Source organism: Periophthalmus magnuspinnatus, chromosome 6 (genome assembly GCF_009829125.3).
Source record: "Periophthalmus magnuspinnatus isolate fPerMag1 chromosome 6, fPerMag1.2.pri, whole genome shotgun sequence".
Lineage (NCBI taxonomy): Eukaryota > Metazoa > Chordata > Actinopteri > Gobiiformes > Gobiidae > Periophthalmus > Periophthalmus magnuspinnatus.
The window spans coordinates 14,729,266-14,873,444 of record NC_047131.1 but is presented as its reverse complement, the minus strand read 5'-3'; the positions used below and the strand labels follow the sequence as shown (position 1 = coordinate 14,873,444).

At 39.6% G+C, this 144,179-nt stretch overlaps 2 protein-coding genes across 2 annotated transcripts in view; both read right to left on the bottom strand.

The window, feature by feature from the left end:
* Window positions 1-25,605: 25,605 nt before the first annotated feature.
* LOC117372564 (hepatocyte growth factor) lies at window positions 25,606-98,384 on the bottom strand. The gene is made up of 18 exons (XM_033968384.2): window positions 98,274-98,384; window positions 84,756-84,918; window positions 79,292-79,404; window positions 76,155-76,269; window positions 69,011-69,159; window positions 57,811-57,931; window positions 52,343-52,461; window positions 48,396-48,561; window positions 47,058-47,191; window positions 44,917-45,010; window positions 41,009-41,139; window positions 37,835-37,864; window positions 35,830-35,935; window positions 35,118-35,192; window positions 34,887-35,036; window positions 33,461-33,567; window positions 31,284-31,426; window positions 25,606-28,863 (listed from the first exon to the last, which is right to left on the bottom strand). The coding sequence occupies exons 1-18, from the start codon at window positions 98,341-98,343 to the stop codon at window positions 28,684-28,686; spliced, it is 2,166 nt and encodes a 721-aa protein (XP_033824275.1). The 5' UTR covers window positions 98,344-98,384; the 3' UTR covers window positions 25,606-28,683.
* A 37,178-nt stretch (window positions 98,385-135,562) lies between these two features.
* LOC117371814 (voltage-dependent calcium channel subunit alpha-2/delta-1) overlaps window positions 135,563-144,179 on the bottom strand; it is a 169,562-nt gene continuing 160,945 nt past the window's right edge. Inside the window, exons 38-41 of the mRNA XM_055222580.1 lie at window positions 142,037-142,149; window positions 138,611-138,693; window positions 136,734-136,810; window positions 135,563-135,632 (exon numbers count right to left, since the gene is read on the bottom strand). Coding sequence (XP_055078555.1) covers window positions 135,563-135,632; window positions 136,734-136,810; window positions 138,611-138,693; window positions 142,037-142,149 — 343 coding nt within the window. The remainder of the gene's footprint in view (window positions 135,633-136,733; window positions 136,811-138,610; window positions 138,694-142,036; window positions 142,150-144,179) is intronic.

Sequence of the window (144,179 nt, the reverse complement as noted above, 5' to 3'; positions counted from 1 at the left end):
TGATAGGAGCCGTGATTACTCTTTCCTTGGTGGTATTCAGAATTTCAATTCAATTTACTTTTGTTAAGCCCAAAATCATAACAGCAGATGCCTTGTAGTGCTTAACAAAATTGTCAAATTAACCAACAGTAAGTTAGAAAATCAAACAGTGAAACAGTCATTGATCAATAACAGACAAGAAGATTAAAAAACATTCAAAATATGTTACTTTCCTGCCAAAGGATGTACTTAATTACAGTACGGAATGTCAAAAGTATGGAAAATCAGATACTAACTGATCCTAAAACTAGTATTGAAATTGATTTACTATATTATTTTCTATTAAAAATGACAATATTGTCTAAAAAGACAATATTGCATCAAAATTGGTGTCAAGTCTATTTTAGTATCATGACAACACTAGATTACAGTAGATTTCATACAGAAAAATAAATAAAATGCTACTTTCGTGGAGAATGTACATGTAATTTTCAGTGGTAAGTAAATTTATAGCGAATAGTGAAACAAACATAAAGCTGTTTATAATATAATGCAACTCAACGAGAAAGTCATATGTAATAAAATTATTTCAAACTCAATTTCAATACTAAGGAATACACTCAATACGCAGTACTGATTCAGATACCACGATGATAATAAAAAACACTCTTTTTAGACAATAGAATGTGATTTTCAACATTAAATCATAGTATTTTCTGTGATATTAACACGTGGCCTTATATCTGTGTAATCCCTCAGCGGTCCAGGAAGGTTCCACAGTGGTCCATGGGTGTATACTAGTCTATGAGTCTTATACTTGTTCTGATACAGCTCAAGTTCATTCTAAAGCTATTCAGGAAAGGTTCATTTCTGTCCTGTGAATGGGACTTTTTTGTATCGACACTTACTCAAATAGAGTATCTAGTTTCGATATAGTTTTAAGATTAATTTGTATCTGATTGTTGATACTTTTGACAACCTTAACTTTAGCTGAATGAAACTAAATATGTAAAAGTAAACATATTAATACATTTTCTAAGTATTCTTCCCAACACTGTTCACAGTATATTAAGGTAAGGTATGTGCACAGAGATTCATATATGTGACAAACCAGGCAGGACAGGAGAAAAGGGCATCAGAGACAGAAGTGTTCATGACGTCAAGGAGGACTTGGCCACAAACCCATCCTTATCTGCCGCCCATATCCCAGGGTTACCATATGCCCAACACCGGCGGGATTCTGGGCCCTGAAACGCACGGTGATGCATTTGCAACACGCATTCACCGCAGGAAATCTGGCATCTCCGACTGGAACCAAAACACACGAACGCAACGCGGTTAATAGTCTTTTGAATGCGCTGCGATAAAGAGTGTGTGCGCTTGGCTCCAGCTCAGGGGAGGTGTTACACAAAGCTCCCAGGGTTAGGAGCAACACAGAAGGCTAATATCTAAAGAATCTCCGACCGCGCTAGCTAACACACCTCTTTCCCCCGCGGGATGGAGTTGAAGAGGAGAGATGGAAGGAGAACTAAAAAGGAAAAGATGGGTGAGAATATATAATAGAGAAGAAAGAAAAAAAACAAAGGCATTATGCACATGGAGAAGGTGCAGAATCTTGAGAGAGAAAGAAAGGCTAGCCGCACATGCAGTTGCTAACAAGAAAAACACAGAGTTGATTTTGCTAGCATAGTGTTGTTAACAATGGTTGTTACACTGATATGTCCTTGTAAGAATGTGAAAACATGTTGAACTTTTTCTTCACAAACTTGTCTTAACAGCTATATTTTTACAAACACAATGAAACAGAAATTCTTAACCTGGTTATCAGATTTATTTGTTTTTCTCAGTAGGATTCTACTGGTGAGTGGTTATGCTATATACTATATATTCTAGGAAGGACACTGGCATAGAATTAGGCTACAAACTCTCCCTTGTTTACCAACTATATCTGCAGAGTGAACTTGGACTTTTTGAACATGGCTCAAACTCGGAATTCAATGTTTCAATTTCACATGAACTGTTCATTCCATCACAGTTACTTACTTGAGCATTTTACTGGACTAATTCTACTTAAGCAGAGCCTAGCCTTTAGGGGGCCCTAAGCTGAATTTGCCCTCGGGGGCCCTCACCATTTCATCACAACCACTGATAAAAAGACTGCAAATTCTAGAGCAGGGGTGTCAAACTAATATTCACAGTGGGCCACATCAACAAAATGGTTGCTCTCAAAGGGCCAGATGTAACTTTAAGAGAGTATAAATGTGACTAAATGTAAACAAATGTTATGTAAAATAAATGCAACTAATTTTTAATCTTGTTAATTAACTGTTTCTATATTTATTACTTATTCAAGTTACAAATATTGCATATGGATTTGCATAGATATGAAGAAATGTCTGTGTAACTGTGTATCTCCTGACAAACTGATATTTTAAGACAGTCATACCTTTTAATTTACTTTGCCGCAGGCCACATAAAATGGTGTGGTGGGCCACATTTGGCCCACAGGCCTTGAGTTTGACACATGTGTTCTAGTGGCTCACAACAGCAATAACCACAAATATAACAGTAGAAAAACATGAAAGGAAGGGGGGTCTGCCATTTTTTTCTTGGTTTCTGGTACATTTTAATGTGTTGTAGTTGACTAAAGTGAGCTTACATTTATCAGTTCTTTATGTCATAAAATGCAGAATTGGACAGACTAGCCAAATTATGTACTTAAGCAAGGGTACACTTACTTCAAAATCATGTCACTCAAGAATTACATAGTAGAGATCCAAGTTAAGAGTTGCATTAGAGAAACAGCCTGAACATAACATCAGATTTATAATAATCAGGTAATTTGGACTGAACATTAAATAAGAGGATCACATTATTTTTATGTTTATTGTCAGGCTTTGGATGCGAGATTTTGCCTAAATGCACATATTTATGAGTAGGGAGGCACAGATACCGTGCCAGTACTCGTACTCGTCAATGGGCTGCCAATACCACTGTAGCTGTTGTGCCTCTTGTTTGACTCACAGCTCATCTCTCCACAGAGCTGACATAAAGCTGCACATTCACTGTTCTGCACATTAAGCACAGCTGTAATCATATGTGACTGTCACATGAAATATACAAATATTTAGGACTATAAAGGTTTTTATAGTTCACAGAGGATATCAGCCCAGTGCTCGTGTTTACAATAGTAGCATGCTAATGTTGCTAAGTAGCGCTGGTGATTATTTGCTTGTACATGCGCTGTAACGTAATATAATTGACAAACACATTTAGGGACTGAACAGAGCGGGTTCAGAGCTTTAAAAAGAGGTATAACGTGTCCACATTGGTCACAGTGTGGCCCTGGTAAAATAACACAACAGTCACTGTTATGCTAACAGTGGCGCGTTAGCAGTTAGCGCGTTAGCAGTTAGCGCGGAGCGCACTTTGCAAAGAGGAAGTGGGGAATATTAAAGCCAGATGCTTATCTAAATAAATTACCACAAAAGGACGAGTCACAACCACAAACAGCTAGTGTAAAAAACGGACTCACCTGCTGTCCTCTGTCTCTCTGAGGTGTGTCCTCTCTGTCCTCTGTCTCTCTGAGGTGTGTCCTCTCTGTCCTCTGCTGCTCTGAGGTGTGTCCTCTCTGTCCTCTGTCGCTCTGAGGTGTGTCCTCTCTGTCCTCTGCTGCTCTGAGGTGTGTCCTCTCTGTCCTCTGTCTCTCTGAGGTGTGTCCTGTCTGCAGAATTATACACGTCCAGCTTCACTGTTTTATTTGCAGATCCACTGATGTAAAGTGGGGACATATTTCAGGTCTTCTCTGAAAAGTCCCTCTTTCCCCAAAACAATCTTCCTCTGGGCTCTTCATGCATTGTTACATTGTCCCGTACTTTAGACAAACTTAACTAATGTTTAGTCTTTCAGTCTGTAAAACACTCACTCAAATGTCCTCTGTCTCAGTGCACCCACCGCTCATCTGGAGGGGAGGGTCCTTCACACCGGTGTAAACACGTAGCTGTCCACACCACTGCCCGACTCAAAAAATGTAGGCAGCACATATTTAGTTAATGTAAATAAATCACATCTAATTGTTCAAGAGGGATATTTAGACTAGTATAAACACCTGAGTGTCATTTAATTTTCAGAAAAAAAAACTTTTCAATCATTATTTTCACGTCATAAATATATGGGCTCTTGGGGGCCCTCTGGTGGCCTCGGGGCCCTAAGGAGCTGCTTAGTCTGCTTATAGGCTGGGCCGGTACTGTATATTACTTTGGCAAATCTACTCATCTCTGCTGGAACATTCTGAGGTCCAACAACCAACTATTATCCATGGGTTTCAGTCATACATTTCCTGGGATCCAGATTACACACTTTTCCAATACTTTACGAAGATGTGACTCAGGTCACTGGTTATATCCCTCCTGTGTTCAGATAGGTGTGAATGACAGTTGGATTAGCCAGTCAGGGACACACATGGTCTGCCTGTAACAAAACAAATATGCTTATGGGGAAAACATCATAGATTTTTCAAGTCAATGAGTCATTGTGCGAAGCTCTGAACTCTGTTAATCTGAGCTGAGAGAAATGCCATTTTGTTTGTAAATGGTAGTTGAGTTAGAGAGATAGAGTTCTTTCGTTTCACATACTTCACTGACATAAACAAATCTGACCGCACGATCATGTTTGGTTCTGGCTCGAGACCCAACGAAGGGAGTGGTGACCAGATACAAAAAATACAGAGACATATCATTCTGGTCTTGTTGGACAAAGTTGCATGACACTACCATGCAAAAGATAGAACTGTGATGTTTCCAAATGATTATAGTTATACTTATTTTACATAACTTGAAACTAATGTATAACCAAAATATACAATATGTTTACAGTATGATTGATCTCCCCCTACTATCACTGCATATTCCGGTGTCCTTGGGCAAAACACTTCTACCTTTTCTATACAATTATTACTACTGCTTATCCAACACGCTTCTTTCCCCCACGACATCAAGCATAAAGACTTGAGATAGCAACGAAACTGGACAGATAGCATATAGGCGATATATAAAAGTGAACAGACAGAATGCGGTGGAAGTAGCATATGGTGGTTGTGTGGTGTCCTATGAGAGAACCAGCCTGTTTGTAGAGTGATAGCTATCGGGTCGGCAGGCTGTCTCCGGAGATATTACTGCTCGCTGGTGTACTTCGCCAGATAAAACCTCCCTGCGACGCTGATAGAAAGTCTCCCACAGATAATGGCAAGGTGAAAGGCAAAGCGGGAGCAAGTCTGTCAGACAGGCTGTCCGACAAAAGATTGGAAGAATAGTTGATCACCCGCGGTTCAAGAGTCAAGCTGCTGTACGCGAGGAGGGGAGATACTTGGAAAATGAAGGGTAGGGAACGGCAAAATCACAGTGTCGGGGGTTATGGAAGCAACAACTGTCAGGTATAAAGATAAAGTATAGGACGATGTCAACATTTCTGATGGTACAAGACTATAATTTTTTGAGAATAAATGTACAAAAGTTGGACTTTAGTATTTTTATTTGAGATTGAATCCACAAACTTAGTGTAAGACCAACTAAAAACTAGTTTTAGATTTTTTTTTTCTTTTCATGTGGATAGCCCTACTAAGTGGCTCAAGTGGTTTGAGAGCTCCGCCATCAACCATCAGTGTTGTCACTTTACCCACCTTGCCCAGGTATGACTGAAGTGAGGGTTGAATTATCAGGTTTAATTATGAGATTGGTCTGATTTATCTGTGTAAAAGCCCTAATTCTTTTGACCAATATCCTTGTTGACGACCTGAATAAAGGTCCCTGACACAGTTGAAACCAGAAATTTACATACACTATACAAAAGACATATATGGGTTTTTTTTCTCACTGTCTGACATGAAATCAGACAAAAGTTTTCCTGTTTTAGTTCAATTAGGATTACCAAAATCTTTTATATTTGATAAATGCTAGAATAATGAGATAAAGATTTTTTAGACAATTTTTCATTACTTTATTCAAAGTTAAAAGTTCACATACATTTTATTAGTATTTGGTATCATTGCCTTTAAACTGTAGGACTTGGGTCAAATGTTTTGGATATTCTTCCACAAGCTTCTGACAATAGTTGGCAGGAATTTTGGCCAATTCCTCCCAACAGAACTGGTGTAAGTGAGTCTCTGGCTGAGGTCTTGAGATGTTGCTTCCATGTAATATTTTTTCCTCATGAAGCCATCTATTTTATGAAGTGCCTCCCACAGCAACAACCCCACAGTCCCTCCCACAGCAACAACCCCACAACATGATGCTGCCACCCCTGTATTTCACAGTTGAGATGGTGCTCTGAGGTTTGCAAGCTTCCCCCTTTTTCCTCTAAATGTAACAATGCTCACTATGGCCAAACAGTAAAATTTTTGTTTTGTCAGACCACAGGAGATGTCTCCAAAAATGTGTCCCTGTGTGCATTTGGAAACTGTAATCTGTTTGTTTGTTGTTGTTTTTTTTTTTGTTTCTTTTTTAGTAATGGCTTCTTCCTGGAGTATTCTTTCAGCCAATGTCAGTACAGTACTCGTTTCACTGTGGGTAATGACATACTCTTGGCAGCTTCAGGCAGCACCTTCACAAAGTGAAGCTTTTCTTCTTGGGTTGATACTCACATTTCGGACCAAAGCAAATTAATCTCTGGGACACAGAACCAGTCTCCTTCCTCAGTGGACATTCCCATGGTGTTTATATTTGCATATAATTGTTTGAACAGATGAATGTAGCAAATTCAGGCATCTGGAAATTGCACCAAAGGAAGAAACAGATATGTCCACAATCCTCTTCCTGATGCCTTGGCTGATTTCTTTTGACTTTCCCATGATGTTACACAAAGAAGCAGTGTGTTTCAGGTGTGCCTTCAAATACATTCAAAGGTGTGTCTCTAATTAACTCAAATATTATCAATAAGCCAATCAGAAGCTTCCAAAGACATGGCATCATCATCATCTGGGTTTTCCCAAATTGTTTAAATGTATCTTACTGTATCTAAACTTTTTATTGAAGAAAGTAATGAAAAATTGTCTAACCCTAATTGACAAACAAAAACAAATAGTGAGAAAAAAGTATGTGTGTCTTCTTAAATAGTGTATGTAAACTTCTGGTTTCAACTGTAGATAGATTTGATTTATTCCTCTAGGGAAGCAGAGTTGGCAACACCAGTGAGAGTTTTGTGCACAAAATAAAACAAAAACAATTTGGCATCACAATAAAGTTTGTTTTTGTTTTTTGTAGTGGAACAGTCAAGTGTAAAATATGCATAATTTCTTAGGGCAGACACTTTCCCATTTTAAAGCAATTTTAAAGAAATCTTGGCCATGATAATTTCTCCCTAGTTTGTTGTTAAAAAAAAGTTCAAACCATAGACTGTATACATAAACGGAGATAGCTAACCTGCATTCCAAATAGGAAGTGAGCATGGGCGCGCTTCTAGCTCCATTGACTCTGGCTCCAATTAACTTTCTATTGAAAAACTGTCACCCCTCTCTCCATAACTGCTGCTATCAGGCTTGTCATATAGTTGTTAAAATATTCGTATTGATCTGCGCTACATGGTTCTGGCTGGCTTTACTTTCACAATTTCACACATGACAAAAGAAAAAAAACAACATTCCATTAAAGGACATATATTATGCATTATGTGTGGGCTGTTGTTATTGGCCTTTAAACATGCTCGAACTTAAAACAATGGCTATTCAGACTTTAGATGCCTTGTTCCCACAGATGTGCTCCCCACTGGAAACTGCATTTGTGACGCCATCTATTGCAGAAGAAAGTACTATTGAAAAAACAAACAACAACTAGGATTAGCAACATTTTCTGACAAGCATGCAATTGTAATGAACATGATTTGATGGCAGAAATGTGCTAAGAAAGAGTCTAGCAATGACTATAGATTATGGACTTAAAAATAGTGCAGGAGACCTCCCAATTTTAACCTGTGATGTAACAATGCTTTTGAGGGCTCAGAGGGAGAGGACTTGCTAAACAGGATTCATTGAACAAAAGCAAAATACAACTCATGGTTTGTTTTAAGATGCTGAGTATTAGTGTATATGCAAATACATATATAGACGTCTTTTACCGCAGGAGAGAAGAGGCAGTGACTGAAGGGCAGTACAAACTAGGCAGGCCACCCCAGTAGAAGTGAGGAGTAGTTAAATGCGAAGGACATGATTTATTACAAAAACTATAATTTATGTCTATAATGTCTCATGATTGAACAAGTGGTGCTTAAGATCCCCAAAAATCCTTCAGTAAAACATCTGCTATTAACATTTAATTGCAGTGAGAACTAAACTGTAGAGTTCGTTCATTAGAGCTGGCCCGCTGGTATGTAGCGCATGGAGCACTAGTACTACAAATCCCTGAATGCTTTGCTAGTGGGCTGGCGCACAATCGAGACAGGCAAGCGCCCCTCCTTTTCTGTTCACACTCATTAGCAACCAAGCTACTAGTCATCTTAGCCAAATTAATTCCACCCTCCACAAAAATGGCTAAAAGAAAAATGGAAAACAGGAGCTTTCAAGACTTTGTGTATATCGCAGAAGTATTTTGCTGCCTGGCTATCAAAAAGGTGGTTGTGAACATTTTTTTTTTTTTTCTGCACACACTCATGGATCATTACGTTATAACTTGGACATTTTAAATCACAATATTAATTGAAAACTTAATAAAATGAAATAAAAGATACAAAATAGAATAATCTGTGGTAAGAAGAGTTTGTTTTAAATATTTTGTATTTTTTATTTTTTTATGTTTTGTCAGGACATCTTCTTGTTGCTGTATTCTCCAACAAAAGTGTTTCAATGGAAGCCTTGCTGTCTCATGCAAAACCTGTCTCCTCTTCATCAGATGAAGGTCATCTGGTGCTGGGGGACCATTTGCTCTGATTAAACATATTCCCCACAGATTTACTCACCTGAGTTGCTCCTTCACACCAGATCAAGAACATCCGGTGCAGAGGAACATGTTTCAGGAAGTTATTACTGTGGAGAGGTGTTCAGCTGAGCCCACCCACAGCTGTGGTCAGGAGGAAAAGCCCCTGTCCTGAGTGGACTGGACGTCAGTCTACTGGTCCATACAGTGTCTGTGTGGAACTAGGCCCTCAACAGAACCTGCAAAAAACACGGCACAGTGAGCAAAGTAAGGAGCTGAGACTGCTTCTCTTCTGTGGCATCTCCAGATGGCTGCAGATGGTGTCTCTGATGGTCCCTATGTATTCATCTTTTTTGAGGAAGGCACTGAAATAAACCCATGTCTTTGTGGACCCTGAGCACAGGTTTCTGTACACGGCCTCAGCCACTTCCCTGATGTTCTCAGTATCAGGCTTCACCCTCACGTTCCATTCAGACATCTGTGACATCAGCTGCTGAAACTGTTTGGCAAATGTTGGTTGTAATGCAGAAGGGTTTCTGGTCTGGAGGACACACTCACTCACACTGAGAATGTCCACGGGTGATCCACGGGTGACAGGAGCGGTGGGCTCCTCTGTTTGGGGGGTCTGACTGTTTTGTTTTTTTTTTATTCCTGATGCTCCTGCTGATTGAGCCAATCCTTCAGGCTCTTCATGAAGTCTGACACTTTGCTTCGGACCTTCTTAGCAAATCTCCAAACTCTGAACGAGCTGTTTGGGCTCATGTGGTTCACAATGACCTGAGAGAGACTCTGGCTCACGTCCTTGTGCTGGCCATTGGAGATGTCCTGGGACAGTCTCTCATAGAAACTGCCCTCTTCCTGGATGTCTACAGACAGCTGGACCAACTTCTCTAGAGGAACAGAGGCGTCGGAGGAGCCATTGTGTCCACATCAGCCCTGACTTTGCGCTCTCTGCGATTCGGATCAGGGATTTTCTAAAGCAGGTCTTGGCATAACACAGGGTTAGGAAAAACTGGATCCTGTGTAGAACTCCATATAAGCAGGATTTTGCTGCCAGAGTTGCTGCCATGAAAGGAGCCCATCTCATCACAGATGATGGAGAGAATGGATTTTGTGGCCTCTTCACTGTTAACACTCTCACTGTCCAACAACTCCTCCTTACTGCTGTGGCAAACAGATCAAATTACTTTCAGTGCACCCTGATTCAGGATCTCCTTCACCTGTTCAGCTGGAGATGTGATGATAGAGGTGGGAGAGGCCTGTCTTGAGTCCTGGTCTGAGATAGTGGATGTTGAGTCCTTCCCCTGGTTCTCCTCTGGTTGCGCACTGGCATGGGTAACAGCAGAACTCTGTGCAGAATGCTGTCTAAAGGTCTCTGCTCCATCTCAAATGGCTCTTTAGGCTGATGTTGGTAACAAGGTGCACAGCCCTGAGCCAGTTTCTACCTGATTACCTGAGAGTTGGTCCTTGGGGCACTTACCTGTTCCTGTGCAACCATCTTAACCTTTTCTTGCTATTTATTTGCGGACATGTCCTCATTGGAGATCTGCCTGCACTCATCCTGTTTCTCCTTTATGGGCCTGAGGGTCTCACATGCAAGATCGGGAAAGGGTCTTATCCTCGCGGGTGCAGTGCCAGGCCTCACATTAAGCTGCAGAGGAGATAGAGTAGAATTTGGCGCCCCTGAGGCACAGCGCTGATCCTGTTGGCTTTCAGAGTTCTGTTTGGCTGGTGCTGAGTTGTCATCCTGTTTCTCCTCTGTTGGCATGAGAGTCCCACATGGGAGTTGAGGGAAGAATTTGGAGATAGGGTAGAATTTGGGGCCCATGGGGCTGTTGATTTTCAGATGGGCTTTGTTTTGCTTTATATATATATTATATATATATATATATATATATATATATATATATATATATATATATATATATATATTGCATGATGGTCTGAGTAAGAAGTTTAATTACAGAGCATTTTCCATCATGCCTCCTACCAAAGATCATGAGCTATTTCCCCTAGAAATTTGCCCCCTAATGGCCAAAACTCAGCACTTACCATTCAATTTAAAATTCAGTGTGTTTCTCTTTTACATTTCCCTACATAGTTCTGTGCTATACCCTTTAAGTTTACCTATTCCTGACCTCCACTCGCAACTTCTTATGGGGAATTTTCAATAGTGCCCAGGGTAACATATTGGAGACGACATGGGCCGATACAACTGCAGACAGACCTCTACTATGTATTTATGTAAGGAGCAGGCCAGAGCATGTGGTTAAGGGTACCAAATCATCTGTATGTCAGCATGTGGTGCCAAGTTCAATATTTTTTCTATAGTGCTCCAAGTCAAGGTGAGATGCAGGAGCGAAGAAATAAATAACATTTGTACAGTGGCTGAAAGAGCTGCACATTCAAATGCTATGGGGGTACAATTTTAAATAGCCAAAAGCAAGATGTAAAAAAACAGAACTTGTCCATTTTAATTTGCAGTGGATTCACAGTGTTTACCTCACTTCTCGTGCATTCTGAACATCCTCAATTGTCACCATGATGACTTTATGCATGCTAACAGTGCTACTTCCTGAATATTGGACAATATAACGCTTTCTAATTAGATGCAGACAGCAAGCAGTGGACTTAATTTGACCCTAAGAGCTGCTTATACAATATGTCTGCACTGGTACAAGACAAAGTTAGATCAAATACATAGAGAAACAAATTAGGTACAGGGCTTTTAAAGGCGTTGGTCTTGATATTACCATTTTCCATCCATCCATTTTCTTCCGCTTATTCGGGGCCGGGTCGTGGGGGCAGCAGTCTAAGCAGGGACTTCCAGACTTCCCTTACCCTAGACATGTCCTCAAGCTCCTCCGGTGGGACCCCAAGTGCTCAGGCCAGCCGAGAGACATAGTACCTCCAGCATGTTCTGGGTCTTCCCTGTGGCCTCCTCCCAGTGGGACATGCCTGAAACACCTCCCTAGGGAGGCGTCCAGGAGGTATCCTGACCAGATGCGTGAGCCACCTCAGCTGGTTCCTCTCGACATGGAGGAGCAGTGGCTCTACTCCAAGTGTGACCAAGCTCCTCACCCAGCCACCTTGCGGAGGAAACCCATTTGGGCCACTTGTATCCTCCATCTTGTCCTTTCGGTCATTACCCAAAGCTCATGACCATAGGTGAGGGCAGGAACGTAGATTGACCAGTAAATCGAGAACTTTTCCTTTCGGCTCAGCTCCTTCTTTACCACAACAGACCGATAGAGAGACCACATCACTGCAGACACTGCACCGATCCACCTATAAATCTCATGCATCCTTCCCTCACTCGTGAATCGAGATAGACCCCGAGATAATTGAACTCCTCCATTTGAGGCTAGGACTCAAGCAAGCCATCTTTTTCTGATCGAAAACCATGGCGTCAGGGTTGGAGGAGCTAATTCTCATCCCAGCCTCTTCACACTCGGCTGCAAACCTTCCCAGTGCCTGCTGCAGGTCCTGGCTCAAAGAAGCCATCAGGACAATATCATCTGCAGCAACAATGAGATCCTGTGGTTCCCGAACCGGACCCTCTCTGGTCCCTGGCTGTGCCTAGAAATTCTGTCCGTAAATATGATGAACAGAATCGGTGACAAAGGGCAGCCCTGGCAGAGTGCAACATGCACCGGGAACAGGTCTGACTTATTTCCAGCAATGTGAACACAGCTCTAGAGCCCCACACTCCATACTCCAGGAGCATCCCCAAATGGGTACCACAAGGGACATGTTGAAATGCCTTCTACAGATCCACAAAACACATGTGGACTGGTTTAACAAACTCCAATGAACCCTCGAAGACCCGATGGAGAGTATGGAGCTGGTCCAGCATTCCGAGACCGGGATGAAAACTGCACTGCTCCTCTTGAATCCGGGTTTCGAGTACTGGACAGATTCTCCTCTCCAGAACCCTGGAATAGACCTCACCGGGAAGGCTGAGGATTGTGATTCCCCTGTAATTGGAACACACCCTCTGGTCCCCCTTCTTATACAGAGGAACCACCACCCTGGTTTGCCAGTCCAGCGGTACTGTCCCCGACTGCCACAAGATGTTGCAGAGAAATGTAAACCGAGACAGTCCCACACCATTCAGAGACTTAAGATCCCTTTATAGATCTCATCCACCCCCTGGAGCCCTGCCACCGAGGAGTTTGCCAACCACCTCAGTGACTTCAGCCAGGGTGATTGACTAGTCCACCTCTCTGCTTCCTCCTCAGAAGACATAACGACGGGATTGAGGAGATGCTCAAAATATGCCCCTCTCTTCACCCAAGTGTCCAACACAAGTAGCTGGAGGTCAGATGACATGACAAAAACGTTGATCATAGAGCTCTGACCTACAGTGTCCTGGTGCCACGTGCACTGATGGACACCCTCGAATGTGGTGTTCATTATGGACAAACTGTGGCTAGCACAGAAGTCCACTAAAATAACATCACTGGAGTTCAGATCAGGGAGGCCGGTTACTGGTCTGATACCTCTCCCAGGGACTCCAAGAAGGCCAGGTACTCTGCACTGCCCGTAAGCTGACACAACAATGAGAGACCTGTCCCTGACCTGAAGGTGCAGGAATGCAACCCTCTTGTCAACCAGCGTGAACTCCAACATGAGGCGGCTGGGCTGTGGGGAAATAAACAAGCTCACACCAGCTTCCCGCAGGCAACGCCAGAGAAATAGAGAGTCCAGCCCCTCTCAAGGAGTTAGGTTCCAGAGCCAAAGCTGTGCGTGGAAGTGAGGCCAAATAATCTAGCCGGTAACACTCAACCTCTCACACAAGCTCAGGCTCCTTCCCCAACAGCGAGCTGACATTCTATGTCTCCATGTCTGGAGATCCAGTCATCGAGGTCCCCCTCTTTGACTGCCGCACAGATCTCTTGCACCAGCTCCTCACTCATCCTCCCGCAGGTGGTGTGTCCACAGGACGATGGCCTCACGTTGCTCCTTCGGGCTCTGTAGGGAAAGGCCCGCTCACCCCAGGCCTGGCTACAGGGTGGGGCCCCGGTAACACTGGTCCGAGTGGCATAACTGGCCTTGCTGTCAAACTCATCATGAGGGGCTTCTGAACTGCTCATGGTCTGACCCGTGCCCCAGGACCTGTGTGCCATGGGTGACCCTATCAAGGGCATGAAGCCCCCGACAACACAGCTCCTAGGATCATTTGGGTCCTCAAACCCCTCCACCACGTTAAGGTGGTGGTTCTGTTTTCATGTTTTATTAACATGAAAAACAGAATTAGCTATTGGTTATATTAGTCATTTTTAGCAGTTGGAATAGGTTTAAAGTTACTCCTCACTCTCCTCATGCATTCCTAGCATCCAAAAAAAAAATCACAATGAAATTATAAGCACATTTCACAGCTGTCACTGACCCAGTGCAGAGGCTGTGTGCGACTGCTAACGTGCACTTCCTGAATGTTACCACACTAAAATACTGTCTAATTAGATGCAGGCATCACTTAATTTTTATCGTCTTAAAAATATAAAAAAACCAGAAATAGTTAATTTAAAATAGTTTGCAGCGGTTTGAAACTATACCTCAGAACATTCTTTATGAAGATACATTATATATACATTTTATGTCATACTGTGTTTATAGCCAAAGAAACAACATTTCCATGGAAACAAGCAAAAGAAGGTCAAATAAAAATCAGGTCTGTGGAGATGCAAATCTACTTACTGTGAGGATGGACAATATTTTACTCTATTTCTTTCTTTTTTCTTTTTTTTGGCAAATAATTTACATACTGTGGCTTTAAATGAAAAAGTGTGTCCAAACTTTTTACTGGTTGTGCACATTTGCAGTGTAACAATTATTTCATAGCTGTTGACGAGCACAACTAAGCCTCCAAACATGCACAAAAATCCTTAATAGTACTGAAAATAGTTACATGTGCATCTATAAATAAAGACATGTATGTGGAAACAAATGAATGAAGATAACAATTCTTAACGTCTCAATATGGCGCTGGGAGAATTGCTTTGTCAAAACAGATGCTAAACCAGTGTGCAGTTAACAGCGCAGAGGAGAGAGGCAGTGTGTGCAGCTGAGCCACTGTCAGAGAATGTGATTTCGCTTTACTTATTTTTGTTTTGGGTTTGTGTGGATCTGCGCAGAACAAAAGATGAAAGAGTGCCTCACCTTGATCCTCAAGACGTGAGAATAGGATTGTTTGTGTCAAGTTATGGCCTGAAATACTGATGTAGTCTGAGTGTATTTCAAAAAACAAACACCCTTCAGCTGGGTTCAGAATATGAACTAGTAGAAGTTGTTGTAGTAGTAGTCTTAAGCCCTATTCACACATAGTTCCCAGTAAATTGCCAGGTACAAACTGCTAGAACACAGCAATCACCCCATTCACATAAGCACTAGTCCCAGAACATCACCGGTGTTCAGGGAAATTCTCATCCCTCTTGAATCCAGTTAGAAGAGGAAGCCACCATGTCTACTTCATGACAAATTACATAAACACAATTTTTACATATGTTTGTGATAATGCTAGTTACTTTTTACAACACAGAAAAGGTTCATAAAGGTTTTGCTACCTCCAATTCACTGTGTTCTCATGATAATGCAATTTTTGGTTTAAAACTTCTTCTCAGTGCTCAGATTGCAAACTGTTCAGTGACCTTTATTTATCAAATTTATGTAAAAGCATTATTTGACAAGAAAAGACCATAAGAAACTTCTTCTGCCTTTTTGTAGTGGAGGGTATCAGGGGGATCGGAATTTCCTGGAACACCAGCTCTGCTTTGTTTACACTTAACCTGCATCTGGCCCTGCGCTTTCTTTCACATTTCAACACGCTGCTGCACCATTTAAACTGAATGAGAATCAAATATAATCACACTTTTGTAAATAGGAACCATGCTTGTAACCAGGAAACCAAGCTGGTAGCCAAGGAAACTGAGCTATGGTCCTGGCAGTTTTCTGGCTTTATTCACACATAAAACGTCCCTGCACATTCCTGGCATTTTGATGAGATTAAAAATGCAGGGAAATCAGTTCTGGCTTCGTTCACACATGACCTTGTTCTGCGAAAATGCATTCAGTTAGAATCCAATCGGACCACAGAGCGTGAAAACCCTCCATCCTAACTTGGGACGGTAATTGGGGAGCTAATTTGTAGCACGTGTCTCTCAAACAGTGGTGGAACAAGTAGTAAAATACTGAATTATTTATCATTTTTAGGTATCTGTCCTTTTTTTAAGTAGATTCTTTTTACTTTTACTTCACTACATTTGAGTGCAGGTATCTATACTTTCTACTCCATTATTTTTGAACTGGATTGAAAAGTAAAAAGTACTTTTCATATGATTTGAGGGCTTATTTTTACCATGTTTGTGATAAAATCCTGACTTAAGTTTTCGAGTTCAAGCTTTGGCTTTGAGCAAACAAAAATAAATACACATAATCCATAAAAAAAATGTATTTGTATTGCTATTGTTGGCCAAAATATGTATGATTTTTTTTTTTTATCAGTGTCACTAAACTTAACACTTTAACAAATGAACAACATCTGCTTGATACTTGCTGGTGCTTAAATACTTTTACTGAAGTAGATTTTTTATGTGATACTTTTACTTGTGTAACTTTTTACCTATGTATTTGTACCTCTACTTAAGTAACAAAATTGAGTACTTCATCCACCTCTGCTCTCAAATGTGGACGACATCTCCACTCCAAACTTCTTGCATAATTCAGAACTAAATATATCACTTCTTTTACCTGAGACTTTGGTGTTTTGATTGTTGATTTTGCAGAATCCTAGAGTTTCTCGGTCCTCTGTGTTGTTTGTCCCTGTTTTAGCATAAGCCATGTTTGTTTTGACCCAAATGGAGCATATGCCCCTCCGATTGGGCGATATATTTTGTATCCTCCTTTTGTATATTTATGAATCATTATTTTATAACACATGAATAGATACTGTAGTGTTTAACCAGCCCAGAATAAAGCTTGAAGTGCCCTGACAGTAGTGATGACTATTAGATCAGGGTTGGTATTTTAAATTAGACTTGATTATCTCTAATGGGGTTCTTGTGGTATTTAAAAGCTTTTCCAAGAATTCCTGTCTGTTGTTTCACTCTCTCTCCCTCTGTCGCCCTACCACACCTCGCTCTCCCCCTTTCTGGCCCCTCCCTCTCCTGTTCTCCCTCTCTCTTCCCATTTTTCTCTCCTCTCTCTCGTTCTCCCTACCTCTCTTTCTCATGTTTTATTCTTTCACTCTCTCTCTCTCTGTTCTCTTTCTCTCCCTTGCTCACAGAATGCCCCCTCTCTCTCCCTCTTTCTCTTTCTCCTGTTGCCCCTCACTCTCCCCTTCTCTCTTTCCTCTTTCTATCTTTCTGTTCTCCCTCTCTCCTCTCTTTCTCTCACATGCTAACTATCCTACTCCCTCTCTTTCCTTCTGTCCATCTCTCTTCTTTTTCTCTGTTGCTCACTCTCCTGCTCTCTCTTTCTCCGTTTATTGTGCTCACCCATTTTCTCTATTCTTCCTCACCTTTGCTCACTCTCTCCTGTTCTCCCTCCCTTTCTTCTCTTTCTTTTGTTTGTTCACTGTCCTATTCTCCTTGTCTCTCTTCTCTATCTTTCCATTGCTCACTGCCCTGCTCTCTCTCTCCTGTTCTCCCTCTCCTTCTCTGCCTTGCCCACTCTCCTACGCTCTCTTCCTCTCCCATTATCCCTCCCTCCCCCTCTGTCACTCTTTCCTCTTTCTATCTCTCCTATTCGCCTCCTCTCTCTTCTTTTTCTCTCCTTTCCTTACTCTCTTCCATGTTCTCTCTCCTTGTCTCTTCTCATTCTTTTCTTTGCTCACTCTCCTGCTCTCTCCTGCTCTGTCTCTCCTGCCGCTTACTTTTCTCTCTCTTCTTTTTCCTCCATTGCTCACTGTCCTGCTCTCTCTCCTGTTCTCCCTCACTCTCTCACTATCTCGTTTTCCTCTTTATATCTCTCCTGTTTTCCCTCTCTCACTTCTCTTTATCTCCCTTGTTCACTGCTCTGGTCTCTCTTCTCTCCATTGCTCACTGTCCTGCTCTCTTTCTCTCTGTCTTTCCTCTTTCTGTCTCTCCTGTTTTTCCTCTCTCTTCTCTTTATCTCTCCCTCCCCCTCTTTCTTTCTTCTTTTCCTCCCTTGCTCTTTCTCTCTCTCTATTGCTCACTCTCCTCCCGCCCCCGTCCCAAACCCCACCCCCCGCTGTGATGTCATACAGTGTTGTGGATAGAGTAGCCACAGGTCCTGTTTCTGTCTTCAGATGAGATCGACAGTCGACTACGTGAAAGTGTCTTGTGAAGTGACATTTATCTACACACTCCACATTTGGCCACTTATCGTGAATTCAGTTACATTTACTCAAGTACAAGTACGGGGTCTTCTTCACGAGTGAGAGAAGGATGGAGCGAGAGACTGATGTGGTCTCTGTATTGGGACTGTTCTGGTAAAAAAGGAGCTGAGTCGAAAGTCAAAGCTCTCGATTTACCGATCAATCTACGTTCCTACCCTCACTTATGGTCATGAGCTTTAGGTAATGACTGAAAGGACAAACTCACGGATACAAGCGGTCGAAATGAGGGTGAGGAGCTCGGCCACATGGGAGGAGCTCAGAGTAGAGCCACTGCTCCTCCACGTAGAGGGGAGTCAGCTGAGGTAGCTCGGGCATCGGTTCTGGATGTCTCCTGAACGCCTCCCTAGAGAGGTCCCACATGAGGAGCTAGAGGAAGTGTCTGGGGTGAGAGAAGTCTGAGAGTCCCTGCTGCCCCGGGGCCCCAGATAAACAGAAAATTCTCAGAGTAGTTTTCAGGCACTATACTTTTACTCCTGCTTAACAGTGCTCTTACTTGAGTAATAGTCGTCACACCGTGACTAAGTACAAGTGACAAAAGTTTTATGTTGACAATATGAAACTATTTGGACATTTGAGGCGTTCTTTCAGACATGATTAAGTTTGTCTCATTTTTGTGTCTATCCATTGAAAATACCAGATTGTGTCCTTACAGTTTTGTTACATTTCACTGTTACTTGAGTATTGAGTACTTATTGTTGTCTGCATTTCAGATAAACTAGGCTGGACGTTTATTCATCCAAAACATACCTGGAGTTGTGTTTTTACTTCATATTGTTTTAAGTTGAATCTTACAACACTCACAAATGGAAACAAACTGTAAATGTACTGTATAGAATTCTACTGACGATAGCAAATGTTCTGAAGGTGACATCCCATAATACCTCCAATACTATGCTAAGAAAAAAGCACTTTTTTTTGTTCCAGGAAGATGTTTTATCAAATAAAAGGTCAGATTTTTGGAAGCTATTTTCAAGGTGAGTTATATTACTTTATATCAAACCATATTTTAAGTTACAGAACACTTTAAATAAACGGTGTTCAGCCCCACTCACACACATTCACCATCACCATCTGTGAGGTCATCCACCTCTGCTCCAAATTTCAACTTCCTCAGTCGAACGGATCATGAGATAATTGCAAATAACCTGTCCTCATCTGGCCACATTTACTATTATATAACAGATCATAATACAATCCTAATAAGTCTAACATAAATCATTACATTTAAATTGCTTTTTGTATTTTTATCCAATACAACTGCAATATAACTTGTATTTGAGTGTGGACCCTGCATAGTAAAGGTAGACATCTAGATAGTCTCACCTGGCACCTCTCTGGAGCAGCGGCTCTAATCCAAGCTTCTTGGGGGTGACTGAGCAACTTCCTATGTCTCTAAATCTGAAAATCTGAAAAACAATATCTGTGTCACATGTCCCATAGAAAATATGTAGAAAATATGGCCTAAGTCCTGTTTAAAATAGCACAACTCACAAAGCCATGTTCAGAAAATCAGCTCTGTCATTGTCCCAAGTTATTTTTCAGTCATTTTGTGGCTTTGTGTTAAACAGTTGCTCGACATAAGTGTTAGCATATCATTTCTCATCTATGAGTATCTTTTTGTTTGAACATTATCACATGTATGGTTTTCTGGTGGTATAGTGTTTGTGTTTCCTGAAGAATGTGAAAAAAAAAAAAGACATGGCCATGACTTCAGGAGAGCGTCTATAACATGGCTCACAACCAAGGAAACAAAGTGGAAATTTTCTGACCTTATTCACACATAAGCCTTCCCTGCATATTACCAGTAATTTACCTGAGAAATTGCTTGCTGAAGCAGTCAGTCCCTTCTTGTCATAAAGCCTGGTGGATCAAAAGTGGCACGAGAAGGCCCCTGGACGGAAAACTGTCCAGCGGAGCTACAACTGTTAAGGCGAGGTGCACCGTGCAGGAGGTCAATTGCACAATCCTAAGGTCTGTGAGGAGGAAGAGACCACGCCCCACTCTTACTAAAAACATCCTCCAGGTCATAATATACACTAGGCACAAAGGAGAGGTCAGCCCTGTCCTGGAGAAGTTTGTGATGAGAGCTGGCTTCCCCTGCTGGTGACAGAGCATATTGAAAGCAATTGGCGTGACAAAAAGAACTCCATTCAGAAACCTTTCCACTGGCCCAGTCGATGATGGGATTGTGTTTTACTAGCCAGGGATGGCCTAGAATAAGTGGAGTTGTTTGGGAAGAGACGACAAAAAACTGCTTATTTTCATGATGATTGCCAGACAAAACTATGAAAACTTGTTCAGTAACATGTGACAGTCATGTGTGTCAGAGCAGTGACCTTGGCGACTGGTCTCCCAATCAGAGCTGGGGGTTGTCAGTGACTTTTTTAGTGGTTCCAAAACTCCTAAACCTACTGATGAGCACGACCCTTTAGGGCGAACTGGACAGGTAGCTAGAAGATGACCTTTCTTCCCACAGTACAGGCACTCACCCACCTGGCCGCCGCATGGCCCCGTCGATCACGCTCCTCCAGGGTAAGATGTGCTCGCCCCAAGTGCATAGGCTCCTCTGTAGGGGGTGGTGTAGAAGGCGACAAAAAGGGATGCGGAAGGAGGTTGGGTTGCAGTGGAGAAGATGAGTTGCGTACAGCTTTGGAAGAAAAAAGGTGTCTTTTTCTTTGCCAATTTTGCAGAGGGTTGTCAATACGATTAGCTCAAATCAATCAGAGATTTAAGGTCAACAGGGTCATCACAAGAGATTAGTTTGTCCTTTAATTTATCACTTAGCTCTTTGAGAGAAAAAAACAACATATAGTCTGCAAGAGATCTTACACCCTGAGAGAGACTTAACAGGTGGAGGTGGAGAATTGATAGTCTGGATGACCAAAAACATTTAGTTTAAGTTCCCCCACAAACTCAATATAAGTCACTTGGTCAATAGAGAAGTTACAAAACTACGACACAGAGAAACACTAAAAAGAAAAACATTGGAAGTGGCTTGACTGACCTGAGTATGGATCGGGGTCTGCACATCTAGACTCCAGGGTGTGAGTAGAAGAGGTTGATCCAGGAGCAAAGGCTGTTGCAGCAGAGGCCGGAGACTGGAGAGTGAGCAAAGCAGAAACCTAGTTGGTTAACTGAGTAACATGTTGGGTCAGAGCTTTGGTTGCATTCCAAAAAAGCCCCGATACTTTGTTCACGTTGACCGATCATGATTCCTTGGTGCGAAAATGCTCGGTGTAAGATCTGGTCAGGTCCATGGCGGCCAGAAAAATGCAAGAGCTGGGTGTGAGAGCTGGGTCGGAGGCTGAGGTGGGTCGAAAAAACAGGATCACGGAGGATACACTGACGATCTGGCTGTGTGTGTAGAAATGAGCAGGGTCTTTGTACTCCAGAGGTTTTAGCCTGATTGCTGATTGGCTACAGGTGAGTAGTGGGTGGTGCCAGACTCTTCGCCCAGCTCCAGGCACAGACACAGAATGGAGGGGGGAGACAGTACAGAAATACAGGGAAAAAAATGGAATCCTGACAGTTCTACATTGTGTTCGAATGCAGAAGAGTCTTGAATTGGACCAAAAAACATGACAAACCTCGATCCTAACTTGGGCCGCTCCAACTACACGTCGCTAATTTGTATCATGTGTATCATATTCCCTAAATTTAACCCTTAACCCTAATTTGCTCCTTCCTACAGCTTGCCAGGAGAGCATCGTCATTTATTTATCCATGAAGGAATGGCCGGTGTATGGGTGGGTATTTATTACATTGCAGGGACTTAACTCTCTACACTCCCATCATTTGGACCAGCCTCTTTTACGAGGACAAAACACAGGTTGCCATGATGTAAAGTTCAGATATTGTTTAGAATAGGTTCAGGTTTTGGCTAAAAGAACTCTATAGTCTGTACTTTTGCAGTTTTAAGTTAAAAAGCTACAATCATAGTTGAACCTGTTGTGCCAGTGCCTTAACCTGCAGATAGGATGACATCCGGGATGGCAGGAAACGTTCTCCAGCTTAACCAGGACAACCCCTAGGTTTTATTCATCGGTCCTGAGGCCCAGAGAGAGAAACTTTTACCCAAACTACAAGCACAGTTTGTTACATTAGAGTCTATTTATAGTTTATTTTTAAGTTTATTTTTAAATGATTTAAGCTATTATCTATTATCTTGTTTTATTGCATGTTATTTTCCTGCTGTTCTTGAACTGTGCAGTGCAATACTGTAATTTCCCCACTGTGGGACTAATAAAGGCAGATCTTATCTCATCTTTTAACTCAGCACAGCAAGTGCTTTTCTTTTACTGTTTTTAAATGTCTTAATATTCTTGGGCCTTTTTATCTTTCAGAAGTGTTTTTACCCTACAAACCCTCTGAGACCCTGCACTCCTCCGGGAGCAGGCTCATAGTCATTCCCAAAGTCAGGACATGCTCCCGGCGAGGCGTCTTTCCACTACTACGGGCCTCATCTATGGAACAGCCAGAGGACCTCAGGGCCACAGAGAATGTTCATGTTTTTCAGAGAAGGCTCAAGACCCACGTTTTAGCTTAACTTTTGATTCATATTTAATGTTTTATTTGTTTATTATCACACATATTTAGCATATTAATTATTTTATTTTATATTATCTTCTTGATGCTATTTATAATGTAGTTTTAAGCTTATAACATATTGTTTTATGACTTCTAAGATCTCCAGTGTTTCCTGTGAGTCCTCTGTCCTGTCCCGTGGGCTCCTGGTGGAGGGCTGGTGTTTGGGCCTCATCTCTTCCATGGGCCCTGTATTTTAGTGTGTGAGTGTGAGTGCGTGTGTGTGTGTGAGTGCATGTGCGTGTGTGGGGGTGTGTGTGAGTGTGTGTGAGTGTGTATACATGTGGGTAAAACTGTACTTGTGATGGTGTCTGTGTGTGTGGGTTGTTCGGTTATGTCAGATTGGACAGTTGTGGAGGGTGGTTGGGTGGAAAGAAACATGGAATTGTTTTGTGGGAGTGTTTGTCCACCACTGATCCAAAGGTCGGTGGTACGATTCCAGCTCCCACAGATGAATGCTGTCGTTGTGTCCTTGGGCAAGACACTTAATCCACCTCACCTCCAGTGTCTGTGCACACTGGTGTATGAGTGTGTGTGTGAATGGGTGAGTGGTTCCTTGATGTAAAGAGCTTTGAGTGACTTGAAGATGGAAAAACATTACATAAAAATCTGACCATGTGACAAATGATTTTTTGTATGGAAGTATAAATAAAGTTTGATTCATAGAGCGCACATGCAAGTTTGTCTCTTTCTCAGTAAATGGACAGGCCAAAAAAACAAAAAAAACAAACTGAAAAGCTATCTTTGATTTGGACATGTTTATCTTGTATCTGGGGACACAGATAGGTCTTGTCACTGTTATATAAAATCTAAACATTTACATACAGTTTCCTTAAAGTTATGTAAGTAGTGACTACAGTTAAAGCTAAGATCAGTTTCAAGGAAATGAACGTAAGTCAATGTAATGTCCCCAAGAAGCACAGAAATCCAACGTGTGTGGAGGTGTGTGTGTGTGTGTGTGTGGAGTGAGTGTGTGGAGTGAGTGTGTGGAGTGAGATGGGGGAGATTTCACACATGTATGACAATGCTGCTGTGGCGCCATCTTGTGGAAGGGAACTACAGTTTATGTTGCAACAAAAGAAACAGCTTTAATCAGTTGCTTTAATAATAAATTGTAATAATGAATAAATGGTCACGTGTTAGTATCAGAGTTTTTACTACATTTATTCAACTGTAATGGTGAAGTATTTTATATATTTATGTATTTCATAAGCGTGACCTATACGTGACCTCAGATATGAAATGTTAAAGTAGTTTCACTGATGATAATTGCAATGTTGACTATGTGTGAGAGCAAAGTGTGTGAAAGAAAATAAAATAAATTACTACTACTACTACTACTATTACTACTACTACCCTCGGGAATTATGTAACTGTGCATAGTCCTGTTAAAAAAATAAACTGAAAGAAAAAAAATCACAACGATAAAACACGTTCTTCTACATTGTTATATTTTGTAGTACCTGTTGTAGATATTTATTACAGTTTTACATCAGTTAAGTGGCAGTTTGTAGGGAAAAAAAAAAGTTGGGGAGAAAAGTAGAAAGTACAAAATACAGGAAGTCCCAGAGAATTTTGAAAGAATCCTTCTATCAATGTCATCAACACTGAAGATTCTATACAAAATCCAGTGACGATTTAGGGGCAAATAAGGCTTTTTCTGACAGTTTAAACAAAATAAAGCTGTTGTCATTTATTTGCATTGGTCTAGTCATAACTATGCACTTTAGACACATTCTGGGCATTGTTAATGTTATGGGTTGCTAGGTAACAGTTATGGAAATACTTCTTCACACGTCTTATCTGCTGTCTGTGTCCGAGCAAAAAGTAAAATGATAAACTCCGTCGTATTTACAAACCAGGAAAAAATAGGCAAGATTTTGAGTCGACTGTTGATATATGTTTAACGAGTACTCTCATCTGTCATGTGCACTCTAGCATTATTTGTAACGAAATTGACTTTGGATGACAAACAGCCTGCCTATCTCAAGTGTTTTGTTTGTGAAAATGCTCTATGCTCACAATGATCTCTCAACTTTTGATTTGAGAGAATAATCACGAGTGTCATATTTTTGTAGTGCTTTTCAAGAGCATTTTGCACACAATACATTACTACGACAGCGATTGCTACTTTTACTTGTACAACTATTAAAAGGGCCATGTCCGAGTGTGGACTGTGAATTTGAGCAAAATGTGTCTTGCTCCAGCACAGAAATATTATATAAGCAGCTGTTTAAGTCAAAATATGTCTAATTATAAAGAGTTTTACTGTCCAAGAATCAGGAAGTGCACGGTTAGCATTACAATAACACATTTTGAACATAATATTGATACAGCAGAATGATGCTCTTTAGGGGTTAGTTTTGTATTTATAATGAGTCATAGAAGCTGTTTATTCAAACTTATGCAGCTTAGATCTCTTTCTAGAACAGAAAAATAACAAAAAGTTCCCTCTAGTGCAAAAAAAAAAAAAAAAAAAAAAAAAAAAAAGACCCCCAAAAATTGTTGTTCCATCAAACATATACTGAACCATAAATCCATAAAGTAATTATTATAACAGGCCTAATTAGCATGCTAGTTATTGTCAGCATTATCATGACAGCAAAACAAAGTTGTGAATAGTGCTTATAAAGTCATCACTGTGAATAATTATAATGTTCAGAATACATAAGGTAAATGAGGAATAACTTTGGGCCAAACCATTTAGAATTATCTACTTCTGGTTTCCACGTTTTTAACACAGTAAAAATCACATGCAGTGTCTTTACAAACGACAACAGAAATACAAAACAAAGAATCTAAACTTTATTATAACACTGAACAAATACATTAGAGGTGTATTATGGGTAATATACTCCTATAGGGCATATACAGTCATATACATACAACAGCAATGTACAGGGTTCATCAAACATAGCAGCTTAAGCCTCTTCAGTGCTTCCACTTGACTCAAAAAGGATCGTTCAGTCAACAACAGATTGTATTTTATTAACAATATTGTGACAGCTAATGTGATGCTAATATACAAACACATATATGAAACATTATATAAAGCATATTATTGTTATGGAGAAAACAGACAGACTGGTTGTGAATAAGTTATAGCTTGAGAATAAATTGCATGTTTCTGTATTAATAATGAATAGTTTTGTGAGCCCATATTTTGACTGGGAACTTCAAGATTTATTAGTAGCTATTTTATTATTTACTTTAAAGGTACAGTGTGTAACTTTCTGGAAGCCGCATGTCACCTGCCATGAGTCCATGGACATAGAAAGGTAAAAGCATACTTTGGAACATTCTCCATGGAGATAGATGAGTCTTATGCCATACTGCGGAAGATTAAAGCCAAAGGAACATTTCCATGAAAACAAGCAGGAAGAGGCCTTTTTCCAGGCCAAATAAGAGTCAGGTTTGTGGAGATGCAAGCTGCTCACAGCAAGGACTAATGTTTTTAGTGCAATAAAGAAAATGAAAAAATAAACTAATTGTTTTGCCTTAACAAACGCACATTAAATATTTACTTTATATAAAATTATGCTGTAGTTATTGTAGTTATCTCATATGAAAATAACTAACTAGTGCTTGCTTATTTGTTTCTCAAGATATAACTTAAATATTATAGCTTTTTTGATTCATGAAGATCCAAATTTCTTGAGTTTTAAATTTTCATTCTCAAAAAGCTCCATAATGAAACTTTTCTGGTGAAGGATTTCTACCTCTTTGTATCCATAGCAATGCTATGGCTTTGCCTGTAATGTTATACAGTATGGCATTTAACATATCTGTCTCCACAGACAAGCACATGATACTACCAGACTAAGTACAGGTCAGATCTGTGGAGAGGTGATACCACCTGCAGTCAGAATGCATGTTCTTCAATGTATTTTTTAACCGATTGAAGACGCCTGTTTTTGAATAAATGTAAGACAGATAAGTTTAAAGCCATACTGCGAAACATGCCAGGTAAAGCAATAATATCATGGAGAAAGAAGTGGGTGGAGTAGCCAAAAACTGCTGATTGTGTTGTGATATCGCTCTGAAGGGGGAGTGACCAAAGGGAGGGAAGACTTAGAGCGTCAAAAACAAAAGTGAACTTATAAAACATGTTAATATGTTGTTTTCACCGACTAACGTTTTCAAAACAATAAAAGGTAACATGTGATCTAAATATGTTATAGGTTAGCGGTTAATATCCCCATAGGAATAAAATACCCGCTCTTTAAAAAGTTACCCAGATAAATGAGTAAATGTAACTACTGCCCACCTCTGCATGGAGACAACCTGCATCAGAAAAGTTTCACAATGCACCTTTAATCTCTGTAGACACCATATTTTCACCTTCGATTGGTTGTTGGATAAGACATAAAATTTGACCATAATGAAATTGTGAAATGCTTACATGACAAAACTGTACAAAAGTTACACTTCAAACATTCTGCTCATAGATCTATAAGACCCAAATGTATACGCGAGTGTCAGAAACGCACTCATTAAAATACTATGTACATAAGGAGCACTTCACGCGAGCTCGGCCCAGTGTCCTTAGCGGCGCCCCCCGGTGGATGCTCTCAGTCTGTTCATGCATGGGTCCATGTCTTTGGTCTATCGGTGATTCAAGTAATGCCAGGAAGCAAACTGTGTCCAACTATAATGAAGACTGGAGATTTTCTGCTAAAAAAAGTGGGTGATAGATGGAAGTGACTTTTGGACATGGTGTACAGTGCCTTCTGTTAATATTGAGACCATTGACAAATTTGGGGAAAAGATAAAAAAAAGGAATTATTGGTTAAAAAGAAATAGCTTTTACATGCATGACTGTTAACTGGGTCTACACACTGGTTAGACCGGCTGTGAGGGAGGCCAAACTGGTCTGTTCTTCTACAGCACAATAATAGAGCTCAACAGTGACTGCCCACCACTTGGTTTTCAGGAAGTAAAAACAAAAAAAAAACAAAAAAAGTGAAAAGTTTGAAAGACTGCTCAGGGCTAATCAGCTATGTCGAAACTAATGATCACAAGACCTAAAATAGTATATAAAATCTGTTCTCTGAAACTTTATAAACCTTTATACTTTTATGAAATTATTCAAACATTTCACGCATCGGTGTTTTTTGAGGTACAGATGCAGGAACAGATGCACTTAAATTTCAAACACTGCACTCTAATGTTGCAGATAATTTGATAACGCTTTGGCCTGGTTTGTCAGATCTTTTGTTTTTTTTTCATTTTTTTACGATTGTGTTATGGATATTAGTCACCACATATTTGGTTAGACTCTGATGGACTCTTACCATTACAATGTTCTAAGTGGAAAATTAATGAGAATTTGACTTTTAACATTGAGCTCTATAAATGTCTACGCCGATTAGCTATTTGCATCCAAGAACAGATTAAGTTTGACCCTTGGCCTGGTAATACTCAACACAATTGGCCAACCAAGGACAGCGGTTTGGGCCAGTCCTGGTTATGGTCTCTACTACAACTCAAAGCTGCCTACGTCCCACAGATTTGACCATGGACAAGATATCAATAGATGGCACTGTATTTAACTCCAAGCATTCAAAGGCATCATTATCTGCAGAAACTCAGCTGCAGATATAAATATATGCAAAGTCATGTTTTTATATTTATAGTCTTAACAATTTTGAACTTCATTTGTGAGCATGTGAATAGATGCGTTTAAGCAAAACTCTTTTGTCTTGAATTTCCATTGACAATACATTCATAATTCTCTCTTCTCTTTGCATGTTTACCACGGCAGGTTCTGGAGCACCACCAGAGCAGCAGAGTCTTTACAGTAGTCCAGTTCTGTTCTTTGGGTCCTCACCAGACTGCACCAGGTCTGGGTTGGGAGCGGGCCTACACCAGGTATGGGTTGGGGTAGAGCTTGAAGACCTTGTAGATCCACTGTGTGTAGAAGGGTACGTTGATGAAGACAGCGGGTTGGTTGGTGCGTGCACAGCCTCGTCCGTGCACGCTCACGCCCACGATCACCCGGATGTCCCCGTCCCGACACACCAGGGGCCCGCCATAGTCCCGCTGTAACACAAGAAAGGTTTCAATCAAATATCAGTATTTCTAGATTATATTGAACCTTCAGATATCGATTGTTTAGATTCCAGAGCAACCGATGGCTGATAAGCTCCACAGATATATGGCAACAATTTTCATTATGCTCACCAAATAATGTAATTAAAATTATTCATTAGGCAGAAGGTTGGTCAAAATTATGCAAAAAACTAATTTTTGAATCTTTCTACTATATTATAACATTGTTCCTTCATCAAAAACATGTCTGAATAAGTTTTAGGTCATTCGTGCATGTTTGAGTAATCATGCGATCTCTCCTGGGTCAGTATGTATACGGTTAAGTGCTGTATTGATTTAATAATTAGAATGAGCCTGGTGAAGGTGCATGGAGTTTAAAAAAGAGGAAGAGATGGGTGGCTTTTTGAGCTCTCCTGAGGGATACAAACCAAATATTCTAGAAAATGTATTTGATTTTTTTTCATTTTTAACCAGCTGAGCCCCTTTGATATTTGGAAACTCATTTTAAAGGAAGTCAGATATGTGAATGTACAAATGACTGAATAAAAGGGACTCATGGACTGGCTATTGCTAACAGTCTTGGCACATATTCCTCATCCACACACATGAGGCGCTTCTCACTGCTTATTCTTTAAAGAAGTTGATGTTGCGCTTCAGAAGCCGAACAGGACCTTATCTACAAGACCCTGCTAGAATTTATTTACTGCGTATGGTTAAGGGTATCTGAAGTAGACACAGGTAGAACATGCACACAGAAAGACCCTACTTTGCAGTGACATCATAATGGGCGGTTCTGCATGTATGTCTATGGCAGAATGTTTTGCAGTTACCATGGTGACACAAAATGGATTTAAACAACACACTTTCAGGAGTTCATTGCCCCATTTAGATGTTTTATTTTCAGCAAAAAGGGTGAGTATAACTAATTGAAACAGTTGGCTAATGCTAGTAGTTTGTGACTGTAATTTTATGTGTGTGAGACTTGTTTAACAGCACAAATCAGCTCAATTGCTGTAGTCAGTCAGTTCAAGTTTAGATTCAAGTCTAACAGAGACTCACACAGAGCTGTGGCCGTACTTAGTTATCACACCCCCAGGGAATGTTGATGACATCAGCTGCAAAGTATCAATAGCTATGTTCATTTTGTCAAAGCTCCAGTCAGTCTTTGCTGACTCCTCTTGGCTGTCCGCTCTCCTTTAAATCGATTATATTCACCAAAAAGACCATCAAAACAGTCCTCTCTCCCCTCTCTCCCCTCTCTCCCCCCCTCCACCCCGTGTCTGTATGCCCAGCCTGCTGTATTAAGCCTATGGATTTATAGCACATTTGTTGGAGATTTAGATCAAACCCATTTCACAAAGATTTGGGTTGCGAGTCAGGCCGAGGCGCTAATGTCTCTAAATTCACACAGGAGATCTTTGTAAATCCGACGGGCTTAAGCTCTGCTCTTGTTTAAACGAGATGGAGAATTCTTAATAGACTTTTTGTGCTGTTAACCACCAGTAGTTTTTTGCTGCATTCATTCAAGTTTAAGAAATTCCCTATTTTGTCAGGTTGTCACTTTAAAACAGTTGCACTCTAGGAATGTCAAAAATATCAATAGATACTAATGGAGACTAATAGGTTGTGTTTCTAACATGGACTGTTTATATAAATGGACATAGCTAGCCCGCTAACTGCCACATTCCAAACAGAAAGTCAGTATTAGCCGCTATAATTGCTAGCCTTGATCAGCTTCTTTTAGACACAACCCAATGCTATGGGTGACACTACATGTCCTCAGTCCATTTCTTTATACAGTCTATGGCTTCTGCCTGTTCCTGGTTTGGTCGTGGTCAGAAACCATTTTAGTCATGAAGTAGGAGTGGTTTAGTCCTAGTCCTCCTGATTTTCCAAGTGCAAATCCAAATTGAGTAGCTGGCAAAAATGATCTTTTGGTAAGAGTCAAGAATCATGTGTTGAAAAATGACATCATCGGGGAGTAGAGTTCACTGCATAGGACCAATACACCTAAACATCTTATATTCATTAAAAATAACTGTCTTTCCAGTGGCTTAGTGGCTTAAACCTTTGTCCATATGTCGTTACTACCACCTTGGTATTGAAGGTTAGCCTCTCGGACATGACTGTTTACCAAATGTCTCTCCCCTCTCTCCCCCATTTCACGCCACATCTGTCCTTTCCAATAAAGCCTTAGTAAAATACCAAATACCAAATCAATTTCTGGTCCTAACACCACCTCTAGAACAAGGTTCATTCTAATCATTACAAAGGTGAAACTGGCAAAAAATCTGTTAGCATCCAGTTGAAAATAGTAACGCTGCTAATTTATCTTTTGAAAATGCTTCACTTCCCACTGTTGCCAGCAGAGGGCATCAGAAACATGAGTCATTAAAAAGCTGTGTTTTTACCTCACAGACTCCTTCGTTCTTCCTCCCTCCTGCACAGATCTTGTTGTTGTTGATCCGTAGGTTTCCCTTGTGCAGATTCTCACACCTTTCGTTGCTCACGATGGGGAGGTTAACTGCCTTCAACACCTCATCATGGCCCGTGCCTGCAAGAGGAGACGAGTGAGCTTTTCTGTTGCTGCTGCAAATCAAGGGTTTGAATTGTCATAACATTAAATTTAAAGTGGACCTATTATGCAAAATGTACTTTTTAGAGTTTTTAACCATGTTATAGTAAGTTGTTCTCCTTCTCATTTACCTCCCATCTCAAAGTTATATTTAGAATGATTCATACATGTTTGAGTAATCTTTAAACTCCTGTATTCAAGGCGCACCGATCAACCCTGTTTGCACCCCCACTGGTACATGCTCCAATTCTGTTTACTTAATCTGTGATACTCACAGGATTCGGCAGCGTCTCATAGTCATTTTAGGTACAAATGAAAAAAAAAATCAGCTGCAAAACGCTACTGTGATGTGCAGCTATCCATAGGTGCTGACAGCTTTTAACGTTACTTTTAGTGTTTTGGTACATAATGCCTCTGTTTTAGTTGTGCAGGCCGGCAACTTAAGTATTTAAAATGTTAGCTAACAATCACCTAAACTTGAACCAGTTTAATACAGCTACTGTCTGCATATCTTGTTTGTGACTAGCCGCTAGCGCTAGCAGTTGCCATTCATTAATTCATTGAAGGACTATACATTTACATACACTTGCTTTATTTGAGTAGTCTAATGTATTAATACTCTGCATTTATGAATGTGTTATGGTACCACTGTGATGTACACCTAAAATGTATTTGCAATATTGCAATAATGTTAATGACATGCAGAATACTGGAACTGGAATGTCTTGTACAGGCCAGGTTTCTTCTGTCTGCTTGGACTGGATCTTACTGGACAGCAAGGTCTGAACTGCCAATGTCCAACAGACGACTACTACATGAATGATACTGCTAGTGTGGTGGGAGGCTCTGCAGCCAACATCTACTCCAACACGACTGGACTCATATACACACACAAATTTTGTTTCCCTCGTATCATTTCTTCCCCTGATAAAATGGACTCCAGCGTGGTGTGGATTAAAACAGCAGAGAGTACTGAAATGTGGAACTCTTTAAACAGAGCTTGTCCAGCAAACTGGACAGTGCACTCTGTAAACTACCTTTTTTGCATAATATTGTCACAATACACAGTACATGGATACCACATCCTGCTGCTGTTATTGGTGTTGAATACTGTTTTCTCTGAGCCGAATCAGATCTTCTGAGCCAAAAATCATTGTCATGTGTGTTACACTCATCATGAGCTTACTCAGAGTTGTATTTTGGTTGATTCATGCATGTTTGAGTAATCCCATATTGTACTGCATTTGAGATTTCAGTGCATAAAAAACAATCCTGTTTTCACCTACCCCTATCTCCGCCCACATCACTGTACTTGTAACCCATGATATTGATCTAAAACAGCTTCATGATAGAAACAGGTTCATTGATTTCTTGTTCAAAAATGCAGAAGTGAGATTTAGTTGACATATGTTTTTATTGCAGATACAATGTTATGGTAAACCTCCGAGTCTGATTGTTTAGCAAGTGAGTACAGAGCAGTGGATGGAGACAGGGGGTTGGTGAAAATAGAACTTTTCTATGCACTCAAGCCTTAATTACAGGAAAATACAGGGTTACTCAAACATGCATGAATTGATCAGAATATAAATGTGAGTACGTCAATAAGAAGGGAACAATGTTACAATATGGCTAAAAGCACATCAATTAGATTTTACATAATATGCCCCATTTAAGCAAGGCTTTAGGCTACATATTTGCAGTGCAAATATATCTAGCAGAACTTGTAGCGTTTGTTCAAAATGTCAAAGTCACTGCTACATTAGCCATATCCTTTGCTACTGTACTAGTGTTTTTGCCATGCTTCTGAATTAGGACATTTCTCTGATGGTTCCCTCCTAGTCTGGCTAACTGTATCTTTTATATGATACCAGACTGAATTTCTCCCACTGATGTTTCCTTATGGCCTGTATGAACAGCTATCCACCAATCTGCCTTGTGACCTCTGCCCCCTGCTCTTCCCACAGCCTGGAGCATGAGCAGAGCCAGCAGAATAGACCCAGAGCCTAAGCCTACCTTTGGTCTCTCCCCAGCCGTACATCCTACACAGGGTGCCCTCGGGGATGGAGCAGCCAGCCACAGGCAGCTGGATGGTGTGGACCGTGTCTGCGGGGCGGGCCGGCCTGGGTACACACAACAGTCATGCATCAGAATACTTCATAAATGTATACAAAAATGTACTACAGTCAGCCATAACATTATAATTATTATCCCATTATAATTTCACCAAATGTACTAAATACATATACTCACGTTACTGTAATTGAGTAGGTCTTTTGGGTAATTGTACTTTAGTGAGTATATTTATAAACCAGTACTTTTCATTGAAAATGGTTACTGGTTAAAAGAACTAAATCACTTTTAAACATTCTGACTGATCCAAGTTTTGTATAAAAGTCTGCTCTAAATCCATCTATTTTCTTCTGCTTATGCGGGGCCGGGTCATGGGGGTTAGTCTAAGCGAGGACTCCTAGACTTCCCTCACCCCAGACACTTCCTAAAGCTCCTCTGGTGGGACATTGTCCCTCCAGTGTGTCCTGAGTCTTCCCTGGGCCCTCCTCCCCGTGATCTAAAATGCTTCTAAAATTGTATTATTCAGTAGTACTTTGGCCATGTAACTGTACTTACACTAGAGTATAAAGTTTCAGTTCTTTTTCCACTGCCAGTAATGTACCTTAATAGGGGATCAAGTACCTTAAAACCCCACACACTTGCAGCATAGAAAAGAACTGACCCAACCACAGAGTCGAACAGTGTTGTATACACCAAGAAGACTAAATCTGGTACAGTTTTCATTTCATTCAGTATCAAGCCCAGAGATCTCCCAGCAGACTCAAACAGGAGCTTAGTTCCCTCTATAAAATTCATGAACTTTTGGAAGATCAACCCTCGGTGCTGGCTAAAGGAAACAGGCCATACACAAGGTTATAAGTACTTATTGGTTCTTTTGTTTTTCTTAACTGCATAATCAGTGTTTTATCTTTGTTTAGGGCCAGTCTCCAGTATACACCATGAATTTACAATTTTTAATATTTTTAGTAAATTGGCTTCAGTCTCTGCCAACAGAATTATATCAGCATAAATACATTACAGCATTAATAGAGGAATCCAACTATGAGTACTCGCAAATAGACATGCCTCAATTTCCTCTCACTTGTATAAAAATAGTAAAATATACATTCATATATTGGTGTCCACATATATTATAAGGCTTAGTTGGTTGAGTGCATTGCCTAATGACACAACAACTACATGTACTGATGGAAATTGTCTGAATTATTTGAGTTACTGTTGCTACAAATTGCATTAGTTGCTACAAATTGGATTAATTGCATTAAACAATATTTCAATCCATGTTGTCCCTGGTTTGAGAAATATGTTTTTCTAAGTAAAAAATAATTCATTGAGTTAAAAATTAAACTTTTTTGTTTTGAGCACTCACTTGGATAGTCGTATAAGAGCCAGGCTGGATCCCTCCGGCCCACAGATCACATGAGCGATGCTGATTTCCTGTCCTCTCGACCAATCGGGAGCTCCCTCTTCGACACTGGAAATTCCCAACCACACCCTGTACTCGCTCAGGTCTGGAACACTGTGTACACGTAAAACAATGTTATTTACCATTATAAGTCATGATCATTCATTTAAATATACCAGTGATTCTGCTTCTTACCATGAGGAGAAGCACTGCTGATCGGTCAAGACCCACTCCTCTCGGATCAGGGAGCCTCCACACCAGTGCATGGACCTGGACACAGCACAAACAAACGATTGACCTATTACTATACAAAGGATTAGAGAACAGAGATATACTGTTTGCTGTTTGATATAAGGGAAAAAGCCAAAAAAAAAAAAGTTAAAAGGCAAAATTAAGACTTTCAACTGGAAACTGAGACCTCATTTAGACTCTTCCAATCCAATCCAATCCAACTTTATTTCTAATGCACTTTAAAAACAACAGAGTTGACCAGAGTGCAGTACACAAGAGACATTTTAAAAACACAGATAAATGACAAACATACAAATAAATAACTACAGACTGTACACTATTGAGGTAAATACTATTACTAAGCCATCATAAGTTAAAGTAAGTTAAGTGTATCAATTTGTATTATAACAGATAAACTTTTGCAAATCAATTCTTTAAGTATTTTAAGTGTATTTGAGTCACAGGGCATCTAGGGTAATGCACTGCTATTGAATGATTTTATGCCATACAGATGAAACTAGCTAACTATGTAGGCGGAGTTTGTTAGTGATCAATTTTACAAACTAATGTCCAACAGAAACATAAGTCACCCATGAGGAAAATATAAGACAGTAGGATCCAAATCAATGCATTTGTACAGGCTGCAGATCTGTACATAAACATAGCAGATTTTTACCCTTTCTGTATGCTGACCATCCAGCTGCCCTCTGTGATGTTGATCTGACTGCCTCCCACAATCCTGGGCCTCTTGTGGATGAAGCAGCCCACGGACGACAGCTCCCCTGCACAACAACATGGTGTCACTGCCAGCACCATTCACTTGGTGTAAATACAATCTGTGTTTTATGGCACCACAGACAAAATGATCTGTAACATGTATGATGTGTTGGATAAATATATGTATATAAGTTCATGTTTGACATAGCATTTTTCAACAAGCAAGGTCACTTTACTTCATTTTGGACAAACTGACAGATTTCATTATGGAGGTTTTAAAATACACTGTCTGGCCAAAAAAAACATTGCCATCAAAAGAAAAAGGTCAAACACCACTTTGATTACGACCCGCATTACCTGTGGCATTGTTTCAATTTCACTTCTACAATGTCACAAGATTTATTTCCATCCAGTGGTGCATTGATTTTTCACCCAGATCTTGCACTGATGATGTTAGAGTCTGACCGCTGCACAAAGTCTTCTCCAGCACATCCCAAAGATTCTCAATGGGGTTAAGGTCTGGACTCTGGTGGACAATCCATGTGTCCTGAACCACTCTGTCACAATTTGAGCCCGATGAATCCTGGCATTGTCATCTTGAAATATCCCCGTGCCGTCAGGGAAGAAAAATTGATGGAATAACCTGGTCATTCAGTACATTCAGGTGTCAGCTGACCTCATTCTTTGAGCACAGAGTGTTGCTGAACCTAGACCTGAACAACTGCAGCAACCACAACCTATTTGCTTAGTTAAATCCAGCAACCTGATTGTCTCCATGGAAATAGATGAGTTCAATGCCATACTGTGGAATATTCCAGTCAGCACCTTGGAGATGAGCAGGTGGCGGACTCCCACCAGAAAAGTTACCTTGTGACCATTAACCTCGTTTGTGGGCCTTGGTATGGATTTTCCAAGAAGTAGGTCTAGATTTAGGACTAAACCAGGATTAAACCTAAACTACACGAGAAAATAAACAAGGTCTTATGAGATTTTAACCCAAATGCCAAAAGATTACTACTGCAGAACACCCATACCATATTTTGGCTAGAAAGGACTAGTCTAAATTAGGACTAAGCCAGGACTAAACCAAGACCAAACCAATACTATGCAAAACTAAGCCACATCTTCAGAAATTTTGAACCAGTTCCACAGCAGAAAAATATCATGGCAAAGTCAGAAACCCACCATTTCTAATCTGATTTTACAGGGACAGAGACGATATTTGGCACTCTGTAATTATGAGGCTTCTATTAATAGTTTTGACGGACATCCAAGTGCGCAGATGCTCCAGGAGTGGGCCCCAGCTCGGGTTAGCATCTGGCTCCACCGCTTGTTAACTGTCATGTCAACTTATGTGATTTTCATATCTCCATCTAGCTGCCATATGAGCTAAAAGGAATAACGTATTGCCCTCACCGGTGCAGTATAGACCATGATTTACCGCAATTATAATGGTACAGGGGATAAAAGCTAACGAGATGTGATGAGAGTCATTAATTAGGGCAATTATGTAGATGTTGGACGGACACGTGGGTGCTGTTGAAATGGTGGAATGGTGTTTTTATTTCCCCGTTTGAGTTATTATAATGTGCAATGAGTTATGCCTCTGTATGGAATCTATACCTGTCTAGAGAAATCAACAAACAAGAATGGCATGGGGAAGTCTATTTACTGCAGTAGGTCAGTGCAAGCCAAACAGAGTCAGGTCTGTGGAAATGTAAGCACTCTCAGTGGGCCTGAAGGAGGGTCTCCATGCAAAATGTTGTTGGTTTGACTATTATCTTCTAGCTCCATGGAGAATGTTCCAGTTTTAACTTTATATTTCCATGGAATCATGCAGGTGAGTATAAAGTTACATAGAGTACTTTAAGTTATTCATTGTTTAGCACTGAACTTTGTATCACGGTGGCTATAAACAGTCACAAAGTTGTTGTTAAAACAGATCAATACAAAGTGACACTTACCCAGTGGAAGGGTGTTCTGTGGAATCTCACCTGAGGAGAGACAATGAAAAACAGAGCTAGTTCATTTTAAATTGTTTGCAGTGATCCAAAGTTTTTCCTCAGTTACCTTAAGCATTGTAATAAGCACTTTTCACAAATTTCAGAGCTGTGATGGTAAAACTAACAACTAGCATGCTAAATCACACACTTTCTGAGAACTGGACAATAAAATATCTAATAAGTAGATGCAGACAGTTCACAGATTACTTATTTTGACCTCAAACACTGCTTATACAATATATATGTACACATTGGCAAGACACATTTTTGCTCCGATACATGGAGAAAAATCAGGACCTTCAACTAATCAGTATCTGGGTACTTTATAGATATTTGCAGCTCAGTGACAGAGAGTACATCCAGGCTTTAGATCTGGAGAAGGCCCACCAATGCTCTTGACAGCTCACCCGGGTGGCATGTGATGGATGGGTCAAACGCAGTCAGTAGATTTCCCTACAGGAACTACTCTGCTCTATAGAGCTAATGAAAAACAGACATAGCTCTTCTTATGGGTCTACACAGGTACAGTATACACACTGTTCTGTCCCATATGGACCTGGTTATTACAATATTTTCACTTCGGACTTTCTCGTGGGAAGCTCATCTCTTCTGACATGCTATGACCGGACACATCTTGACACTAACAGAAAGACTCAGCCCGGACTATACCACAATTATGTAATGGAGATTGAAGCAGGACTAAACCAGAGCTAAACCAGGATGAAGGAAGGCTAAAGCAAGACTGAGCCAGAACTAAACCATGACTAAACCAAACCAGCATTTTGTCTTAAAAGGCACTACACCAAATTTTCACTGTTTGAAAAAATGTGGTAAAACGGAACTGCAATGGTCCAAAGTTGCTCCTCACTTTAACACATTCTCTTAGCATCCAAATCTTGCACTGCAATGGGTTTATAAGCACTTTTCACAACCAGAGTAATTCGATGCAGACAGCTCAGAGCAGCTCTGACAAGAACTGGAGCAATACAAATGTTACTTTATTGCATGGGAAAAATGGTACAACAATGTAAAAATTCTCTGATAGTAGACTATTGCACATTGTTTTAAACTTCTACCATAGCATATTCATGGGTTTGATGTTACTATTATTTGCAAAATTTTGAAGACCTATCCCTGATCAAAAGATATAATATTTTAATTCTCATCATTCTGAAACCCCTGGATAGCATATAATACAGTGCTGTTGTCAACAAAATAAATTCTTTGTCTACATGTCCTGCCGATGGTGGCCTGCCGATCAAATAGTCGAATAAAAAGGGGGCGTGGCAAAAGCTCTCAAAACTATTACACATCTCTATGCATCTGACCCAAACTGCGCTCATAAGACTATAGATGCATGGGAATTCAGGCAAAAATCACTATTTATGCAGATTCTATATACAGTGAGGTAAATAAGTATTTGAACACCCTGTGATTTTGCAAGTTCTCCCACTTAGAAATCATGGAGGGGTCTGAAATTTTCATCTTAGGTGCATGTCCACTGTGAGAGACATAATCTAAAAAAATAAATAAATCTGGAAATTGTATGATTTTTAAAATAATTTATTTGTATGTTACTGCTGCAAATACGTTTTTGAACACCTGAGAAAATCAATGTTAATATTTGGTACAGTAGCCTTTGTTTGCAATTACAGAGGTCAAACGTTTCCTGTAGTTTTTCACCAGGTTTGCACACACTGCAGGAGGAATTTTGGTCCACTCCTCCACACAGATCTTTTCTAGATCAGTCAGGTTTCTGGGCTGTTGCTGAGAAACATGGAGTTTGAGCTCCCTCCAAAGATTTTCTATTAGGTTTAGGTCTGGAGACTGGCTAGGCCACTCCAGAACCTTGATATGCTTCTTACGGAGCCACTCATTGGTTATCCTGGCTGTGTGCTTTGGGTCATTGCCATGTTGGAAGACCCAGGCACGACCCATCTTCAATGCTCTAACTGAGGGAAGGAGGTTGTTCCACAAAATGTCACAATACATGGCCCCGGTCATCCTCTCCTTAATACAGTGCAGTCGTCCTGTCCCATGTGCAGAAAAACACCCCCAAAGCATGATGTTTCCACCCCCATACTTCACAGTAGGGATGTTGTTCTTTAGATGGTACTCATCATTCTTCTTCCTCCAAACACGGCGAGTGGACCAACCATTAAGACCAAAAAGTTCTATTTTGGTCTCATCTGACCACATGACTTTGTCCCATGACTCCTCTGGATCATCCAAATGGTCACTGGCAAACTTAAGACGGGCCTGAACATGTGCTGGTTTAAGCAGGGGAACCTTCCGTGCCATGCATGATTTTAAACCATGACGTCTTAGTGTATTACTAACAGTAACCTTTGAAACGGTGGTCCCAGCTCTTTTCAGGTCATTGACCAGCTCCTGGTCAATGACCGAGGGAGATTGACAGTCATGTTTAGCTTCTTCCATTTTCTAATAATTGCTCCAACAGTGAATCTTTTTTCACCAAGCTACTTGGCAATTGCCCAGTAGCCCTTTCCAGCCTTGTGGAGGTCTACAATTTTGTCTCTTTTGACAGTTCTTTGGTCATGGCCATGTTAGTAGTTGGAGTCTTATTGATAGTATGGGGTGGACAGGTGTCTTTATGCAGCTAACGACCTCAAACAGGTGCTTCTAATTTAGGATAATAAGTGGAGTGGAGGTGGACTTTTTAAAGATGGACTAACAGGTCTTTGAGGGTCAGAATTCTAGCTGATAGACAGGTGTTCAAATACTTATTTGCAGCAGTAACAAACAAATAAATTATTTTAAAAATCAGACAATGTGATTTCGAGATTTTTTTTTAGATTATGTCTCTCACAGTGGACATGCACCTAAGATGAAAATTTCAGACCCCTCCATGATTTCTAAGTGGGAGAACCTGCAAAATCACAGGGTGTTCAAATACTTATTTGCCTCACTGTATATATATATACACCAAACTAACCCACTCACTCACTTAACCTCTCCTTTCTGTGGTTGTCTCATAAATACTTATAATCTAAATACAATGATTAGTCAACTAATACAAATTTTGGCTAACTAAGACACCATCTACCAATTAGTTCCTAATATAATGGCTAGTATTTTAGTCTTTACTTTATATGCGGTAAAGGTAGTACTCACATTGCTTTATACTGCAATAGTCCCATGGTATGGCTGAGTTGTTTGTATAACACCAAGGCCCATGTTTGTCCTTATCCGGGTTTCGGCACATGTTGCCCTCCAAACCTGGCATCTGCATCCCCCTCTCACCACTAGGGGAAAAAAAAAAAAACATTTTAAATTTATTTTAGTTTTTTTTTTTTTTTTATTTCAAGTCATATAATTTGTTGTAATGTTCACTTAAATTATGTCTTATCGCTCTCTGCTGGCAACAGTGAGGAGTGAACCATGTTGAAAAGGTAAAATGCAGCATAAGTAATTGGAGAGTGATTATGCAAAGTTGCAAACTATTCAGAATACATCTGGTAAAGGTGTATGGACCAATCCCTGATGCATATAACAAATGCAGGACCTGACAACTGTAGGGATGTAGTCGACTAAAGAAATTCTTGGACGGCTGAAAACATGTCCTGCCAATCAATTAGTCAACTGAAAAGGGTCTCAAAACTATTACGCATCTCTATGTATCTGACCCAAACAGCACTCAGAAGACTACACCTGCAGGGGAAGTTCATGCAAAAACATCTTCAGCTAATTTACTCACTCACTTCACCTCTCATATAAATCCTAATAATTTAAATAAAAAGATTAGTCAACGAATACAAATTCTGGTTGACTGACACCATTAATTGACTCGAGGTCTACAGCTCTAGACAACTGTATCCACTGGTCAGACATGGGATTGAACCGCAGATTTTTAGGCTGATGAATGCTTTAACCATTAAACTGCTTCTGGTAATAGAAAGAGAGATGAGATTACGTGAAGATATGAATGAAAGTAAATATACAGTATATAAAAGACAACATTATTTAAAGCCACACTATGTGCTATGTATTACAGTGTCGGTCTGCTTATCTCCATGATGTTATCACTTTGTCTGGGATGTTCCACAGTATGAGATCAAACTTATCTATCTTGCATCTATTGAATTACAGGTTTACCAGTTTATTTACGATGATTAACACTTGCAATAGTTGATTTAGTTACAATGATTAAACAATATTTAACATTCGCAATAGTTGATTTAGTCTAACAGGTCCCTTTGGTTTTGCAAAGCCTTAAGCTGTATTTAGAACAAGCACATTTGGGCCTCTAATTCTCATGTGATAAAGAGAAGGGGGCAGATTTATTATGGAGCATTAGTGAGAGCTGAACTAATTCCCTCTGATACTATCTGGACTGTGCGATTGTGCAGCTGTGCCGGCCCCTCCCTCCAGTCAGAAAGAGGAGGCACCCACCCAAACTGCAGATCTGTGGAGCATATACAGACAAGCTAAATATATGATTGTAATAATATAATTTGATAATGGTTTATCATAGTTCAATTCATAAACTAAATGGTATCACATTAAAGGCTTGTACCTGATTTTAATGTATTCTTGTCAAGATGAATGCTCTTTGCATTGTTACAGCCCGAGGACTTGAGCTGTTTTCTTCGTGCTATTAGTGCTTTAAGTTTTGTTGTGTGGCTGAATCCTCTCTGCTCTCTCCATGTATTCAAAGCTGTTTGACCCCTTGTTGCAGATTGGAGAACTGTTTTCCTTGCCTGCCCCTATTTAGCTGCTGCTTAGTGGCCCCTCATTGGCGCATTGAGCTCCCACTTAGCCAATCCTACACCTGTGCCACACCTGTGCCACACCTGTGCCACACCTGTGCCACACCTGTGCCACACCTGTGCCACACCTGTGCCACACCTGTGCCACACCTGTGCCACACTTGTGCCACACCTGTGCCACACCTGTGCCACACCTGTGCCACACCTGTGCCACACCTGTGCCACACCTGTGCCACACCTGTGCCACACCTGTAGCCACCTCCCCTATTCAACGAGATTCTCCACAACCTCACAAGCCTGCGGGCCTTTGGAGTTAGTATGCCATTTAGTCTGTGGCTTTTGTTTGTCAGTCACTTTTGTTTCAGACTTTGTGTGTTTTGAGGTTGGGTTCAAGTCAATGTAAAAGAACATTCACTCTGAGAGCAGTGCTTTGGGACAGTGTGAACCCCACTCTGGACAGCAGTAAACGGCTGCTCTGAAAGCACTTGAAACAGGAGGTCTCAGAGTGGCTCCACCCGCACTCTGGAGCAGGGCAAGTGCACTGTAAATGCAGCTGACCTCAACCTGACCTACACAGTCCGTTGTGACAGTAAAAATGCTTGGAATGGGGCAAAAAAGTGCTCAGATACCATATTTTTCTATGATCGGGTGCTGCAGATCTGCTTGATATCAGTCTCCAGCCTCTGTCTGTGGAGGTAAGACTGAGTCTGTCTGTGTGTCGTTTCAAAAGCTTTTTCTTCTCCGCCACCATGTCGTCGCAGTGTACTTAGTCACTAACAAGGACTGAACCAGGACAACATAAGTTGGCCTATCACATTGGGATTAGACCAGGACTAAACAAGGATAGAACCAGGAACAAAACTAATCAACAACAAAGCAAAGACTAAGCTACGACTGAACCAGGACTGAACCAGGACTGAACCAGGACTGAACCAGGACTGAACCAGGACAACATAAGATAACACTGAGACTAAACCAGGACCAAAACTAATAAACAACAAAGCAAAGACTAAAGCAGGCCTAAACCAGGACTAGACTAGTCCATCTCTTTCCCACGCTAGCCAAACCAAAACACTTCAGTTTATGTACTTTTAATATTCACTTTAGCCTCTCTCTAACCCTGAGTGAGTGGCTAGCCTAAAGCAGTGCGCTGATTAGCTTTGAAGTGTAGACCCCGAGGCAAGCTGGGGTCAAAGGTCAGGGGTCAAGTGTATGCCCTAGACTCCCAAACTCCACTTATACATGTCACAGAGTCATTCCTGTGCCGTGAGGTTAACCTCAGGGAAAATCTTCCCGTAAAGATCCTACAGAGATTGGATGGAAAGTGTCCTAATAACTATAACAGTGTTTGTAGATTTTATTGCTTAGAAGAATTTGAAAGAAAGGTGTAAGATGATCTGGGATATATGTAGTAACACGTACTTGCACTAAGGATTAGGTACATGGTTAATAGTAATGGGTTTCATGTCATTACAAGATGTTACACAGTGCAATACAGTTTGGTTGTATGTTATTAGCAGGGGTATAAAGTTATTGAGTATTTGTATAAAGTTACAAATACTCACAATGCTATGATTAAGTAGGATTTTTTATTTGAACTTTTTAGGGAACCTTTTTTTTTTATTTGAACTTCCTCTCATTTTTCTCCTTCCCTTTGGGACTGAACTTATTGAACTCAGTAGGATAAATTCATAATGCCTCAAGCAAGTACCATCACACTGAAAAAGGCTTCTGGATGGGAGCCAAAATGTCTCACTCGCAAAAGTCCAGATACCCATCGATGAAACTTTTTCTACATTTTGTTTTTACTTAAATACAAATTTGGCAGCAGTATTTGTACTCATAATTGAGCATATTGGTCATGTAACTGTACTTTAAATTGAGTACAAATTGTATTCTTTCCAGTATTGATTCTTACAGGATGTTACACAGTACGTTACTTTACGTTGCGTTTCGTAATAATTTGATGTTTTGGTTCTCAAGACGATTGTCCAATCAGAAAGCTGAATGAGCCAATTCATATACTGAGACTGAGAAAAACTTATATGTGTCCTCTATATAAAGGATTACACAGTGACAGCTCAGGTCCTGTTGTGGTTGTAGTACCTTTTTCAAAATAGTTAGAGTACAAGCTACACACTTGCATTCGACCAAACCAAGTAATTAGAAAAACATAAATACCTGTTATATGCTTTAAACTAACTATAAGCAGTAAAGTTTGAATACCATTTTGTAATAATACCACAGTTATCATAGCCTTCCCTCCTCCACCACAGAGGACTCAGAAGGGGGGATGTGTACGTTGAGTCTGACCTGTTGGCGTGCTCCCTCCAGGGGGCGCAGGGCAGGCTGGAGCGCGTCCTGGACAGGTCTCCTTGGTAATTCTCACCGAACCCTTCGTAGCAGTCTGCACGCAACAACAATGTATAATCAACAAAACCTGCTTGCCAATTGGAAAAACAAACATAGTGAAAAGGGCTATTGTCCCCCTAAATCAACTAGCAACCACAGGACACAAGACTTCAATATTGTACCATATGTATGCTACTTTGAAGTGCAAAATATGGAGAGAAATACGAGCCACTCATTTATGTTTAGGAATACTCTTTCAATAATTCTGTATAAAGGGTTGTGTTATAAATATGCATCTGTCATCGGTCGCCGTGGGAACATTTCAAAGCTCCAGTCTAAACCACAACACAGAATGGGAGAATCTTTTATAATCCCGTTGTGAGCCACATCTAGTACAAATGCCCCCCTGGGATATTAGTCTGTGTACTCAGCCATACATGCACATTTTTGACTCACAAATTGCCTGGGCTTTCTTCGTCCTCTAATGTATCCCACCCAGATCTGAGCCCAGATTGGATACATGTGAAAAGGCATTTAAATGGATATGCTCTGATCACTCCTTCCCACTCTGCAAACTAAAATTGTATTCAACTAAAAAATAGTTACTTCTGTATTGGGCATGCAAAATGAATCAACATTTACCCTATTAGCTAGCATGCACCTGTGTGTGTAAATCCAAAGGACAAGATAGGAGAGGTTAACTTGGCTCATGCTAGATTGATACGTGTAGCACTCTGAATTGAGTTCTACACATTTATCAGTCTGGAGCAGCTCTTGCTGAAAGAGAAGAGGAAAAGGCGAAATGTCATGGCGATTATTTGAATCTGATTGGTCGAAGTGTCACAACAGCGGAACAAGCGAAATATCACACTTTTGTTACATCCAGTTGAGAGAAAATCAAAGACATTTTCCCTGTGCCCAATGCACAAAGTGTTTACATCTGCAGGTCTTTCACAAACAAAATCGTCCATATTTTTGCTAAAACTGGCAACAGTACATCTCTTGGTGTTGCCATGTTTCTGTTCATTTGGATGCTTCGTCTTGCTCATTGGTCCAGCCGCTGTTGGGCAAATTTGAACCTTACAACAGGAGTATCTCAAGATGGATTTCTTCACAAATATTGTGTGAATCCATCTTGCTCTGCAAGGTTAAGGTGTCTTGCTGAATGACACAATGGAAGTGTGTTGCCAGTTATGTAACTGATCAAACACACACTGGGTTGTTTATAAGCTACCTCTCAATATTTTTTTTCAACAATTTCAACTATTATTGAATAAATGCTGAGTAATAGTAACAAATAATGATGTCTGTGTAATTCTTCAGTCATCCAGGTCTGATCCATAACAAAAGATGAAATTTACATCTGTCAAATGGACAAATCGTTGTAGGAGTGAAGACGTTTTGCTGCTCATCCAAGCAGCTTCTTCAGTTCTGGTCAGATTGCTGTTGGACACTGCCTTATATCTGTCTGAAGGAAGGAGCTAACTATACTGAAACTGTAACCAGCTATTGTCTCCAGTTTCAGCCTTAATGACCCTATTCAACCTGTAATGTAATTCAACCCGCCTATTGTTCTCTTTGTTCCTGTTTGTTTTGGGTCTGAGGATAGAGTTGTACATCGGTGAGAGATTATGTTTCAGGCCCCCATTCCTGTTTTTGGAAGAATTGTCTTTCCTAACAAGAACAGAGAAAAGAAATGGTTTGAGAGAGGATTTAAAGAAGCTAAGATTTGGACCTCACTATCTTCAAAGGAGTGGTTAATGGCTTTGAGATTGAGATGTACGGCAGACTGTGGTCCAGAGGTGCTCTCGCAGCAGTGTGTTACATTCTCTTATGGAGTGGCTGTTTACTTTCTCCAATGTAATGCTCACTGCACTCAGTGTACACTCAGTGTAGTGAAGAGCCAGCTATCTGAGCAGAACTGAAGAAGCGGCTTGGATGAGCAGTAAACTGTCTTCACTCCAACGATTTGTCCAGTTGACAGATTTAAATTTCGCCTTTTGCAACAGATAATGACACACCATTTTATGTTTTCTAGTAGTGTTGATTGTGAATGTAAAGGCCACATTTGGACTAAACCCTGAATAAGAAGGTGACAGTACCATTGAGGGGCTTGTTATGGGCTCCACACTGGGGGATGTGAGTGCACAGCATCATGCGCACCCTTGGGTCTGTGGTGAAGCACCAGGGAGACTCTCGACCGTCCGGGTTCCTGCAGTAGTTCTCCCTCAAGTCTCTGAAAGATACAGGCAGGAGAGAGATAAAGACTCAGAGGGTTGAAAATGAAACTGAAATTAATTACACATTTATGTTGTTTTTAGAAAATATGGCATTTTCAAAACAACAAAAGGTAACATGGTGATCTATATCTTATGTGTTAACAAATATTAATACCCCATAGAAGTGTAATACCTCCTCTTTAACATCTTTTTAGAGAAAAACCTATAGCATACCCTCAACTGGAAAAATTACATAGTGCACCTTTAAGGGGAACTATGGAAGTTTTGGGATGAAGGATTCTGAATATTATTTTTCCATGGAGATGTTACCTTGCCTGGAATGTTCCACATAATTGCAAAGTGCTTTGTACACAAGTTATATGGTTTTTGGCCTTGCAAAGAGAAAGTAATGTGTGTTTCTATATATATTGATTATATCTTCATTTGCTCTACATAACTCGTTTTTCCTCCTGAGTGTCACTTGTGCCCTTTGATTCTCAGCCGTAGTACATAGTATGAGTAATGGCAAGATATAAAATTTGGATGTAATGATTTATGGTTTTGAACATTTTTCTCAGCACAGGGACAAACAGAAGTACTGCCAGAAGAATAGAGCGGGATGGCAAATTGGACTTTAAATAATAAATACATTTCACTCAGCCATGAACACTTAACCTTAGTTTGGTCATAAAACATTATTTATGTCAAGAGCACATCAAGAGGTGAAGTATCTCGCATGCATTTTCAGCTATCTCTTACCACATCGTATTTGACCGACCAACAGTTTCTTTAATTTAGCCAATGTTGTAAAAGTAAAAAAAAAAAAAAAGGAAGATATAAAATTTTATGCAATCAGGCACAAAGGACTTTAAAATGTGAGAGATCAATAAAAATTTGAAATCCAATCTAATAATCCCATATATTTCAAAACATGTTTGTTAAGGTCTAAACTATGGGGTTTCATCATACACAGTATAAAGAAGTGGACAAAGGGAGTGTGATGTCACCCATAGTGTCTGGCTCCAGAAAAATGAAGCTCGTCGAAGTTATCAGTTTATAGCGGTGAATTTGGAGCCGAGTTCCATATTTGGAATTCTGACTGTGCGTGTCATAGCAACCAACGAGCCAATCTGGAGCAAAGCTGTTGAAGGTAATGCCCCATTACCTAATTTGTTAATTTCACCATTCACATTTGTATTATAGGACCTGTATGGCACTCACTTGCAGGGGTAGGCATCAGGGATGAAGGAGTGGTTGTGTGGGTACTGTCTGTCCCAGCGCTGACAGGTCAGGCCTGTGGGAGTCGTGTCCACCGTCCCTCTGTAGCCCTCTCCTCGGCCCTTGGTACACTCTGTGGTCTCCTCCACTGTGTGCTTAGGAGGAGTGTCTGTCAAAACACACGGCGCATGGTAAATATTGTGTTTTTATATATATATATATATATATATATATATATATATGGGTTCAACTTTCAGCTCATTGCATGTTCCCTGTAGGATTTCCCCCATTAACTCAAAACATGTGCAATAGGTAAAATCCTCCAGCTATCCTCTGACAGGTAGCCCCGAGAGCTTTGAGGGATGGGTCAAATGCAGAGGACAAATTTCCCTAAAGGGACAATAAAGTGTACCTTAACCTGACCTTTACCTAACAGCCACTCTTGTCATACTACAAATATCTATTCTTGTCAAAACAAATCAGGATGAGTAAGTTTAATATGAAATAATTATGATACAAAATTAGAAACGAGATATTGTGTGTTTATAGTAAAGTAAAGGAAATGCATTGCTAGCTACAGAAGGATTACATAAGCAGATAATGTGGTGTGGGAGTAAAAGGAAGATAACAAGGTGCTAATGACTTTTATCTTATGTAAGCTGCTCTATTATAAGTGCAGTTTCAATTAAAAAAAAAAATGTTTCCCTTATGTAGGAATTATTTATGATAAAAAGCAATATAATCATACATGGACATCTTAATAATGGGGAGGTTGTAGTTTAAAAAAAAAAAGATTTAAGTAAAATTTAAGTGGAACTAAACACACTCTACTTTTTTGCAACTAAACTGTATTTGCATATTTTACTGCGAACTAGGTGCATTTGTAACTTTGTGTTAAAATGTTTTTGTGTTTGCTGCCTTCAGTGGCCGCTGCAATTTCAAGTACTAAGTGACACCACACATGACAGCTTTGGTTACAGCCAAGTGCTTCTGATTAGAAACACCTGGCTGCAGGGGTGGAGTTTGGAACGTGGATATCTGATAGACTAATCACACCGTCCTTTATACCCAGTTTAACAGCTATATTTTTAATGTGGTTGTGGGAAGACTTTAGGTGTATACTAATACTATCTCTGTTCTTATCTTAGCATATCTAAAAAAAAAAAAGAAAGATTATTATTTTAATATATTCACCCTCTAGTTGTAATGCAAATACTTGAAAAGTGTACCAAATGGGGTCTGATGTAAACAGGGAGGGGTGGGCAGGAAATCCTGTTATATACATCCTTCAGCAGTTCATTATAGACGCTCAGGGAGAAAGAGGGCAACAGCCCCACAGAGGGTACTGCACTGTGCTATCTGTCCATACCACGCCAAACACGTACCAACGCAAAGACCTGACATTCTACAGTGTAGCCGCTCCACAACACAGCACTTCAGAATCTACTAGCAGTGGTCATTTTGATAAGACATTTTCATTAAAGAGGAGGTATTATGCAAAGTCAACTTTTTTGAGCTTTCTACCATGTTCTCTCAATAAAAACATGCCGGAAGTGGTTTGATATGTCATCCATGACAAAGGCTCAATTTTTTAAGTATCATAATTTCCTGCGTAATTTCTGCATAAAAACAGCTAACCCTGTAGTTTAAACCTGTTCTGAAATGTGATTCTTGAATTAGTCTTTTTTCCTTCTTCTGGACACATTTAAAATGTGAACTTTGACCAGTATTCTATCACTATAACATACATTTTGAATCTAAATGCAATCACATTGCTTGTCAGCTGGATCAGGTGGATCAATACCAAATATCAAATTAAATTTAAGATGAATCTAAAGCTGCCATATTCACTTTAAGTCATTGGTATTGGAGCAATATTGCAATACTTGCCATAGTATAACTTGGCATTGGAATGAAATACCACCCATCACTATTAGATATTTTTACCAAGTCGTTCAACTCTAGTATCTACACTGCCTTGTTTTGATTAGGGCTAACTGCCTCGTAAACTGGCTCCTATCAGAAGCACTCCGTTCCATGCAGGCTATAACGGGTGTAGGGAACAATGCAGAGTGGTGCCAAATGGAGAGGTGCCATGTGCGGAGATGGTGCCAGCTCTCCAGATGAACCCACAGCCAACAGTATGCACCCCGATGCCCCATACTGCCCTCCGGAGGTAGCTTTACACAGCACAGAGGCACTTAGCAAGCAGCTGAGAGCACAACAGAGCAGGATCTGAACTTAAGTGTCTGCGTGAGGTTGTGAAGTTAAATTACCCTTGTAGACATGAGCATTGTACTAGAGCCTGAAACAAAACAAACATCCAAAATGAGTAATATTTTGAAAATATGACCTTGTTTGAATTAATTCCAAAATGCCCATATCAACACCAGGATTACATAAAGGTTCACTATGTAACTTTTCTATGGGAAGGTCCACCACCTGCTTGTCTCCATGGAGAAGTCATTTCTTTTCCTAGAATGTTTCATAGTATGGCATTGCTATATGCCATAACTTCTATATCTTGCATTAGAGGTGCATTTATTCCTCAAACTACATTAATGAACACAAATTCTTTCTGTGACTGGAGTCCCCTCTCCATAGATTTGACCTGTGACTTGACCCTGTGCTATCACCTATAATAATATATTATACAATAACATCTCCATGGACAACCTGAAAAGTTACGTAATGCATTTATAATAATATTTAAGAATCAGAGATCAATAGCAAAAGACAAAGTTTAAATCTGTCAACTGGACAAATCGTTGTAAGAGTGAAGATGTTTCGCTGCTCATCCAAGTTGCTTCTTCAGTTCTGGTCAGATTGCTGGTGGACACTGCCTTATATCTGTCTGAAGGGAGGGGCTAACTACACTGGAACTATAAACATCTGTTGTCTCCAGTTTCACCTGAACTACCCTATTCGACCTTTAATGACCCTACTATTGTTCTCATAGTTCTGGGTCTGAGGATGGAGTTATAGATGGGGGAGAGATGATGTCTAAGGCCCCCCATTCCTGTTCTTTCCTAAAGAGCTCCAAAAAAGCTTCTTTAACTCCCCTCTCAAACCATTTCTTTTCTCATCTCAAAGCGGGATAGTAGCGTACTGGGGTGGCGGACTGGGGTCCAGAGGAACTCTCACGCCATCCTCTTATGGAGCGGCTGTTTAGTTTCTCAAGTGTACCTGTCACTGCACTCTTCACTACACTGAATAGAGTAGACCACATTACTTTGTTTATGGCTCGGGGTTTTGTCCTTAGGTTGAACAAGTTTTTGTCTTAAAGTGTTTGTGGGTTGACCCAGACAATCAGAGATCAAGTCAATACAAATTACATGAGTAAAAACAAATTCATAATCACTTTATTTGTCCTCTGCATTTTGACCTGTTCTTCAGACCCGGGGAAACATCTCCAGATCTTGAGCTAGGCTTGGTGAGGACTACCATAGCTGGAGCATTGTACCTATGGTGGATGTTTTGGTCCAGAAGAAACCCCCCCCAGGTCAACCTGGGGATAAAACTCAGAAACTTCTTGTTGCGTGAGTCCTACCCAGGCAAGAGGAAACATATCAGATTGTTTTGTAAAATGTGAATTATTATTGGGGGGTCCCTGTGAGATCTTCAGATTAATAAGTGGGCCACGGCACTGCAGACTTTGGGAATAGAGCCTCTACTGTAAAAAACAGTCTCTGTGAACACGACTAAGGTGGGTGGGGCAGGGGGAGGCTGCATGTTACAGCCCCAAACGACAATAAACTGGAGGAAGTGGAACATAAACACAGCAACTTTTAGACAGAAGCTGCCAGAGCCCGCCTGCTCCTGTGTATGTTATGAGCTGAACGACCAATCACAGAGGGAGGAGGAGAGCTGTAACGCTCATGTACCAGTCACACTTCATGCTACTGCTAATGCTAACACTAACACTAAGCCCACAGACAAACAAACAGTACCACAGGCTCTGATGTGACAATACTCCCAGGGCGTCTGGGGGTCTGTGGTGAAGCACCAGGGTCGCTGCCGCCCGTCCGGGTTCCTGCAGTAGTTATCATCCAGGCCTCGATCTGGGTACCTACAACACACAAGCACAGAATACACATGATGATAATAGAAGTTAAAGTTAAAAAGTACAAAAGTAAAAGTACTGTACTTAACAAACGTAAAAAGTATCCTCTGTAAAATATACTTAAGTAAAATTTGTATGTATCTACTTTAACTAACTACATTTGAGAGCAGGTATCCTATCTTTCTACTCCTATTTACTATTTTAAAATTTAGAAATTTATCTGTATTGCTACTGTTGTTAGAGCTGTTTAATCCTTACAAATAATTGTTTTGATAAAGGTTTAAAAATCTTATTTCAAGTCGAAGCACATTTAATGCAGGTCACGTGTATCAGTAAAAAAAACTTTTTTAAATTATCCAAAAAGAGTCAGTGATCACAGAGAAACGCCCTGCTTAAGTCTTCAAACCGAGAGTGACACAAAATACTTTAACTTTGATTAAATATGTGTGCAGAGGATTAGCGATTGATCAGCGGCAAAACACGGAAATTACAGTGCATCTCAATCATGTTGACTTTGACAAGTACAGAGACATTCATCCTTAGTAAGTATAGAGCTGGCTTGAACCAGAAAAACACCACAAGTGAACCAGGACTAAACACGGACTAAATAGGAAGACTGACCATTACCAGACCAAAAACAGGACTGAAGCAAGTAAACCATCACTCTGCCAGCGGGTCGGGCCGAAACTTTTAAGCAGCTGCTTAGGGCCGCGACACCACCAGAGGGCACCCAAGAGCCCACACATTTATATTGAAAAGATATGTTTATTGGAAACAGGGTTTGTGTATTTACAGCAGCCTAGATGATATCCCCCTCAAATGATTACATTTGGGGTTTTTTTTGTTTTTTGTTTTTTTTTATCTATAGTAGCAAAATGTCTGCTGCTGCCTACATTTGTTTTTGAGCCAGGCATAGGTGTGGGCACTACTACACTATGTGTTCACTACACAGGTGCAACGACCCCTTCCCAGGAGGTGCACTGAGGCCGCTGAGGTACCTTTGAATGGCAAAAAATTTGATTGAAAGTTAGTGATCTTAAGTTTATCTAAAGTATTGGGCAAGAACACAAGAAGATGATTGTTTTGGGAAAGACGCTGAGTGGACTGCAAACAACCTATTACTTGTTGTTACTCTAATGGACATGACATGGCAGGATAAAACAGTGAAGCAGGACGTTTATATAATATATAAAAGATATATATCTGAGTGACATGAACAGCATGTTGAGTCAACTTATTACACTGCTTTTTACCGTTTGCTTTTTCTTTTGCCCAAAGGCAAAGCTCTTGATTTACCGGTCAATCTACGTTCCTACCCTCACCTATGGTCATGAGCTCTGGGTAATGACCGAAAGGACAAGGTCACAGATACAAGCGGCTGAAATGAGTTTCCTCCGCAGGGTGGCCGGGCACACCCTTAGGGATAGGGTGAGGAGCTCGGTCACACGGGAGGAGCTCAGAGTAGAGCCGCTGCTCCTACACGTCGAGAGGAACCAGTTGAGGTGGCTCGGGCATCTGCTCAGGATGCCTCCTGGACGCCTCCCTAGGGAGGTGTTCTGGGCATGTCCCACCGGGAGGAGGCCCCGGGGAAGACTCAGGACACGCTGGAGGGACTATGTCTCTCGGCTGGCCTGGGAACGCCTTGGGGTCCCACCGGAGGAGCTGGAGGACGTGTCCGGGGTGAGGGAAGTCTGGGAGTCCCTGCTTAGACTGCTGCCCCCGCGACCCGGCCCCGGATAAGCGGAAGAAAATGGATGGATGGATTTTTCTTTTGCGCGTTTATGACAATTGCACACATAATTAGTGAGCAAATTTACATTGCGTTAGTTAATTACTGACTGTAGTGAGCACAGTAATTTTTTAAGGCTACATTTAATTAAGTAACTCTTTTTAAAATGCAATTGTAATATTGTTCTGACATCATACTTTAGTTACTTGAGTACAATATCTGGCTTTTGCCCTGCCTGTTTTATAATGTAAATGTAAACCCACTGTAGCCACCAGAAACCAGGAAAAAATGTTTAGAATTTCAAAATCTTCTTGTCTTAGAGACTTTTAATGAGAAAAATAGTTTCAGCTTCAAAAGGATAAATAAATTTGAATGTAGACATCTTTTCATATTATGGTGAATTCATTTTTAAATAACCTGGTCACAGACATATTGAAAAAAAAAAACATATCTATGTCAAAACAGCACAACACTAGATGGATACTAGCGTATATTTTAGGCCTAATAGGCCAGCTCTAGTATTTTGTGATGTATGCTGTACAATGTCCAATCAGAGTATTTTGTATTCTGAATACTTTCACATCAAGTTACATTGAGATCATAGGGGTAAAACACAACATAGAATTAAAACCAGCAGTTTGTTTCACTGTTTGTTATGCATTTCCTGTCACTGATTAGAGAAGGAAAAATCACACATGCACTCACCACAAGAGAGCTGTTTTCTATTTTTCTCACCATTTGAGCAGTTTGAAGTCTAACGCCTTATTTACTTGAACTCTGTCACATCTGCAGTCCACGTTTGCCGTAACAATAAGAATGTGTTAAAAGTAAACAAGATGGTTTACACCACTGCGTCACGTCTCCGATCTGTCTGTGGTTCTGTGGCAAAAATGCGCAAGGAGTCTATATTTGACGGGTGCCGCTGAGGTATTAATGGTTTTCAATGGCAATTTATTGTATCAAGACCAAACCTTTAATTTCCTAATTTCTGGTAGACCAAAAACAGAGACGGACATAAACACTGGCCAACTTAGCAGACCAAAATGTTCTATTTGTAGGTGGATTTCAGTTTTGCTTGCATCTTTGGTACATATATTCATGTTTACAAAAGCCCGTGTGCACCACGTCTAGCAGCGTATACGGCTGGTAGAGGTGGTGCAGAGGAGTGGATGATGATAGAAAGAGAGGTTGAGGAAAGGATGAGAGCTCACACCTGGCTGAGGTGTGTCTCTGTATTTTAGTCTTTTACAGCACAGGTCGGCTCTATGCAAAGTGTGAACACATGTTTGACTGTGGTGCTATCAATTAAACATTTAGTTAAACATGCCATTTTATACAAGTGCCAAATGCATTTAATTATTCTTTTACAATAATCAAACACATCCCTGACGCGCTTCTGACGTGATGGAGTTGGTCTAAATGAGGCATACATTGTGTGTACTGCTATATATTCCTTTGATTTCTGGAAAGTAACTGTATTCTGAATGCCACTAAATGAAACAGTACCGGAATACAGTTACTCAAAATGTTTATTTTTATTACGTATTTTCTGCACATGTATTCAGTTACTTAGTTTCAATTACAAACTGCCTTTTTTTCCTTTTCTTTTTTTCTGAAAATGAAGCCCATGCTATTCTGCTATGACTGCCAGCCATGTTTCTGACTGGCAGCTGTATACCACTACAGTATGGATAGTACTTGAAATGTACCACCACCATCTGTGCTCTGAACTCTGGAGAGCATATGGATAATAAGGCAGAGTAGTACAGGTGTTGTGTTGTACGTGTGCCCCTGTCTGTGGTCCCTGCTGGTATCGGTTCACCGCATGGGGCCTCGAGCACGTCAGGCCCCAGAGCCCCTCATTACATTACATTACATTAGTACGATGAGCAGTCTGGGGCCACATCTACACAAACACAGGGATGATTAAGCATGTGTTAACGAGTCCCCTCTAATCCAGACCACCTGCACATACAGTCACCATGCATGCTAACTGTGAACACGGCTACATGGCTATGTACATTAAAGGGGTCTAGGATTGTCAAAAGTATCAAAAATCAGATACTAATCGGTACTAAAACTAGTAGACAAGGCAAGGCAAGTTTATTTGTAGAGCACAATTCGTACACAAAGTAATTCAAAGTGCTTTACAGAAAATGTTCAATATTGTTCTAAAAAAAAGAGCTTTTAAAAAAATAATTTGGGTATCAAAATCCGTATTGAGTAACGAGTCTAGTCTTCAGTATCAGAATCGAGTTTTTAGTATCGTGACAACACTAGTCAGCAGTGAATATCCTTCTATCTTATAAACAAGTATTGGTTACATCCCTGTGTTCCCCCTAAACAACAGACCCTCCAGCTAGGTACTCCTGACCCAATTCTGGAGAAGCATAACCACATTAAAGGATGAACAAACATAATGGTAGGGTACAAGTTAACCTTAAGTATTTTTAAGCTTTTGACTGACGCATTTTTTTAGTTTTATTGCTCAAGGATTTCTGAGCAGAGTCAAAGTTTATCCCACAACATGATATTAGTGCTTTCCTGAATTCCTCGAGCAAAAGGGAAACAAACTGTCTCCTAATCTGCTAATCTCCAGACTAAGCGCCCTGTAATTATACCTCATTAAGGCATAAACGTGTTATTACGGCTGCTGTGTTTGACCCTGTGAACCAGGACATTAAACTGTATTGACAGGTATTCAGGTATTTTATTAATTGGTTTGGTGGGATAGTATCTGTGGTAAATATTTATCATAGTTGTACTTCAGTTAAAGCAGACCTATCATGCAAAAGCAACTTTTCAGAGCTTTTAACCATGTTATACTTGGTTCCCCTTCTCATTAAGCCTCTTGAGGGTGTATTGAGGGTGTATTTGAAGTGATTTGTTCATGTTCATGAACATCTTTAATCGCTTATTTTCAAGATGCCATATTGCAGACCGCCACCGGCACACGCTCACTTTTCTGTACTTACTTTGTTATTCAATTTTACTTTCTTAATATATGATACGCATAGGATTAAGCAGTTTAGTGTAATCAATTTGGTAACATTTTTTTTTAAATCCACTACTGGTAGTGTAATGTGCAGCTATCCATAGGAGGGGCCAACAACTTCATGGCTCTTTGTTGTCAGCTCCCACTGGGCACCGCAACTAACGGGGAAGTCAGTGGACTTGTTTCTTTTATCAGGTTGTTTTAGATAAATATTGTGATTTCAAATGTGCAGATTATAAAATAATGATCCACGGATGTCATAGATTATAACTATACAGCAGACACCATAGGTCTTCCTTAAATGGCAGTTTGCAGAAAAAAGTTGAGAAGAAAAGTACAAAGAAGCGATGAGTTCTAACACTTCTACCTATGTAACCCCTGAAATTCCATCTAAAATTCAGGGACAAATGCACAAGTTTAGAATACGGTTGCAGAATGTCAGATCTGCTGTCCGTGTCCAACCAGGAAGTAAAATTATAAACCTCAACAAAATGAGTAAAAAAAATAATTAAATAGGCAACATATTTAGTAAAATTCCAAATATGATTATGTTAGCTATGTTTTAGTGAAATGAGTAGCGGTAGTCCAACCTGTCTGCCCTCCCTCACCCATACATCAGATCCTGGGTTACCTTTTGGGGTGGTACAGGTGCTTGTGGGGCTCCTCCAGGTCCCAGCGCTGGCACTCCTTCCCAGACTCTGTGTGGTCCATAGGTCCCCTGTAGTCCTCCCCATTGCATGTCATACATTCCACTACACAAAGAAGCACAATTTAAACTGTTAATACATGCACACGCAGAACAAAGGTAGACTGGTGGGTTTAAGGGACCAATATTGATTCAACCTACATTGTGTTTTTGTAACACTATTTTGCTGCTGCACAGAAAGAATCTTTTGGAACATATGTAGGCCGACACATTTTGGTTTGATTACATGAATGATGAACAGGATGTGACAGGGTTATCAATAGGTTTGTGCTTTGTGGGGGTGTTGCTTTGTGCCATAAATCTGTTTAAAATTTAAACAACACAGTGCACAGCAAACATTTTTATTAACTCATGAACTCAAAATCCTTATAACAAATACAATAAAATGCTTCAAACTCACTGAAATATTTGTGAACAAGGAATGCTTTGTGGCCCTCAAGGCAGTGATGAAAATAGTGAAAACTATATAAGAGGTGCTCTTTGGTAAAGAGAAAGTCAATGTAAAAAAAAATACAGAAAACCAAGGCATTCTCTTATAAGTTCAAAATGTCTTTTATGGCATGCCTAGGACCTGAGCCTCAACACGTTTGAGCCTACTGGCCATCAACAGGGAATATGTTTTTTTATTTACCCTTTAGTACATATGTTTTCTTCTACAGTGGGAGGGTAGATGACTTTTGCTGCATCCACTAACTTACAGGTCCATACAATTGGAAATATAGGCATTTCAATCCTCCACAATCATCTGGCAGGTATGACAAAGACAACTGAGGTCTTGATCTCCATTAATTCCATAGGCTATAAACCATATAATCCTTTTTATTTGAGAAAAGAAGAGGTGGTAGGGGAATGTTTTTGAACACATGGTAATGTTGGCACCGTATTCATTTAAAAGCCAAACTATGTAACCTTTTAGTCAAACCAACTTGGAAAAATGTGTGCTTACTGTGAGCAGGCTTGCATCTCCACAAACCTGACTCTTACCTGAGTGCCTCCTCCTGCTTGGAAATGCTGTTCCATTGGCTCTAATTTTACACATTATGGCATAAAACTAATCTATTTCCATAGTGAATGTTCCGTAGTACTAGTAGGTCTTAACTTCCATTTCCACGGATTGATGAGGAGGGCAAACCTCCTCCAAACACTTACATACTTTTTGGAGGTGGTATTAGCCCAATTCTTCCAACCATAGATATTTTTAGCGACATCCATCTTTCAAATTAGTTATTTAGGTCTAAATGTATGCTTTGTTAAAATGTTTCCAACTCAAAAACATACCTGGAAATGTGTTTAGTTTTTTTTTTGTCTTTTTTTTGCACAAGACTCCTGTTTATTTAAGTAGGAACAAATTAGCTCACCCACTTCGAAACAATCCACTACTATTTTTTATACCATATTTATTAGCTACTTCACTCCACTGCGTGCGTACAAACCATTCACTGAACTCACTAACATAATAATCTAATTGATTTAGCTAAATAATACTCCTTTTACAGTTAGCATTAGCATCACAAATAGGCTAACTGTGCAAAGACAAGCACGAAAACAATTACAAAACCTCTGGTCTGCTGTAATGAGTCTGTCTGGCACATTTTCATAGTTAGCGAACACAATGTTATTAAAAAAAAAAAAAACAACCTTGTAAATACTTAGCTGTAGGTCAGATAACATAGCACCGACACTTAATGTATGGAATGACAGATATAACGTGTCACGCTAACGAAGCCCTAGCATCTCTCTTGGTTCAAAGTCGGCACGATTAGCTGCGAGGTGGGTAGTGTGCGTTAGCCAGCGTAAACAAGGCCAGAGCCAGAGATTAGAAGCAGATGTTTATGAGTTTGTTGCTGTCATGACAGAGCAGTGTACGTGGTTGCTGCATGCTTTTCATTAGAGCCAAATAATATTGTACAAATCCTGTTCCAGTAATTTTTATCTTTCCATGTAAATAAAAGTCGTTATTGTGTTGCAATCTGCATCATATGGTGACATTTCATGTACTGGTTCATAATTTATTCTTTTTTGTCATTTAAGAGAAACTGAGTCCTGGAAACACAACACAGACAATATCCATTATTTCAGACGGTATGTAACTTTTAGCCAAAAAATAGAGTCATTTTATTAATTTTGGAAGTGTTTTATGTGGAAAAAACTTGCGTCCTTGCTGTGACCTGGCTTGCATCTCCACAAACCTGACTTTTATTTGGGTGGGGGTGGGGGTGGACTGTATGTTTGGTAAATTGTTGTCTCTGGAGCTGGCGGCTTCTGCTGGCAACAGTTGACAGTGAACCATTTAAGCACAACAGTTACTCTTGGCTGCCCTATAACAGTTGGCTGCCCTATAACCGGACGTTTGGTAGTTTTGAATACCACTATTTCTTACTGCTGTTGTGTCCTTGAGCAAAGTGACTGTGTGAACATTTTGTTGTCTGTTCAAAATGGTCCTTCACATACTTTTCACTGTTGAGATAAAGTATGATTTAAAATGCTGTGAAAATATATACATAATATCAAGTGACTTCCTGTAACGTCGGTTTTGTTACTTAAATAAAAGAAAAAAGAAAAAAAACTCAAGTAAAAGTAAAAGTATCACATGAAAAAATATATTTCAGTAAACGTATTAAAGTACCTGTTTACAAATGTGCTTAAAGAGTAAAAAGTAAAAGGATTTTGTGCAAATTCTAATAAAGCTTCAAATGTAGTGATTTTGATAAAGATTTGTGCTGAATTTTGACCAGAAGAAGCAACTGAATCATTTTTTCTGACTGTTTTTATTTGTGTGTTTTTGTTTGCTCAAATTATGAACATTTTAAAATAATCCCTCAGGTTCTTCAGCAGGTCTCAAACTATAATATAAACTACTTTTACTTTTCAGTCCAGTTAAAACTGTAGTGGAGTAGAAAGTATAGATACCTGCTCTCAAATGTAGAAAAAAGTATCCACTGTAAAATGTACTTAAGAAAAGTACAGATACCTAAAATATTTACTTAAGTGAAGTACTTTATTTCTTTTACTTTGTTACAATCCACCAGCATGTACCTGAGGAGTGAATATTGTAACAGTGTGTTAAGCCTCTATGAATGCTTATATAAACTGGACATAAACATAACCATAGCCACTCACTGTACATAATAGTGCTGTGACCTTGTATTTTTCCTCTTCTTGCAGTTGTGCTCCTGCGGTTCTTGAACAGTACATTGAAATACTGGAATTTCTTCACTGTGGGACAAATACTTTTTCTCACAAAACGATTGGCCCCATAAAAATGAGTGTTGAAATAATATAAAAATAAAAAATAGTCTAATTTACCAAACTAGATTACTTAAAGGTCCTGCCCCCAATTAGTTTCCCATATATCTGAACAAAATGGGTCTTGTCCCAATACAGATACATTGCTTAAGTACCTCTAGTCTATGTCAAAATCTAATTATAAAGTGTTTTCTTCTCACAGAATCAGGAAGTGTACGTTAGCATGTTAATTATTGTTATCTTTACCGTGGGATAAGTGCTTTTAACCTCATTGAAGTGAATAAGTAAGATGCTCAGAATGCTTAAGGTAAGTGAGGAGCTTTGAACCACTGCAAACCGTTAAAAATACTTGTTTTGTTTTACATTTTTACAGTAAAAATAAGCTACATGCCTTTAAATTAAATAACATGTACTTTTACATGTACACTCCTCTTCTGATCTTATTTATTATAATCGCAATCACTACCAACCTGTGTAGCAAGAACTTCAGTGAATATTCACCAAAGAATTTCATGTGGAAACGTACAGATACTACTGTCATGTGTTTTACGTACGTTTTTTTGTATTACTATGAATTATACAAGATTTGAATGTTGATTTCAATTCATTTCTTCAGACTGAGCTTACCTTATACCTTAGCACCATTTTAATATTCACATAACTTTTTTTTCCACTGGATGAGTCACTGCAGTAAAGCTTTGAGATGCAATGAACTAAAAACAGACGCTAACTCCTCATAAAACAAGACTGCACCATTAGCTTCGTTTAGCGACTTAGTGACTTTGCTAATGTTTTCTATAGCTGGGCATGTCTCCAGTCATTTTTGTCTCTGTCTATTGTCTGACATGGGATTGAAGTAATAGATATGTTTTCCATCAGTTTAAGGGCAAAGGTTAGGATTTCCTAGTACTGCTAAAGGAGAGCTACAAACTAACTATGATTATTTCAGAGTTTAAATATCCATCTTTATAAAGGATATATCTCTCAGCATAATTTTGACAATAATAGCCATGCTGCTAATTTATTTTCTCAAAATGTTTCACTCCCCACTGTTTTCAGCAGAGGGCGCCAGGCAGGTAATGCAAGTGTTGAAAGTGGCAGTGACAGAGAAAACGACAAACAAATAAGAATCATGTCAAAAGTATGTACAAATGTGACAATAAAGTAGACCATATCATATTCGTTCTAAAGTCCAAAGCTGTGTTCATTATTATCTGAAATGTATAACGTAACAGAATTACATTTTGTCTGGTTAAATGCACTCTACAAAAACATGAAAAACGGATAACAGCTAATTTTACACATCATGCTAATTATTGACCACAGTGAGTTTATAAGCACTTTTCAGAGACCAGTAACAAGTTTTTCCATCATGGTAATGGTCACTACATCCTGATTATCGGACAATAAACACAGCACACTTACAGCAAAGGACTTATTATATTATTAGGAATAGTCAAAATATCGGTTTTGGTTAAATTGTTTTCCCCGTATATCACCTTTCACATATTGGAAAACTGCTTCAACAGCTACATCAAAGTGCTCAACATCTGCAACTCATTACAGTAAAACAGCAAACAATTTTTCATACAAAATACTGGTATCACTCTCATCCAACTACATTCCAACATGGCCGTCTTTAGCTTTAGAGCCCTTAAAACTCAAAAGTGATGAAATGGGAGCAGACTGGGTAAGTTGAAGCCCACACCTGGAAAGCACTATAGCTGGCCCCGGGATACAGAGCAAACCGGGGCACTTATGAAAACGCAAAATTAGCTCGTGAAAAGAGCCAGCGCTATTTCCAAATTCACCACAAATAGACTATCAAGAGGCAATTGGCAAGTTGGAGAGCAGCATGGGCAGTGATAAAGAGGATGTCAGCTTGGATTTAACCTGTTGTGTGCGTGGCTGTCAGCTACGCCTGGTAAGAGGTGGCAGAGTGGTTAGCAATAGGCCTCAACGATTTGGGAAATATATCTAATTGCGTTTTTCTGACATGCATTGTGATTGCCAATTTCTGTTTTAATAATAGAATTATGTTCAATGTTAATGTATTAAATATGTCCAGAATTAACAACACGATTGAAATATGAACTGACAAACTAATGCAAGAATCGCATTTCAGAACATGTTTGTACAAGTCTAAACTACAGGGTTAGCAGTAGCAGTTAGCAGTCCTGCAAAAGAAGAGGAACACATGATAAATATTGATCCCCTGAAATTATTGTTCCATCTAAGAAGGTTCAAGAAGGTTCCACGTTTGATAAGACAACTAAACCAATCCTTCATATTTAAAAACTTCAGAGCAAGATCCTGTCTTATACATAATAGGTAAGAATACCCACTGCAAGTAACAGACAGAAACATATTTGGATTAAAGTTGTATTATGGAACTGTTCAGATGGAAGATCCAGACAAAGCATTAAAATCTCTATGGAGACAAGCAGAAAAGTAACACAGGGCACCTTTACAGTTAAACATAACTTTATTTCCATAGACTGTATAAAGAAGTGGACAGAGAGAGTGTGACGTCACCCGTAGCGTTTGGCTCCAGTCAATTAAACTCTAATGCTAGCAGGAGTGGCCTCAGGGGAAAGAAGATGCCTGATTTGTCTGTTACTAATGTTCATATCTTGATTCATGGACAAAATGACGAGGTCCACTGCAGCAATCACAGAGAGAGGGGTGACAATTTTTCAGTGTAAAGTGATTTGGAGCTAGAGTCGATGGAGCCGGAAGCGCGCCCATGATCACTTCCTATTTGGAATGCAGCAACTAGTGGGTTGTTACATAGGTTTTGACAATCACTGATGCTAATGATGTCTACATACCTTAACCAAACTGATTCTGAGCTGTCCTTTCACCACATTTCAGAACACTAAGCTACTATCTTCTTGCTGTTAATAGCTATGCTGCTAATAAGCTGTATTAACATATTCCATTTCCTTTTGTTATCATCAGAGGGTGACACTCACCTAACCCAATGACAAGCATTGTGATTAGATTTGTGATTTGCTTTAATAATGGGAATTAGTTCAAATTCACATTTTAAACTGACAATTGACAAAAAGACTGAATATGAACTGACAAACACACAAGAATCACATTTCAGAACATGTTTATACAGATCTAAACTACTAGGTTAGCAGTTTTTATAAGACAGGCTATTTTGTTGTTTGTGTTGGAAATTGTGGTTAATCTTGGAGCCCTACTTTCTATACTTCACTATTTTCGGTTATACAATCATTTTTTTTCAAGATCTACTGCCGGTCTTTTTAGTTCCTGCAGTAGATTTTGTTCACTCTTTGGCCAAAAGAGTGAGACGCCGAAGACGAGGAAAGCGGGCAGGGGCCTTGGTGCGCCTCCGGAGACGCGGCGCTCGCACGCCCCTACCTGGAATTTTCCTGTCTAACGTTCGCTCACTCAGCAACAAGACGGACGAACTGGCGCTGCTGATGAGGAGAAACAAAGACTTCTCTTCCTCTTGCGTCTTATGCTTCACGGAGACATGGCTCAATGAGCGTATCCCGGACTGTGCGCTTCAACTGGAGGGATTCCAACTCCTCCGCGCGGACAGACAACGGGGACTCTCCGGGGGAAAGACGAAAGGTGGAGGTGTCTGTTTCTTCATCAACAACGCCTGGTGTACGGATGTGACTGTGATCTCCCAACACTGCTCTCCCGCCGTGGAATATCTTTTCATTAACTGTAGGCCTTTCTATTCTCCACGTGAGTTCACTTCATTCATTCTGGCCGCTGTTTACATCCCTCCGTGCGCGGACACGCACGAGGCCCAGCGCGTGCTCGCGGAGCAGATTCTGGATGTGGAGCGAACCTTACCGGACTCTTTACTGATCATCCTGGGGGATTTTAATAAGGGAAATCTGAGCCAGGAACTACCCAAATATAAACAGTTTATTAATTGCCCGACGAGAGAGCAGACGACGCTGGATCACTGTTACACAACGGTCAGTGGAGCCTACAGAGCCGTGCCCCGCGCTGCTCTAGGATACTCTGATCACGTCATGGTTCACCTCATCCCTGCTTACAAACAACGGCTGAAACTCTCCAAACCTGCTGTGAGGACTTCTAAGAAGTGGACCAGTGAGGCTGTGGAGGAGCTTCGCACATGTTTGGACACTACAGACTGGGATGTGTTTAAGGCTGCCACAGACAGTTTGGATGAGTACACAGATACTGTGACGTCATACATTCAGTTCTGTGAGGACAGCATCATTCCATCATGCACTAGGGTGACTTTTAACAACGACAAACCCTGGTTCACACCCAGACTTAGACATTTGAGGAGGGAAAAGGAGATGGCTTTCAGGGCAGGAGATCGTGAAGGCTACAGGCGTTGCAAGTATGCGTTTAGCAAAGAGGTGGAAAAGGCTAAAGCGAAGTACAATACACGTCTGGAGCAGCAATTCTCCACCAACGACTCTGCTTCTGTCTGGAGAGGGCTTAGGCAAATCACCAACTACAGGCCCAAAGCCCCTCCCGCCGTGGACAACAAACAACTAGCAGAAAAGTTAAACGGCTTTTATGCGAGGTTTGAAGTTTCACACCCCTCCCCCTCCTCCCCCACCATCATGGACATTACCTCCAAACCCACCTCGGACCCCCCCTCCTCCCCCACTGCCCTCACAGTTGTGGAGCAGGACGTGACTAAGCTTTTCAGGAAGCAGAATCCCCGTAAGGCCGCGGGCCCAGACGGTGTCTCTCCTTCCACCCTTAGACACTGTGCTGAGGAACTGGCTCCTGTCTTCACGGACATTTTTAACACCTCCCTGGAGTCATGTCATGTCCCAGCCTGCTTCAAGCTGTCCACCATTGTCCCCGTCCCCAAGAAGCCCAGGATCACTGGACTTAATGACTACAGACCTGTGGCGCTGACGTCTGTAGTCATGAAGTCATTTGAGCGCCTGGTCCTGCACCACCTCAAGTCCTTCACCTCCCCCCTCCTGGACCCTCTGCAGTTTGCCTACAGAGCCAATCGGTCTGTGGACGACGCCATTAACCTGGCCCTTCACTTCATCCTCCAGCATCTGGACTCCCCGGGAACCTACGCCAGGATCCTGTTTGTGGACTTCAGCTCTGCATTCAACACCATCCTCCCTGCTCTGCTCCAGGACAAGCTCGCTCAGCTCAACGTGCCTGACTCCACCTGCAGGTGGATCACTGACTTCCTGACAGACAGGAGACAGCGCGTGCGGCTGGGGAAGAATGTCTCGGACACTCGGACTATCAGCACAGGATCTCCACAGGGCTGTGTACTTTCTCCCCTGCTCTTCTCCCTGTACACCAACTGCTGCACCTCCAGCCACGACTCCGTCAAACTGGTTAAGTTTGCGGATGACACCACCCTCATCGGACTCATCTCGGACAGCGATGAGTCTGCCTACAGGAGGGAGGTGGACCGGCTGGTGTCCTGGTGCAGCAGCAACAACCTGGAGCTCAACGCCCAGAAGACGGTGGAGATGATCGTGGACTTCAGGAAAGTCACAGCCCCCCTGCCTCCCCTCACCCTGACGGACTCCCCCATCACCACTGTGGACTCTTTCCGCTTCCTGGGCACCTGCATCACCCAGGATCTCAAGTGGGAGCCGACCATCAGCTCCCTCATCAAGAAAGCCCAGCAGAGGATGTTCCACCTGCGGCAGCTGAGGAAACGCAAGCTGCCAGTCCAGATGATGGTGCAGTTTTACACGGCCATCATTGAGTCCATCCTCACCTCCTCCATCACTGTGTGGTTCGCTGGGGCCACTGCCAGGGACAGACAGAGACTGCAGCGCATTGTGCGCTCTGCTGAGAAGGTGATTGGCTGCAGCCTTCCATCTATACAGGACCTGTACGTCTCCAGGACTCGGGGGCGAGCAGGCCGTATAGCAGCTGACACCTCTCACCCTGGACATGGACTATTTGAGCCACTTCCCTCTGGCAGGAGGCTACGGTCCATTGGGACCAGAACCTCTCGCCATAAGAACAGTTTCTTCCCCTCTGCTGTTTGTCTCATGAACACTCTATAATATCGGCACTAAACTGGACACTTTATAACACCGGTCACTTTAACAAGCCACTTTGCACTGTTGTTCTGATGCTGCTATTGTACATATTTTTTCCCTTTAAGTATTTCATTTGATTTTTTTAAGCATATCTTTTTAACTTTGTGCATGCTCTTATTTGTATTTGTATTTATTCAGTGTGTTTATGTTGCACTTTTTCACCGTATCAAGTTCCTAGTTTGTGAACTGTGTTCACAGACTATGGCAATAAAAGTCTTCTGATTCTGATTCTGATTCTGATTCTGATTTTAGAAAGCCTGAATTATCCTTAACTTCGGTAGAGAATTTTAATTCACAAACTTCAAGCCCTTGTTCCTGATGCGTACCCCGCAGCTATGGGTGTGTTTTGTGACTTTGTAAACAGCAATCTGTATTTTAATGGGGCCAACAGCTTAGTGACAAGATACTCCATCACCCCAGGTAAAACAGAAGCCATTAGAACTGGTTTAGTGCTATCGATCATATCACTCCAGCTGGATTAACAAAGGCATTTAGCCAAGTGAACTATTGTTTTTACAGGGACTATATTATTCCTAATCTTACAACTATGTTATCATGACTATGTGACTTCATTATGATAAAAAAGCAAACATTAGGCCACACCCACTCCAGATAGCACTGACCAATCAAAACTAACTCCTAACCCATTAAGTAATAACTACACCTTAATCATTCTAAGTAGGGCTAGTTATTATAGTTATTATAAAGAGGTACTGACATGTATTATTGTGGTCTTTACATATTTTGGCCAATAATGATATATTAGTCACTGCTAAGTTGATAAAAAAAATACAATTGTATTGGTAACTAAGAGTGCAGAGAATGAATCTGGTGATGTTTATGGCCATTTACTTCCAGGTTTGTTCCTGAGGTGAGTAAAGTAGCCAAAAGTTCAAATGACTATTACTCAAGCAGAAGTAAGGTAGTCATCCAATAAATTAAAAAGTAAAAAAAATTAAAAAGAGTAAAAAGTAAAGGTATTTGGTTAATGATCCTAGTATTTTTATTTTGCTATTGTGTTTGTAAATCAAGATATGAACATTAATAAGAGACAAATCAGCTGTCTTATTTCCCCGAGGTCGCTTCCGCTATCATTAGCAACAGGTTTGATTGACAGCGCTGCTAAGTGCCGGCCCTCTGCCAAACCAGCGGTGCAGGCGGGAAGGGGCGTTACCTTCAGCAGCTTCGCTCCAGATTGACTCTTTGGTTGCTATGATACTTACAGTCAGAATTCCAAATATGGAACTCAGCTCCAAATTCGCTGCTATAACCGCTCGCCTTGATGAGCTGCATTTGACTGGAGCCAAAAGGGTGAGAGTGACATCACACTCCCTTAGTCTACTTCTTTATACAGTCTATGGTTATTACCAACCTCTGCCTAACAACTGCCAACATTCTGCGGCTTATAATGAAAAAAACCCAGTTAACAGGATAACTCAAATGTGGTGACTGAAGCAAAACACAACTCCAGGTATATTTTTGATGAGTGAGCATGGTTACAAGCTCTCTTAATTCTTCATAGATACTTTAAATCTTGTTGTAAACTGGAAAAATGTACTAATGATGTTGTAGCTAATGCTAAAAAAATGCATTCTGAGTGTCCTAATTTACAAGTGCTTATCTAATTTTTCACATGCCGGCTATCACAGTAATGGTAACAATGATTAGCATGCTAACAGCGCACCAGCAAAAGTGTTTGCAAATCACAGCTATTTCTCTAATATTTTAAGCCCCTTTCAGAGTATAAGACACAAAAAAGAACAAAACAACATCCAAACGTCTCCATGGCTGTGTACATGGTTTGCCTGACTCACCCTGAGAGCACTGAGGGATGCCACACTCCTGGTGTCTCATGTGGGGCCGAGGGTCAGTGGTGAAGCACCAGGGGCCCACCGTTGAGTTGTCTGGGTTCCTGCAGTAGTTCTCCCGCAGGTCCTTCTTCCGAAATCTCCTCGACATGAACCTGACAAAAGCAACGGAAAGACACACCCATCAATAAATATCTGTATTTATGAAGTTATAGTGATGAAAAAGCACTCAAAGATGTACAAGTAAACGTACAACCTGGAGACAGAACAGACTGTTTTCTGTTTGAGAGAACTCCTAGCCTGAATATGCAAGGTTTGTTGAGTTAAACATGTATGAATAAAATAAAACTAAACTTTAGGTTTATTTTTGATGAGAAAACAACATTATAACAATAGTGTAATATGGGCCCTTTAAATGAGGCTAAAACCTGAATGCACTGAAGATGATTAGCTGCGTAGTAAGCCCCTTTGAAAAATGCAAATTTAACAGTTCAGTCAAGGTGTGTTGACTTTAAAAACATGCAGAAGCTCTGGACTGGTTTCATTAAAAATATATTGAACATAGTCAGAAATATGAAGAGAAAAATCTGTACAAAAAGTACATTTTCAAACCAACATTCAAGGACATGCTGCCTCACTTCAATTCAAGACAGACACAGAACAGAAGATAGCTCACATGCTTTGGTGCAGCGAAAATGAACTGACATTGACGGCCAAATGTTTATTAAAAAAAAAGGTTCAAACGAAATAGCTCTGAGCCAAAACTAAGATATCTTGGACCACTCCTTCAGATACTGCAGGAATTTTACATTTCTGATTAAGTAAAGCTCCACCTGAACCATGACACGCAAGGAGTCATAACTTCACTTTTAGAAAACAACATACATCATTTTCATAACCTGGTATTTGCTTATCGTTTTTAAAAGGTGCACTATGTAACTTTTCCAGGGGAGGGTCTGGTACCTTCATATCTCTATGGCAATATCATGCCTTGGTCTGGAATATTTCACAGTACGTAGCACGTATCTATCTTGCAGTTATTCAATTACAGGTGTTTTTCTTGCTTAGTAACTACATTGGATTCTTACAGTGAGCAGGGTTGCCTCTTCACAGATCTGACCTGTAACATGGCCTGGACATAGATACATATACATGATAGCAAACTCTTAGTTATTGCATTGTATCAATTGTAGTGTATTTTTGTGTGTAGTGTAATTTCTCTCATAGATACAGTTATAAATTACTAATAGCAATAGAAAATAAACAAATTAATGACAAACAAATTACCTTGTTTGTCATTCATTTATTTTTAAATTCCTAATACATTTGAGCAACTTCAGAAGCTGCAGATGCCCTGTGGCAGACTGCTGTAAGCCTGTCTCCAGATCTGTGCATATGGCAACGACTATCACACTCAAACTATCCTCAATCAGTAACAGATGATCATGGGTGCGATTCCGGCTCCATCAACTCCTGGCTCCAATTGTCACCCCTCTCTCTGTAACTGCTGCAGTGAACCTAGTCATTTTGGTCTTCAAAGGTTCATATCAACCCACTCTACATGATCCTGGTATTTTTATTTTGCCATTATGTCCATGAATGAAGATATGAACATTAATAACAGACAAATCAGGTGCCTTCTTTCCCCGAGGTCGCTCCTGCTAGCATTAGCAGGATTAATTGACAGCGTTGCTAAGCATCCTCTTCTTGCTAAACCATACGTATGGGTATGAAGGGGAGTTACCTTCTACAGCCTCACTCCGGATTGGCTCTATGGTTGCTATGATACTCGCAGTCAGAATTCCAAATATGGATCTTGGCTCCAAATTCACCCCTTCATTTCTTCATTTGGCTGGAGCTAAACACTATGGGTGACGTCACTCAGTTAGTCCACGTAGAATCTATGGCCATCATACATCACAGCATTTTTATTTAGGCTAATGTCAAACCAATAATGATTTTAAAATGCTAAACTAAACTTGGCGTTCATTCAAAAGTAGTCTGACATTAGAATTTAGAATGTAGGGCGGTAGTCGACAAAGGAAATTCTTGGGCTAAAAAGGGGGCAGGGAAAAACTATTGCGTATCTCTTTGTATCTGACTAAAACTGCACTCACAAGACTCACTCACTAACTTCTCATTTCTGCAGTTGTCCCATACAATACGAATTTTGGTTGACTAAGACACTCGATCGATTAATCAGGTGAGAGTGAATAGGGCTAGAAGGAAATACATCATCATTTTCAAAACGATCTATCCTCAACGAACAACTGCCACAACGACTTGCCCCCACATACTCCACCACTACATATGTCAAGACAACCGTTCTCCTTCAGCCTTTTGAAATATTCTTTTACCCCGGCCTGTGACTCTTCCCTGGGGTATTTAGCCTGCGGTTCACTACCAAACACTGGCTGGGTAAATAAACAGAGCGTTGACCTTTTCTGTTGTCTGTGGGCTGGAGAGTGTGCCAGCTTTCCCATGACTCCAGGAACCAAAGTCATAACAAAACACATGCTTTCAATTAGTAAAGACTGATAAACAGGTTCAGAGGAGAAGCAGATCACTACATACTTCTATTCTCCTGCTCTGAATAATCGTGTGTTGAAGATAACAAACATGAAGTCATCCGCATTTGATTTTAAAACCAACATTGATTGTTAAAGTGTTCGCCTTATCAACTCAATGATTGCCGTGTCTTGAGTAATAGCAGTCTTACTAAAGGAAACAAGGATATCGTATGTGCATGGTGGGAATCAAACTTGCAATCCTCTGGTTCATTGTTTTAGGGTAAAAGAGGCTCAACTGGTAGGGCAGTTACCTTTATTACAAGAGGGTTGGTGATTCGAAAGCCACTCTAGAGAGTTCATTCTGCCATGATGAACTTGGGCAAGACACTTCACATTAGAGTAGTCAGTAGTAGTGTCACGGTACTAAAATTTCAAATACTTGGATACTAAGGAATACCAGTTTCGATACCACAATGATAATTAAAAAAAACAAAACAATAAAATGTGACTTTAAATATTAAATTATTATGCCTTCTTTTATACTCCCATGTGGCCTTATATCTGCCCAATCCCTCAGTGTCCAGGTAGGTTCCGTAATGGTCCATGGGTGTATACTAGTCTATGTGTTCTTATTCTTGTTCTAATACAGCTCAAGGTCATTCTAACGCTCTTCAGAAAAGGTTCATTTCTGTCCTGTAAATGTGACTTTTTCAGTGCCGATACCTGCTCAAAGAAGTATCTAGTTTTGATACTAGATTTTCGATACTTTTGACCTCACATTAGTGTCTTGATTCAGTTCTACTGCCCTGCCTAAAGCTGCCCTGTGATTGGATGGGTCAACCAGTGGCTCAAGCTGCAGTACAAGATGGATTCTCGTTACTTGGATGAACTGCTAAACTAAATCCCATGCATTTTAGAACATGTTTGTAGAGGTCTAACAGCATGATTTCCAAAGACAGCATATGTATCTTATATCTTCAGCGCTACTTAAGTCTGTATTGTGCATGGATCTATTAACGTAACTGGACAGGGTATTGCTATCTTAGACCTGTCTTGAGCTGGATTAGTGGCCACTCATTTGTACTGCAGCACATGGTTGGTGGGCAGGGCAGCCACCAGATGTACCACTAAAGGCTAAACTAGAGACATGCAGCATTGAGATCGCCCTATTAACTTAAATGGGCAGCCGTCTCTACCATTAGTTAAAGATCCTGCACCATGTATTTGAGAAAAAATTGTCTTAAAATGTATCTGAATCTAATTAGAAAGCATTTTTTGTATGCTAATCAGGAAGTGCTCATTAGCATGCAATTTGTTGTTAGCTTTACCATCATGGCAAATTTTGCTCCACTCTGCTCTGTTGTGAAAAACCCTCATAAACTCATAGTGGTGAGTAATTAGGATGCTCAGAATGCATCAGGTCAGGAATATTATTAACTGTGGACCACGGCAGAACGTTTAAAATGAGCTAGTTCTGTTTTTCACATTTTTTATGCTATTCCTCTCCAATCTGTCTTTACAGATCACTCACAACAGCCCAAACACTCTATAACCAAAGCCTTTACTATGACCCTTTACATACATTTATCATCAAATCTATAACTTGCCTTCCCCCAACACCAAAATGATCCAAATTGCATCGAATATGATATAGTGTGTGAATGAAATCCACAGATGTGTGCACACCTAGATAAACAAGACAAAGGGCCACAGGAAATGATGCGGTGCTTGTAAAACGCTATAACAGTGAGGTAAGAGCAGATGAGTGAGTGATCACAGGAGCCCAATCAAGCGCTAATAAATCACACGCTAACATGCTAACGCCACGGCCGCAGGCTACTGGCTAATTACACAAAGCCAACAAGAGTGTGCAAACTTTTAGTTCCGAACAGTCAATATCAAAGCTGTAAATTATGTTTGAAAAGAGTGGCAACATGTGTGGTCATTTATTATTTTAATGTGAAAATAGTAAACTAGACTTTTGTGTGTTTAATCATACCAATAATCCCTCATAAATAGCTTACTCAAAGTTGTAGCTGTTTTGATTGATTCATACTTGGTTGAGTAATCCTGTATTATTTGAGGCTTGACCGTTCTGAAATTTTCAGGAGTCATCTACCTAGCCCATCTACACTCTCTGCTCTGTATTTTTTACACACACATACATGTGTGCATAAGTTTTAATTAGTTTTATAGTTTTAATTTAATTAATTTATCTTTATTTATACAGGCAGAGCCCATTGAGAATACCAGACTCTCTCAAAGTGCATTAGTGGCGAAACGTATCCAGTTGTGTCCTTGAAATGTATTCCATTTTTGGGAAGCAAAATAGCCAAAAGCTTTTTTTTTTTTCATATTTCAGTTCTAGTGTGGCCAGACAATCCTAAGATCTTGTATTAAAAGTTTCCCATATCACAAGCAAGTGAGATATTTAGGCAGTCTATCAAGTAGTCCCGTATGATTACATTTTATACAGTGTTCTCTTCTGAGATAGCGACGGCCAACCTACTTTTTCATAGAGCGTACAGTGATGGTTTTAAATTCATTGCCTGTTATCAAACCAAGGGCTGAGTGAAAGAGTGTATATGAAGGTTTTAAAGTAGAGGCTAAAATCTGTATGCATATTACAGCTCCATAGTACAGAAAGAAAGGTTGCTTAAACAATTTATTTTCTGTAATTCATTGGGATATAACATTTAAAACCGTTTAAACATAATTCCGATATATGTATTTTAAAGGATACGTTTTCGTCAAGCCAAAACCCAAGATATTGATAGGTGGTGACACTTTCAATCAAGGCACCATTTAGTGTATAAAGAATTGTAAGTAATAAATACAGTAAAATGTAGCGGGCCTAAAATTGAGCCTTAGGGCACTCCTTTGCTTAAAGCTAAAAAAAGAAAAAAAGAAAAAAGGATTTTAACTGGATTCTGTTTGAAAGAGAATTTTGGAACAAATTACATGTACCATTGTCAAATCCAATATACTTCAGGCACTTCAAGAGGATTTTATGATCCACTGAATCGAAAGGTTTAGTTAAATCAACAGACACTGCTATACAAGCTTGTGTGTCATCAAAACCTGTGAAAATGTCATTTAAAACTTTTGCGGATGCAGTGACAGTATTCTGCCTTTTACTCAAACCTGACAGATAAATAAATACACAATTTTGAAGTCTTAAGTAAATTGTAACTTTATTAGGAACTAACACTTCTAAAACTTTTGCAAGAAAAGGTCATTTAGATTTTTTCCAGAAACTATTTACAGTTTTAGTTGTCCAATCTTTATGTTAAGGCAAAACATGTGCCGTTTTCCACAATTCTGGTATAACTGCCATTTGAAATGCTAAATTAAAAATATGTAATAGAGATTGAATTAAATATGGGGCAGCTAGTAATAGAAGGTGTGGATCAAGGCCATCAGCTTCCGTGGACTTCTTTGGGTCTATGGAGCAGAGTGCATTTAAGACCTCCGTGTAAATGAAAGGTCTAAAAAAGAAAATCTGACTGTTATCTGGTAGGTTCAGATTCAACACAATCAAGATCAGAAGGACCACCATTCTTATCCAAATCATCACATGGAGAGATAAAATGCCTATTAAAAGCATCACATATTTCCTCTTTAGAATTTACAATAGCTGAATTCAATAAAAATATCAGTTGGTAATGTAGGAATACTACCGTAGGTTCTAAGAGGAAAGTATCAGATCCCTCTCAGAACCTAGTCACTCATTCACTCAGTAGGCCTATTAGGTGCAAACTCCAGTGTTAGGGTCAGGAAAAAACTTTGTGAGTATCAAACTATTTAAATGTATGATATCGCGGGCAAATGGATTATTCCTCTTTCAGAAGCCACAAAAAATATCCATAAAAGGAATTCCTAGAGCACTGTGATAACCTTTCAGTATCACTGAAATGGGGAGATGGAATTTGACAAGGCATTACTCCTTTTTTCCCCAATTTTAGCACTGTCTATAGGCGATCTGAAGTCACTTTCCAACACCTCGGACTGTTGTAGTTTAATGTCCTTGAGGCCGATGTGCATTACCACAGTGGGTATGTCCATGCGATTGGACAGTGTGTACAGCACGGTGTTTGTGTGATACTTGAGCTCCAGGGTGGCTCTCGTTTCAGCTTGTGGGATGGCTGCATGGACCATAGACAAACTGATGAGGAGCCGGGGGGCAGGTCTGATCCAGTGAAGGGCGCTGTTCTCTTACCAACTGAGGCCAAGCTGATCATGGTCATTAACTGCAGTGGGAACTTTTTGCCCTCTTTTCCATGTTTTGTAAAGTCTGAATGGACAAGGGAATTACTCCAATTTTGTTAATATACTGCAACAATTTGTAGGCAGGTTTGTTCAAGAATATTTTTGTTATAATTTGCCATGGAATTACATATTTTTTTCAAAATTAAAGTTTTTGGTCTTAGTAGCACTGTATCCGATAAAAAAAAAAAAAACAGAACTTGTTCATTTTCAATTTTCAGTGGTCTAAAATTATTCCTCAGTATATATTCCAAGCATCCTAATTATTCACTGTGATAAGTGTATAAGCATCTTTCACAACCTTCAGAGGTTAAAGTTTTGTGGTCAAGCTAGCTGTCTGTTATCCAGTCCCATCGTAATCTCCTGGGACTTACTTGTGCTCGTGTGGGATGGGTGAGGACCAGGCCTGACACATGACCCCATCCACTGTCACTGATCTTCGCCCGCGGTAACTCTGCCCAGTACCCACAATGCACTCACGAATGTAGTCTGGAAGAGACACAAGACAAGAAAGACAAATATATTTTTACTTTGAAGAATCAGCACGTCCTGGAGCATTAAACTTTTGAGAGTAGACTGACATGAAATGCAAAACAAAATAATACTAATAACAAATGCACCATTTGTTGGTTTATTCGCATGAGAATAATCTGATGATTGGTTTACAATCAATCAAAAATATGATAAAACATGCTGTAAATATCACTGTTGAGAAATGAACTGAAAAATGTAATATGTAAGATTACAAAAACTTAGACTTTAAAGTGTAAACATGTTCAGAATATGAATTTTATCAATGACAATTGTTATGTTGATTTATTCTTAATTAAAAAACACTGGACGTGATGTCCCATTTATTTATAATTTGGTGTTTTGTTTCTCAAGACAATTATCCAATCAGAAAGCAGAATGAGCCTCACATGAGTCTCTCATTTGGGTTGCCATTTCAATTCTTTTAATTCTGAAATCCAGTTGGTTTACATGTAAAAGGACTCTCTCTGAGCTGAATTGTCACTACTTAAATCTCCCACCTGGAGTCAATCATTCATCAGTGCTAGTGCAGCCTCCTCAGCTCAAGTGAGTGAATTCTAGAGGTGAGTTCTCTGAGATATTGAGAACAAAAACTTGTATGTGTCCTTTATATGCAGGTTAAAGTACTGGCAACCCTGTTTCAGTTGTTTTTTTACAGTAAGAGTGCAGTCTGCATACAGTTTCAGAGTCCATTATTTTCTATTTAGTTCTAATAAGCAATGCACACATGGTGCGATTTGTTTAATAGGCAGATGGAAGGATGATTTTATTTCTTCATATTGATACATTTATGTAGGCTATTAGGCTATTAAATAGGGTCACAAAACCACCATGACCATAACTCCACCTCTTGAGCTCCTTCTTTGCACGTATCACATTTAAATCATAGCTAATAGGCAACAATGAATCATCAGCACTGGTAAATGGTGCACGCTACGTGGTATTGGATCATTTCCATGTTTGCATGTCTCCAAAGGTCAGGCTCCTAAAGAAGCCCCAGCAGAGGAGAGCTGGTGCGGGGGCCGCGGGTCATTGAAGCAGTGTGAGCAGAGCGAGTGTCTGACAGGCGCAGCTGTGGAAGCGAGATGAAGACTGTAGCAAAGATCAACAGGCAACTGTACGAAGTTTGAGCTGCAAATGTTACATTTGGGACACAGTCTGTACCTGGTCATTTCATTTTATGCCCCCAAGAATAAAGCAGAGGGAAGGATAGGAAACACAGAAGTAGAGAGGGACAAACAAACCAGCAAACCGCACGTTGCTTGCACACTTACTATAATACAGAATAGACTAAATTATGACCCACTTGAAATTATTTGCTAATTTTTGACAATACAAATTACAATTTGATTTGCGATGAATCGTGCAGTCCTGATGTGCACATGTTTAATGAGGAAAGCAGACAGAAGATTCACTGTCTGTGTTTGACAAAGAGGACAATGCCAAAAGATGGGTCTGCTTTTCAAATCAGCTGCAGGACGTTAGCACAAACTAGTCCAGGATGTTAACAGATGACATGGAAAACATTCACTATTAGATTGTTGAGTAGTGGAAAAATCCATGGGGTAAAATTAAAATGATTGTATTTTTTAAAACTACTATAAATATAACTATACCTACTGTAAATCTTGCCTAGTTTTCCCTAGTTTGGCAATTAATGTAAAGTTTATAATTTGACTCCTTGGTTGGACGTGCACAGCAGATGTAACATACATTGAAATAATCCATAACTGTTACTTAGCAACCATATTGTTAGGGCCAGAGCTCGTCAAATTTACTCAATAGTTATTGCTCAACAAATAAAAATAAAGTAAAACACATTTATTGATTTATATGACTATAAACTGTCAGATAAATGTGTTCCTTGTGTGTATATTGTACCTGCATTTGAAAATGTTTATGTTGATGATATAGATAGAAGGATTCATTTTAAAACACAGAACTACTTCATGTATTTTTCAACAACAAACTGTCAGAAAGCTATGATAAATACTGACCACAGTTACTATCCCACCAAACTAAGTCATAATTAGAAAAACATGAAAACCTGTCATATGCCCTTAAAGTATTTTTAGCATTTATTAGCATTCACTTTAGTTACAAATGTAATCCTTACTTACAGCTGTAAACTGAACTTGAACTTGATTTTGATACTATGGAATAAACCCAATAAATATCAATTTCAATTCCAATGCCAGAATGATAATTAAAAACATTCTTTATTTAGACAATGTAATGTGACTCAAATCATAGTACTTTCTTTTACATTAACATGTGGTATTATATCTGTGTAATTCCTCATTTGTCCAGGTCTGCTTCATGTGGTCCATGGGCGTATATTCTGCGTCTTATACCTGTTATGATACAGCGCAAGATCATTCTAAAGCTATTCAGGAAAGCTTCATTTCTGTCCTGTGAATGTGGCTTTTTTTTAGTATCGATGCCTGCTCAAATGAGTATCTAGTTTTAAGTATCGATTACTATCTGATTTTCAATACTTTTGACAGCCCTTCCAGGGAGACTATATTTCCTACTTCCTTTTGAGTGTTTAATTCACATTTTGACTAATTATGCATTTGATCAAGTGCTCATCAGAATGTTCAGTTTCACCTTCCCCCTGTCTCAACTCAATACTCAAACTATCAGTATAATAATATCAGTATAATAAGTATGTGAATGAAAACCAACTATAAGTGCTTGGAGTTGCAGTTCAAACTAGCAATCCCTTCATTGGTGGGCTGATACCTAACCAACTGTGCCACTTTGATATTACAGTTAACAATCTTTCTATGCACCCATGTCATGCACTCTTATGAACAGCAATGGGGACTTTCCATAGTTACCAAGCTCCAAATGACTGATAATGAACTTAATCTACTGTAAACACAACTGGCCCCTGCCCTTCCTCTTCAGACCTAAATATCGTGAATGGAGTGATAACTGGTGTCGGATTGAGAGATGGAGGGGGGGAGACACACACCTTTCTTCTGGTACAGGTCAAAGTTGAAGTTCTGCACAGCCTGGACTCCTGGAGAGTTCCGGTCAAAGGACAACCACTGGCACTTCCTGTTTTTATGGTCATAGAGGAAAGCTCTGGGGAAAGGAGGAGATTAGATAGGTAAATAAATGAATAAATACATTAATGTGCTGGTAAGTAGAGAGGGCAACATCATTGCACCTCTGGTAGACTTGGCATGTGTACATAATACTAAAGTTTAAAGAACACTTATACATTCTTTTAGCTTTAATTCTCTTTTAAACATGCTTTTGATCACCTTGTTGAACTTGACTTGACAACAGAATGAGGTTGGTGATGATTTATGGTCTTAAAAACTGAATAGGAGAAGCCCGTATCTTTACCTGTGATGTAACAAACTAGGCAAAATACAGAGTATTTTGAGTGCTCAGAAAAGACGACTTTGGATTTAGTAGAAACAGGTGTGAATGAGACAAAATACAACTCCAATTATATATTTTGATAACGGGACAACAATATAATCGGGTTGAAAGTCAATTTTCCATATGTTTCCCTAAAACTGGAATAAGCTACCTATATTTTCAAACCATTAAAAGGAAAAAGCAGGTATAAATCTGTTTAACTAGTTCCAAGCTCTCACAAACTCTTTGGCTCATTGCTAATATTCACATGCTTTGTTATCCACTTTCTTTAGAATATCTTGGACCACAAGACAAAACACAGCCAACCAGCTCTCATCTCCAAGCTTTAAAAATGACTTATGTGGCTTTTGAACAAGTTTGCAATCCATAAAAGGTTTAATAATTAGATTAAGATAGTGTGCAGTGGTCTGATTTTGTGTCAGACAGTTCAGGTTTTACAATACACCGGTGTCACAGGGAACACAGGGAATAAAGGTGTCACAGCTAAACCTGTCACTCCCTGTCTTAAATGCCTTAAACAACATGTTTGCTGGAAGTAAAACAGCCTTTGAGATGCATCAATCTATCAATACGAAGACAAAGCAAGTTTATTTGTATATTACATCTCATACACAAAGTACAATATGAACAATATGAAAAAGTGAAAAAAACAAAACAAACTGGGCCACTTCTGGTAAATACATTTATGAATGAAAGCAAATTTAAGGATTTATCATTTCAAAAATCTCCATTGGCGTCTTATTGGGAAAACAGAATTTTGGCACCATAGGGGGTCAAAATTATTGATACCCAAATCCTAATCATTGTAATTAATATCTCTCTGGGGAGGTGTTCCGGGCATGTCCCACCGGGAGGAGGCTCCGTGGAAGACACAGGACATGCTGGAGCGACTATGTCTCTCGGCTGGCCTGGGAATGCCTTGAGATCCCACCGGAGGAGCTGGAGGTGAAGGAAGTCTGGCAGTCCCTGCTTAGACTGCTTTCCCCACGACCCAGCTCCGGATAAGCGGAAGAAAATGGATGGATGGATGTAATTAATACAAAAAAATAAATACTGATTTGAACAAATAACAGTAATGAAAACCATCAGTCTATGGATGACAGCACTCTCTGCAGTCTGACTTCTTCAGAACAGTAGCCCAAGAGTGGGAAAGCAAGAACGCTCATCTAAGTTTATGGGCACGTTTCCAAATTCATATTGCCTCTTTTATCCAGCGATGGTGTTTATTGTCCTCTGTCCCGTCGCGTGACTGTTCTGACGGTAATTATAGACAGTAGTTGAAAGATGTCAAGGTAAATTAAAAAAACTGGTGGTCGTGAATATATAGATTAGTTAAGGGGTGAGGTGTTGGACTGGCAAAAAATTTCTCAAAATATTTTACAAAAATGCATTTCTGATCTGATCCAACCAAATATCTGACCTAAAATCCAAAACAGAAGACCACAAGCTCAACGGATAAAAATAATAATAATAAAATAGATGGGTATGCAAACAACTACTACTGAAGTAAGTATTTACATCTAAACAAGAGAGAATTCACAACCAAAACCTTAAAAGTTATTAGTTGGCAAATAACAATTCTAGTCGATTAAGACACAATTTGACAAAAAAGTAGAGCATCTTATAGATTTTAAGCGCAAGTTACTACATTTTTCATTAGTTAGTTATGGTATTAAACTTAACTTTTTTTCATTGAGACATGCAGGTGGCGCTACCAGACTAAGTTACAGGCCTGATCTGCGTAAAACCAGGCCTGCTAATAGTAAAAATTTTTTAAAGATATTTTTAATAAAACACCAGCAACTGAATGTACGTAAGACAGGCAAAGCAAAAACATCTCCATGGAGAAAAGAACCAGAAAGGTTATGCAGCGCACCTTTAATGAGGACACTGTATCATAAAGACTCCTCCTCCTGTTTAAATAGCCGTTTACATACAGACATACTGTAAGTGTTAAAATGACACAAATATTTCCACTTTATTCAAATACGCCATGGTGACCTACTGAACCAGACAGACAAGAGGCTACACGTTTCAGACCTGAGTCTGAAGAAAGAACAAGACCAGAATTTCATGGAAATACAGCTAAAGACGGAAGACATTTTGAACTACTTCAAACCACTTTGAAGGAGGAAAATCACTATTTGTAAAAATGGGACCATTTGACCAATTTCTTTGTCAAAGGAATGGAATTTTCAACACAGAATGATAGTACTTTTTATCATTACCATGTGGTCTTATACCAATTCTAAATCAATACCATACTAAGAATGTTCAGGAAAGGTCAAATTTTGTTGGTTGTTAGTTGCATCACAAATAAATCTCTGGACTTCTTCTATACATCTTTTAAGCCCATAAATCATCACCAGACTCATTCTGCAGTGAAACTGTGTTCATAACGAGCACAGTGCCATATTAGCATAGCTTTTACTTGGGATAATTTGTTTACTTTCTGGTTGTTTATTCCCATTGCTGACAGCAGAGGGTGCACCTAAATGTCTCACGGGAAACACAGGTGTGGTTTATAAAGTGTATTTTCCAAATGCTGACATTATTTTAAGTTACAAAATGTGCCGTTCTTATCCCAAGGAGACCAAAAGTAGGTTTAAAAAGGAAGTAAAGCCACACAAACATGATATGATATAACCCTAACCCTATGCATTCTGAGCATCCTAATTATTCACCATGGTGAATTTATAAATGCTTTACACAAATTTCATAGACTAGAGCTGTCAAGTTCCTAGTCTGTCTTGTGTTTTGTGCTGTTTTTCCCCTCCCTTCTGTGTCAGAGCCTGGAGCTGGGCGGAGATTCGGGCTCCTCCCATGCACACCTGCAACTAATTACTAATCAAGCTGCACCCGGGGAGGACAAAGGCCATGTCTCAATTCGCCAAATGCACCTTTTGATGGGACCCTTCGAAGTACTCTTCAAAGTGTAGTTTGAAGCTTCTGGACGAGAATGTGTCCTCCTCAGTGTAGCCACCATCTTGCTGAAGTGGGACAGGCCTACACCATGGACCGCACTTCCACCGCTGTCTTTGAGCGTACGATGTGTACATTACGTACGTTATTTTTAATGATTTATTATTTAATAGAAGAAAAGTCAAGATGTCGTCGTCACAGCCGTTTCTTTTCTTTTTTTTTAGATTGAATATCAATAGGCAAATATAACGTTCAAGGTGATTTTTTTCTCATTTGTAGCTACTTCATAACTTTAACAAAATATACCTTGTGAAAACGTAATAACAGAGACAGAGGTAACAGTATCATTTTTTCATTCATAGTCTATAAACCAGAGAACACTGATTAGTTGTACATATAGTGGGATATTGCAGTTTAATAGTTTGGTATTTTGGCCAGTGGCTACACCACTTTAATAACAGTAGAGGGCGCTGTTTCCCTTCTATGCCATGCCAGTTCTTTACATATTTTTATTGTAAGGTATTTTCTAGCAGTGCAGCGCTACATCAAACTAGTATCTTGATTTACTAACATGAAGGTAAATGACACGTGCCACCAGGGGGCGCAGACCTATGGAATGTACCGGAACTCATGAAGATTTTGTGCACGTCTCAGGACTCTGTTCTGTCCTTTCCTGAGTCCGTCGCTTCATTGTTCACATTATCTGTGTGGATCATTAAACTCTTCTGACTTTGTTTCTCTTGGTCTTTGACGCTTATAATAGAAACGAACAGTCTTACATTATTATTATTGCAATAATAATTTCTAATGATAATGTCTTCTTATTGTCTACCAATAACTGCACATTCCTCTATTCCATATAACTCCCCTCCTTTTTAATCATCAAACACACAGCCTGTACACATCTTTATTCAGATTTAACAGTTTCATGTCGCACTGTAGCATTATGCTAAATCTGGTACAGCCATCTTTTAATGTAACTGCACATTGTCCTTTAAATAAAATAAAGTAAAGTAAGTACTGTTGTAGATGAGGTAAACCAGTACGAACATTTGAACGTGTATTGCGCAGTGGACTCCATTTTCTTCTCTTTTTTTGTGTAGTCGCGGTGCATCATGGGATATAGCAGTGCGTGAAGTGTGCATGGATGCACGCTTCGGTTACGTCCGATCTCCATGGAAACAGTGGAAAGGGCAGGGCAGGTTTTCGGGCGCATTCAGTCGGGTGTATTGAATTAGGACAGCCCTTGTCGCGCCGGAAATTTCCTAACTGCCCTTCGAATGGTGATTCTAAGGCCATTTTGGCGAATTGAGACACAGCCAAAGGGAGTCAGGACCTGACACTCAGCGCCAGATCATCTTATCTGTATCCACAGTGGTACAGCTCTGCTTGGCTCAGTCTCATGTTTTTTGCATTTGCTACTCTTTTTTAAGTTGGATGTATTTGCTCCTCGTCAGATCCCGCTCCCTGGACCCACTCAACTCTTCTGTCTCCGACCCAGTTCTCCACGACTGGTACAAACCTCAGACCCTCCAACCCAGCTCATCTCTACCAGTACGGCTTACCTCGTCTCTGACCTCACAGCCCACCGTCTACTCAAGGACTACTGCAAACAACCCCGCTCTCAGCTACCTGATCAATCTACCTTCATTTGCACATTTCAAAGCTGTAAATAAACAATGTTAAACTGTTCCCCAAGTTCTGTATCTTTGGTCCCCCTGTCAGTCGTTATAACAAGAGCATAGTTTTGCCATCCCGGTAACGCTGACAACTAGCATACTAAGGCAAACTTCCTGATTATCGGACAATAAAACGCCTTATATTTAGATGCAGATGGCACCCACTGGACACCTTTTGACCTACCTCAAGAGCTGGTTATACAATAACAGGAGAAAGATGTCTGGGTTTTTTTTTTTTTTTTTTTTGTCGTTTGCAACAGAGGACACATTTTGCTCATATACCAGAGCCTTTAATTAGCTTGTAAACCTGTCTAAGTGCTGGTTTAAACTAGTCTCATAGAATTCAAATACTGTGTTTTCTTCTCAGCTGACCAGGGCACATTTTTGTCTTCTCTACAGCTCAGAAGAATGTGGAGGATGCAGACAGGTCATGGAGCTCCTTACCTGCAGGGGAAGGGTAGTCTCTTGTTTCGGCTGCAGGCCCGAGCACACCTGGCCATGGAGACCCTCCTGCTCCTGGTCAGGTGGGAGGAGGGATCTGGGGAGGACACGACCAGTTTGAGGCTGTCGGACCTTTGGTAGTCCTGCAGGGCATTCCTCTTGGCCTCTGAAAGCACATAAAACGCTTATCAGCACATGGATTTAGTGAGGGAAGAAGTAGATAAAGTGAAAGTAGGTACAGCAAAAAGTAATAAATAGAACTGAAAATTAAATTAAAAAATATCTGGAAGTGGCACGCCTCCTGCGTGATTCCATCAAAATAGCAAATTTAAACTATACTTCAGAATATTCTTCATGGAGACAGATGAGTTTTATCTCATACTGTGGAAGATTATAGCCAAAAGAACATCTCCATAGAAACAAGCAGGAGAAGGCCCAATAAAAACATCAAAATGAAAAACAAAAATAAAAAACATGCAATTATTTTAGTGTATTTTTTTTTTACTTTAACCCTTGTGTGTTCCTCCCAGTAGAGTTATGGTGAAGTCTATTTCACCCCAGTAGAGTTTCTCTTATAACTCTTTTAGCCAAAAAAAAATTGCATTGACTGTAGTGAAATAAAAATATATGGTGAATTAGGAGGTGGGGGTGGTCAAAATTTAGTGTTTTTGAAAAATGTGAGATTTTTGAATGAAAAAGTGACATTGAAGTTCCTTGGCGTCATTAAGAATTCAGTGAGTCCTGCTTATATTTCGGTGTTTGGCCTTTTATACCAACTTCATTCAAATTATAGACTGACAACTGTTATTAAATCTACATCTCATAAGACCTCATTACATAAATATTTACTTGATTTTGGATTTATCATTTTGTTCATATTTTTAAGGCCCCAAAACCTCTGCAAAAACCCAGTATTTACGTAGAGCCAAATGGTTTCTTCAGAAATCATTCAAAGCAGAGTTTAGCATCAGAATTTATGATATTTGATTAAACGATTGAATGTTCAGAGCCATTTGACTCAACAGATAAACAGCAGAAGACCAGCTCGTGTTTGGGGCCATGTAAGTCTATGGACAGTGGAAATAGGCTTTGTCTAAAACAGGATCAGGACTAACATAGGAATAAAATATCACTCTAAATATGTGACTGGAGCTTTAGAACAACTAAAAACACAACTCAAAGTCTTGGACAGAGAGCTTCCTCTGTTTGACAGCTCCATCTGAAAAACAAAGCTCTAAACAGTTCTTTAAAAGTGACACAACAGACATCAGCATCTGTATCAGACACTTTTTCTTTTACAGGTTTCCGTCTTGTATGATTTTATTAAAAACATGTATTATGTTTTTGTGTTATTTGTCCAGGACTGGAGTGTTTCTGACCATAATTACACATTCTGAGCCTGTATTTGGCAAAGGAAATTCCAGTGGCCATCTTACATGCACATGCACCAAACATGAGCTGTTTACCTGCAGAGTAAAACAGATCTGAAAATCATTTCACCCCAGATCATAAATTCTGAGCACTCCCACCTTCTAATTCACAAAATATTTTTATTTTACTTCAGTCTTGCAATTTCAGTGTTATAGGGCCTTATAATGTCAAAAATTGCACTTTTTTCCACATAATCAAGGCATATTTGCACTACATATATAAATGTAAGGTAGATTTGGTATCAGTGCATTTTGAGGACAGGTTAAAAACAGAGCCCAAAAGTAGAAAAATGTGTTATTTTATAGCTGAGTTATAAGAGAAACAAATTGGGGTCAAATTGACCCCAGAGAAACAGACAGTGTAACTTTGTTTCTTCATTATACAATACATTTTTTTTTTTCAAATTTGTACTATTGATAAAGGTCATAAAACTGAACAACTGGTTGATTTTTCAGCCCATTTGATGAAGAAACAGAGTTTTGCTGTGACAAAGTTGCTTTTGGCATCATAAATGACCCCAGGACAACACAAGGGTAAAATGAGCATTATATAACTTGTTGGCTTGGCTCAGGTATATCCAAGACAAATAGGTGTCAATAAAAATTCCTGCACTTGAATAAATGCACGTTTAATGCTATACTAGGAAACAGTTCAACCAAAGCAATAAAAAAAGAATAGCAAGGAGCCTTCTCAAAAATGTACTTCAGAGTAAAAAAGTAAAAATATTTCACACAGATTTTGACATGACCAATTTGTGTCTCCAGATATAAGGTAAACATGTTCAAATGAAATATTGCTTTTACTGTTGTAATGTTTTATTCCTTATTACAAAAAAAAATTACACATAATGGCAAAGTTGTTACTCAAGCTACTCACTTTCCTTGCCAGATCCGATGACTAAAATCAGTAAGTTAAAACCAAAAAGGACTCTCTCTGATCTGAGGCATGATGGAAGTTAGCTCCTGAAACTAGAATTGGACACTAGCAACATTGCCCTTGGCGATTAAGAGACTGTACATTACCTGGTTGAATAAATAAAGGTTTTAGACACATAATTCCTTTCTGATTTGAAGGACTTTGTGAGGGTCTTTCTCCATTCAACAGATATAATATTTTGATTTGAATTGCTTAATTGCTATGACCATGGAGAACGGTTGCCATATAACTTGTAACCCATGAATACTGAGAATACAAATCAAACTTGTGTGTGCCCTCTATATGCAGGCTGAAGCTCTGATACCCCAGGCTCATTGTGACTGTAGAACCTTTTTAATCCAGTAAGAGCACAGGCTACATAATCTACCTAAACATAGGCTAAAAATAGGCTAAAAATGTTGTTTATTTTTTTATTATCCACCACTGCAGCTATTCACTTTCTGTACAAAACAGTAGAGAACTCACGGTTAGCCATAAAGTAGAAAGTTACGCAGTTGAGTGGAACCTGATAATGTTGAATCATTAAATTTGAGTATTTCCTGAGTGAGTAATCAGCGTTTTGTGGGTGCTTTAACAACATTACTCATCTGGTCATATGCCGTCTGCTTCCTCCACCAACAAGTCTAAAGCCAGTCTACTGTTGTCTACACTGCACATGCACAGTTAGCTTGGTGATATAACTGCTAGCAACGTTAGCATGTCACAAATTTTGACGTAGCTGCCGCAGAAATTACCGGAACAAATGAAGACGATTATGAGAGACTGATGCTTTAATCCCACAGTTTCTCATAGCCTATACATACATTTTTTTGGGGGTAGATCCATTCTATTAATCAGCTATTATGTGATGAACAATACAATTTAGCATATCTAATTAGCTACAGATAAGGTCATTTCTGCTCTCCTCCGCTTGTGCGAGGAGCTCGCTTGTTAGCTACCATTGTTTGCTAGCATACACAACACAATTACACATAAATCTATTTTTGAGACAGAAAAAATTGTGTTCATTTTTCATATATTGAACAAGGGCTGCAAGATTTATAGCAATCTAAATGAAATAGCAATTTGAGTGGATGCAATTAGCAAATCGCAAAGGCTGCAATTTTTAAAGTACCGTCATTTCCTCCACAAACAGCACAATTTCCTGTCTTATCCTGCATAAAAGCTGCTCGCCCTGTAGTTTCTGTACAGACATGTTCTGAAATGTATTAGTTCATGTTTCACTTTTTATGTAAATCCCTGAAATGTGAACTTTGAGAGAATCTTTTTATTAAAACATAAATCACAAATCTAATAGCAATGCTTGTCAGAAATTTCGCAGGGTAGATATTTTTCCTAAACTGACACAGTACCCTAGAGCAAGATTATTCCCCACCAGAAAAATCTAAATGTACAATACTATTATTAACATGGCAAAATGAACCACAATAAGTTACTATATGAGTAACAGAAGTTGGTTTAGTCCACCAAAAATGACTCAAACTATCATGTGGTGTTTTCATAATACATAAACCTCAAACTCGATTTTGATTTTGGTTACTTTTGGATTTTGGTTACTAAGGAATAGACTTGATACTCAATACCGATTCTGATACAATGATGATAATTTTAAAAAACTCTTTCTTTAGACAATGGAATGTGATTTTCAACATTAAATGGCAGTACTTTCTTTCATATTACCATGTGGCCTTATATCTTTGTAATCCTTCAGTCGTCCAGGTAGGTTCTATAGTGGTCCACGGGCATATGGTCTTATACTTGTTCTGATACAGCTCAAGATCATTCTAAGGCAATTCAGAAAAGCTTCATTTCTGTCTTGTGAATGTGAATTTTTTTTGTATCGGTACCAGTTCAAATGAGTATTTTGTTTGAATACTAGTTTTAGTATTAATTAGTAGCTGGTTTTCCATCATGTACTGAAAGATTAGTCGATACAGGCCCAAAAGTGACCAAAATAAACAAACACTACAAGACTTTGCTACATATTAATTGTAGCAAATCTGTGTTAAATCTGTGTCAATGAAGCAACAGCATGCCTTTCTTTTTATGATGTTGTGAACAATGCTGTTAAGAGTATCCAGTTATTCTACCAATACTCTGCTAACCTGTGCAACCACTACTTAATGGGATCTGAATCGTCTGGATCAGTTTATTTTCAAAGAGCTGTTCAAAAGATGAGCTCTTTTTATGTGCCAACGTTTTAACTCATTTTATCTACAAACTAATCAAAGACAAAAATGACCAAGGCTGGATTTGATTATAACTTTTCGAACTGAAAGCGGAGGTGTAAGTAATGTATTTCTATATGAGACGTTGCACTACAACAGAAGAAAATATACTAGTTTATACTATATACTAGTTTGATGCCAGATATGTTTTTTGTGTGTTTATATGTGTTAGCATGCTAGTTTTTGTTAACTTTATAATGTGGCAACTCCACTCTGGTCTCTGAGAGTTGTGAAAAGTGCTTATAAACTCATTGCGGTGGATAGGATTTTCGGAATGCTTTACGTAAGTGAGGCTGGACCACTACAAAATGAACTAAAAGGTGGTCATTAGAACGCCAGATGTTTTATGTAGTGTGTATAGTGCTCAGGATCAACATCAAAAAGCTCTGTTATTATGGAAACCAAAAAGCACGTTGGAACACCGTGATAAACTGCTGGATGAATGAAGGCTATGTTTAGTATTAGCATCTTAATTTCTCCATTGATTCTAAGGGCAAGTACCTGATTTTAATTTATTCTATCAAGATAAATGCTCTTTACATTATGCATTGTATGGTTAAAGTAAAGACTGTATAAAGAAGCAAAAGGGACCCGAGGAAAAGAAGGCACCTGATTTGGTCTGTCATTAATGTTCATATCTTGATTTACGGACACAATAGTGAAATAAAAATACCAGGATCATGTGAACTTGTTTCTCAGTAAGAATCGGACACATACTTGTTTTAAGATGTCTACACTGAAACCTGCTACTTTGGTTACATGTCAAGAGGTCTTGTGATGCATCTTTTCAGTGACTGCAAGCATCTTTTAGTGACATATTCTAAATGTCCACAGCTAATGCTACATTCATTTATGACTTTGTACGGATGTAACGCATGTGCCTGCTGTCTGCAATCTCCTTATAGGTTAATATGAACATTTTAAGGTCAGAATGACGAGCCCGACAGCAGCAGTTACAGAGAGAGGGGCAATAGTTTTTCATTACAAGGTGAATTGGAGCCAGAGTCGTGGCTAGCAGGTTAGCTATGTCCATTTATATATACAGTCTATGGGTAAAAGCTGCTAAATAAGAGAAAAAAATGACAGTGCAAAATATACTCAATTCATTTTATGTAGCATTTTCTCTGGTAATAACTATCACAGACGTTACTGGTCCAATCAGGCACTTCGTTGCTAAGACTCATGGGAACTCAACTGCCTGATAAAATCCCAGACACTTGATTCTAAGTCATGATTCATTTTCAAGAGTTACAAAAAAGCAAACAGTAGCAGAGCTTGGAAAACTAAAAGGAAATAACTATCACAGACAGCTGTTTTAGTGTCATGGTGCAATATCACAGCCGGCTAACAGGAAATTTACAATCATTTTTCTTTACAATAATTTTTATACATTCACATTCAGACATTCACTTGCACTCTTAATTTTGAAGTTGGAGAAGGCCAAGTATTATTTATTACTGAGTTAGCTGCCAGACACTACAGTCGCCTGAGTCATCACTCCTGACCAACGCTCCAAACCAGTCCATTACAATGACCTACTGATGTGGGCATGTTACTCATTCTGAGTCTGTTTACAGACATTTAAAATGAAACCAAAAGAATGGTTATATATGACAAAGCCTGCAGTTATTTAGACACTACGGTTTTCAGTAGTATGAAAAATTAGATACTAATCGATACTAAAACTAGTATTGAAAATAGACACTCATTTCAGCAGGTATCAATACTAAAAAAGTCACATTCACAGGAGAGAAATTAATGTTTCCTGAAAAGCTTTAATATGATCTTGAGCTGTATCAGAACAAGTATAAAACCACACGGATTTGTATACCCCCGTGGACCACTGTGGAGCCTACCCGTTTGACTGAGGGATTACACAGATATAAGGCCACATGGTAACCTACTTTGATTTAATGTTGAAAATCACATTCTTTTGTCTTAAAAATGTGTGCTTTTAAGTATCATTGCATCGGTATTGAATGGCAGTGTTGATATTCAATGGCTTTTCACATACTTTAACAGAAAGAGACGGTTATTCATCTCAGAACAAAGACAGATCTGTGGAGAGGCGGCCCCGCTCACTACCAGAATGCAGTTTTTATTTTTTATTTTATTTTTTGCAAAACATTTATAAATGAATAAAATCCACATGAAAATGTTTAATACCATAATGTGGAACATTCCAAGCAAAGCAATATTTTCGTGAGACAAGCAAAGGACCCTCCACCAGAACGGTTACATAGTGCACCTTTAATACTGACATTTGGGCAGTTAATACATGCTTCCTTGGAGTATACATTTGTTTACATTACATTAAAAGTACATATTAATTGTAGCAAATCCATAGTGTTTATTTAGGAGTGAAGTGCATGACTTTCTTTTTGTGACTATCCTACACCCTGCCAGCTCGTGGCAACACTATTACTTAGTGATGGGCCTTTTGGCTCATTCATGGAATCAGAATCTTTTGGAATGAGAATCTTTTACATTTGTCAAAAGTACTGAAAGATATTAATTAATACTGAAACTGTTATGAAAACTAGATACTCATTTGAGCAGGTATCGATACTAAAAAAGTCAGTCACTGGACAAAAAGGAACCTTTCCTGAATAGCTTTATAATGAGCGATTACACAGATATAAGACCACGTGATAAAAAAAGTCCTATAATTTAATGTTGAAAATTACATCCTATTGTCTAAATAACAGTATTGGAGTATCGAGTCTATAGTAATGAAATCGAGCTTGAAATTTTACTATCGTGACAGTAGTTTACATGCACACAGAAATCTGATCATTATCTGATTTCTGGAGTTATCAGATTATTGAAACTTCATCTCATCAGTTACAACTGACAACTTTCTGGTTGTTCCCAAAAAGAAATGGAAATAGATTTTTTCAAGATTATTTTAAAAAATCATTGTATTTTGTCTGCCAAGAACAACAATTAAAATCACAATACATAAAAAAAATCTGCCGCTATCTGCAGAGCCCTATCTAAAAGCAGCTAACCCTGTAGTTTAGACAACAGCTGCAAGATTAATCACAATCAAATTAAAACTGCAATGTGAATGAATGCTATCAGCAAATAACAAAGGCTGTAGTTTTTGAAGTACCGTCATTTCATCCAAAAACATCTAAATATCCTATGTTATTCTGCCTAGAAACTAACCACAGCTAATCCTGTAGTTTAGACCTATACAGACATGTTCTGAAATGTCATTTTTGTATTAGCTGGTGAGTTCATATTTCAGTCCTTTTGTCAATTCTTCTAAACTTTCAACTTTAAACAGAACCATATTATTAAAACATACATCACAAATCTAATCACAATTGCAATGCTTGTCAGAAAAATTACGTATTTTTCCCAAATGGTTCAGCCCTGGTTTAGACCTCTACAAACATGTTCTGAAATGCATGGGATTCTTGTATTAGTTTAGCAGTTCATACCTCAGTATCATATTCAATCTTAATGCTCCTGGATGTGTTTAAAAAGCAGACTGTGAAACAAATCTTGATTTTAAAGGCAGCAAATCTCATCTCCCGTTTGTCAAAAGAAAGTAATATGTATTCTTCCTCAGCCTGAACTTTCCAACATTTAAAGTGCATATTTATGTTTTTCTAATTATGACTTGGTTTGGTAGGAAAGTACCTGTGGTAAATATTTGTCATAGTTTTACATCAATTATGTGGCACAGTTTGGGGAAAAAAGTTAGGAGAAAAGTAAAAAAAAAATCCAAGAAGTAGCTGGGAGTTCTTAAACCGAATATCTCTATCTATCAGGGGCGGCACCACACATTTTTGGCTGGAGGAGCAAAGGTGGGTGCTAAGGTTTTCAATGTGGATGCTCACTTTAACAATGAAGCGCACCCCCCACCCCCTACCATGTTTGCTATGCTGTTTTAAACTAGTTTAAATGTTGTAGGCCCCTGTAGTGATTTATAAAATCTAATATGATATTATTTTATTTTCATTGTAATCCCATTTTGAACATTCTCTGGTTGCCATTTGAAATTTTGGATGTGTTATGGGGCCAAAAAGTCTTTGGGGGAGCTATGGGGGTGGATGGGCCATTCAAGGGGAGATTAACAAAACACCATTAGTCTAATCATAACTATTGTGCAATTTGGTTTTGGCCCTGGTAAACATTGTGGTAAAATAATAAACTTTACTAAAATGAATAAACTACAGAAAGCTTTCTACCATGTTATAAGTTAATAAGTTGTTCCCTCATGAAAAACTTGCCTAAAGAGGGTTCAGATGTCATCCCTGCATGTTTTAGTAATTTAGCCATCTCTCCTGAGCCCTATTCAAACCCTGCTAATGGTTAGCAGTACGACCCCATACGATGCTCCGCCCACAAGCCTACGTCACCCATGCTCCCACATGACAATTCTCCAAAAATATATAAAATCATGATACGAAAGTGTACACAGCAACTTGACAAACCTGACGCGATGTGCAGTAGTTTCATTAGCGGGATGCACGCTGATTGTGTTATGATTGCTCTCTGAAGGGGGAGTGACTTAGCGCAGAGAGCAAAGGGAGGGTAGACTCAGAGCCTCAAAAACAAAAGCAAATTTAGCATGTTCAAAAGAATAAAAGGCAGCATGGTGATCCAAATATGTTATGTGTTAGCCGTTACGGTAATAACCCAGAGAAGTAAAACACCCCCTTAACTATGTTTTAGTGAAATGAGTAGTCTAACCTGCCATATGCACTTTAAATGCTAATACTGTGTAAACTAGTGTATGTATTCTACAGTCTATAGGGCAATGGGCCAAGACCTGTCACGCCTGCTGCTTGGATCATTGATTCTGGACTGTAAGCATTGTAAATGTCCATTCACAGGGATAGGAAAAGCACACAGCCATATAGTTAAAGGTGTTGACAGAAATATGTGGCCAATATATGTAGCATGTCAAGTCTAATCAACACTAGCAGGGAGGTTGCTGGAAGGATTTATTTAAAGTAGGCATGGTCTGATATGTGTCTTGCTGTAGCTATTCATTTGCTACAGCATTTTCTTGAGTAATAACTAATACAGAAGCTACAGATACGGTCACCTTTTTTGTCCAATCACGTGCTTTCTTACTAAGAATCAAGGAAAACCAACTGACACTATCCCACACATGTGATTCTCTGTCATGGTGCATTTTCAAGAGTTAAAAAACAAACAAATGGTAGGCAGATACATCCACTTTTAGTTTTGCTCTGGTTTGGGATGTGTATTAGATGGGTATGGATTTATGCCAGAACCATAGACTGTATATATAAATGGACCTAGCTAACCTGCTAGCCGTCCCGTTCCAAATATAAAGTAATCATGGGCATGCTTCATTGACTTTGGCTCCAATTCACTTTACATTGAAAAATTGGCCCCCCTATCTCTGTAACTACTGCAGTGAGCCTCGTCATTTTGGTCTTAAAATGTTCATATTAACCAGACTTTTTTTATTTTGCTATTGTGTCTGTAAATCAAGATATGAACATCAGTAATAGACAAATCAGGTGCCTTCTTTCCTTGAGGTCGCTCCCGCCAGCTTTAGTAACAGGCTTGACTGCGTTGCTAAGCACAGAAGGGGCATTAGCTTCATCAGCCTCGCACTGGATTGGCTCTTTGGTTGCAGAATTCCAAATATGGAACTCGGCTCCAAATTCGCCTCTATAACTATAACCTTGATGAGCTTCATCTGTCTGAAGCCAAATGCTATTGGTGACGTAACACTCACTTAGTGCACTTCTTTACACAGTCTATGGCCGGAACACTATAGAAAGTTCCTAGGCACAGTTTTTCCTCAGCTAAATGATCTTCAGTGGACTGTATCAACTTTGTAGGTCTTATAATTCAGGTATTGTTCAAGCACTGCTCCCTGAATAAAATTTAAAGTGCCTATATTATGCTATTTTCTGATATATGTTATAATGTAGTTTCTTCATCAAAAACATAACTGGTGTTGTGTTTTGTTTCATTGGATTTTGTTTTCATTCACACGTGTTTAACACACAAACCCTGCATTCTTCTCTCAAACAGAAAACACTCCACCTTGTGATGTCATTTGGTAATACAAGAAGTGCTCCCCTGTGTTTTTAAACTCATCTTCACTAGATTGGGTGATTTCAGCCTTGGAATTACCAATCTCTAGAGAGCTAAAGGTAAAACATAGATATTAACTACCGCTACATAACATCGCAAGGTGGAACAGGGCATTTTGAAGTACACAGATTCTGCGTAATTTGTCAGTTGTACAGGTCTGATCCATAGTAAAAGCTAAAATGAAATCTGTCAAGTGGACAGTGGTAGAAGTGAAGATGTTTCACTGCTCATCCAATTCTTCAATTCTGGTCAGATTGCTGGTGGACACTGTAGCTACAAATAATTTCTCCAGCTTCTGTAACCAGTCAAGATCTGGAACCCTTTACTGCACATATTAATGCTGTGGATCCAAACATCAAGTCCACATGGGAAGAGGCCAAGGAGAACAAACTGGCCTTCTTAGATCAGAGAAGGAAAGGTAACTTTTCCCTACACAGCTGGTGTGTCTGGAAAGCTTCAGAGATTTTCAGACAGTATGAAATTTCAGTGTATTTCTAATCTACAAACACTATAAGACAGAAACTGGTTCACCCAAAGGACAAAACCCAGGGCCATAAACAAAGCAATGTGGTCTAGTTCATTCAGTGTAGTGAAGAGTGCAGTGAGCGTTACATTGGAGAAACTAAACAGCCACTCCATAAGAGAATGTACCAACACTGTCACAAGAGCTCCTCTGGACCCCAGTCCGCTGTACATCTCCATTTCAAAGCCACTAACCAGTCCTTTGAAGATAGTGATGTTCAGATCTTAGCCAGAGAAAAGAAATGGTTTGAGAGAGGAGTTAAAGAAGCAATTTTTGTTGGGAAAGACAATCCTTCCTTGAACAGGAATGGGGGCCTTAGACATCATCTTTCCCCCACCTATAGCTCCATCCTCAGACCCAAAGCAAACAAAGGAAATAAAGAGAATAATAGAGTTAGCCAGGAGGCCAATAGGTGTGGAAGCATCCATTAGGAGCTGAATGAATATGCTAAGTATGTCTCAGGCACAGTGCTAACTTAGGGTAGCTCAATAGACCTAGCCTACATACAGAAACTGTAAACAATAGCTGTTTCCAGTTTCAGTGTAGTTAGCTCCTCCCTTCAGATATAAGGCAGTGTCCAACAGCAATCTGAACTGAAGAAGTGTCTTCATTCCTACAACTTTGTGTCCAGTTGACAGATTTTACTTTTGGCTTTTACTATAGAAGTAGACAGAATAATAAACCAGATTTACTTAAAAATGTGTGATGTATGACCTTTAAATGTATATATTGTCCATCCCTTCATTAAAGATACGATATTATGCTACTCTAACATCTTTTGGCATTTTAGATTGTTATCTCATTTCCTCATCAAAAGCATAGCTGGAGTTGAGTTGTGTTTTGTTTATGTGCGAGTCATTTTTCATATTTGGTTGGACACCCTCTCTGTAACAGAAACACATATTCCCTCCTAGGAAAACTATGTTCCTCTGCGTTTTTAAAGTCCATACATCATTTCTGCGCTCATACTAGCAGCCACTGTTTTTGGGTCATTTATACTATCTCAAATTACTGTTGCCAGCAGATGGCAACAGTATCATGTAAATTAGAAACTTTTACACTGCTTACACTTTTACATTACTTACAACTTAGATTATGTCTGCTGCCCTCTGCTGGCAACAGTGTGAAGAAGATAGAGAAGAAGAAGAAGAAGATTACATGTATTTTTATACTATTTTCAATCATTTCAATAATGTCTTCTCAATCTTTTTTCCACCAAAATGATTTAATACAAGTATATTGAACATTTCCTCTGCAGGAAAAGTGGGAGTGAACCATTTTCATTGGTGAGAATAGCCTATTATTCAGTAATTACAGTAATAAACATTATTAATATTATTATTAATATTATTATTATTATTATTATTATTATTATTATTATTATTATTATTTCAGAAATAATTACAAAACAATTTCTTTATTTCTTGCCACTGTAGAAGTATTTTTTATGTAATTTTCAAACATGTAATTAACTCTACTATTAATGGAGAAATTCCATAAAAAAATTTGCGATTACATATGCAATTAATACTTAGCTTACAAAAGTGACTTCTATAACACTTTTGTGAGATAGATTAGATTATATTGTCATGGACAGAGAGGATTATTAAAAATCAAGTTATAGAGCTTTGTCAACAAGTGACAAAAGCTTTATATTGTCTAAATGAAACTAGTTGAAAATTTGTGTTTCTTACTCTGCTCCTTCAAATATGACTAAGTTTGTTTCTTTTTAGTGCCTATCTTTTAAAAACAATATATTTCGTTTTTTATTTAATTTAATGTTTTCTTATTCCATTTACATTCAATTCAAATTATAAATTAAATGTTACTTCCCAACAGTAGTTTTCCCAAATACTTTTTACTCCTACTTGAGTAATTATTTGAATCACTAGGCTACTCTGTACTTCTACTTGAAGTAACGTTACTCTTACTTGAGTGCAGTTTTTGGTCAGCTCTACTCTACTCACATCTGCTTTTAGATTATTGTTTTTATTGAAATTAATATCTACCCACGCATCCACTGGTAAAGTTTAAAAATTTGGATACGTTACTTGGAACTAAAAAAACAACAACTATGGCCTTTAAATAGTTTATCTCTTCTGAAATATATTCTTACATTGCACAGCAGATCAAAAACTTCAAATGAACAAACTTTCCCATGATCTTTCCTATTTATTTAGCACATTAGACCCACGTGTTGGCTCTTCTACCGCTCACATCATCCAGTCTTCTCCAAGCCAAATCACACCGCGTCAAAACCCCGTCAAAACTTGCCACTTTGCAGTTTATTCTCGCGTTCATACTTACCCGCAAACATGGACATGACGAGCAATCCCAAAACAAGCGTGTAAATCCACATTGCGTCAGCCCAGGTCATCGTACGTGAAATAAATAAATAAAACAACGTAAAAAATAATAATAATAATAGTAATATCAGGAGTGAGTGAGACTTGCGTGGAGCCTGCAGCGGTCGTGCGTAGGACTGGTCGCTCCACACTGCGCGGAGGATGCCACTCGTCTCCTAAGTAAGCTCCCTCCTCCTCCTCCTCCTCCTCCTCCTCCTTCTCTCTCTCAACTTTCCCTCGCTCGCTTCTATCTGGCCCATCTCTCTTGCGTCGTTTCGTTGGTCAGCACGCGTCACCGAGCCTCGTAATTGGCGTGAAAGTCGAAGGAAATCCACTCCCGTCAGTCCAGGAACTGCCGCGTCGTTTATGCTAGCCATGTACACGCGAACATGGGTAGCTAACATGAGTAGGATTACGCGCAGCCAAAACAACAGCGTGTAAAAATAAAACATGTTTAAGGCATGCTGCAGCCTCCTATGCGATGACAGTCTGATTTTCTTTAGTCTTTAACCAAGTTGCAACAGTCTATCCGCATTAAAACGATGTTGGACTTGTGTTTTGTTCATACGTTTAGCGTCCTGTCGTCACGTGCGGTCTTTATACGTATATACCTGTCGCGATAATTACTAGGCTATGTCGACCTTTGACCTCTCGCAGATTCCGGAAGTAAATCCATTCATTTTTCCCATAGACTTTTCGAAAAAATCTTCCTTTTTGAAGTTTTTGAACTTTTTTAATATAACTTAATATATTATTATTATTATTATTATTATTATTATTATTATTATTATTATTATTATTATTATTGTCAATGGCATCTTGAATACAAGAGAATAGAGATTACTCAAACATGCATGAATCACTCTGAATACAACTTTGACAGAGTGACTTTGACAGATTTTCTCCATTTATTTGAGCAAAACTTCTCCTGCTCCAATACAGACATATTGTATAAGCAGCTCTCCAGGTCCAAATAACTCTGCTGTGTGCTGTTTGTGTGCGTCTAATTAGAAAGCATTTTTTGGTCAGAGATCAAAATCAGAAGTTGTGGTTGGCATGCTAGTTGTTGTTAGCATTACTGTGACAGCGAAACACCACTCTGGTATCTGAAAATTGTGAAAAGTGTTTTTAAACTCATCACTGTGAATAAACTGTTTAAAATAAACTACAACTGTTTTTCACATTTTAAAAATCAGCACTTAAAAAAATAAATAAATTAATAAAATAAACACTGCTGTTCCATATAATTTTTTTTTCCATTCCAGAGACAGTGTAAATTAATTATGCTGTAAAACAGGGGCAATAAGATTCTTCTGATGCACATTATGTCATAGACTTGAGAGACAAATGAGTTTGAAACATAATATGAAAGTTTAACAGTAGTTTGGAATATTGAACAATTGACTGGGTAAATTCTGTAATGTAATATATTGCCTAATAACAGACATGCGCCGTCACCCAGAGTAGGTCTGCCCATAATTGTTCTCATTTTAACCAACCTATTCATCATAAATGTCACTTATAGGTAATAGATGATGGTCCTGAACATTATTATTATATATATATTTTTTTTAATTAAGGTGTAAACATTGATGCTGCAAGATTGCATTAGCTACTGCTTGCTACAAACACTTGTTGCCCAGGCCCCAGCTGCACAGTTCAGTGTGAAAAGCCGTTTTTGGAGTTGACGTCATAATCTTACCATCTGGGCTACTCCAAGCTCCTCAAGTAAGTAGCCTAATTGTGACCAAGATCTTGGGTCAGGATCTGGGGATGAGTCCCCAGTACCAACTCAGTACAAAACAGAATTTGGATACTGTTATGAATATATCTATATGTCAATGTCCTCAGTCTTTGAAATGTTAGAGGCATGCAGATACAGAAGTGTGGGATAGTGTCCTCACAGCAAGATTGTTCTGGGTTCAATTCCTGGGTGACCTGGGCCTTTCTGTGTGGAGTTAGTATGTTTGTCTACATGTTTGTGTTTCACCCCATTAACTCAAAACATGCACCATAGGTAAAATCCTGCAGATAAAGTAGTGCTGACCAAGACTAACTCAAGATCTAGAAATGGGTCCCTGGGCAATGTACTTTAAAGGCAATGAAGTATGGGCCAAATGTAGAAGACACATTTCTATACAGGACATTAAAATGTACCTTATCCTGACTAGTCTCAAGTCATTTTAACTTGTACATTGCTTGAGCAGATTTCTTAAACATGGACTATGCAGCTTTTCTGGTGGTGTTTTCAGGATGTGTGCCACCAGGTTGTCTCCAAGGAAATGTAAATGCTCTGCCTGGAATGTTCCAAAGTATGGCAGTAAACATGCATTTTTGAGCAAAACAAACACCCAAAATGAACAAACTGGTAGACTGTCATACTGTTGAACATATTAGTCAAGGCAATGATATCTCCATGACAGAGGTTGGTCATACGCAGTTACATTTCCTTAAATAGATTTATTTCAGTAACTTTTTTAATAAATTGTACTTGTACTCAGAGTACTCTTCTAACATACTTTTACAGCTACTTACTTTTACTTGAGTAGTAGTTCTTCAAATACTTCTTAACTCTTACTTCCTTACTACTCTTACTACTCTTGAATCATTTCTTGGACACTACTTTTCACTTGAGTAATACTATTTTGAAGTAACATTACTCTAAAATGTTTGGCTACTCTACCCAACTACATAGTTTTAATTTTAAATGCAGTTGAGTGCTTTATTCTGTATGCATCCATGTCTCTCTGTCTCATTTCCAACCACTCAATTGATACGTCCCATGTCCTGGTCCAAGTCCACTCAGCAGTTGGAGCATATTGGCAGTGCTGTCGATGGAGGAAACTCATAGGGCATTGAAAGCTTAATATGAGGCTGACATTTCACTGAAGTTAATCCGGTGGGCGGATGATGACCTGCCGAGGCAAATCCATCTGTCTTCACTTGGGGTTTACAACAGGCGAAATAAAACCATTTTGCTAACATCTGATGGACCTATCACAGATCCTGAGATATTACAAGGGATATGTTGAAGGGGGGGTGTTTCACTTCTACAGGGTATTAAGTGCTAAAACTTAACATTTAGATCACCATGTAACCTTTTATTGTTTTAAAATGCTATACTCGCCGAAAACAGTATGTCCACCTTGAGTCTCCCCTCCCTTCAGGGCACTGTCACAACACAAGCAGTGTGACTACTGTACATTGCGTCAGGTTTGTCAAGTTGTTGTGTAAAGTTTTGTATTATGTTTTTGTATATTTATGGAGACTTGTCCTGTGGGAGCATGGATGACGTAGTCTTGTGGGCTGAGCATTGCACAGAACAGCTGACCATAAGGAGGATTCAAATAGTGCGGGGAGATTGCTAAATTACTGAAACATGCGTGAATCACATGTAAAACCTCTTCAGGCATGCTTTTGATGAGAGAGCAATGTTATAACATGGTAGAAAGCTGAAAAAAACATCAAATTTTTACGCAAACATTTGGGGATTTTATAACCTTGATCATGTTTTTAAATAAAGCTGTAATTTAACCCTTTTACATATTTTTGCTTCATGTTAATGTTAAGGTACACTTTATTGTCCCTGTATAGAAATGTCTCCTCTGCATTAAACCACTTCTTCATTTCCGCTGGGACAAGCTGTCAGGAGCAGTGGCCGCCGCAGAGACCCGTCTTTAGATCTTGAGCTTAAAGGTCCTATATTATGCAAAATTGACTCTTGTGAGCTTTAAACCATGTCAGAATGCTATTACCTCATCAAAAACATACCTGGAGTTGTGTTTTGTTTCATTCACACATGTTTGAGTAACCGATTATTATTAATCTGTGTACATCTCCAAAGATCAAAATGTTCCATTCCACCTTGTGATTTCATGTAGTGTCGTTCAGTAGAGATTTGCAGGGCGGAAATCATCCAAATGATACTAGTGAAGATGTATGGAGTTTAAAGACACAGCAAAGAACTCAGCTTAAATATGCATGATTTGTGTGTCACAGAACAACATTATAACATAGATCAGAAAGATCGTAATATGTGCCTTTTTTTTGGGCTCTTTGTGCTTTTCCGAATACACATTACATGAAATAGTTAAACCTGAACTACTAAATGTTTCCATACACATTTTTAGCCAGAAGAATAACACATCTTGCTGGGGATGTCAGAGGAGCGCAGTGAGTAATCTAAGTGTGGTTTCCTGATAACACCAGTGTTATAGCTCTAGGCCTTAAGCTCTTTTCATTTGTCAGTATTTATCTGTTATCTTTAGTGTGTGACTGAATCTGTCCCCTTTCCCTCATGAAATCCTGGCTGTGTGAGTCCTTGCTGGTGATTGGAGGACTGTTTTCCCGCTTAGTCAATCCTTTGGCTCACCTGCAGCCACCTCCACTACTTAAGGAGATCCAGCACACCTACTCGGGGCTGCTGGGCTGTATGACCAGTATGCTGGTCTATATGTGTCACTTGTTTGTCACTGTGTCTAACTTTGTGTGTGAGACACTAGTTTAGTTTTTGTGTTTGTTCTTTTTTTGTCACTCGATTCTGTTTGTAGGCTATGTGACTCGTGTTTGTTTTGGGACACTTGTGGTTTGTTTTTGTGTTACGTGTCCCTTAGTTTTTAGAGATTTGTTATTTGTTAGATTGTTATTTTTAATTTCTTATTTTAGGTCCTTTTGTTTTATATATTTACATGGATATTTTTGTCTACTTTTGTTACTTTGCCTTTTACAACCCTGTGCATTAAATTACTTCTTTATTCCACCATTTTTCCATCTGTTTTTTGTTACTTCCCTATCCCTAGCTGAGCTGGGTCCTAACAACCACAGTCACTGTCTGCTGTAATAACCATAGCTGAGTCAGACTCTCTCTGAACCAGGAATACACACAAGCATTGGTTTAAGACGCTATGAGGACCAGAGCAGTACAGCAAGTCTGAGTAAGATCCATAAAACTATACCCATAAAACAAAATCAATATGAGGATTTCAGTCGGGAGATTTTGTGATCATGTTGTGGTGTTCAGGGTGCAAGGATAGTAACCTCTAACTGCTTGTCTCTACAAAGATGTTATTGCTTTGCCTTGGGATTAAGGAAGATATATTGTGCTTCTGTCTGCTATATAGTTATAATCTATGACACCTGTGGATCATTATGTTATACAGGGGGTCCATAAAGCCTCTTTACAGTTTAAAATTTAATTACAAAGGCAAGTGGTAAGATATGTTAATTAGATTTGTTCTATTGGACTCAGTGGTTAAAAATGTTTGTAATCACATTGGGGTCTGCATGTTCGTGAGTTCCTCACTCAAACATTTCCAGACCGTTGGATTGAAGGGATGGACCAATTCCATGGCCACCATGTTCACCAGATATCACACCTCTGGATTTCTTTCTATGGGGCTATGTTAAAGACATTGTGTTTCAAACGAAGCTACTGCACTTTACTTTACTGAACTAAAGCAAAAGATACAGATGTGATTGCAACCATTGATGAGGCTCTGCTACAGCAAACATGGCAAGAAATCCAGTACCATCTTGTGCTTCGTGCAATTAATGGTGCCCATACGGATGTTATAAATGTTTTAAATTGTAAGAGACTTTATGAACACCCTGTATTTATGTTATTTTTAAATCGCTATATTAATCTAAAATGCCTTAATAAAAGAAACAAGTCCACTGGCGTCCGCATAATAAGGTAAGTGAGGAATAACACTGGACCACTGCAAACAGTTTAAACTTTAAAATGAACTAGTTCTGTTTTTCAAGGTTTTAAGGAGCCTTTAAAGATCAAGTTTGCATAATATGTCTCCTTTAATAAATGTGAAGAATCTGCTCGGATGAGACTCTTATTTGAGCTTTGTCTAGTTTGACTGAACTGAACCTTTTGTAATGTAAAACCCAAATGTTGATTCTTGTTTTTGTTCGATGGCTCTTCAGAAATAGTAGATTGTTATCTCTCCAATGTGGTGTACCAAAGCCTTAAAACAAAATCCCTCACTGCCCTCAGGACCTCCACAGAGTGACACGTTAAATATTCAAACCAGGCAAACCACTCACTGTCTCTTTAACCAGAGCGGCTCTGAACCACTGTTTGGAAGAGGATCCTCACAAGTCCATGCGCGTCCTGGTTCTAACGTGAGCTGCAGGTTTCTGCTCTGTTCAGATCCTTTACACCTCAGAAGGAACCGACCAAGTGCATGAGACCCTTGGTGTAACTGTATTTTGTTTAGCTGAAAGGCCCATATTACAATATTTTGTTATAATGTTATTTCTTTGTCAAAAACAATCCCAGTGTTGTGTTTGGTTTCATTCACACATGTTTAACACACAAACTCTATATATTTAGGCTGAGTTCTTCTCTCAAACATAAAATTCTCTGTTCCACCTTGTGATGTCATGTGGTAATACAGGAAGTGCTCCACTGTTTTTAAACAACACACACCTAGAATCATTTGGACGGTTTTAGCGCTTGAACTGCCTATCTCTACTCCAAGTATGTTTTGTGTACCTTATGTGAAAGGTAGCAACATTATACCATGGTTTAAAGCTCTACAAGAGTCAATTTATTTCTTTTGTTTTCTTGAATGTTGTTTCCTTTAAAGGTTATCTTTTTCTATGTGGCCTTTCACCTTTGTCTCCTCTCAGTACACTCAACATGAAGCCTGCTCATTCTTTCACACCCACACATCCACTGAAAACAAGAAGAAAACAATGTCTTGCCCAAGGGCACTGTGCCTGAACTGCAGACTGTTAGGCAACACTCTCTGTCGTTGTGCACATGTTCAGTGTTTATTAATGGTTAGCTTTGCATTACACCTCATAGTTTCTCAATTTGTTTTGTCTCATCTAGCAATTATCTGGAATTACTGCTTTCAAGTTGGATATTCAGATAATGGAGCAAATAAATAACCTGAAAAACGTATGTCCATCCCTTACACATTATCTTAGCTGCCTTGAAATGTGTCTGTTCAAAACATCAGTAAATATAAAGCCTGGATCTGCTGGTTCAATGAAAATGGAGAGATTTTGTATTAATCTAAAAACAGTGACAGGTAGTGTTGAAACTGTAGTGATGGCATTTTGTAGACTGAAATAGTGTGAGAACGGAATTCCCAAACCCACCGCGTTTTACCCCCAACTTGGATTTAACAAGAAATCCAAGATATTCCAGAAAACCTTTATACACTATATCACTTTCTTTACTTTTTAAACCAATTTATGTCCATTATTTTAGTCAATCTGTGCTTGGTTCACTAGGGAAACAGTTCTGAAATGTGAACCTCCATAGCATCCATATGTCACTGGTTATGATCTTGAAATGTCCAGAACGGTTAGCAGGAAATGATCATGGCATAGAAAAAAAATTGCATAGTGCAGTCCCATCTTCTGTGTTATCATGTATATACTAAAGAGGGGGTATTAATTGCTGACAGAGTACATATTTAGATCAAGATGAGAACATTTATGCCACGGTAGGTTAACTGTAGGAGTTTTAGAACCTACAGTATACTGCAGAAACGCCAAATGTAAGAGCAGAAGTCCAGTTGCATCCACTCAATAACAAAGCTAATCTGTAAATCCTGTTATCATGAAGTTGCAACCAAAGTCTCTAACATGAGATCCAACTACATCTTCACGGGTATTATCCATTGCTGTTTAACCAAGTAACGGTAACAAATAGTGTTCCATCCTTAGAAAGTCCAGAAAGTGTCATAAGGCTCACGAAACAAAACACATGTGCTTTAAGTGCTCTACTTTTGATGTAAGCAATCTGAAAGTGAAAGTATTAAGTGAAGCAGCTTGAAAAGCATGTTGTGTATTCTCAATGCACTGCACAATGCATCTGAACCAACTAAGAACACAAGCTAATTTCGCCAGGTAATGCATTAGACTATTCTAGCCTGTGGATGTTGGTGATGACAGCATGGGACCCTGGGAGCTGTAAACACAAGATACCGTGTCAGAGATGGTGCTTAAATAAACAGTATCTTCCTGTTGTGAGAGCAGCTTCTGAACTGGTGGAGGCTAATTGAGATGTGCCGACAGCTCCGGCAAGCACAAACAAACCATGTGTCCGTGCAAACAGTTATACAGCTCTGATAAAGCTCAGAGGAACCAGGGGGACAGAGAGAAGAGCGGGTCTAACATGGAAGTCACTCCCGGGCTCAAAATAGGCTCCTAATAAACAACATGCGCAGAAGTATCAGTAACAGTAACATCTGGACCAAGTGTGGAGATACCACGCTTCCGGAAAACTTGTGTTGTGTTATTACTAATTGGCTAAATATAGATTTTTATTGGAAGTTCATTTGGGACACATGGGGACTGAAATAGAACAAAATGTTAAAGGATGATTTCTGGGCATATGAATGAATTGCGATAGTTTTGTGTAAAATTGTCAAAAACTAAATTGGTCCATTTTAAACAATTTACAGCTGTCCAAATGAACAGAGCTGAGATTAATATCACAGTAAAGCTATATTAGCATGCTAACAGCACACTTCCTGCTTTATGAACAATAAAACACGTTATAATTAGATGTAGACAGCACACAGCGTTCTCCTTTTCACTCTAAGGGCTGATTTTACAATATATCTGTACTGGGGTCACTGAGTTTACTTCATTGCGTGGTGCATTGTGTAACCCAGGGGTGTCCAAACCTTTTTGACCGAGGGCCGCATACTGAAACATATATGAAGCGGAGGGCCACAGACCAGTGTCGATACTGGGAGTCACATGGTGCATGTAACACAGGTTTGATATTGAGACATTGTACCTTTAATAAGACTTGGAAGATTATTTTTAGGTCTGTGTCACAAAGCAATGTGATGTTCTTCAGGTTATAGAGGTAGAATCGCTTCAATTTGTAGCAAAAAATCTGATTAATTGGGACAGTTTAGGAGGAGGCATGAGGGCCAACAAAAATTGGTCTGAGGGCCGCATTTGGCCCCTGGGGCGTAGTTTGGACAGCCCTGGTGTAACCTGTCTGGTGCCTTGAAGATGTTCCACAGTATAGCATTAAACATATCTATTTTTTGGAGCCATGCAGGAGCCTCTCAACCGCAGAAATCTCAACCTGAAATAGTGAGACTTTGACCAAGATACTTGTTTTACACTCTAGTTGTTAACTAAAACAAAATCTTGAAAGGTTTACTCCATGGACTAAAATCGCTGGTTAGGTTATTGCATGAGAAACTCGAATGCAGGAGAAGAACACTACTGCGTGAGGTCGCTGGGTTGTTCTGGTATTGGACTATAGGCTAAACTATAGACACGCGCCATTGAGCCTGACTCACTGACTCAAAATAGCAGCCATGTTTAAACCTCGGGGATTGGGTCACACACTCAACAGTGACTTAGGTTGGTACCAGCTGAAACCTTCATGATAATTTGTGATTTGTGATTTTTGTGGACCAATGTTAAAGGTCTCCGTGGAGATATTTTTAAATTATGAATTGCTATGACAGCCATCCTCATCTATCATCACTGTAAAAGTCTTAGCTGCTGACTTCATTTGTAGTCACACATGAAGCTTACATTCCCATAAAAAAAATTCCCAATTGGTGCCATTTCCTATTCCCCTGACACTTCTCATGTTTATGGGTGTTGATGTGAACTTTGGGAACAATTGATTGACGAAATGGCTTGGTCTGCTTGTGTTTCCGCACTAATCATAACTGTTTGGGTAAAACATCCTCTACTCTGCGTTCTCATAAAGTCACAATGCATTTCAATGGGCTCCCGACACTACAGCTTTCAAATGCTCCACAAGATACATATGAGCAAATATAGTCTGTTTATATAGTAAATTTTATATTCACGGACGGCCTATTTTCAGCTATTGTCTCCAAATCTGATAAGAATATATATTTGTGTGTGGGTTTTCCTGAATGTATAGACATATTTATTAAGGCGAGACACTACCATGGATCTACAATTAGACCTGGATAAGACACTCCCCTTATGTCCCTGTGTGAGATCGACTAGTGGCCGCTCCATAGGTACTGAAGCTCCCGGGAACTCTGACTCAGAAAGATTTCGTCCATGGAGCACAATGGATTTTATGTGGGTTCAAACTGTCCATGTTCAGCTGACAGGGCATTCATAGGTTTCACAAAAGGTTGGATTTAGTAGGGGTCTTCTCTATTTTCACAACATGAACTTAAAAAAAATGTAAAAATGTATCCTCAAAGAGCCTAAAAGATTAACCCTTGGCCCACTCTGAGCACACACTGGCGTAACTTATGCTCTTCCTTTATGATGGCTCATTCATACATGAGACACCCACACTTGTCCAACTATAAGCGTCATTATTTTGAACTGTTTTGAGGAATGCAGAGATTGCATGTCGGTGTTGACCAATCGAACATCAGAACACGGCACGCATGTCAACACACAGCTCCACACTCAGCAGATGGCACACAACATTCTCCTTTTCACTCCAAGTTCTGCTTTTACAATCTCTGTACTGTACTGAGGTAACTGAGTTTACTTGAAAATTGGGACACTGTGTAAACTGTATGGCGCCTTGGAGATGTCCCACAGTATAGCATTAAACATATCTACCGTTTTTTGGAGAGACGCAGGTCAGAACCTCACAACATTAGAAATCTCAACTTAAAGTAGTTAGTCTTTACACTGAGCCTGACTCACTGACTCAAACTAGCAGCCATGTTTAAACCCTGGGGATTGGGTTACGCACTCAGCAGTGACTTAGGTTGGTACCAGCTGAAAACCTTCATGATAGTTCATAGTTTGTGATTTTGAGACAGCGAAGCTTGTTGTCCAATTGCCATTATTTTGAACTATTTTGAGGAATACAGAGAGCACATGACGGTGTTAACCATGCATACATACACACACAGCTCCACACACTCCTCTCACAGAGCCGTTTACTGCCGATCTCGGGTCAATTTTTCTGTCTAACAGGAGAAATGAAGTGTACTGTGAATATGTAGGGTCGATCTGACTCCAGATAAGACAAGCAGTGAAGCTCAGCAGAAAGGAAATAAATCATGAATGAACACTTTATTTGGCACTCTGAAATAATCGTACAGTTGGCCCTTTTCGGAATTATCGATCGTATATCGTACAGGGGTCAAACTGGTCGTTTATCTGGCAACCCTGGAATGTTTCTGATATCACACAGGTGCCATTCCAGACTGAGGAAATAATGTGGAAGAAATTTTACATCAATGAGCACAGGCCACAGAAAACGGCACAACTCCATCTTTGGTTCATCTTCCAGATCTTATATATATGCAGCCACTTTTGGGGTTAATTTTACATCTAAATATGCTTCATTATATGTCAGAATCATTTTTATAACAAAGCTGTTGCACTTTAGAAGACTTCAACGCCTCTTAACTTTAATGTTGTAATATTTTATTCAGTTATTTTTAAATATTCATTTATTTTTACAGAATAATTTCCTTACTTCTATTTCTCCGCTCTGATTTATTGAGATTTTAACCCTAAAAGAACCAGACAAATTTCGATTTTTAAAAACATAACTATACATAAAACTACAGCATAGATTTGTTTTCTTAGATTTATTTCTGAAACTGCAGAGAACAATCCAATTTATATCTCCATACCTGTTTTGGTTTTTTTTTGTTTTTTTTCCCCTATTCACCTGCAGCATCATGCCTTAACACCACTTACTATACATTCATTTGAAGCTGACCTCACAGTTCGCACAGTTACTGATTTCAAAAATGCAATGGGAAAGATTATAGGGCCTGGGGATAGTTCTTTGATTCCCAGTGAAAACCAGACTGCCTTCATTTTTACATGTTATTTTATCAGCAACTTTCTGAGAAGGAACAACCAAACTTTGGCATCTGCATTTCTTGAATAGTTAACTACCCCCCGAACAAAGCAGGTAGTGTGGGGAATATATGTCAGGTCTTATATATGTCAGTAATGATATGTGTCTGTTGTGGGGCTTGAAAGCATTTAAAAATGCTGTATGGTTTCTTTTATATTACACACATTTTTAAATATATGTTATAATGTTGTATCATTATCATAAACCTGGACTTGTGTTTTGTTCCATTCACAAATTTTTATCTCACAAATTGTGCATATTTAGCCTGTGTTCTTGTCCCTAACTGGAAACACTCCACCTTGTGTTGTCATTGAGTGGTGATACAGGATGTGCTCCACTGTGTTTTTAAACTCCAAACATCCTCACTAGAATCATTTGGAAAATTTGCAGTCATGAATATAGTCTTTTTGAGGAGGTAACAATATACAACTAACAGACGTAAAAGCTCACATGAGTCAATTTTCCCTAATATAGGACCTTTAAAAAAGACATGCTATGCATTAGTGGCCAAACCTCCTTGTCAAGGCCTGATCTTGTCAGATTTTAGGAGCTAAGTAGAGCCGGACCTGGTTAATACTTGGATGGGAGACTGCTGGAAATACCGGGAGGTGCAGCCACAGAGGCAAAAACTGTTGAGTTGAGAATGTGGGAGTACTTCACCCACATTGTCTAGTGTGAAAGTGGTGTGTGCATGATGGCACAGATTGGTAGCCTTGCTTCTATCGGTCTACCCCAGGGCAGCTGTGACTGTAATAGTAGCTTACATTCACCGAATATAAAGTGAATGAATAATGCACAAAATTGTAAAGTGACTTTGAGCATTTGCAAAAGCGTTATATAAGGGTAATGTTTCAGTAAGCTCCCATTTATGGATTCGGTGTTAGTAGGCCATCTGCAGGAAACACTGGGAATGAACCACAAAAAAAAAAAAAAAAAGCTAGCTATGCGAGCAGTGTGACCGGCATGCAACTACAAGCACAAAGTTGTAATGAATGTGTTTTGGCGGCATTATAGCTCAGAGCGAGAGTATAGCAAAGATTTATGGATTTAAAAACAACACTGAAGGCCTCTGGATTTCTACCTGTGACGTAACAATCCGGGGAAGACTGAAATAGAGTTATTTCTGAGGCTCCAAGCAAGACAACCCCATAAACAAGAGTGAATGAAGTGAAATACAACTCCAGATATGTTTTTGATGAGGGAACAATGTTATAACATGGTTAAAAGCTCAGAAAAAGTCAATTTCGATTGATCTGTGTCTTTTAACTAAATGAATGTGACAAAATATTCTTTATTTTATATATATATATATACCATGACACCAGACCCCACCACATTGCAAATAATAAATAATACTACGCAAGATTTGGATATCATTTTATCCTTCGTGTCTTTTTGAACCTGTACATTTCATCCAGGCCATATTACTGTGTTTTCTGAACTTTTTTTTTATTATGTTGTTTCCTGATCACAAACATACCTGGAGTTCTGTTTTGTTTCATTCACACATGTTTAACACACAGACCCTGCATATTTAGGCTGATTTTTTCCCTCAAACTGAAAACACTTTGTTCCACCTTGTGATGCCATTTGGAAGGAAGTTCTCCACTGAGTTTTTAAACGCCACACACTTTCACTAGAATCATTTGGATAATTTCAGCCGTGGAATTTCCAGTCTCTGCTAAACAAAAGGTAAAAGGTAGCTGTTAACTACTGGAAAGACTAATAATAAAACTTAAACACGTCTGAATGAAACAAAACACATCTCCAGGTATGTTTGTGATTAGGTAGCAACATTCTAAAATTGCTTAAATCTAACAAGAGTCAATTTTGTGTAATATCGGACCTTTAAATCCAGCTCAATTAGAAACCATATAAACCCAAATGAATAAGTCTATATTACACATGTGACCAGGTTGTAATGTTGAAGGAGCTCTTTAAACCGACCCCTCAAGTGGTTTCCTTCTGTTTCATACATCTGCTAACAGTCAGCTCGTCTTGTCCTCCGCTCACTGCCAATTTAGCTCTCCATGACTCACGCACCACTAGAGAGAGGGAAAGGAGAGAGGGATAGAGGGAGAGGAGGGAAAAGGAAAGTGAAGGGGTGAGGGTTAGGAAAGGAAGGAGATGAGGGAGGAAGAGTGAGAGGAAATGGGGCAGGGGGATAGAGAGGAGAGTGTGGTCGAGACAGAAGAGGGATAAGGATAGATGGAGAAATGGGGGGTACAGAGAGAGACAGAGGAGTGAGAAGAAGGGAGAGAGCAGTTAGAAAGAGTGGAAAGAGAGGGAGGGGAGGACCAAGAGTGAGAGAGGATAGAGAAAGGAAAGAGGAGAGAGAGAAGCGGGGTAACAGGTAGATTGTAAGCATAAAGAGGGAGGGCATACAGAGTGAGAGGGAGGAGAAATATATAGAGAGAAAGGAGATAAGAGTGAAGGAGAAGTGATTACAGAGTGATAAAAACAGAGTGGAAAGGGGAAAGAGCGGGGGTTGACAAAGAGTAAAACAAGAGAGAGAAGAGATAGGCAAAATATGGGAAGATAGATGGAGAAAAGAAAGGGGAAAAAGTGATTACAGAGAAGGAGTTGGCACTACACTCAATGTAATTAAAGAACTTCACAGGGGAGAGTGGGCTTCCCTGGGGTACACACATGTTTGATCTGGCATGCTCCTCTGTCACTGCTCATATGTGTAATGGAAGCGTGGATGGTGAACACAGGGCCCACCGCACATGATTAGAGCCAAGCTGGACTGAGCCAGAGCAGATGAACGCACAGCTGGGTAAAGATTCTGGTGAAGGGTTGTAGAGGTTAGTGGAGGGTTGTGGGGTTCAGTAGAGTTTGCCGCTACGATCTTTGTGGAGTCGGAATGAAGCTCAGCCATATTAGCCCTTCCATGGTGATAGTAGTACATTTTGAGAGTGAATTGTGGAGGTTCTGAGCTTTCACATGAGGCCTGTCCATATACTGAGAATGGGAAAAAACATGTATGTGTCCTCTATCTGCAGGTTAAGGCACTGGCAACCCAGGTTTAGTTGTGATTGTTATACCTTTTAACCTTTAACTACTACTTGTACTTTGTGGTTGTAATATATATTGTTATTGTCCCCAAAGAAAAATTAGTCCTATATATCTGACCTATTGCACAGTACACATTTCAAAATAAATGTTTAGTTCTCTAATGCACTTATAACTCCAATTTTAAAATAAATAATCATCCCATATCTGTGAAATTATCATTGTTAGTCTTGTGAAGATGTGTGAATTTAAAATGTATACAAGTGTTAAAACTGTATTACTAAAACATGAATGAAACAGAACACAGCTTACCTTGGAAAAAGTCAATTTAACTCAATATAGAACCTTAACAAGGACAGTGACTAAGAGCTCGCGTGTCTGTACCTCCACAAGCCAAGATCTCAAGTTACCAGTGCATGTCCTCCAGGCCCCATTCACTTTAGAGCAAATTCACAAATCAGGCTCAATCTGGCTCTGGGTGGAATGCATCCCGTGGAGACTGCACTCACCTGGACAGAGTTTCGCAGGGTTACGGCTGCCAATCACTCTACGCACAAGAGGCTAAAAACTTCGAGAAAATGTCAGGAGGAGAAGTACCGAGCCAAGACCAGGGATTAGACAAGTGTGTGGTCATGTTTACGGCTTTGGGAAAGAAAGAAAAAACGTGGCATTTCCCGATGAGATGTGCCAAGATCGTACTCTCCGAGCGTCACTTTGTCTCCTGTCTTCTCTGTCTAGTGCCGGATTCAAGGTTGGCTGGGCTCGGTGCAGATGTCAGTCTCAAAGTGTGTGTCAGGAGAGGTGCCAGATCGTACGCAGCGCAGAGCCAGATTTGTATCTGCTTCTATAACAAAAGTGTGCTAAAGAGAGTGTATGGTTATAGACGATATTTGTGGTGGGAAAACAACATGTGTGCATGCTTAAGGATTGCAAAAAAAACCAACAACTTTATAAAACTGATTGTGAATGACTTGATTGTGATCTCTGGTCGTTGCCCTGATGAAGTCTTGTTAGAGTCTAAACATGCTGGCTGTCCATGCTGTAAAAAAGGACTTTTAAGTTTTCATACAACAGAGTGCCTTGGATCTCTTCTTTACTCGCCGGGATTCAGAACACACTTCTTCAGCACTTTATGAAGAAGATCAGAGAGTCACCAGTCACCAGTGAATCTGCCCATTTTCAGATGGGTATGATTGACAGGTGGATTAGCCAATCAGGGATCCAATCATCATCTGTATTGGAAAAAATAAATAAAAATAAAATAAGAAAATATCACAGGGGCTGATAAACAGATTTCTGCAGAATAAGGCACTAAACTCTGTTAATATGAGGTTAGAGGAATTAGATTTTATTTGTAAATGATGGGTGACCAATAAACTCATTTGTTTCGCATGTGTCACCGAAAAGAAACAAAGCTGACTGCACGAACACGTTTAAACGGGCTTGAGACTCAGCCGAGGGAGTGGGGACCAGACTGATATTAATCTGTATAAAATATACAGAGAGATATCATTCTGGATCTGCCAGGCAACTTGTTTAATGTTGTACACACACATTTTTTCATAACATGGTATGATATAATTGTTATTTCGGCCCGACGTTGCATGCAAATGCTCGTAAACATATTAGTGAACACTAGTGAATAGTGTTAATTTAATTGACTAAACATATTTTTGTCTATGGCAAATATGTAACCATAAAGTCAAAACAATGACTACATGTATTTTTGTTGACTAAATCTTGACTTGAGCTGTCAACTGATCACCACCTGGTGGTGAGTTGGATCCGCTGGCGGAGAAGGAAGCCGGACAGACCTGGCAGGCCCAAGCGTATTGTGAGGGTCTGCTGGGAACGTCTGGCGGAGCCCTCTGTCAGGGGGGTCTTCAACTCCCGCCTCCGGGAGAGCTTCTCCCTGATCCCGGGGGAGGTTGGAGACATGGACTCCGAGTGGGCCATGTTCTCCACCTCTATTGTTGATGCGGCTGCTCGTAGCTGTGGTCGTAAGGTCTGTGGTGCTTGTCGCGGCGGCAATCCCCGAACCCGGTGGTGGACACCGGAAGTAAGGGATGCCGTCAAGCTGAAGAAGGAGTCCTATCGAGCCTTGTTGGCTCGTGGGACTCCTGAGGCAGCTGATGAGTACCGGCAGGCCAAGCGTGCCGCGGCTCGGGCAGTCACAGAGGCAAAAACTCGGGGTTGGGAGGAGTTCGGGGAGGCCATGGAGGAGGACTATCGGACGGCCTCAAAGAGATTCTGGCAAACCGTCCGACGCCTCAGGAGGGGAAAGCAGTGCTTCACCAACACTGTTTACAGTGCGGGTGGAGAGCTGCTGACCTCGACTGGGGATGTTGTCGGGCGGTGGAAGGAATACTTTGAGGATCTCCTCAATCCCACTGTCACGTCTTCCGAGGAGGAAGCAGAAACTGGGGACCCAGAGGCGGACTCGTCCATCACCCTGGCTGAAGTCACTGAGGTGGTTGGCAAGCTCCTCGGTGGCAAGGCTCCAGGGGTGGATGAGATCCGTCCTGAGTACCTCAAGTCTCTGGATGTTGTGGGACTGTCTTGGCTGACACGTCTCTGCAACATCGCGTGGCGGTCGGGGACAGTACCTGTGGAATGGCAGACCGGGGTGGTGGTCCCTCTGTATAAAAAGGGGGACCGGAGGGTGTGTTCCAATTACAGGGGAATCACACTCCTCAGCCTTCCCGGTAAGGTCTATTCCAGGGTGCTGGAGAGGAGAATCCGACCGATAGTCGAACCTCGGATTCAGGAAGAGCAGTGTGGTTTTCGTCCTGGTCGTGGAACACTGGACCAGCTCTATACTCTCCATCGGGTCCTCGAGGGCTCATGGGAGTATGCCCAACCAGTCCACATGTGTTTTGTGGATCTGGAGAAGGCATTCGACCGTGTCCCTCGTGGTGTCCTTTGGGGGGTGCTCTGGGAGTATGGGGTCCGGGGCTCTTTGCTAAGGGCTGTCCGGTCCCTGTATGACCGGAGCAGGAGCTGTGTTCGCATTGCCGGCAGTAAGTCAGACCTGTTCCCAGTGCATGTTGGACTCCGCCAGGGCTGCCCTTTGTCACCGGTTCTGTTCATTATATTTATGGACAGAATTTCTAGGCGCAGCCAGGGGCCGGAGGGGGCCTGGTTTGGGAACCACAGGATTTCATCTCTGCTGTTTGCAGATGATGTTGTCCTGATGGCTTCTTCGAGCCAGGACCTGCAGCAGGCACTGGGGCGGTTTGCAGCCGAGTGTGAAGCGGCTGGGATGAGAATCAGCTCCTCCAAATCCGAGGCCATGGTTCTCGACCGGAAAAAGGTGGTTTGCTCCCTCCGGGTGGGTGGTGAGTCTCTGCCCCAAGTGGAGGAGTTCAAGTATCTCGGGGTCTTGTTCACGAGTGAGGGAAGGATGGAGCGTGAGATTGACAGGCGGATCGGTGCAGCGTCTGCAGTGATGCGGTCGCTGTATCGGTCCGTTGTGGTAAAGAAGGAGCTGAGCCGGAAGGCGAAGCTCTCGATTTACCGGTCAATCTACGTTCCTACCCTCACCTATGGTCATGAGCTTTGGGTAATGACCGAAAGGACAAGATCGCGGATACAAGCGGCTGAAATGGGCTTCCTCCGCAGAGTGGCCGGGCGCACCCTTAGGGATAGGGTGAGGAGCTCGGTCACACGGGAGGAGCTCGGAGTAGAGCCGCTGCTCCTACACGTTGAGAGGAACCAGCTGAGGTGGCTCGGGCATCTGCTCAGGATGCCTCCTGGACGCCTCCCTAGGGAGGTGTTCTGGGCATGTCCCACCGGGAGGAGGCCCCGGGGAAGACCCAGGACACGCTGGAGGGACTATGTCTCTCGGCTGGCCTGGGAACGCCTTGGGGTCCCACCGGAGGAGCTGGAGGTCGTGTCCGGGGTGAGGGAAGTCTGGGAGTCCCTGCTTAGACTGCTGCCCCCGCGACCCGGCCCCGGATAAGCGGAAGAAAATGGATGGATGGATGGATAATAATATAAAAAATAACACTATAAAAATTGCATTCTCTTTCTCTTACCATGTTCTCCTGAAACGCTTATGCTACCCTGAAAATGAACTGGACTTTTATCTCGTGATGGAAAAAACTGTGACTTCTGATCTCTACTCCTACAGGAACCCGACACATTTAGGGAAGTTTCGCTAACGGCCCAATTATCATCCGCAGCTTATGTAAACCACATCAGAGCACGCAGAGTTTACTTATAGGCTTTGATTGATTAGGCCTGCGGTGCTATGACCCAGAGGTTGCTTTGTTTTGCAGCTAAACTTGAAAGTGTAAAAATAGCATTTACTGGTAGCAGAGGATGTTTTATTACTATCAAAATAATGTTAATGAACTTTGCTAATGACCCAAATGGACCCAATGCTGGTACACATTGTTGACACAGGCCTGTACTCCTGCGTCACTTCTGATCATTACTGGAAAAAACTAAAAATGCAGCTGTACAAGAAGCATTTTAGCAGTGAGTCACGCTGAGTTAGACCAGAGACAGGACTATATGATACTATGGGGAACTGAATCCAAACACGACTCGGGTTTTAAAAACATAGAAGGACTTTAATGCCTTTTCCTTGGAGGGTTTTAAAAGATGCATTTAAAGAGGGGGTATTATGCAAAATCAGCTTTTTGGAGCTTTACCATGTTGTAATATTGTTCCTTCATCGAAAACATGCTTGTAGTGGTTTTAGACGTCATCCATGCATGTTTGAGTAATCTAGCGATCTCTCCCATGCCCTATTCAAACCCTCCTCTACGATGCTCAGCCCACAAGCCTACGTCATCCATTCTCCTGCATGGCAATTTTTCATAAATATACAAAGGCATGATACAAAACAATACACTATGACTTTACAAACCTGCAGTGATGCGCCATAGTTTCATTAGGGGGCTGATTGTGATATGAAGGGGGAGTGACTTAGCACAGAGAGCAAAGGGAGGGGGAAGTCAGAGTCTCAAAATGTTATGGTTTTCAGCGAATATAGGATTTTCAAAAAAATAAAAGGTAACATGGTGATCTAAATAGAAGCATAATACCCCCTTTAGGTAGAGATTTGACATAAATGTGTAAAAAAAATGTGTTGGTTACATAGCAGTGCGAGGATAAGGAGCCTGTTGGTTAGCATGTCTACATGTGTCTACACATGTCAGTATGTTGTTTGCAGGTGACTTTCTTCTGTCATTCAAAGATTTTTGTACACTTGGTTACGTAATTGGAAAAAAAGGTTGCAGGTTTAGTTGTTCCATGGGTTTTTTTCTTGAAGTTGTAGAAGAAAAATCGAATCTGTCAACTCAGGGCCGGCTCAACCTATAAGCAGACTAAGCCACTGCTTAGGGCCCCGAGGCCACCAGAGGGCCCCCAAGAGCCCATTCATTTATACTGAAAATAATGATTGAAAAGTTTTTTTTCTGAAAACTAAATGACACTCCGGTGTTTGTACTAGTCTAAATATCCCTCTTGAACAATTAGATGTGTTTTATTTCCAGTAACTAGTTATGTGCTTTTTGAGTCGGGCAGTGGTGTGGACAGCTACGCATTTACACCGGTGTGAAGGACCCTCCCCTTCAGGTGAGCTGTGGGTGCACTGAGGCAGAGGACATTTGAGTGAGTGTTTTACAGACTGAAAGACTAAAAGTTAGTGAAGTGAAGTTTATTTAAAGTACGGGACAATGTATGAAGAGCCCAGAGGAAGATCGTTTTCGGGGAACGACGGACTTTTCAGAGAAGACTCGAAATACGTCCCCACTTTACATCAGTGGATCTGCAGATAAAACAGTGAAGCTGGACGTGTATCATTTTGCAGACAGGACACACCTCAGAGAGACAGAGGACAGAGAAGACACACCTCAGAGCAGCAGAGGACAGAGAGGACACACCTCAGAGCAGCAGAGGACAGAGAGGACACACCTCAGAGCGACAGAGGACAGAGAGGACATACCTCAGAGCAGCAGAGGACAGAGAGGACACACCTCAGAGAGACAGAGGACAGCAGGTGAGTCCGTTTATTACACTGGTTGTTTTTGGTTGTGGCTCGTCCTTTTGTGGTAATTTATTTAGATAAGCATATGGCTTTAATATTCCCCACTTCCTCTTTGCAAAGTGCGCTCCGCGCTAACTGCTAACGCGCTAACTGCTAACGCGCCACTGTTAGCATAACAGTGACTGTTGTGTTATTTTACCAGGGCCACACTGTGACCAATGTGGACACGTTATACCTCTTTTTAAAGCTCTGAACGCGCTCTGTTCAGTCGCTAAATGTGTTTGTCAATTATATTACGATACAGCGCACGTACAAGCAAATAATCACCAGCGCCACTTAGCAACATTAGCATGCTACTATTGTAAACACGAGCACTGGGCTGATATCCTCTGTGAACTATAAAAACCTTTATAGTCCTAAATATTTGTATATTTCATGTGACACTCACATATGATTACAGCTGTGCTTAATGTGCAGAACAGTGAATGTGCAGCTTTATGTCAGCTCTGTGGAGAGATGAGCTGTGAGTCAAACAAGAAGCACAACAGCTACAGTGGTATTGGCAGCCCATTGACGAGTACGAGTGCTGGCACGGTATCTGTGCATCCCTACTCATAAATATGTGCATTTAGGCAAAATCTCGCATCCAAAGCCTGACAATAAACATAAAAATAATGTGATCCCAGAATCCTCTTATTTAATGTTCAGTCCAAATGATCTGATTATTATAAATCTGATGTTATGTCCAGGCTGTTTCTCTTATACAGCTCTTAACTTAGATCACTACTTGTACTTCTTGATTGATATGATTTTGAAGTAAGTGTACCCTTGCTTAAGTACATAATTTGGCTACTCTGTCCAGTTCTGCATTTTATGACATAAAGAACTGATAATAAATATAACCTCACTTTAGTCAACTAGAACACATTAAAATGCACCAGAAACCAAGAAAAATGGCAGATCCCCCTTCCTTGCATTTTTTATACTGTTATACTTGTGGTTATTGCTGTTGTGTGCCACTAGAATTTGCAGTCTTTTTATCAGTGGTTGTGATAAAGTGGCGAGGGCTCCGAGGGCAAATTCAGCTTAGGGCCCCCTAAAGGCTAAGGCCAGCCCTGTGTCAACTGGACAAAAAGTTGTAGACGTTTTGCTGCTTTGTTTGGACTACACTAGACCGAGACCAAAGCACATAAAAGAAACAAAAGAGAACAATAAGGGGGGCATTAAAGGGTGAATAGGGCCATTAAAGGCTGAAACTGTAAACAATAGGTGTGGTACTTTCAGTGTAGTTAGCTTCTCCCTTCAGAGAGATATAAGGCAATGTCCACCAGTAATCTGACCAGAACTGAAGAAGTGGCTTGGATAAGCAGCAAAACTTTTTCACTCCTACAACTTTTTGTCCAGATTTTTCTTTTATTATGGATCATACCTGGATGATTGAGGCATCTTTTCTTGAAATGTTTTAATGTAATTTTAATATAAATACATAAATTCAAATTAAATAAAAAATGCCAAAAAAGCACTATAAGGGGTGTTTGGATGTAGGCTGTTTGAAGCTTGTAAGACCAATAGTTGATGTAAATATTTGATTTTGAGTAGATCTCTTTTCCAAGAAACAGATAAATACATCTTATAAATAAACCTTTCGGTGCACTGAAATGTCAAACTTCAGTGCAATTCATCTTTTTAATTAAGACAGGCTTGGACAGACACTACCTTAACCGGAAGATGTCTATTTTGCATGTTTTAGTTTGGTGTAGTAGTACTTGGAGAAAACCCAACTAGACGAGAGATCCCTAGAAAGGCTCTTGAGATGTCCTCACTGCGAGACTTCTGTACTCTTTCTCTGCACTGTTGTTTAAGGCAATGACACTTTATTTATTCAGACTTCATATAATTGATAATGTGTGAGCTGAGTGTTCCCACTGACCCACTGCTTCAACTTCTTCAAACCAAACAACCAAATAAATGGAATAAACTAATGATTTTTATCTTACTGGCATAACATATAGTCCGCACCGGTCCTAATCATCTTGTTTATGTCACTTTGGTTCATGTTATACTTTAGACATTATTACATTACAAATTAACACAAGAACATTTATCACTATTGTTAATCAGCAAACTTTTGTTACAAAATGTACCAAACAACGGCAATATTAAAGCCACAGTTCAAATGGACTCATCCAGATTCCAGATGTCAGTAATGGTTTTGTTTGGATGTCACCGCATATTATTTAGAAGAAGTCGGAAAAAACAACATGACTATTATAGTAATTGCGTAGTAATTGCGTAATAAAACCCCGCTGTATGCCAGTCCAATGCACGCTGACAAATTGAAAAGAGATGTTGCCTCCGTCTGTAACTTCTTAAGCTCGGCATGTTAGAGGCTGCGACCTTGTCCTCATTTACAACAGTATCACCTTACCGCCTCCCATCTCGGTAAGCGTTATAGCAGCCCATGCTAACTGGACCTCCCGGCTGCTAAAGAAAACAAACGTTAGAGTATAGCCACAACACATCTCGGCTACATTAATTCCCAGCCTTCCATCAACGTAAACAGCGTATTTACACTGCTAATTCAAAGGTTGTGACATGTCCCTGAAAGCCATTATGGTTTTGGGTGTTTGGCGACGCAGCTAGGTGCTTCAGGGTTCTAAGAGAGGTGGTGTGGAGGTTAGCTTGGAGTGTCAGTCAGCAGGCGAAGTTGTGTAAAATGAGATCAAGAACACATTATGCATTCTTGCTACTTTATGCATTCGGTCACCTTGGGATAAGTATTTTGCATTTTGTAACTTAAAATAATGTCTGTATTTGGAAAACTATACTTTATAAACTACACGTCTGTTTTCCCAATGAGGCCATATAGGCGTTAGAGAGGAAAAAGGGGAAACTAAACAAATCCCACGTGAATGCTGTGCTAATGGAGCCGTGCGTTTGCTGTGACCACAGAATGAGTCTGGCGATTGTTTATGGATTTAAAAGTGACGCAGAAGACCTCAGGAGTTTTACCTCTTTACAAAACTGGGAATTTCAAAATTGCGTATTTTCTGGGGCTTACAAGAAACATCATTATAACGTGGTAAAAAGTTCATAACAGTCCTTTAATTAATAGGGCATGGGGATTGCAATATGGACCCTCATAGTTGTATCACTACATGCTATCCCTCTAATTTCAGGTATCAGGTGGTTTATACTGTAAGGCTAAGGTACTTTTTAATGTCCCCATAGGGAAATCTGTCCTCTGCGTTTGACCCATCCTTCAATGCAGTTGGGGCATTCTCTCAGGAGGCGTCCTCTCAGCAGTGACCATGAGCTAGTCTTGGTGAGGACCATCATTAGCTGGAGGATTTGACCTATATTATGCACGTTTTAGGTTGATGGGGGAAACCAGAATCTTCTTGGTGTGACAGTGGATAGTGGCACTAGTTCTGCTGGTTAGTGCTCGTTATCTAAGCTGAAGGTTGGCGGTTCAAATCCTGGCCCCAACATAAACAATATTGGTAAAGCAGTCAGATCCCTTGGCCCACAGGTTGGCATTATGATTCTAGCTCCCACAGGTGAATACAGTCATTGTGTTCTTGGGCAAGACACGTTTTGGTGCATACTGGTCTGGGAATGGTTGAGTGGTTTCTTGATGTAAAGTGCTTTGAGTTCCTTGAAAATAGAAATACTCTATATAAATGTCATTATTTTATTCAGTCATGGGAATGGATGGCAATAGTTGCTCAGGTTTGTTGTTGTGTCCTGACTCCTGTGCAGGGTCGCCAGGTTTCACAGACCCAACCTGCACAAAACCATCTGAAAAAAACACCCAAAACCTCCATAGGCTCAGATGACTTTGAATATGAAGATTTGTCACTGAAATTCAGGACTTTCAACAGGATTATTCTAAAATCAATACATTTCACGTGGAAAATGGCTCTGGCCAAACCCAAACTATATATTTCACCCATGACAGCTCTTAAAAACCACCACTTCCATGAGAAAACTGCATACCTGGCAACACTGCTCCTGTGGCAAGACACTTCCCTCGCTCTTTATGTATGCGGCGTGTGAGTGATTGACGGTGGTCGGAAAGGCATGTATGGGAGTTAGCCCCAGGGCAGGCTGTAGAATTGGATTACCACCACTAAAAACACCATTAATTGTGAGGAGTGAATGATTAATGGTCAAATGTTGCACAGTGAATTTGATTTAGCACTTTTTTCACTCACACACACACACCATTTTCATATGCAGATAAGTTAGGTGAAATGTCTTGCCCAGGGACACAAAAGACTTGGACAGGACTCAATCCTCTGAGCTTTAGGTTGATGGGGGAGTGCTCTAAACACCTCATCCACTGTCACACCAAGAGTCTTATTTTGCTTCCATGTCACTGCTAAAAGATTCTTGTCAGGATATATTATGTGCGCAAATATTTGCTGTTATTTGAAAAATAACATTTTTTTTTTTTCAAATTTGTGTTGGTGTAAGAAAAATGTACGAATGTAATGAATGTCTCCCATCAAGAGTTTTGTACACTATATTGTGAAAAGAAAAAAACCCCAAAGCAAAGCATTACCTTACCTGGTCTTATTTTATTTTATTTTGGTGCTCAGCTAGTCAGCACAACAAAATGCAAGATGATTTTAACATGTAAAAATGACTAGTAATGTGGCTTTGTGAACAATTTGGCTCTTTTGAATGGATCTGGATGTCATTCTTTAGAAGAGCCAAATCCTTTTACTTTCTAATTTGTATGCATTTTTATACTGATTAACGCTGCACCAACAGAGATTATGAATTGGTCATTAGTGGTGAGTTTGTACACTGTCACTGACACTTTTAAATCTTCAATAGCTCCTATAATTCTTGTTATACTCACCAAATTTTAGCAGTAGGTAAACTGATTTTTGGCAATATATACTGTTATAATTGTTCACTTACACTTGAACTTATCACTACTTAAACTAGGGGAAGTAAAAGGGACAACATTTTTAAAAATAATGTTTTTTAAGTCTTCACCATTTTCGGTTTTACACTGAATAGCCCAGTCCAACACACTTTGCATAACGTTTGAAAGCATTTCCGGGCTTATGGCTCTTATTTGATCCTCGATATTACGTTTTAAGTCGTTTATTGTCTGAGGAAATCGGGACTAGTCAGGTCTTTGAAAACGACTTATTATTCCTTTAATGGCATTTACGCTTGGGGCATCTCTGGTATTAAAATGTCGACGTAACACTGCTGGGTGTCTGAATTTGACCCATGTGACTCAAAGTACCACTGTACAATGAGGGTTCATTCCTCGGTGATGTATTTGCTCATATTAATGTCGGAAGTGTAGTTCTAAATGCTCTGAAAAAATCAAAGAAAAATATTTAGGAACAAGAGTTTTTTGGGCCACCCTGTAGTTAAATGAGTTCTCACATTGGCTTCTGTCATATAAATAAATAGTAAAAGAGTCTTTTGAACAGCTCTTTGAAGATCCAAAAGATTCGGATCCCATAAAAGAGCCGAAAGTCCCATCAATACAACAATACTGCATTTCATAAGAAGATGCCAAATAAGAGAAACACCCAGATCATAACAATACAACACTTTTATTGTGAATATATTTGATATGCACAATATTCAACACCATTATTATAAACATTTTTTCTGTTCTTTCAGTATCTCTTTTATACAGTAAATAGTATTGGTGTACAAAGGTATACAAAATTGTTTTTCAGGCTTGTCCAAGTTCCACAAAAGAGTAATTGTTGGATGTGGAGTATTAAAGCACAATCAGATATCGGACATGCCTGCACACAGACACAGCACCTCCGCACGGGACACGACGTGACTCAAAAGACGTACAGGCAGTTCCACATCTGGGACACCAGGGGGCACACACGAACACGGACCGGGCTGGGGAGGGAGGGGTGTTGTGGAGGAGTGAAGGAGGTACGCCCGCAGACATGTTATTAGGAGTGTGGATGTGTTGAAATAGCCGTGTTTTTGATATTGTTTTTGTCTTTCCTTTTCCCTCGTAAGCAGCCATATTTGTTTTGATACGGATGGACCTTGCATGTCTCTGATTGGCTAATCCATCCGTGAATGATTCCAATTTGAAGTCAGGGAGATTCAACAGTGACCAGGATCAAATCTTTGGAGAACTGTGTATTCTGGATCTCAGGCAAAGGAAGTCATTGAGTTGGCCTTGAAACTGCTTGTCACTTGACTGGTTATGGTAAATTTTCACATATCTATTTATTTTACACTTATCTACAAAATGAAAACAACCATATAGGTTTTGATACAGCAGACCATGCATGTTTCTGATTTGCTAAAACACCTCTCAGTCACGCCTATGTGAACCTGGGGAGGTGGCCAGATTCATATCTTCACAAAGTACAGCGGTCCATCACTATATCGCAGCTCATCTTTCGCGATCTCGCTGTTTCGCTGATTTTTTTTAGTGCGATTGTACATGCTTTTGAAACAGCGTATGAATGTGCATTGTGTTCTCCGTCCTGATTGGCTAAGGGATAATACAGAATGCGTTCAGCCAAATTTACATAAATGTTCGATCAGCACTACAGCAGAGCGGCGTGAGAACGAAGAAGCACGGTCAGAGGAACTGTGAAATATGCTTGAGTCACTATTAATTAATTAAACAACAGAGAAATGTGAGAAAATGTTAATGCCTGTTTGAGAAAAGTGTATAAAGTGTGCGGTGAGGGATTTTACAGCCTTAAAAGATATATAATAATTGTAAAAAATAAAGCTGACTACTTTGTGGATTTCGCCTATTGTGGGTTATTTTTAGAACATAACCCCCGCGATAAACGAGGGACCACTGTAACTAAATTAGCCATGAAATTAGTTGTCACACTTTTGGTTAAATTAAGTTTCCATAGTGACATCTGCCCTGAAGCATACTGACAGAAACATGACTACCACTCTGCGCCAATGGCATCTCAACTACTTATCATACAATCACTCTTGAACATCTGTACATAAGTGAAGTACAGTGAAGTGTGTCAGTGAAGAACACTGAATGTAATGCCAAGAGTGGAGATTGAACCATCAAGCTCCTAGTTAACGGGCAGTGACATCCCCAGCCAGTGTTGCAAACCAGCTGATGAGATCTGAATGTTCAGGTTTATAAAAATGTATACTATTTCCATCACATGCTGTTACTGTGTCCTTGGGTAAGACACCACCGTGGACGTTTGTATGATTGGTGGTTATAGATTATAGGATTCATGAATATGTATGAGCCTACGATATATTTTTGACATTTGCGTTTGATTATGCAAAACACCTGCACCTAATAAAGTGTCTGGCACGTAGAGAGAGTAATGCTTTGATGAGTTAAGGCTATGCCATGTACCCATTATTTTTACATGGTCTCCTCCCCAGCGTCCCCTGCTGGTGCCCCCGGGACATCCCAAAACACAAAACAAGCTCATCCCATGTGGCATTGCAGCGTATTCGGCACTGAGCAAACCAGCGCCAACATCACAGCACTTCATAGAAAAATAATGAAACAATAATAATAAAAAAATAAATAAAATGACAAAAACAAAAATATTAAAGCAGAAGGAACAGCAAAGGAATAGTCACTTTGTTTGATATGAAGCGGTCATTCACTATTGGCAATTGAACGGTAAAGAAATTTAAAGGTCCTATATGACACAAAATTGACTCTTTGTGAGCTTTAAGCCATGTTATAATGTTACCTCATCAAAAACACGGAGTTGTGTTGTTTCATTCACATAGTAACCCTTTATTATTAGTCTGTCTATATCTCTAATGCTCAAAATGCTCTGTTCCACTTTGTGATGTCATGAACCAGTAGCTTTCAAGTAAACAGCTCTCTATAACCGTTAGTTCAGTGGGGACTGGAAATTCCACACATTGGAGCACTTCCTGTATTACCGCATGAAATCACAAGGTGGAACAGACAGTTTGAGTGCCTAAATATGCAGGATTTGTGTGTTAAACATGTGTGAATATAACAAAACACAACCTCAGGTATGTCTGTGATGAGGAAACAATATTATAACAGATCAGAAAATGCCGTAATATGGGCCCTTTAAAGTAAAACTAATTTTAATTTTGAATAATTGATATATTCACGTGTGAGATTCACTGATTTACTAAATAGAATGTATCACTGGTTTCAAGATTTTGTGATTTATTTGCATAACAAGTACAACTTGTTCTCCAGTTCCTTTTTCTTATTTTTCTGGTAATTTGGGGAAGAACAAATGAAATCTCAGCTTGTAACTCGACTGGTTCTTAAATATCTTGAAACAGCTCAACAATCTATGAATCAAAATGTAACAAATTTTCTACCCAAATCAAAATTCTGATTTCAAGTTAAGTTTGTGAATTCATGATTTCAAGATGTCTTCTTTTGTGCATTGCAGAAACAAGACTGATAAAGCAAGGTGGGGATGTGGAGACTGGAATCCACTTGGTCTTTACATTGTCATCGGGCAACACATAAATAGTACTGCAAAAAAAATATTAGCATACCAGCACTGCAAAACAACAGACCTTCAAAGCTACTGTTAGGCACTGGGAAGTTAATGCATCTAAGTTATGACAACCAAAGCCAGCAGACCAAGGACCGACCAAGGATTTATTGTACAGTGGCAGAGCAGTTGTACCATTGCAACATCTCGAACGTCTTGGGTCTCTTGTACAAAATGGTTTCAAACTGTTATTATGTCATTGGCGTTGGTTTTAGGGAAGTTGTGATAAAATTGGCAACTTTTAAAACTATAACTGCTAACGTTTTCCTTACTAAGCTATGTTGTTATGACTGTACTGCTCAGTCATCAGTTGTTAAGTAAAAAGACTACAGATTTGACTTTTCGCACCAAGTCAACGCAGTATTCATGTCATTTTGAAACAATGAGAAGAGTACACTGGCAGTAAAAGAATTGGATTTTGAAATAAATCTTCGAATTATCGTGATCTCAGATTACTTGAATAATCTGAGATCCTTCAGTGATCCAGAGGTGATCCAGAGCTAAAGATGTCATCTGAAGAAGTCTCTTGGTGTGATTTAGTTTGTATTAGTTTTTTAGCACTTGGCATTTTGAAATATCACTTTAGTTTACTATATATTTGACTGTTTCTACATAGTTTCAGTACAAGTCATATTATTTATTTATGTTTGCTTGAAATAAAATACATCCAAATCAGAGGACATGTGGAATCAGTTAAAGTAACAACTCACTCATTTTGACAAACATACTTTAGATATAAATTTTTGCAGTGTACAACATGGTTTAGTCCTGGTCTAGGCCAAGTTCAGTTCTGGTCCCAGATCCTTGGTCTGTGCTGCAGCTTTGGTGTCTTGAGTATCCTTGTTGTCTTTAGCTCTTCGGCGAGCACATGCTACTATAAATAAACATTAAACACTCAACAAAACGGGCTATCCATCGCTCCACTGATGCAAAAAATAAAAACAACAATTTCTCAAAATAATAACGTAAACATCATCATTACAGCATAAGGATTCATACGCAATAAATAGAATAAGCAACCAACATTTTTGACACCTACAGAAATCAACGCTGTCAGTGAAGTACAGTCTTGGATGGATTTTCCGGTTGGCGTAGTGGGTAAAAAAAAAAAAGAAACATAACTTGGGAACTTTTCTAGACAAAATCAATCGTACAACAGACGAAATGAGGCAGAATTAAAGGGTTTGTTAGCTCTTGCACCATCGTCAGGGTTCATAAGGAGTACACTGTGGAGCTGAGCGCGGTCGAAAAGCCTGTTGCTATTTTTGACCCAGAGGAAATTTATGAACGCACTTTGGCATTGGAAAAAATGGAAATGCTGACACTTCGGAGAGAAAGACAGAGAAAGAAGAAGAGATAGAGAGAGAGGGAGAGATGGAGAGAGAGAATGTCATGTGGCAAATATTCTGCATAATATGTCCCATTGGTATAAGTGGTGGAGTGCATTAAGGTCTAATATGAAATGAGATGCCTCGAACTGGGTACACTGCAAAAAACTGTATATATCTGAGTTAAAATGACTTGAATTGTGCAAAATGTCTTGCCCCAGTACAAATATATTGTATAAGCAGTTCTTCAGGTCAAAATAAGTCCATTGTGTACTTCCTGTATCTAATCTAAGAGTTACATTGTACTGAGTATGAGGAAGTGCACGCTAATTGTTGTTAGCATTACCATGACTCTGCTTATAAACTCATCGCGGTGAATAATTAGGATACTCAGAATGCATAAGGTGAATGAGGAGTAACTTTGGACCACTGCAAACCGTTTAAAAAGTTCAATTTTCCACATTTTAAGACTGTGAAAATCAGGTGCAGCACCTTTAAAGCTGTACTATGCAACTTGTCTCCATGGAGATGTAACTGCTTTGACTGAAATGTTCCACAGTACAGCACTGAACTATCTCCATCAAGAAAAGCATGTGACGAAACCATGTAAAGTTACAAGTCAGCTCTCTGTAGAGGCAACAATGCCCACGGTAAGAATGTATGTTTTTCAAGGGATTTTTGAGAAACACAACCCCTGTAACTGAATAAATGTAAGGTAGATGTTTTATTGCCGTACTGTGGAACATGCAGGCAAAGAAATAACATCTCCATGGATACAAGCAGGTGGTGGAACCCTTGCAAGAAAAGTTACTTTTATGGAGTTTTGACTAGTTACCCTCAATGTACTAACTTGGGCTAGATTATTTGATTTCAATATACTTTCCTGGGTGCTTTTCGTTTTTTTGTAGCATCAAAACAAAAACTAATTAACAAAATAAAAATGGAATATGTACTCAAATATATTAGGTTACAGTAAATAAACCGCAACTAGTCCACACAACTAAAATTCTCATTTTCTCAATTCAAGTCATTTCAACTAATATACAGCAAGTTTGTTTTTGCAGTGGGGGAGTTGTGGGACAGTTGTGAGTGGGAAGGTTATGTGTGGGATGGTTGTGCGTAGCATGGTTGTGGGAGGGTTATGTGTGAGACAGTTGTGGGAGGGTTGTCAGATGGTTGTGGGACAGCTGTGTGTGGGACAGTTGTGCGTGGAACAGCTATGTGTGGGACGGTTGTGAGGAGTTGTGCCTGGAATGGTTGTGGGACGGTTTTACATGGGACGGTTGTGGGTTGGTTGTGTGTGGAACGGTTGTAGGATGGCTATGTGTGGGACAGTTATCGCACTGTTGTGCGTGGGACAGTTGTGGGATAGTTGTGCGTGGGACAGTTGTGGGATGGTTGTGAGATGGTTGTGCATGAGACGGTTGTGAGGAGTAGTGGCACGGTTTTGAGTAGGAGAGTTGTCAGATGGTTGTGGGACAGTTGTGGGACGGTTATGCATGAAACAGTCGTGGGACAGTTGTGTGTGGAACGGTTGTGAGTAGGGTTGGGAGGTTTGTGAGATGGTTGTTGAATGCCTGGGATAGTTGTGGGACAGTTATGCACGGGACAGTTGTGCGTGAGACGGTTGTGCGTGGGACGGTTGTGCATGGGACAGTTGTGGGACGTTTATGACGAGTTGTGGGACAGTTGTAAGGTTATGCATGGGGCGGTCGTGGGACAGTTGTGCGAGGTTTGTGCATTCAACAGTTATGTGTGGGTTGGTTATGGTACGGTCGTGCTTGGGACAGCTATGTGTGGGACGGTTGTGGGCAGGGGGTTCCGTGGGTGTAGGGGTCATGAGCTCTGAGACGATGTGATAAGCCACAGCAGCAGCACTTGGAGTCCCAGCATGTGCACCAGACATGGGCTCAGACAGGACCCTCCCCCGCAGTCAGAGTCATCCTCCTGCAGGAACACAACAGGAATCAAACGTTCAATACAGTTTTTCCTCTCCAAAAAAATTTATACATGAATAAAAAATAAAATAAATAAGTAAATAAATAAATACAATTTAAAAAAAATCTAGATTTTGAATTTTCAGAGTAGAGATGTCAGTTAGTTTGATTGTATAACACAGAAAATACAACTTTTCCTGTCTCAAAATTGTATTTGACCTTCACAAAAATATGGAATGTTGTGCCAGAAAAGGTTTAAAAACTATTCTTCTGTTTTCTGTTTTTGAAATCAAGTTTTTGATAAAGACTGGACTCAAGTAAGTGTTAGTGTAAGGGTCTGTAACTCAAACGCAAATATTCAAGTCACTTCATATTGACAACATAAAGTTTCTGTCACTTTTAGACTATACTCACAGTGGGAAGAGTAACCAAAACTTTTACTCAAGTAAGAGTACTGTTACTCTGTCAAATATATTACTTAAGTAGGAGTGAAAGTATAGTGTCTGAAAACTCCCCGGAAGACTGCATTTAATCATTTAAATGCACTTGAATAAAAGGTCCTGTATTACACAAAATTGACTCTTGTGAGCTTTAAGCCATGTTATAATGTTGTTACCTGCTCAAAAACATACTGGGAGTTGTGTTTTGTTTCATTCACACACATTTGAGTAACCCTGTATTATTAGCCTGTCTACATGTCCAAAGCTCAAAATGCCCTGTTCCACCTTGTGATGTCATGTAGTTTCAAGTTTCAAGTTAACAGTGACCTTTTACATTTAGTTCAGTAGAGATGGGCAATTCTAGGGCTGAAATCATCCAAATGATTCTAGTGAAAGTTTATGGAGTTTAAAAACACAGTAGAGCACTTCCTGTATTATCACATGACATCACAAGGTGGAACAGCGTGTTTGAGAGAAGAACTCAGCCTAAATATACCGGGTTTGTGCATTAATGAAAGAGCATGTGTGAATGAAACAACAACACATCTGAAATTATGTTTTTGATGAGGAAAGAACATTATAACATAGCTCAGAAAACAGCATAATAAGGGCCCTTTAATGTAACTAAGTACTACCCACTTCTGCTGGGATTACAGCAAGTACTTTGATAAAAGTATTGTTTACTGTACTGCAATCAACTGCATATTTTTCATGACACTGCCTACATTCTTCTTGCACAAACCCACTGCCCTTCTGTATTCTATCCTCATTTGCCTCTACAGATATTTCCTGGACTACTTTATGGGAGTCTTCCGGATATCCGCGCACACCGATGAACCGGGACACTAAAAAGGTGGAATTCCTCGGGGTTCAAAAGACAGGAAAAGCGTGCAGCACTTCCTCTGTTTACTGTCCTGACAGAGACCAGCGTTCCTGGGTAGGCCAAGTCCTCCTCCCAGACTGCTTTTTACTAGTCCTCCTTGTCTTTTGGCTCTATAAACAGTCGCGCTAGAGGTTGTATGATCTACGGGTACGAGAAACAATAAAAGAGAACGCAGCACAAAAGGGTGATCAGTCTGGCTGGGCTAAATATTTAGACATGCTATTAGCGGTTCAAAGTTGGGTGGAGAGGTGAGGACAAATTTATGACTCTTGGTTATTGCATTAGACAGGGCATTGTACACGGGTTTATAAGACCGGTGCACACCCATGGAATTAAAATGATTCAAAATGTTATTAAGCTCTGCCAAAAAAGAAGCTCTGTATGAGAATTTAAAACATTGACTTGAACAGTTTGCAGAGATTTGTTCATGTATTTCACATCTTCTAGATTTTAAGGCAGTAAACCTGATTTTTTTCCCCCATGTATTTAAGCCACATTTGTCTTGACCCAGTACAGATATGTTGTATAAGCAGCTCTTGAGGTCAAAACAAGTCTGCTGCGTACTGTCTGCATTTAGTTATAAAGTATTAATTATCCGATAGTCAGGAAGTGCGCATTAGCATGATAGTTGTTGTTAGCACTTTGCACCGTGCTTATTCCCCCTATCGCTGTGAATAATTACTATGCTCAGAATGCATAAACTAGTTCTGTTTTTCACATTTTTAAGACGATATAAATCAGGTACAACACTTTAACTGTTTTTTTTGATAATTCATGCTCTGATGATGTTATTTTAAGAATGATAAAATATGATTAAATCTTGAATCTTGAGTGTATTGTGAAAAGTGCACTACAAACAAAACACACAAATACGCAGATATAATTTTGAAGTCGCAAATGCAATAAAATTCCATAAATTCTAAATAAAGAAATTGAAATGAAATTTTAAAAAAAACAACACACATTTTGACTACATTTTTAAAACACTTTTTGTTGTATCAGTAAAATGCATATCTAAGTGTGGATAAGATTCATTGATTAACTGAAGCTAAATTTATGAGAATTTGCCCTCAAGTAGAAGAGTTCTACACTGTTAAGCATTATATATCCTTCCACTTCATATTTAAGCCTTAACACTAGTCTCAGTTGGCTCTGTGCACAACAGTCGCCTGCTCGCTCTAATCAGGGGGACAGTCTGTGCGACCATTTCCGCTGTCATGTAATGTTTATGAGGTTTTTGCCGAGCTGCGCTAAAATCAATAAATCCTGACAGATCAGACAGTGAACAGGGAGTTACGGGTGGATGTCACTGACAACATGTTAAACACTTTACAAATGCAAGGAAAACTTCACCAGAGGACACTTCTGTGTTTACAAAGGTATGTTTTTTTCAGATCCTAATCAGTATTTAAATACCGCCACTGATTGAAATAATCTACACCTAAAAATAATAGGATCGTCCTTACAACAAATTTCATTTTGTTGTCATGTTACATTTAATGTTTTAATAGAAGTTTGCATTAGCATTAGCACAGACACACAAGGACGTACATTTCTAAAAGCAGAAGTGTCGTCCAGTGAATGAAGTTTCCCCTGCATTGAACACGTTGTCAGTGACATCCACCCTCAGCTCCCAGTCCACTGCTTGATCTGTCAGGATTTATTGATTGTAATGCCACTGCAAAAACCTCATAGACGTTACATTATTCCAGAAATCGTCACGCAGACTGTACTTCTGATTGGAACTAGCCAGCTACTGTTATGCAGGGAGCCAATAGCCGTCTACTTTGGTCATGGTTTTGCACTTCTTGTTAAAATTTTTGTAGCATTTATCATTTGGACTACAGTCCAACTACAAATATAGCCAATGCTTTGATTGTTCAATTCTGGATGGATAGAAAACCTAGGCAACGTGTCAAAATATATGTTGACAACCTTGGAAACATGTTGATCATTAAAACAATTTATGTAGTATATTTCTCATATGTCAACACAAAATGCTAACAGCCAACCACACAGGGAGAGTGTCAGAAAGCATTAGCCTGCTGACTTGAATGGCTTTTTGTACTGTTAGCGTTGGGCATAGTGCTAGTTTTAGCACTGCAGTCTGGGCTCCCTTTAGCTGCATATTTATGGTAATGTAGCCTTATGCTAACCTTTCTGCGGCTAGCATTGCTTAAGTGTAGAATAACATCCACACAGAGTTGCCTAACCATGGGGAAAAGCGAAAAAGAAAAATGAAGTGCTCTTTCAATACCTAAATTAAAATTGATACCAGATTTATTTAAACTATCTCTATGATTTTCTACATTTTACAATTAAGGTAATGTCTGCAAATTAATCAATGATGAACTTGAACGTAGACCTTTCTCAGAAAACACGTGTACCCTCTGCTGGAAACATGGCGTTTTGAAATGTAAAAGTAGAAGCATGACTTATGTTAACATAGCAAGTTTTCAGCACTGCCATTTATATAACCAGAAAAAGTTAAATTCAGAAGGAGAAAACACGAAGTTTAAATCTGTCAACTGGACAAAGAAAATTACGAAGTTTAAATCTGTCATCTGGACAAATCATTGTAGGAGTGAAGACGTTTCGCTGCTCATCCAAGCTGCTTCTTCAGTTTTGGTCTGATTACTGGTGGATACTGCTTTTTATCTGTCTGAAGGGAGGGGCTAACTACACTGAAACTGTAAATAGCTATCGTCTCCAGTTTCAGCCTATTCAACCTTTAATGGCCCTCCTATTGTTCTCTTTTGTTTCTTTTGTTTACTTTGTGTCTGAGGATGGAACCATAATCTGTGAGAGATTATGTCTCAGGCCGTCATTCTTGTTTAAGGAATCCTCAGCCTCCATCCAGAAGGAGGTTAAAGATCTCAGTGAACAGAATTGCTTTACATACGAAAACTATCTTCTTGTAAGTTCTTAGGACACAGTGTTTCACTCAAAAGTCCAAAAAGACCAGTGGGTGTGTTCCCACTGTCTGGAGATTTTTAGTTAGTCTATTTATTATTTGTAGGATGCAGAGTCACTGCTGTTATCATAAAAGCTAGTACCCACATGCTAACTCATATCGTCCTTATATCACACTAGCATTAGTTCAGTCAGTACAGAGATTTTGCCACTTTAAACGAACTGCATGTACAAATATAAGTTAATATAGCTTTTAGTGATAACAATTCTAGGTTCATTCCTCTTCCCAGTTACAAAACTATTGGACATGACGTCTTCTTAATTTATGCAAGGGCTCTCTCTGATCTAAATGGTCACTATCTAAACCCCAGCACCTGCAGACAATCATTAATCTGTGCTAGTGCAGCCTCTGAAGCTCAGTGAGGGAATTCTGGAGGTTCTGAGCTTTCGCATTGCCTGTCCGTATACTGAGAATGAGAAAAATTTGTATGTGTCCTTTAGCTCAAGATTAAGGGATTGGCAACCCAGGTTCAGTTGTGACCTACAGCTCCTTTAAGATTGGCAGTTCAATCCAGCCAAAGCATTTCTGACTGTACATGCTGTTGTCCTAGAGCAAGATTGTGCCATCATCAAGGATACACAATGCCCTTACACTTCTAAATGATGTACTAAAACTGGTCTATCTTATTAGCTCTTCATTATCCCCATGTCAGCGAGGCTCGAGTCATGGCCCCATAAGTCGTACTGTGATTACAGAGGTCCTTAGGCATCATGATACAAGTATTATTTTTAAGACATCTCTCAAATTATTATTATAATTTTTTTCCATATTTCCTTTTTGTTTCCTTCCATGATTTAACAGATGGACTATAACTTGCTGAGCATCTGTTACTGTCAGATTTCATTTTATTTTATGAATCTTCAAAAATGCAAATGCTGCCAGTCTCTTCATAAAAATCTTTCCGTGAATAAAATTTTCTGACTGTGTAAAATATATTTTTATTACATCTTCTGAGTTACAGGCACAATGGGAATAGGCCCAGGTGTGCAACAACTGATGCAAAGATTGTTGGTTTGATTCCATTTCTTTCTGTAGATGTTGGGCCATTGTGCCTTTGGGCAAAACACACTGAACCTGCCTCATGTCCAAGATCGTCTTTTTAGAGCTTTTTAACCATGTTGTAGTTATTTCCACTTGTCATTTACCCTCTTTATTATTTATTTATTTATTTATTTAAAAAGGGCCAATGTACAAGTATAACACATCTGTAGTCCCAAAGTCTCCTAGTTCTAGTGATAGTCTGATTTATGCATGTTTCAGTAATCTTTATTGTCCCATATTTAAGACGCCATTGCTTTGATCAATCCCACACTGCTCTCTACTTACTTACTTTCATTGGCTTGAGGTTTTAAGTGTGAATGATCCAGATGTTGAAACGGTCAACGATTATATTGATAGGGTAGGGTAACAATGAATCGGTATAATCTCTATCAAGTATGGACACATTTATTGGTTGTGTGGTGAAAGAAAGAAAATGCTGTTAGTAAAATCAAGCAAAGTAACTGACCCCAATGTTAGAAAGAAGAAGAAGAAGGGCATGCAGTGTAATGTAGCTCCCCTGCTGGTTGGGCACAGGGGCTCGTCCTGTAGACCAGCCGAACATGAGAAGATCAACCGCCACCAAACGGAAAAGGAGCAGATGGAAAAGAAACAAACATGCAGAACACATGGAGGATAGAGAAAAGGAAAACACAGAAGAATAAATCATGCGGATGAGGTTAGAAGATCAGCCAAGACATTTTGAGGAGTTAATACAAAACAGCAGACAGAGAGTGACAGACTGGAGCGACGCTAATGGAAATGTTTTCAAGCACATTCTATACAGTGGCTGACTGTACATAAACAGAGAAGCAGTACATCTTACATAAAATAGCAACAATACTACTCATAATGAACTGCTTATTTAGAATCATTCAGGCTTAGTTACTATTTCATTAAATAAGCCATTTGTAAGATTATTCGATTTTTATTTTAACAGTAGATGGCAGGCGTGAAATCTGTTCCCCCTTCCGTTGGAATGGACAAATGGACATAGCTAACCTACTAGCCGCTGTGTTCCAAATACGGAGTGGTCGAGGATGCGCTTCCTGCTCCATTGACTTGGATCCAATTCACTTTACATTAGAAAACTATGGCCCCTCTCTTCATAACTGCTGCTGTCAGGCTCGTCATTTCGGTCTGAAACTGTTCGTATTGACCTGCTCTACACGATCCTGGTGTTTTTATTTCACTATTGTGTCTGTAGCTCAAGATATGAACATTAATAAGAGCTAACAATAGGTTTGATTCACAGCATTGCTAAGCGACCCCCTGCCAAACCAGCTTCGCTCCAAATTGGGTCTTTGGTTGCTATGATACTCGTGGTCAGAATTTCAAATATGCAACTTGGCGTCAAATTCACTCCTATAACAGCCAGCCTCAAGGAGCTTCATTTCATTGGAACCGAACGCTAAGGGTGACGTCACACTCCTTTAGTCCACTTCTTTATACAGTCTACAGTTTAGGCTCGTCTGTCACCAAAACATCCCACCCCTCATTCTCACCGCCTCAGTATCTACAAATCAGGTCATGGGAGTAAGAAAATCCCAAGAAAGCTACACATGTTACGTTGTTTTTGTAAATAAATATAGGGTTTTTAAATGGGTTAGAAGTGATGGTATTAAGTAGTTACTAAGGCTGAACCATTGTTAATAAACTTTTGTTCATTATGAATTTGGTCTTTGCTCATGCTTTAGTAAGGCTTATTAAGGTGTAGTTTTTGGAGTTTTTAAAAAGTAAGTTATTTAGGTTATTTATTGTATTTTAATTTACAAACAGTAGCAAATGTAAATAATCAGAAAATATTATTATTTTTTTTTTAATAGTCATTATGGTTACCGGTTGGTTTATGCAGCTAGTGATTTATTATTTCTGCTAACCACATGAATGTTTGTTCAAGAATAGTAAAAAAAAAAAAGTATGTTTAACGTGGAATTGCCACTCTCAAACTGCAGAACAAATGTATGTACAGGTACAAATAAATCAACCTGGACATGAAAGTAACTTAGACACAAATACAACCGTGTACTGTACTGAACAAGAATTCAGACTTACATGTAGAATTAAAGAGCCAATATTATGCTATTTTCTGATATGTTATAATGTTGTTTCCTCATCACAAACAAACCTTGAGTTGTGTTTGGTTTAATTCACACATGTTTAACACAAACCCTGCAGCGGCGAGGCTTTGAAAAGGAAGTCAATGGACCTGTTTCTATTATTAGCCTGTTTTAGACCAACATTACAGTTTACAATGAACAAACTGTAAAATAATGATTTACATATGATCTAATTTCACAGTAAATGCCAGAAAAAAGCAGTATGTCTCATCTTCTTTGCACTTACATTCTCATTGTTGTCGAAGCAGACGTCGGGCCCCTTGCGGTACCGAGGATTCTGGGCGAGCTCACACTGGTTTGGACCTTCAGCTGAACTCTGCGCTAAGGAAAAATACAGTGAGCGCGGCACATTTGGGGATCTACATTTCAATGACGTGCTGATGCAGAGGTTCAGCAATAATGGGATTCATCATTAGCATTAGCCTGCAGGGTGCTACCAAAGTGCTAGGGAAGGGTAGAGAGGTGAAAACTAGGGCCACGCTAGCTCAATTTTCAATTTAAAGAGTGCAATAATTTGATGTTATTTAATCCATAAGGCGCCACAGAAACTATTTTTTGCTATAAGGCAGATTTTTTTTTTGTGTGTGCAAGAAAAATGCTATCCCATCCCTCCTTGATCCGATCTACTCGATGTATTTCATGAAAAGTATATGCATAAGATGGTTCAAAAAAAAGTTTTTGTTTTAAAAATGAACTTTTCAAGGGCTTACAACTGTGCCACTCAATTAATAGAGGTGTGTTGATTTTAGTCCTGGTTTAGTACAAATTTAGTTCTGATTTAGTCTTAGTTTAACCACCATTTTGTCTTGATTAAAAGTTAAAAGCCCTTTTATCAGATTCTGCTGAAAAAAATTGTCTTGCCCCAGTACATATGTACTGTATAAACAGCTTGAGGTCAAAATATGTCCACTGGATGTGTCATTGATAAACAGGAAGTGTGCTGTTAGCATGCTTGTTTTTTGTTAGCTTTAGTGTAATGGCAAAACTCCACCCTGGCCTCTTAGAATTGGAAAAATCACTCTTTAAACTCATTGTGGTGAATAATTATGATGCTCTGATGATCTGTTTTACCATTTTTAAAATGTATTTATTTTGCCAATTTGATATGAACAGTTTCAGCTGGATACTAAGTTGCTGTTACGCAGCTTAAGTCAAATTCATGCTAACGATTTTTGACATTTTGCGAATACCAGAATAAAATCACAAAAACTGCAGACTTCCTTATTGTTTCTATAAAACACATAGGTTACCACAGTTCAAGAAGCACCACTATACTGCACATGCTACCTAACCTAACATCTGGACTTTTATGACTGCATCTGGAATCCTATCAGCTCACTTAAATCCATCTTCATCATGCTCTGAGTGATGCAATGCTATGCTAACTGCTGCTATTTGGACCACGGGCCTGGCAGCGCTTTTACTATTCTGGTATGCTTTAATACTGTAAATGCGAACAACATGGAAGATACTGGCAGGTGCTTCGTTTCACCACGATCGAGTTTTCATCTGAAGAAGTCGTAAATAGCTCACTTTATAACTCATATCACAACCTTGGACAAACAAACTGTTACACGGCACGCATTCTACGTTTGAACTCTCCAGAAACCAGAAATTGTGTAGGAAAAAATCAAGTTGATGTTACAGAACGTGAGAACTGGAAATGAAGAGGTTGTTTTTGACAGGGGAGGACATACCGGCCTCGCTTTAGTGTTTGTTTGTCTAAGGGGGTATCCCATAATGCTTTGCGATGTGATGTCACAATCTATTTAAGCAACTGTGATGAGCTCCATTGGTTTTCTTCTATGGGTTATAATGTGAACCAATGCATGGTAAACAAAAGGCTATGGGATGTACTATAATAAAACCAGGACTAAACCTAGACTAAACCAGGACTCAACCATTAAAACTGGTTTACCAAATCTTCATAATGCTTTACAAAACTATTCCAAATAACTTAACATAGCAGCAGGTGCTGGGGTTTAGGTAGTGAGGAGTCAGATCTGAGGGAGTCCTCAAGTTTAAACCAACTGGATTTCAGCATTGAAATTGGCGACCCAAATGAGAGACTCATGCGCGGCTCATTCTGCTTTCTGATAGGATAAATGTGCTTATATAATTTTATCTATCAGGAAAGGTTATATTCGGTTTGAGCACACACACACGACAACTTTATGGAATTTAAAACTGAAAAAAACACATTTTTTAAACTGTAAAAAAGACATGTATTCACTAATTGCATTCTAGATGATAGGGCTGCTGAAAATTTCAATATTCCAATGTACAAATATGCATCAAATACTATATGTGCAACTAACTAATCAAATCAGATTATTAAAAACATTTTGTATACATTTTTTTTTGTTTTTCTTCAATGTTTTGTCCCTTAAGTGGTTAAATATATTTGATGTAAAAATTGTTTTAAATCTACAAAATGCTTCGACTGACCGCGCGCTGATCTCTGGCGATGACATATTTACAGAGCGACAGGACGCCTCAATAAAGGTACATGTACGCCGCGCACACCTGCTTGTAATTTCAGTACGAGCTTATGGCAGACTGCAGCCGACATGAATGAAAACACGAAATCCAATCCCCCTGTAATGTAATCTACCCTTTCATATAATATGGCTGCAGTTAACCGTCCACCGGAGAGCATTTTAGGACTGGACCTACTGCCGGGGTTAAACGCAGGCTGTCGTGAACGCTGATGGATGGATTTAGGCTACGTTAGAGTGTCGTGGGGATTTGGTAAATATTTGGTAAATAAGTCTTATCCGGTGGAAAATTACATGTGAATGCCTGCTTGTGTTGCCATTTCCACAGAAGATTATGGGAGCTAATTTGGAGCCAAGATTTATGGGGATGTGATAACCTTTGACCTTTCAAAATATCGAACAGGACTGAATTGTACCCAAAATTTGCTTTGCCCCAGTACAGCTGTATTGCAGAAAATACTTCTGAGGTCAAAATATGTCCACGATGTACTGTCTGCATCTATTCATAAAGCGTTTTATTGTCCAAGAATCAGAAAGTGTGCTGTTGGCATGCTAATTGTAGTTAGAATTACAGTGATGGCATTAATGACATTTCTGTTTTCACTGGCATAATTAAATGTGCACCTTTAAGTGTTTGAGATGCTGTTGCTTTGCCTGGAATGTTCTGCAGTATGGCATTAAACATTTCCTTCTTCCATTTATTTACCAACAGGTGTTTTTATCGCTCAAAACTACCTTGAAAAACATTCATTCTTACTGTGAGTGGGCTCGCCTCTTCACAGCTCTGACCTGTACATAGGAGATGTAGATTAGATGCCATATTTAATGCCATACTATGGAACATTCACACTGTATGGTGTAGTGTGCTTTTTATGGGTGGGAGGATTTTTTGTGTGTGTTTTTTGTACAGGTCGGGGGAAGATATGAGAAAAGTGGAGTTTCTGTAAGAGTGGGTGGGCTTTCTGTTTGTGTGGGCGGAGCTTTTGTACATGTGGGTGGAGTTTCTGTTTGTGTGGGCGGAGTTTGTATAGGTAGGCGGAGTTTCTGTGCAGATGGGTTGAGCTTATCTATGGGTGGGTGGATTTTCTGTTTAAGTGTTAGGTGTTTTTTTCTGTATTGTGGGCGGAGTTTTGTCCAGGTAGACTGAAGGATACAGGGCTGCTCGGCCTGGCGCAGAGGTCGGGGGTCACATGACAGACACGTAGCTTTGGCGTCTGTGATTAGGAACACCAGGTTTGTGTTGGGCAGCTTCTCCGCTCGGTACATTCTGTAAAAAACACAAGAAAAAATAAATAAGGAGTTATGTTAGTTTTAGTTTTTGTATGTGAACTGTTTTCTCGTGAATGGGGATGTTCCACAGTATAGCATTATAGCATAGCAAGTATACCATGAAAAAACTTCATTCCTACTGTGAGCAAATGTGACTCTCCACAGATCTGACCAAAAACTTAGACTGGTGGAGTTAACTGCTTGTCTCCATGGAGGTATATGATTTTAATGCCATATTGTGGGACATTCCAGATAAACCAATAATAGACAAACAGAGGCAATAACAGATCAGTTACATATTGCCTCTTTAAGATGTGCAGATGAACAGTAGTACTTCAATCTATACAGACCGCTGCTTCAGAAATCTTTACCTTGGTGTTCATGTGAGAGTCAATTCTAAAATTACTTTCTACTGAAACCACTAAAAAGGAGTTTGGGTTGGATTATTAATTAAGTAGCAACTAAACCTGGATCATTCTTAATAAAGTAATTGTTCATTTGTTAATTAATAAAATATAAATAATTATATTATGCTATTATGCTTAATTAATGTTGTTTCCTCATCATAAATATATCTTAAATTGTGTTTTGTTTCAGTCACACATGTTTAACACACAAATCCTGCATATTTTTCTCAAACTGAAAACACCACCTTGTGATGTCACGTTGTAATACAGGAAGTGCTCCACTGGGTTTTTAAACTCCTTACACCTTCACTAGAATAATTTGGATCATTTCAGCCCAGCAATTCCCAATCTCTACTGAGGTAAAGGTAAAAGGTAGCTGTTAACTTGAAAACTACTGCTTCAAGGTGGAACAGAGCATTCTGTGCTGTGGAGATGTAGACATAATAATAATAAAGGGTCACTCAAACACGTGTGAAACAAAACACAACTCCAGGTATGTTTTTGATGAGGTAACTTTCTAACACTTTCACAAGAGTCACTTTCGCATAATGTAGGACTTTTAAGGTGTAGTTATTATAAAGCTTTCCTAATAATTCCAGTGTTTTAAAAGTACAAAGTTCATCTTGAACACTTTAGTGCTCAATTGACCTTTACTATATGCATTTCATTTATGAGAGCAGCCTCTGTTATGCACCACTTAAAGTCAGTGAGTCATCTGCTGGTAACCATGATGGACATTATTTTAAGCTGTACTACAGGAAATAATAAGGCATCCAAAACTCTGTTCAAAAACTCTGAATAATGGAAAAAAATACTCCCTTTAAGCGGATCTGACAGTTCTGTAGGTCTAAACTTTTGACAAGTCCACCACCCTGACAGAAGCTACACCCCAGGGCCGATTTATCCCTGAGAGACTCAAAGTGGAGATGAAGTAACTAAACGTGCAATGGTCCGTGAACTGCTCTACTCCTACTTCATAAGGAAACCTCGGGCCAAAAGGGAGAGGGGGAAAAAATGATTAAAAAAAAAACTTTATTGCTTCTCTTTGCAATTCCACTCTGACACATCAAGGTAATCTGTGTTTGACTGCATTTCAAGTGAAAGCAGCTGCCTACAATCAAACTGCTGAGGGCTGGTAAGAAGACAGTATGAGCAGTTAGTTTCTTGTTTTGCTATATTTTGGATTTTAAAAGCTTTTTGGAACCACTGCATTTGTATTGTCGTTTTGATGCGTACAAGAGGGGATACTGCACACATAGCACATACTTGGATCACCACGTTACATTTTACTGTATTGAAAATGCTATATTTGCTGAAAACAACATATTAACATGTTTAATAAGCTTCAGTTTAGTTTTTGAAGTTATAGTGTATTGTTTTGTATCATGCTTTTGTATATTTGTGGAAAATTGTTGTGCGGGAGCATGGGTGAGCTTTGGACAGAATTGCACTGCTAACCATAACAACTGTTTGAATAAGGCCCAGGAGATTGCTACATTACTCAGACATGCGAGGATGACATCTTAATTCTCTTGAGGCATGTTTTTTGATGATGGAACAATGTTATAAATACCCCCTTCTTAATAACAATGAAAATGAGTGAGAAATTGTATTCCAACCT

What these genes read in the sequence shown, in the direction of transcription:
- LOC117372564 (XM_033968384.2), bottom strand. Translation starts at nt 98,343, where the DNA reads ATGACCTGGGCTGACGCAATGTGGATTTACACGCTTGTTTTGGGATTG. An exon ending in CACCTGTACCACCCCAAAAG is followed by an intron (nt 52,462 to 57,810) that starts GTAACCCAGGAT and finishes TGTGTGTTGTAG; the next exon opens with GTACCCAGATCGAGGCCTGG. An exon ending in CTATTGCAGTATAAAGCAAT is followed by an intron (nt 37,865 to 41,008) that starts GTGAGTACTACC and finishes GTCTCTCCTCAG; the next exon opens with GTGAGATTCCACAGAACACC.